At 46.3% G+C, this 144179-nt stretch overlaps 1 protein-coding gene across 5 annotated transcripts; it reads left to right on the top strand.

Annotated features, from left to right (window-relative positions):
• Positions 1 to 62166: 62166 nt before the first annotated feature.
• ATXN7L2 (ataxin 7 like 2) lies at positions 62167 to 116373 on the top strand. Of its 5 annotated transcripts, none has more exons than XM_078644760.1 (11): positions 62167 to 62384; positions 73531 to 73596; positions 74655 to 74759; positions 75006 to 75198; positions 75576 to 75949; positions 78299 to 78384; positions 81249 to 81691; positions 96729 to 96924; positions 98820 to 98941; positions 101833 to 102706; positions 115527 to 116373. In XM_078644760.1, exons 1-11 carry the CDS (start codon positions 62228 to 62230, stop codon positions 115539 to 115541), a joined length of 2631 nt encoding a protein of 876 aa, XP_078500886.1. In that variant the 5' UTR covers positions 62167 to 62227; the 3' UTR covers positions 115542 to 116373. The 5 variants fall into 5 exon arrangements, with proteins under 5 accessions (XP_078500886.1, XP_078500887.1, XP_078500885.1 ...); XM_078644761.1 differs by having other exon boundaries at positions 75573 to 75949; positions 78302 to 78384; positions 115527 to 115688; XM_078644759.1 differs by having other exon boundaries at positions 62168 to 62384; positions 75573 to 75949.
• Positions 116374 to 144179: the final 27806 nt, after the last annotated feature.

Genomic DNA, 144179 nt, shown 5'->3' on the forward strand with positions numbered 1-144179 from the left:
CAATTTAAGCACTAACGAGGTGATACGCTTGAACACTTATCTAGGTGGTGGGATTGGAATGTTGTTAAATAGATAAAGTAGTTTTGGTAATATGTTAATCTTGACGATGGCTATGTGATCTGCAAGAGATAATGGTAATTGTATCCATCGATTAACTTTATCATCTAAGGTGGATAGGACACGCCCATAGTTGGTGCATATGACAACCTCCGGATCCCTATGATACCAAACACCCAGGTACTTAACGGGGTCCGACTACCATTCTAAAGGAAATTCGGTTGTGTGTGGGATAGTGGTGTTAGTTAGTGGGATTATAGAGGATTTTGTCCAATTAATTTGTAGCCCGGATTGTCTGCCAAACTTAATATATTCACTCAATAATGGGGCCAAATTGGGGGCGGAGCTTGCCGGCAGCTACGATGGCCGCCTAATCCCGAAGCTCTGTCAGGCACTGCCAAACATCCTACATTATCCTCGCCCAGAGCTGCTGTGTAGACCCCCCACACCCCTCTCCAGACAGCGGAAAAGACTGTGACTCCGGCGAACCCAGAGCGGTGGTGGCCCGACGCTGGGAGACGAGTGCACAAAGCTGTGGAGAGCCGCGCGCCGGTGGGCCGCAAGCCGCGACTCCCACCAGTCCTTTAACCCGGGTGACGTGCACGTACGTGCGGCTGCGGGGTGTGCGTCTGTCCCGGGAGCCTGCTGACGGACCCTGCGTCGGCTGGTTTTGGACTGCCCCGGCGGGGACACGCTTTGAGAGGCCAGCAACGCGGTCCTGTAAGGGACGATATCACCAATGTAAGCACCATAGAAACCCTGGGAGGCAGAGAAGGGGTAACGCTGTGGGGAAGCGCCATTATTGGAGGTACGCCCAGCGTGGAGTGCGACTTTACATCGGCGGGGCCGGGAGCTGAGTGACCGGACTGGGGACACATCTAGACGCCCCTGGGGGACACAGCGAGCCCCCATATGAATAAAACTGATACGGAGGGGATATTTATAAGGCGTGTAGCCGCATACTAAGACCGGATACCCAGAGTGTGGTTCCCCATACTGCGGCCCGCTTCGGGATGCCAGTGGAGTAACTGTGGCAGCGATTACTAGCTTGAGGCACGCAAACTGAGTGAATCAGCCGTGTGGAGGCGACGGGAACCCGCACACACGTACAGCAGCGTTGAATACATGGAAACGAGTCAGAAGAGCCGCAGATTGAGTCCATAGCGCCTAGTTTTGTGTGGAGGTAGGACCTTGCCTGTCCTCACGGGAAGCGTTGCGACGAGCCGGTGTTGGCCTTTGACACTTAGCTGGAAACGCCAAATCAAGTGGATTACGTCAGACATCGGGCTGAACTCGGGGGCGACTGGATTGGTGGCGCGATGTTTGGACGCTGTGTGTGTGCCCCCGGTGAGGCCGGATCCAAGGTTACTGGTATTTGGGAAACGACCGGCTGACCACGATGGGAAAGGGAGACAAGACGCAAAGCAAACTCCCCTTTGCGCAGAGAAGATTGCAGATACAGAGCCCCCCTACGCAGCACAGGGAGGTCCCGCACCAGGAAGAGGAGCATGCGGAGGACTGTGACATCAAGACCATGCTCCGCTCCATGGAGCAGAGCCTGCAATCTAGCATCTCAGCGCTGGGCACTAAAATGGACGCCATGACGTACAGAATGGATCGCATGGCCGAACACCTCGACAAACACGCCGAGAAACACGACATGGCGGAAAGGAGAATAACGGAAGTTGAGGAGGCGCAGACAGAACTGGACATGGCCCACAAGCGGGTGGAGAGCCTGATGAGATCCCTCCAAGATAAGACGGAAGACCTGGAGGCACGTTCGCGACGCTGTAACCTCCGTATAACGGGCCTGCCGGAGTCTACTCAGACCGGCAAGATGGAACTATTCATTGAGAGGCTACTCACTACCCTCCTGGGAGAGGGGGTGTTCTCGACGATGTTCGTGGTTGAACGAGCGCACCGATCTCTGGGCCCCCAGCCGCGTCCGGGAATGCCCCCCCGCCTAAATCATAGCAAAATTGCTCAACTACAGAGACAGAGACACGGCACTCCGGCTGGCTAGAGCCAAAGCGGTTCTACAATATGAAGAGTCGGCGATATTACTATTCACAGACTTCACGGCCAGAGTGCAGGAAGCACGAAAGCACTTCGCCCCGCACAAGAAACGCCTCAGGGAACTGAGTCTAGACTACGCGATGCTGTACCCAGCTAAACTCCGTGTCAATAGACAGGGCCACTCGCACATCTTTACGGACCCTAACAAACTGCAGCAAGCACTGAAGAAATGGTCAAAAGAGAAGAGAAATGGTAATGCGGAAGTACAGGAGGATGGGAACAATAGCCGGCTAGATGAACAGGAGTGACCCAGGATTAAGACTTCAGAGACAGACTGATGTAAGGGTGGACAATAGCCGAATGCTGAAATCTCCCGCCTGACTGGAGAGATGGAGATAACGGATCGGCTTACTCCAAGAACCATTGACACCTCGCAGATAAGTAGATGTTGAAATTCAGGGAATGGTGAAGGTCCTATATGTTGATGACCAAAGGTGGTCAGACTGAGGCGGACTTGTATGCATAATGCCTCTTGGAGAAGTATAAGAGATATACAAGGCTTCTTGATAGTAAGGCAACTGATTGAAGATTCTTCTTCCTTCTTTCTCCTCTGCCCAACTTTGCATGGTTTCAGCATCCATCGCCTTGATGATACTTGGTTCGAGATTGATTGAAAAAGTTGCCCCAATTATTTTTTCACTTGGAATAATTGATTGATTTTCTAAAGGAGTTTTCTGATTTTCCGTGTCTATCCTAGATAAGGCATCTGCCTTTCCATTTTGAGCCCCCGGCCGGGTGGTGATGACGAAGTCATAATCGGCAAAGTACAATGACCAGCGTAACTGTCTTGGAGTTAGAGTTCTTGCCGTCTTCAAGAATTTTAAGTTTCGATGGTCCGTGTATACTGTTACTCCGTGCTGTGCTCCCATCAAGTGGTGTCGCCATTCCTTGAAGGCGTCCTTAATAGCCAATAACTCTTTCTCAGTAATTGTGTAATTGACTTCTGCCGGACTCAATTTCCTTGATCGGTAGGCAACTGGATGTAGTTGGCCAGTTAACTTATTTCGTTGAGACAAGACTCCTCCCACAGCTTGATCTGAGGCATCGGTTTCTACATAGAAAGGCTCGGTTGGATCCGCATGTTGCAGAATTGGGGCGGTAGTAAATTTTTTCTTTAAAGATTGAAAAGCCTCTTCTGCATCTGCTGTCCACTCAAACTTAAGTCCTTTCTTCAAAAGCCGGGTGAGTGGCAGGATATTATGTGAAAACTCACTGATGAACCTCCTGTAGAAATTCGCGAACCCGATAAAGCTTTGGACTTCTTTGAAACTCTCAGGAGACTCCCAGTCAACCACTGCTTCGATCTTCTTTTTGTCCATTAGAATTCCCATTGGTGAGATGACAAAACCCAAGAATTCTACTTGTGAAACACTGAAAGCGCATTTTTCGAGTTTAACAAACAACCTGTTCTCTCTCAACTTCTGTAAAACTCCTCTGACCTGATCCCAATGTCGTTCCTTATCCACTGAATAAATAAGTATGTCATCAATGTACACAATTGCACACTGATCGATGAATTCTTTCACGACATCGTTTATGAAATGCTGAAAGGCAGCGGGGGCATTACAGAGCCCATAAGGCATTACTTGGTATTCGAACAGGCCGAACCTAGTTCTAAAGGCTGCTTTCCATTCGTCGCCCTCCTTCATTCTCACCAGATGGTACACTCCTCTCAAGTCCAGTTTCGTGTATACAGTTGCTCCTTTCACTTGATCCAACAAAACGGATATCAGTGGTAGGGGATAGCGATTCTTCTTTGTAATCTTATTGATGGCTCTGTAGTCAATGCAGGCCCTTAAATCTCCCTCCTTCTTTGGTACAAAAAACAGGGGCGAAGAGACTGGGGATTGCGCAGGGGCAAATAAAACCATTGGCTAGGTATTTGTCTAAATATTCCCGTAGAGGATGGTGCTCTTTCTCTGTTAGGGCGTATACACGACTACACGGCAAATTCGAACCTGGTTCAATCTCTATCTTACAGTCGTAGACTCGATGGGGGGTAGTTGTTCTGCTTCAACCTCATTAAAAACATCTTCAAAATCCTGATATTCTTCTGGTATTGCCTGCACTTGGATTACACAAATGGATCCTCCTGTCTGACACAATGAATGCGCAGGATTAACCTCTTGATCGGCCTGCTGACCTCCAAAACAGTTTTCCATACAATAGTTCGATTCCATCTTAATGGTTCTTGCACTCCAATTAATTGTTGTGTTGTGTTCGGTAAGCCAGGGAAGACCAAGTATCAACTGGAATTGGGGGGCGTCAATCAAATTAAATTGGATCTTCTCCTCATGCCCATCATTAGAATCAAATGTATTGTTTCCGTGTGACTCACTATTGGGCCTGAAGACAAATTGGTCCCGTCTACTGCTCTAACAGGTTCACTCTGGAGTTTCTTGATAGCCCAGATTCCCATCCTACTTGCAAACTTTAAATCACAAAAGTTTCCAGTGGCACCTGAGTCAATCATTACTGAAACGTCCGCCAGCGTCACATGTCTAAATTTAACCTCCATCGATAGAATTAAGTGCGGAGCGGCGGACTGCAGGGTATTGGACACTCTATGTTCTCTTGGAGTTTTGTCTATAGTCGCATCCACCTGTTCAACTCCTCTAACAGGTGGTGCTATTAGTTTTCCTTCGGCTTGAAGCTTGTCTTGGGTTTCTTTGGGCAATTCCTCACAAATTGACCTCTGGACCCACAATACATACAAAGGTTACCGGTTCTTCTTTTCTCCTTCTCTTCTTTTGAAAAAGGGCCTCGTATCGTTCCGATCTGCATGGGTTCCACCCCCTGTTGACCTTCATAAGGTCATCCTCCTTCCGACCTAACTCGATCAAATCTTGGAACCACTGGTCTGAAATCTTTCCTTTTTTCGCCTTTCCTCTCTCCCTGGCGGAAATCAATCTCCAAGATCAAATCCACTAAGGCAGAGATTTCTGTAGGTCTGTTAGGTATTCCAGCCAACACATATTTTAATTCATCTTTTAATCCGCGGTAAAACACCGCTGCTCTTTTGCTCTCTGGCCAGTTTGTTTCCACCACGAGTTTATTGAACTGAGCCAAATAAGAGACCACATCCCGATTTCCCTGTTTCAGGTCAAGCAATTCATTGTCTACAGCTTGGGATATTCGTCGTCTGTCGAATATTCGAAGAAACTCCTCCTTGAAGTTTTCATAGTTACGCAATATCGGGTCATCTTTGGTGATCAAAGGCAAGGACCAGGACGCTGCATCACCACTCAGATACGACAACACAAAAGCAACTCTAGATTGCGCATCTGGGAAAATTGAAGGGCGGCACATGAAATGTAATGTACACTGTGTGATGAATATTTGGGCCTTCTGTGGATCTCCACTAAATCTCTCTGGTGCAGCTAATGGAATAACTGGTGACAGGGAATGAATCACCTGAGTTGTCATTTTATTACCTTCTGATAGTGGACCTTGAGTCTCTGACCCTGAATCAAAAGGGCGCCTAAGCCTTTGCGCTAACTCTGCAGTCTCTTTCCTAGTGTTGACTACCTCTAATCTAAGATTTTGATTCTCCTCTCGAACTGCGCTCAACTCCTTTTGTATTGTGTCTAAGATCGTTCCTAACCCTTGTAAGTTAATTCCCTCCGCCATCTCTGTTCGGGTGTAAAATGCAACTTGGGCACTTCACTCTGTCAGACTTATCAATACTTTACTTTAAAGGATACACAGGAACAGAGATGCTAGATCCCAAATCCACCCGGACAGTCCACTCCTCGGAGTAGCCGAGCGCTATATAAAACACCACCTAACATTAACATTAACATTAACAGGAACCCAGAGCTTAGTAACTCAAGTTTATAAGTTTGCTGTCGTGGGGGGAAGGGGGAAAAGTGGATAAAATAACTGTTCTGGTAGGTTCCTCTGGCAGTCCGTCCTGCAGACCTCACCGTCGGTATTACCTGTAGGCTAAGTACAAGATTTAGACCACCAATTCTACTCTACTCTGTCTTAATGTATCTCTCCACAGTTCTGTTTTTCTTACCCTTAACTTCCAGAAAACACTGCTTCTCTTCTATAACTTCACTAAGTCTTTCTCAGTGGTGTGTTCTATCGGGTTCAGACTGTATCCGTTTTCTGTAATTCAGAAATAGTTTTTCTTTTTAATTCACTATGTACCTTTCTTCTAGTGGACTCTCCCTATTGGTTCCTACTCACTTTTGTCTTGACCCTTTTCCTATTCTACAGCTACAGTATTCTTCTGTCTTCTTCGCAGCCTATCCTGTTCTGGCTGTCCTCTTCCATAAATCTGCAATAAATGTATTTTAGTGTTAGCCCCTATTTAATCCTCTGAAAAAACTTAGATATATCTTTTATGTATTCTAACTTGCTATTGATGTGGGTCTTTTATCTTAACTCTAGCTTTTCGTTTTCTAATTCCCTGTTGCTCTTTTATTTACAGAGTCTTCGTGAATACGGCCCAGACTTGATGTTGCTTGCCTTTCCTTTTCAGCGCTGGGTATTTGGTAAGTATCTATTTATTTTACATATAACTGTTACTCATTTTGAGACGTTAATACGCCGTCTTAAGAATTATGTCACTTATCTTGCTTCTTTCTTTTCTTCACAGGTGTGCTGAAGAAGATGTGCGGTTCTCGTTTCTGCCAGCAAGTCTCCTCAGCCGCACGGTAACTGGAAACGCCACTCTCTCTCTCGCCTTCGCCGAACTCTAAAACTTCTTTCCGGTAATTCTATAACTTGCCCTAAGCTTTCCCTAACGTAAACTATTCCAGAATTCTAGAAATTACTTTAAGACGCCTAACTTTGATTTTGATAAACTCCTGTCTCTCTGAACACTCCTGTCACGGTAATTCCCTCAGTGAAGTGCGCAGTTCTTGGCAAGCGCGAGCTTCACCTGGACTCCGCTGTGATTACAGTGGAACACTAGACTGCTGACCTCAACTCGGCTTTGGCGACCATTTTAAGGTGCCATTTCCGAGTTAGCTCTGTCCAACAATATTCGTTGGTTCGGGGAATGCAGTAATGTCCCTTCTTCTGCATTATCACTCCGATTTGGAGTCTGGGAGTCCTGACAGTACCCTCCAACAAGGTAGATTCTCTCCTTCTTGGTTTGGTTGGAAATCTCCGGTGAAAAGACTTAACTAACCTTGGGGCATGGACATCTTCGTCCCTTTCCCAAGATCTTTCCTCAGGCCCATAACCTTTCCAGTCTATTAAGTAGTACAATTCTCCTCTTTGTACCTTAGAGTCTAGTATTTCTTTGACTTCAAATTCTGCACCTGTCTCCAGTTGAAGGGGTTTTGGTGGTAAATTAATTTACAAGTTTGTTGAAGCCTTCTTCAATAAGGAAATATGAAAAACTGGGTGGATCTTCAATTTGGATGGCAATTTGATTCGGTAAGTTACTGGGTTTATTTTTTTCTCCACCTGATATGGACCAATAAACCTCGGTTGAAACTTCCGGTTTCCCTTTAGTCTCAGGTTCTTAGTACTTAACCAAACTATACCTCCTGTTTTCAAAAGGGGACCTACTCGTCTTCTCCTGTCTGCATAGATTTTGTATTTTCCTTTGGCTAGCTCTAGGTTCTCAATTGCACTCTTATGTACTTGCTCTAGGTGAGATACTACTTCTTTGACCAATGGGACGGAGATCTCAGTTTGTCTGAGTGTAGAGTTTGGATGTCTTCCATAATTCATAAAGAACGGGGAAAACCCAGTGGAAACGTTCTTGGCATTGTTGTGGGCGAACTCTGCAGCCCAAAGATAGTCCCACCAGTTCCCTTCTTGTTTCAAAAGAAACAACCTTAAATATTGTTCCAGTTCTTGGTTTACCCTCTCGGTTTGGCCGTCAGTCTCGGGATGATAACTTGTGGAATACCGGACCTCCGTACCCAACCCTTCCATAAAGGCCTTCCAAAAATGGGAAATGAATTGTGGCCCCCTGTCTGAGATTACTATTCGGGGTATTCCATGTGCTTTCACTATCTGGGTACTAAAATGAGTAGCCAACTGTTTAGCGGTTGGTACTCCTTTTAAGGCCATGAAGTGTGCCATCTTTGAAAGGGAGTCGACTACTACTAGGATGGTGTTGTTACCTTGGCTGAGTGGCAAATCAGTAATGAGGTCTAGTGTTACAGTGTGCCATGGATAAGGTGGAGTGGGTAAGGGCATAAGCAAACCCTTCAGGGCCTGCCGTTCAGATTTTCCCTGAGCGCAAATCTCACATGTCTTAACATACTCCTCAATGTCTTTAGTCATCTCTGGCCACAAATAGTGTCGTTTAATTAACTCCTTGGTCTTTGCCTCTCCTTTGTGCCCAGCTAACTTCGCATCATGACACTCTTTCATAATTTGTTGCTGTAATTCTCTGGTGGGTATATACAAGGCTTCTTGATAGTAAGGCAACTGATTGAAGATTCTTCTTCCTTCTTTCTCCTCTGCCCAACTTTGCATGGTTTCAGCATCCATCGCCTTGATGATACTTGGTTCGAGATTGATTGAAAAAGTTGCCCCAATTATTTTTTCACTTGGAATAATTGATTGATTTTCTAAAGGAGTTTTCTGATTTTCCGTGTCTATCCTAGATAAGGCATCTGCCTTTCCATTTTGAGCCCCCGGCCGGTAGGTGATGACGAAGTCATAATCGGCAAAGTACAATGACCAGCGTAACTGTCTTGGAGTTAGAGTTCTTGCCGTCTTCAAGAATTTTAAGTTTCGATGGTCCGTGTATACTGTTACTCCGTGCTGTGCTCCCATCAAGTGGTGTCGCCATTCCTTGAAGGCGTCCTTAATAGCCAATAACTCTTTCTCAGTAATTGTGTTGTTAAAACAATTAGTCGGGTCGGGGACAATCGATATTTGCCCGGCGGTATTGCCTCTGTGACCCTCTAGTTATTTAATCAATGAAGAGGCAGGCGCTGGAGACTGGAAAGCAGGAAACAAGGTTTTTATTCTCTCCGGAGGAGAACACAGCAAAACGGACAGCAGGTATCGTTCTGAGGTGCTCTAACTTATGTTTGAGGCCTGGCCCCTTATATACAGTGTTTGCGGTTTTTATTACAGTTTACATACATATGATAAAGCTTTGATGTACGGAAAGACATTCCCGGAATCCCCCCTTCGAGCCCGTTCCCACACACATTTACAGTTGAAGTCCCCACCCTAGTCTCAACAGGTGATGAGTATCGCGCAGCTGGATATTCCGCCGATTCATGGAATGTGGGGGTCGATCGGATCTCATGGGGAGGGGGCTTTGATCAACCCGGGGATCCTTTGATGGGGGAAGCTTTCTATTGTGCGGGGAGGGGCAAGGAATAGTATCGGCAGTGCTGGGTGTCGGCCTGGGAACGGGGAAGACAAACGGGCACACGGGGAAAAGGGGGTTTGCATCTAGGGCCGGGGATCATGAAAGGGAAGAAGGGAGGTGTCGCGCTGGGAACAGGATGAGGGCCTGGGGCAGAGCGGCGCCGAAGAGGGGTTTATGATTCAAGGCAGGTGCAAGCAGGGGGTTGGTCAGCGTGCAGGCTTAGTGAGGGCGAAGGGCTATGTCAGGGGCCAGCGGCATGCAAAAGGGTTCGTTCTGATCAGGGCATCTTAAAATGGCGGGTGCGCACGACAAAAGTGTGGCATCAGGGGAAGAGGCAAGATGGCGTAGATAATGTTCACCAAACCGTACTAATTTTCAACAGTCCTCCCTTTAACATATTCAAGACATCTTGCTGGTTCATTTTCTACTCGGTTCTATTGTGGTGGGCATGAGAAAGAAAACGGTAGGAACCCTAGATGAAAGAGTTGTAAACAATACATTTTGAGATTTCTAGTTTTTAGGAGGTGGACCTATTTGATAAACTTTGATCAACTTGTTCAGCAGGAAAGTCATAGAAATGCAATACAAAAACGATTCTGTAGCGAGAGCAGCAAGTACATTTCATAACGTGGACTGGTAGGTTATTACATATATCAGATTCGGATTGGAGTATGATCAATACAATGGCGGCTGGGAGAGAAATGAGGCGCAGCAGAAACGGTGATTGAGGACGTCAAAATGTTCGTAGTTAACGAGTTCTCAGTATTCTTTGTTGTCTTTCGTTGGCGCTGAGGAGCACCGGCGATGGAGCTACGGGTCCAGCTCTATTCTAGGTCTCGCGTTGCAGGGCACGACCTTTCCCTCGTATTCCTGGTCGGAAAGGTCCTTTTCGCCCTGTGTCCTTTGAGGTGATTGTCAGAAAGTTCAGATGGAAGAAGAGCGTACAAAACAGTCCATAGGGTAGGTCGGAGAAAAAGGGGGATGGAGCAAGGCCAAATTAGGAACAAACTAGGGGAACGAGAGACTTCAGATGGGCGGGCTCATGACCGAGTCTAGAGAGCGGGGACCTTTCGGCACACATTCGAACATAGAGCGGGGGCATCAGGTTAGCCCTTTCTTCTCACTTTGCTGGAGGTAGTGCCTCGTCCTGTAGCTCTGTTCTGTCGCGGTCTCGCCTTGGCCCATGTCGCAGGTGTTCCATAGTCTGCAGTCAGGCCTCGTGCTCCCACATCCGGTCCTTCTCTCTCCTGACAGCCGTACCCTTAAACGAGTTTGAAAAGACAGTCTTTAGAGAATTTGCAGAGGAAGGTAATCACAAAAGTCTATTTCTCTCCCAGCTTCAGACAGAAATGAAAACGTCCGTTATTTTAGGGTTCACAACTAACATATAAATGACCGATGACGGGCCTGTTGGATGTACTATGACTTTCTTTCATAATTATTTATTACAGTTTCGACAGTTTATCTGATGGAGACCTACCTTCGTAAGACGAGCTTGACAAAGATATGCCGTTCTCTAGGGTTTTATATTTACCAAGGGTACTGTGTGCTATCGACATGGTACTAAACAGGTATTTTGCTGAGGGACGAACATAGGCTAAACATTTCTTTTTATCAATGCGTCCTGTTTTTCAACTAAACATTTTTCACTTTCGGCAGGGTTCATTTCAACGATTTCTTCACTTTGGTCTAGTCTTTTAACCTTGTAAAACATCATTCTGGTTCCTACGTAGCTTCCTATGGCCTGATTACTTAATCAGAAAAGACAGGGGTTTTATGGGAAACAACTAGGGACATAGAAAACTTATGGTAAGGGCGTAAATCGACCCATCTCTCACAACCGGGAATGAGGGGTAGTTTCATAACTCCAGTTTGGAGCGGCTGATACAGGGGATGTAACAGGGGTGATCATTTTTCCTGTTTGGGTATTGCGACAATTCGGGGCGGGGAGGGTCGCGGATTCTGAGGTCCTTTTTTATACCATAGGAGCCGTTGACATGTAGTTCCCTTATTACGGGCCAGATTAGGGAACCTCTGTCGTCTTACCTGTCCTTTCCCTTACGGCCCAACCTCGGTTCATTGACTTCTAGCGGAAAAGGAGAGGTAATGACACGGTCTCAGGGTGATTGTATTAAAGACAAGTTTTTTTGTGCAAATACTGACGGTATTTGAAGCCAATTAGGTGGTGTGCTAGGGGTGGCAGTCTGCCAATTTCGGGGCTAATCGCTCGGAAGAGTGGGAGTGCAAAAATAGAGGGAGAGAGAGAGAGAGAGAGAGAGAGAGAGAGAGAGAGAGAGAGAGAGAGAGAGAGAGAGAGAGAGAGAGGAGAGAGAGAGAGAGAGAGAGAGAGAGAGAGAGTGCAACGGCAGGCTAAATAGTACACGTGCAACAGAGAGGGTGGCAGTGTATTCAAGAAAGGCTATTTAGTGCATTACACAGTAAAGGACATTCACGGGTCTGCGTTAGAATCTTGTAATCATGTAGTTTGAGCATTAGTCAGGGTAGAGGGGACGTGCCTTGAGAAAAAGGAAAGAAGAAAGGAGGTACCATTTTGTCGCACTTTCTCGCATTCTCGGTCCTTCGACCAGTTGGGTCAACGCCTCGGTCACACACACACATTCTCTCATAGTTTCGCATCATACGTGACATGGGTTCATTCGTGTGGTCTGGTTTAAGGGTGATCACTTTTTATCAGGTCATACTAATTTTACGGGTTTGTTCGATACGTGAGTAGTTAGTAGGCGTGCTTAGGCACCACCTTGCAGCGCTAGTCTGCTTCGTATATTAGACACGGCAAGGCTTCAGGTCTTCGCCACACCTCGGCTGTAATCTCTGATGTAACCTGCAGAGGGAGGGAAAAAGGGGGTGGGGGGGAGACAGCATTCGCGCATATTCAAATACATGGATTCATAAGTCCTTTACTTACCTCTTACTCGTCTTTCCTCCTCGGGGCAGAGTCCCCGGGGATATGGTTTCTGGAGTCGGGGGGGGCAGTGTGTCCATATAGGTCGTGTGCCGGGAAACGTAAAAAGGAAACCAGAGGTGCCTAGTGCAGGGTGTCTAGTAAAAAGATGTATCTCACTATCGGGGTCCTTAAACCTCCTTCAACGCAGTGGTGTTCTAAGGTTTTCCGGTTCTTGGGTCAGCTCCGTTCCCTAATACCTTGGAACGTCGTACTTTATAACATTTACATCATTTTATTTCACCTTTCTTTTACATTCCCTCATTTACACCGTTCGCTTTACCCATCCTTGGAAGTCGAGGTCTTCTTCCATGCGAGAGTTCATGAGTCAGTCGCGTACTTTGAGGGCAGAGTGTCGTGTTGTCAATCCGATCCGACCTCCAGGGCTGGGCAACCATCTTCTTTCAACCTTAAAGAGAGAGCAGAGCAGGGTGCACAGAAAAGAACTCTCCCACCGGTCCCACACTTTTAAAATAAAGCATGCAATACCCGTCCATAGTTTCGAAAACCTTTATTTTGCAAAATCATTTCAACACGTGGATTATGAGGGTGCGGTCGTATTTGGCCGGACGTGGCAATGGCTAAAGTGCGTACAGTGGTTGTGTCGTCTTGCAGCAGTAAATACATTGGAAAGTTTTATTCATTCATTTGTAAGAAACTAAAACGTCTATTAATTGGCTGGGGGTTCGGGGGCATTTATTTCATAATTTAGAAGCATAATCAGAATAGTTGCAATCAGATTTCCTATATGCATACCATATGTGTGCGTTATAAATGGGGTTATACATCAGCTATAAAAATATAATACACCGTACATTTGTAATTAACATTTTTAACGGGATCCTTTCACAATGTTAGTCGAGTGAGCTCTCCTTGTCTTTTCTAGCCAAGTGTACGAAGGATCATATAAGTCGCAGAACATCAAGTTTGTATTAGTGCGAAGGAACACCACGAGGTGTTCGTAAGTTCCTATTGATACCAGCGCCATTTTGGGCGGGGCCGGCTCAGTCCGGAAGTAGCATCAGGGAAAAATGTTTCCTACAACCGGCAGTTGGACCAGAGTCCTTTTCGGCAGTTCTAGAATTCATGCTAACAGAAGGAGTGGCAATGTCATGCTTGTTTCGTTAGTGATCAAGGCAGTCGTCCCTTACCGGAAGCCTGCAGGGGCCGAAGGCTCCGCCGGGGACCTTTGTACAATCTTCAAGGCTGCGGAGATGCTGTCGGAGATGGGGGCTCGTGCCCCAGTGGGCAAGTGTCCGAGTCATATTGCTGGTCAAAGTTACTCTAGCGGCCGAGGCCCGCCTTCCAGCGGACCCAGACGCCATTTTGAGGCCCTACAGGGGCCACTCTCGTCGAGTTTGCAAGAGTGGAAGAGATCCTTCGGAGTGAAAGGAAGAGGGCTCTGTTTTGTGAAAGCAGGACGTTCGGCTGGGGTGCAGCTGTGATGCCCCCACCTGGGGGGGCGAGGGAGACTCGTTTGCGCCGTCTCCTTCTTCCGGTGCACCCCATGCTGCTCTTTTTCATCGGCCCGCACGAAGGTCTCTCCCCATCCGGTGCTCCCCAAGTCTTGTGCTCAGTGCTGTGGGAGTATGGCCATCTGTGGCGCACACTTGGTGCTGCGCAAGTATCGGTGCAGTCATTGCATATTCGGTGCTCCGAAAATATGGGCACCATTGCACGTTCGGTGCTGCGCAAGTATTGGGGCACCATCGCCTGACTGGGGGTGTTCGGCGTTGGGCCGGGGGCTGGGAGACCTCCTATCGGTGGAGGTGGGAGAGGCTCGTCCGCGTCGCCTCTCCCTCCCAGCCCGACCTGGACGTATTCCTGCAGAGGTATGGACTGGGCATCCCTCCGCCCAGAGCTGCTGCGGTTGTTACGGAAGGGAAAAGAAAGAGGTGCCTCGTTCTTCTCTGGACATGTGGCGGGACTACTTAAGTCTATCCAGGCCCGTTGCGGCTGGGCCGAGGAGACATGTGGCGGGACTACCTACAACTGCCCCGGCTGCTGGCTCCTGCCTCTCCTCCGGCTCCCCCATACGTTAAGATTTCCTGACCAAGAGTTGGCAGCAGGGCCCGCCTTATATGGGTTGCCGCCGGTTGGGCGTAGCCGTAACCCTACCCTACTTTGGAAGGTTCCAGAAGGTGGGGGGGGGCGAATGTTCTATTGACTTTCATGTCCTACAGTTTACCGTTCTTGTTTTTCTAGCGTTATTGTGTTTTTCCTTGCTTGTTATGTTAAAATAAAAGTTCGTGTTTATCAGTGGCTTACTGATTTCGTTTCCCATTTCTTTCTTTCCAGGTTGTTTCATGCTAGAGTTTCTATTAACATAGTTTATGTAACATGGGAGCACGTGCAGGGGGATGACGCAGATTCATTATATTACGTACACACAAACTCAGACGGGGGTAGTAGAAAAGTATGACACGCAAGATCCGAAGACAAACTTAAAACAGTGATTATTTGGCCAAAATTATCTTTTTCCGTCTGTTAACTTAGAACTAGGCTGGGTTCCCGTTTTTATATTGTCCGACCTAGGAAAACTCGAACATGCCGCTGAAATCGTTCTGGCGGAACCTGTGCCATCGGGCATAATCAAACGTGGTGGTTCTATCTGGTCTGTCCGTGCGAGTCAGATTTTTCTTTGTCTCGTGCTTTTTCTCATTCTGCTGGCCTGTCATTCCTGTCGGCCCTTTGCCTTTACTCACGCTCAGTAGAGTCGGGCATTGGGCTTTCCAGTGTCCGACATATCTACAAAAAGCGCATTGGTCTGGCCCTAAGTCTGGCCGTCTTTTGCGTAGTGTCGGGGGATAACTTTTGGGTAGCGGTGTCCCGGGGTTGTCCTGTCGGTATATTTCTCCACCTGGTTTGTCCTCGTCTTTTCTCTGTCGTTGCATAGCCTCTCTGCGCCACATACCGAGACTGTCGAGCATAATAGGCGTTGTCTTATTATTGCGAAGGGCTATTTCCAACGTTTCTATTTTGTCAAGGTCAAAGGATCCTGCCAGTGGCCACTGTTTGTCTTGACTTTCTTTGGTATACCTGTGCCACAATTTATTATAGGCTATGGTAACTAATCCATAGTTTATGAACATGTCCTTATTAGGGGTGCCTTCTAGTGGAGCTATATGGTCCACCTCTAATACACGGTCCGGGCTGAACCAATTATCAATCAATGGGGAGAAGACAGACATGACGGCTCGTAACGAGGGACTAAAAAGTCAGCACTGCCTATCTTATCACTAGGTGCAAAGACTAGACAGAATATTCCTATTCTTCGTTGTTTGCAGGCAGTGAATACCTCATGAACAAAAATTAAAAAAAAGAGTAACCAATAACGAGGAACAATCAAACAATCAAATAAATAAATAAGATAGAGAAAGGACAATGGGGAGAGTAAGTAGGGCGCAAAAGTCTGCGTCCTCTACCCTTTCACTAACCGCAAAGAGGAATCTGTTGTTTCCGGTTTGCAGACAGAGAATCTCCAGAAGACAATCTGCGAACAGTAGCTCGGGGTTAAAGAACCCAGTTAATCAGTGAGGGAGAGGGAGTCTCCCAAAAACCGTTAGGAAATAATAGAGTCAGTGGGGAAGAAAGATAGGCGCGACGGTTACGTTACCTATCCTTCACTGTTTGCAAAAGAGAAGGAGCCTACTGTTTCTCCGCGTGCAGACAGTGAATCTCTAAAATAAGTTAACAAAGAGTAATACTAGTATATATATTGTAAACAATCAAGCAATCAATTATTTTCGCACTCCGTCGTGTTTACACGACCTTACCCGGACCGTGTGGACAGTTTCTTGTCTTCCGAATCCAGCGCCCGTTCGTCCTCTTTTTCTCGTATTTCTCACGGCACTCCTAATGGTCCCCAGTCAGGACCGTAGATCACTCGAGAGAGGTCTGTTCGGAACTAGTGAAGTTCGGATGATCGGCTGCCAGACGAGGGTCTATTGGGCAAGAGCTCTCCCGATCGTTGCAGTCGTTCACTCTGTCGTCGGGACCTCTCCCACTGGATCCACGAGTCGCTGATGGGCCCCACGCTTGGGACGCCAATTGTTAAAACAATTAGTCGGGTCGGGGACAATCGATATTTGCCCGGCGGTATTGCCTCTGTGACCCTCTAGTTATTTAATCAATGAAGAGGCAGGCGCTGGAGACTGGAAAGCAGGAAACAAGGTTTTTATTCTCTCCGGAGGAGAACACAGCAAAACGGACAGCAGGTATCGTTCTGAGGTGCTCTAACTTATGTTTGAGGCCTGGCCCCTTATATACAGTGTTTGCGGTTTTTATTACAGTTTACATACATATGATAAAGCTTTGATGTACGGAAAGACATTCCCGGAATCCCCCCTTCGAGCCCGTTCCCACACACATTTACAGTTGAAGTCCCCACCCTAGTCTCAACAGGTGATGAGTATCGCGCAGCTGGATATTCCGCCGATTCATGGAATGTGGGGGTCGATCGGATCTCATGGGGAGGGGGCTTTGATCAACCCGGGGATCCTTTGATGGGGGAAGCTTTCTATTGTGCGGGGAGGGGCAAGGAATAGTATCGGCAGTGCTGGGTGTCGGCCTGGGAACGGGGAAGACAAACGGGCACACGGGGAAAAGGGGGTTTGCATCTAGGGCCGGGGATCATGAAAGGGAAGAAGGGAGGTGTCGCGCTGGGAACAGGATGAGGGCCTGGGGCAGAGCGGCGCCGAAGAGGGGTTTATGATTCAAGGCAGGTGCAAGCAGGGGGTTGGTCAGCGTGCAGGCTTAGTGAGGGCGAAGGGCTATGTCAGGGGCCAGCGGCAAGCAAAAGGGTTCGTTCTGATCAGGGCATCTTAAAATGGCGGGTGCGCACGACAAAAGTGTGGCATCAGGGGAAGAGGCAAGATGGCGTAGATAATGTTCACCAAACCGTACTAATTTTCAACAGTGTAATTGACTTCTGCCGGACTCAATTTCCTTGATCGGTAGGCAACTGGATGTAGTTGGCCAGTTAACTTATTTCGTTGAGACAAGACTCCCACAGCTGGATCTGAGGCATCGGTTTCTACATAGAAAGGCTCGGTTGGATCCGCATGTTGCAGAATTGGGGCGGTAGTAAATTTTTTCTTTAAAGATTGAAAAGCCTCTTCTGCATCTGCTGTCCACTCAAACTTAAGTCCTTTCTTCAAAAGCCGGGTGAGTGGCAGGATCTTATGTGAAAACTCACTGATGAACCTCCTGTAGAAATTCGCGAACCCGATAAAGCTTTGGACTTCTTTGAAACTCTCAGGAGACTCCCAGTCAACCACTGCTTCGATCTTCTTTTTGTCCATTAGAATTCCCATTGGTGAGATGACAAAACCCAAGAATTCTACTTGTGAAACACTGAAAGCGCATTTTTCGAGTTTAACAAACAACCTGTTCTCTCTCAACTTTTGTAAAACTCCTCTGACCTGATCCCAATGTCGTTCCTTCTCCACTGAATAAATAAGTATGTCATCAATGTACACAATTGCACACTGATCGATGAATTCTTTCACGACATCGTTTATGAAATGCTGAAAGGCAGCGGGGGCATTACAGAGCCCATAAGGCATTACTTGGTATTCGAACAGGCCGAACCTAGTTCTGAAGGCTGTTTTCCATTCGTCGCCCTCCTTCATTCTCACCAGATGGTACGCTCCTCTCAAGTCCAGTTTCGTGTATACAGTTGCTCCTTTCACTTGTTCCAACAAAACGGATATCAGTGGTAGGGGATAGCGATTCTTCTTTGTAATATTATTGATGGCTCTGTAGTCAATGCAGGCCCTTAAATCTCCCTCCTTCTTCGGTACAAAAAACAGGGGCGAAGAGACTGGGGATTGCGCAGGGGCGAATAAAACCATTGGCTAGGTATTTGTCTAAATATTCCCGTAGATGATGGTGCTCTTTCTCTGTTAGGGCGTATACACGACTACACGGCAAATTCGAACCTGGTTCAATCTCTATCTTACAGTCGTAGACTCGATGGGGGGGTAGTTGTTCTGCTTCAACCTCATTAAAAACATCTTCAAAATCCTGATATTCTTCTGGTATTGCCTGCACTTGGATTACACAAACGGATCCTCTTGTCTGACACAATGAATGCACAGGATTAACCTCTTGATCGGCCTGCTGACCCCCAAAACAGTTTTCCATACAATAGTTCGATTCCATCTTAATGGTTCTTGCACTCCAATTAATTGTTGGGTTGTGTTCGGTAAGCCAGGGAAGACCAAGTATCAACTGGAATTGGGGGGCGTCAATCAAATTAAATTGGATCTTCTCCTCATGCCCATCATTAGAAATCAAATGCATTGTTTCCTTGTGACTCACTATTGGGCCTGAAGACAAATTGGACCCGTCCACTGCTCTAACAGGTTCACTCTGGAGTTTCTTGATAGCCCGGATTCCCATCCTACTTGCAAACTTTAAATCACAAAAGTTTCCAGTGGCACCTGAGTCAATCATTACTGAAACGTCCGCCAGCGTCACATGTCTAAATTTAACCTCCATCTATAGAATTAAGTGCGGAGCGGCGGACTGCAGGGTATTGGCCACTCTATGTTCTCTTGGAGTTTTGTCTATAGTCGCATCCACCTGTTCAACTCCTCTAACAGGTGGTGCTATTAGTTTTCCTTCGGCTTGAAGCTTGTCTTGGGTTTCTTTGGGCAATTCCTCACAAATTGACCTCTGGACCCACAATACATACAAAGGTTACCGGTTCTTCTTTTCTCCTTCTCTTCTTTTGAAAAAGGGCCTCGTATCGTTCCGATCTGCATGGGTTCCACCCCCTGTTGACCTTCATAAGATCATCCTCCTTCCGACCTAACTCGATCAAATCCCGATTTCCCTGTTTCAGGTCAAGCAATTCATTGTCTACAGCTTGGGATATTCGTCGTCTGTCGAATATTCGAAGAAACTCCTCCTTGAAGTTTTCATAGTTACGCAATATCGGGTCATCTTTGGTGATCAAAGGCAAGGACCAGGACGCTGCATCACCACTCAGATACGACAACACAAAGGCAACTCTAGATTGCGCATCTGAGAAAACTGAAGGGCGGCACATGAAATGTAATGTACACTGTGTGATGAATATTTGGGCCTTCTGTGGATCTCCACTAAATCTCTCTGGTGCAGCTAATGGAATAACTGGTGCAGGGAATGAATCACCTGAGTTGTTATTTTATTACCTTCTGATAGTGGACCTTGAGTCTCTGACCCCGAATCAAAAGGGCGCCTAAGCCTTTGCGCTAACTCTGCAGTCTCTTTCCTAGTGTTGACTACCTCTAATCTAAGATTTTGATTCTCCTCTCGAACTGCGCTCAACTCCTTTTGTATTGTACCTAAGATCGTCCCTAACCCTTGTAAGTTAATTCCCTCCGCCATCTCTGTTCGGGTGTAAAATGCAACTTGGGCACTTCACTCTGTCAGACTTATCAATACTTTACTTTAAAGGATACATAGGAACAGAGATGCTAGATCCCAAATCCACCCGGACAGTCCACTCCTCGGAGTAGCCGAGCGCTATATAAAACACCACCTAACATTAACATTAACATTAACATTAACAGCAACCCAGAGCTTAGTAACTCAAGTTTCTAAGTTTGCTGTCGTGGGGGGAAGGGGGAAAAGTGGATAAAATAACAAAAGAGAGAATAAACTTTTCTGGTAGGTTCCTCTGGCAGTCCGTCCTGCAGACCTCACCGTCGGTATTACCTGTAGGCAAAGTACAAGATTTAGACCACCAATTCTACTCTACTCTGTCTTAATGTATCTCTCCACAGTTCTGTTTTTCTTATCCTTAAGTTCCAGAAAACTCTGCTTCTCTTCTATAACTTCACTAAGTCTTTCTCAGTGGTGTGTTCTATCGGGTTCCGACTGTATCCGTTTTCTGTAATTCAGAAATAGTTTTTCTTTTTAATTCACTATGTACCTTTCTTCTAGTGGACTCTCCCTATTGGTTCCTACTCACTTTTGTCTTGACCCTTTTCCTATTCTACAGCTACAGTATTCTTCTGTCTTCTTCGCAGCCTATCCTGTTCTGCCTGTCCTCTTCCATAAATCTGCAATAAATGTATTTTAGTGTTAGCCCCTATTTAATCCTCTGAAAAAACTTAGATACATCTTTTATGTATTCTAACTTACTATTGATGTGGGTCTTTTATCTTAACTCTAGCTTTTCGTTTTCTAATTCCCTGTTGCTCTTTTATTTACAGAGTCTTCGTGAATACGGCCCAGACTTGATGTTGCTTGCCTTTCCTTTTCAGCACTGGGTATTTGGTAAGTATCTATTTATTTTACATATAACTGTTACTCATTTTGAGACGTTAATACGCCGTCTTAAGAATTATGTCACTTATTTTGCTTCTTTCTTTTCTTCACAGGTGTGCCGAAGAAGATGTGCGGTTCTCGTTTCTGCCAGCAAGTCTCCTCAGCCGCACGGTAACTGGAAACGCTACTCTCTCTCTCGCCTTCGCCGAACTGTAAAACTTCTTTCCGGTAATTCTATAACTTGTCCTAAGCTTTCCCTAACGTAAACTATTCCGGAATGCTAGAAATTACTTTAAGACGCCTAACTTTGATTTTGATAAACTCCTGTCTCTCTGAACACTCCTGTCACGGTAATTCCCTCAGTGAAGTACGCAGTTCTTGGCAAGCGCGAGCTTCACCTGGACTCCGCTGTGATTACAGCGGAACACTAGAGTGCTGACCTCAACTCGGCTTTGGCGACCATTTTAAGATTGGGGGTCTAAAGGGACAGTTTAAAGACCACTAGGTATATGATTCCATTAACAATCTAAATACGGGTGGCAAGTGCTATATCCTAAAAATCACTAATACCACCACTGGGTCTGGGCACCCAACAGCACAGCTTGCCACAAGCTACTGATAAACAAAACGGAGTGCACGTGCTGCTACAATTTCTCTTTTGCCTGAACTATTTTGGCTAAAACATCTGACTTGAAACCAATGTTTCTTGTGCAAATAGTCACTTTTTATTTTGATTTTCTTTGAGTCAATTATTCATTTTCGACTTTTTTTGGAAAATTATTTAAATCAACATTTTCATTTTTTAGACCTTATGTACAACACAAACATGTATTTACAATGTTATATGACCACTTATCATCATTCAAACAACAAGCATACCTCTTTCATACAATGCACTATATACAACACTTAAAAGAACAGACAAACAAAGGAGAAAATATATCAATTATTTTCAGTTGAAACAAACGAAATGTTACAACAAAAGCCTTATCAAAATTAAACACAGTGATGATAATTTCTACAATTTTTTGTCACTTTGGATTTTTTGGGGGCTTTTCCAGTCAAGAATTGATATATTTTCTCCTTTGTTTGTCTGTTCTTTTAAGTGTTGTATATAGTGCATTGTATGAAAGAGGTATGCTTGTTGTTTGAATGATGATAAGTGGTCATATAACATTGTAAATACATGTTTGTGTTGTACATAAGGTCTAAAAAATGAAAATGTTGATTTAAATAATTTTCCAAAAAAAGTCGAAAATGAATAATTGACTCAAAGAAAATAAAAATAAAAAGTGACTATTTGCACAAGAAACATTGGTTTCAAGTCAGATGTTTTAGCCAAAATATCCTAAAAATGGCAGAGAGATTAGGTCTGACCTTCGATGAAGACATGACACATGAGATACTCAGTACCCCTAGCATTTTAGATATCACTTCCAACACTAAATCTAAACCTAATGATGACTGGGCTAAACTCGCAACCCTTAAAAAATCGCATTCCAGAACAGAAGTACACAGGCTTATAATGACAGAATACTTTAGGGCTAATTGTGCACCATCTGGCCTAATAGTTACAAATGCCCCGCGCCTATTCTTGGATGATAAAACCTTCCTACGCGACTGGTCTCTCATCGCATGGAAATGCACGAGAGATTGGTTAATACTGATCATCACAACTGCGAAGAAAGCAGCCGACCTTATCCTGATCGAAATACAAACATTAGAAGCCAGCATTAAACAAGCTATTGTGAGTCTAGTGTATAAAAAACAATCAGATAAGAAACAAGCAGAGGAATCCTTTAAAAAACAAGTTGAAGACACCAACAAAAACAACACTGATTTCAAGGATTCTATCCTAACCACCAAGATTGCAAAATTTAAAAAGGATCTGGACAAGTTCGCTATGGTTAAGGTATATCCATATACAAAAGATGATTATGTCCCACCGCAATTTAATCAGAGAGGTGGTAGATATGGTTCAAATTATTCTACCTCTTCAAGTGAAGAGGATGACAATACAACATATGGTGGCCAGACTGGCAGACCGTCCAATCGTCGAGGAAGAGGCAGGGGTCCCAGAAGGAGCAATCCTTTTGGGCAAGGCTATAATCCATGGTGGCAACCTACACCATTTGGATTCCCACCGGGTAATCAACAACAAACACAGTTTTTTCCTTACCCGCCATACAACCAGATGATGCCACCACAACCTTTTGTAGGGTTTGGCCCCCCCAATCAAAGAGGCAGAAGAAGAGGCCTGAAAACAAGGGTGAGCTGGAACTCACCTGTGGCGACAACAATGACGGCTCAACCCTCAGGAACAGCGACAACGAGCGGCACAAACAAATAATAATGAACTTAAGTACGTATACACCCATTGATTCTGAACTACAAGTCCTGAGGAAAGGACTTGGTTTTGTGCCTACATATAAAGGGGATGCGTTCCAAGCACGTCAAGAGTTAGCAGCATTCTTCAGAAAAATTTGTCTCAATGCCTTTTTTAAGGACAGAGAACAAGGAGAGATTAATGTTACTAATACTGGATTACGTCCAAAATCAACATTTAATCCACCCATGCATTTGACTCCAGCACGTATCATTGCTTTTGAAGAAGCTGTACTCTATGATTTCGAGAACATCACAAACAGCAACAAAAACCAATACCAAAATCTTACCCGCAAAGAAAAGACTTCTCTCCGCAATCTGGATAACAATTCAGATTTAGTTATCAAACCCGCTGACAAAGGGGGAGCGATAGTTCTTCTGAATAATGAGACCTATAGAGATGAGTGCTTGCGTCAACTTAATGACCGCAAATCTTACCAGAAATTGCAACTGGATCTAACAAAACGTCTGATCAAAGAAATCAGCAGCAAAGTGAAAGAAGCTAAGGAGAAAAAGTGGATAACGGATCATGAGGCACTTTATCTGGTAGTTACGACTCCAATAACACCGTACTTTTATGTTCTGCCTAAGATATATAAAGCCACTAGACCACCACCGGGGAGACCAATCGTTTCAGGGATCGGTTCCCTTCTCGAGCCACTCTCCACTTTTGTTGATTCTTTTCTTCGCCCTATGGTATCAGAGATGCCGACTTTTGTCCAAGATACCAAACATCTTCTCTCTGAAATCCAAGAGCTACCATTTGATACGGAAAATGATTGGCTGGTTTCCCTAGATGTGGAATCTCTTTATACCTGTATTCCACAGGATGAGACACTGACAACCATCAGAACCATGCTAGAGAGCCTCAATTGGGAAAGCATTACACCAATAGATTTTGTGATGTTTTGTGCCAGAAAAGTGCTGAAAGAAAATCTCTTTAAGTTTGAGGATCAGTTGTACCTTCAAACCTCGGGTACGTGCATGGGTAGTGTGTGTGCCCCGAGCTTGGCAAATCTATACGTTCACAAAGTAGAACAGGAGATCATACTAACATCAAGCAACCCATTCTCCAGCCACCTATGTACCTGGAAAAGGTACACAGATGACATCTTTGTCATCTGGCGTGGAGACGAAGAAACCCTCAAACTGTTCCACGAATGGTTGAACCAGCAGGATGAGTTCTTACGGTTTACTATTGAATTTTCTAGATCCAGTTTGCCGTTCTAGGATTTACTAATCAAACCTAACAATGGAACTCTAGAGACAGAATTGTACAGAAAACCTACATCATGCAATTCTTTGTTGCCTTTACAGAGCTATCATCCACGAGCGCTTCGTGAAAATTTGCCCTTTGGGCAGTTTCTACGAATAAGGCGTAATTGCACCAAAATGACACAATATGAAAAACATGCTGAAGCATTGTCGGTTGACCTGAAAGAAAAGAAATATCCCACACAATTGATTAAGAAATCAAAGAAAAGAGCAGCAAACAATAATAGAAAAGTGTTGCTAGAAAGAAGTACAACTAGAGCAACAAATGAGAGAATAACATTTGTGAACACCTTCTCTAGCTTCTCCTACTCTGTGAAGAAGAGTATCAACAAACATTGGGGGTTGTTGAATCTAGCAAACAACTCCGTCCCAAAGCCTCTATTTGCTTATAAACGTAGTGCTAACCTTCGAGATAAACTGGTCCATACTCGACCACGTGGTATGAAGAAAACAGAGTCTCAGACCACGTTGTGGAATATGCCTCATGTAGTTGGTCATTTCCCGTGTGGGACTTGTACAGTTTGCCCTCAAACTGAGAAAACTTTGGAAATAGACATAGGCACCTCACGCCCGTGGCAAATTGACAAACACACAAATTGTAACAGCGATCGTTTGATCTACTTGATATGGTGTCCGTGCCAACTGCACTATGTGGGAATGACCACTAGGAAAATTAAGATCCGCATCCAGGAACACATGAGCACTATAAGATGTGGCAAACGGTCAACGAAATTGACCAATCATTTCATTGACAAAGGACATGCTGACACTGACCTACACTGGGTGGTATTGGAAAAACCCTGGATTCCACCACACTTGTCAGACCCCTCAAGTTTTCTTTTTCGCAAAGAACAACAATGGGTGTACAAACTTAAAACTGCTGATATGGGGCTTAATGATGATATACCCTGGGTTTCGATATAATTAACTACCTATAACCGGTTGATAATTAACAAGACATGAGGGTTGAAAACCTTGTTTTACCACCCCTGCGGTTTGATATGCAAATTACTAGCACACTATCTATTACTTTGCATTGTGTATGGCACATATATTCCAGTGATTCAGACACTGGGGTACGCGAGGGCCCCTAAACCTTTACAACTACTGCATGAGCACATATATCCAAGTGTATTACATGCAGGGCCCCTAAACCTTTACAACAACTGCATGAGCACATATATCCAAGTGTATTATAAGCATACATAATAAATATAACCGTCTTATTCTTTACCTACGGGTATTTAGCTATAGTATGCTGTCATGAACATTACGTAGTACTATCATAAAGAGCACTAGTTTCCACTTATAAATAGGCACTTAAAAAACTCCATACATTTGAGACTGTGGGCAGGAATGTGGCCTTTAATATATATATACATTCTGACCACATCTCCTGACCATATAGAACAGCCGCCATACATGACCGGGAATGCTGGAATATCTACCTAGCCATCGTGCTTCGATATGATTTTTGAGTTACCACGCATGTGCAAATGTAGAGTATACTGTGCCTTTATAAATAGCAATATCCAAACGTCATGTCCTCGCCATTCTAGGCAGACATGAGACTTCTTAATAATCAATACTAAACGGACAGCCTCACAATATCGGGATTGCCAGGAACACTGACTTCGTGTACAAATGTTATTGGGTACCGCGCACGCGCAAAAGTATAGTAGACCGCTCGCGCATGTGCAAGGTCGGGAGCGCTACTCATTGACACATGAGCTGTAGGGAAACAGGCGCCTTTTGAGCATACCTATCTCGAGGCCCCCGTCATCCCCGTGCACGGCTGTAATCAATCAATGAAACAACTATAAATAAAGAAGTCTACCTCCCGTTCGGTACCTCCCAGGGACGTGCTCTTGCATGCATCGAGGTACCGACAGACAGGTAAGACTTTGTGTTGCTGAGGATTCTAGAACTCGTTTTTTGAGATATCACTATGGATGGGATAATTTATAGGGTACTTTACCTTGCTTTCCAACTTAGTCTTTACCTTGTAAACCATAGTTAATCTCTGAGGCCATACTCAGGTTTTTTGAGATATCACTATGGATGGGATATTTTATAGGGTACTTCACCTTGTTTTCCAACTTAGTCTTTACCTTGTAAACCATAGTTAATCTCTGAGGCAAATGTGGGCCCATGCCATACTCAGGTTTTTTTGCTCTCCTGTTTGAGAAAGTTTCTATTTTTCTGAGATTTGAGAATAGTGTACTTCATTCAGACACTAAAATTATTTCCCGCAGTGCGGGGCCTCCCTCCAGAGCAGCCAGCCAGGTAGAGGTGAGACAGGACTATCCTACAATTGAGGGTAAGTCAACGTTACTTATGACTATTCTTACAGCATACAAAACATGCAATACAGTGACAAAGCACATAGTATGCATAGTATTACATGTGATAATTCAGCATGTTATGTGTGTGTCCCTCTCCCTTTCTATTTCTACATTTATAGATACCTGGGTATGACCTGACAGACAAATGAAACGCAGGAATACCGGTGTTGTATAATACTTTATTTTTCTATATTATATTTTTCACTTTACTGCAGCAGCAATTGCACATAATATTCTGGTCCTGAAGAAAGCCGATGATACTTTGGATAGGTCTGTAGGCTGAAACATGTCGACCATTAAGTGACAGTGGTTCTATATCCATACCACTGTGCTGTTTCATTTTAACCCTGACAAGTAGAACACATTAATAAAAGTGATGTAGTGATTCTACTTAGCCAGTTTTAATCTCACCTTTTCACTCCTTAATACAGCGCTGCATACCTCACTATACCCTTCAGCTCACTTATGGGATTACCATCCTTTCTTTATCAAAACATCTCTGAGCTCCTTCCTTAAACACCGAAGTAGTAGCTCCCAGTGTTGACCAGGTTTTCAACATTGGTAAGGTGGACCCATATGATGAAGCATGTCACCTTCGGGTGAGTGAGGGTTCTTATCCTTAAGGGATGTCTTTCCCAATTGATTTTCTTTGAAGTAGTTTGGTTTGAGAGAGGCACTACCTACTTTGCTCATACACACGTTAAGAGACCATAGGTGTATATTTGGTATTTAGACCATTTTAAGGTGCCATTTCCGAGTTAGCTCTGTCCAACAATATTCGTTGGTTCGGGGAATGCAGTAGTGTCCCTTCTTCTGCATTATCACTCCGATTTGGAGTCTGGGAGTCCTGACAGTAGGCATCAGCCTGCACTATGAACTGCTTGGCATCATCTGGTGCTTTTAGAATTGGTGCTGAGCACATTGCTTCTTTTAGGGTGTCAAAAGCCTTTAGGCAACTTGCAGTCCAGTTGATTTTATTGGGCATCTTTTTGGAGGTGAGTTCTGTGAGGGCAGTCACAATGGGCCCATATCCCTTCACAAACCTCCTGTAATACCCAGTCAAGCCAAGGAATGCCCTGACTTGAGCCTGGGTGGTTGTAGCTGCCCAGTCCGTGATACTCTGGATCTTGGGTGGCCCAAGTACACCACAGTGCCCAGCCCTAGATTGCAGGGCTGCTAAAACCTTCCCAAGGTGGATCAGGTGATCCTGTCAGGTGGAGCTAAAGACAGCAATATCATCAAGATAAGCTACACTAAAGGACTCCAACCTAGTCAGGACTTGATTCGCCAACCTCTGGAAGGTGGCAGGGGCATTCTTTAACCCACAACACATCACAGTAAACTGATAGTGCCCATCAGGGGTGGAGAATGCTGTTTTCTCTTTTGCTCCCGGGGCCATGCCAATCTGCCAGTACCCTGCAGTCAAGTCAAAGGTACTGAGGAATTTGGCTGCCCCCAACTTGTCTATCAGTTCATCTGCTCTTGGAATAGGGTGAGCATCTGTCTTGGTGACAGAGTTGAGCCCTCTATAGTCCACTCAGAACTTCAACTCTCTCTTTTCACCCTGTTGATGAGGTTTGGGGACCAGAACCACTGGGCTAGCCCAGGGGCTCTCAGTGGGTTCAATAACCCCTAACTCCAGCATCTTGCTGACTTCAGCCTTGATGCTTTCCTTGACTTGGTCTGACTGGCAATAGATCTTGTTTTTGACAGGTGAACTGTCACCAGTGTCCACATCATGGGTACACCAGTTTGTCAGGCCAGGGGTCAGGGAAAAGAGACTAGCATACTGGTGCATGACTTACTTGCAGTCAGTCTGTTGTTGGGCAGAGAGGGTGTCTGAAAAGACAACCCCATCTACTGACCCATCTTTTGGACTGCAGGAGAGGAGATCAGGGAGTGGTTCACTCTCTGCTTCCTGTTCCTCATCAGTCACCATCAGCATGGTGATGTCAGCCCTGTCATTGTAGAGCTTTAGGCGGTTCACATGGATAACCCTTTTGGGTGTCCTGCTTGTGCCCAGGTCAACTAAGTAGGTGACCTCACTCTTTTTCTCTAGGATAGGGTAAGGGCCACTCCATCTGTCTTGGAGGGCCCTTGGTGCCACTGGCTCCAAAATCCACACCTGTTGCCCAGGTTGAAATTCAATCAGTGCAGCTTTTTGGTCATACCAGTGCTTCTGAAGCTGCTGGCTGGCCTCAAGATTCTTGGATGCTTTCTCCATGTACTCAACCATTATGGACCTTAGGCCAAGTATATAGTCCACAGTGTCTTGCTTGGGTTCCTAGAGAGGCCTCTCCCAACCCTCTTTCACAAGACAAAGTGGGCCCCTTACAGGATGACCAAACAGAAGTTCAAAGGGGGAACACCCTAGTCCCTTCTGTGGCACTTCCCTATAAGCGAAAAGCAGGCAAGGTAACAGGGCATCCTATCTCTTCTTGAGTTTTTCAGGGAGCCCCATGATCATACCTTTCAATGTCTTGAAGAACCTCTCAACAAGTCCATTGGTTTGTGGATGGTATGGGGTAGTAAACTTGTACTGCACTCCACACTCCTTCCACATGTGCTTTAGGTAAGCAGGCATGAAGTTAGAACCTCTATCTGAAACCACATCCTTAGGAACCCCTACCCTGGTGAATACACCCAGGAGGGCCTTGGCTACTGCAGGAGCTGTAGTAGTCCTAGGTGGAATTGCTTCAGGGTACCTAGTAGCATGATCCACTACCACTAGAATGAATTTGTTCCCTGAGGCTGTGGGAGGTTCAAGTGGACCCATAATGTCCACACCTATCCTTTCAAAGGGAACTCCCACCACTGGCAGGGGTATCAGGGGGACCTTTGGGTGGCCACCGGTTTAGCTACTGGCTTGACAGGTAACACAGGAGCTAACAAACTCCTTCGCCTTTTGATGCATCTGGGGCCAGTACAAGTGACTCACTAGCCTTTCCCAAGTTTTGGTTTGCCCCAGATGTCCAGCTAGGGGGATGTCAGGAGCCAAGGTTAGGAGGAACTCCCTGTACTTCTGTGGCACTACCACCCTCCTGGTGGTTCCAGGAGTGGGGTTTCTTGCCTCAGCATACAGTAATCCCTCTTCCCAATAAGCTCTGTGGGTACCACTGACCTCTCCTTGTGCTTCTGAAACAGCTTGCTGCCTCAGGCTTTCAAGAGGGGGACAGTCTTGCTGACCCTGGTACTGCTCTTCCCTAGTGGGTCCCCCTGGGCCTAAGAGTTCAACCTGGTAAGGCTCAAGTTCCCTCTAGGGTTTCCAAGTCCTCTCCCTGAGGAGAGGGATCCTGAGAGGTTTGCTGTGCAGAAGCCGGTCCCCCAGTCTTCTTGCTTTTTTTCTTTGTTGGCTGAGCTATACTCTCAGGCTCCAAACCTACTTGTTCAACCTTTTTTTTGCTCTGTGCTCTTGTTTGCACACACACCAATTCAGGGATACCCAGCATGGCTGCATGGGGTTTCAACTCAACTTCAGCCCAGGCTTGAGGTTTCTAGGTCATTGCCAAGCAGGCAGTCAGCTGGTCATTTATGAGTGACTGCTACCTGTTTCAGTCCAGTAACCCCCTCCCCCAGCCTAGTGTCACCTTAGCCATAGGATGAATGATGGTGACACTGTCAGCATTGGTGACTGGAAAAGTTTTTCCAACTAGATATTGATCAGGGGAAACCAGTGTATCTCTCACCATAGTGACACTGGCACATGTATCCCACAGAGCTTTTATTCTGTTCCCATTCACCCAGGGGTACTGTAAATACTTCTTTAAGTTGGGTGGCCACACAGCAGCATAGGCAAACTCAACCTCCCCCATGGAAACGAGACTTGCTTGAGTGCACGTCCAAATTTGCTCTGGACACTCCTCTGATCCCAATTGTAGACTTACTGCCCCAGTAGAAGCTGTACTGGGTGCCTTAGGGGCCTTGTTTTGGGGGCATTTTTTGTCTACAGTTAAATGTCCCAACTTCTTACAGTTGTTACAATAGGCCTTGGAGGGATCAAAGTTCTTCCCTCATAGGGCTTAGGCACATAGGGAGTAGTTTGGGACCCACCCACCTGTACAGGTTTTTGGAGCCATTTGGAAGACTCAGACTTTTTATCTTGGGGATTCTCACCACCTTTTCCCTGGGGAGGTTTTGTGACCACCTTCCTTTGGTCACCCCCAGTGGTTGTCCTTGTCATCTTTGTCTGGACCCAATGGTCTGCCTTCTTTCCCAATTCTTGGGGAGAAATTAGACCTAGGTCTACCAAATGCTGATGCAACTTTTCATTTGTGCAATTACTCAATACGTGTTCCTTCATGAACAAATTGTAAAGTCCAGTAAATTCATGCACATCATGTCCAGCTAACCAACCATCCAGTGTCTTCACTGAGTATTCCACAAAGTCAATCCAGGACTGGGTCTGGGTTTTGTGAGCCCCCTGAATCTAATTCTGTATTCCTCGGTGGTGAGTCCAAATCCTTCAATCAGAGTGCTCTTCATGAGATCATAGGACCCTGCCTCTGGCCCAGAGAGGGTCAGAACACTGTCTCTGCAGTTACCAGAGAACAGTTCCCACAGGAGTGCCCCAAGAGGGGTTTCTTTACTCTTCTCATTTCACAAGCCCTCTCAAAGGCTGTGAACCACTTGGTGATGTCATCACCTTCCTCAAATTTAGGGACAATCCCGTTGGGGATTTTAGGATCAGAAGTTTCCTCCCTATCCGAATTTTTAGTATTGCTGCCACTATTGATGGGTGCTAAACCCATCTCTTTCCTTTCTTTTTCTAGAGCCAGGAGTCTGGACTCTAGGTCTATTCTTTTGGCCAGCTTTGCTGAAAAGCTGTCCTCTTCACTGGGGCTATTCCCAATGTTTTCCCTGGGGCCTGGTCCACCTGTGTGAGGCCTAGGATCCCAGAGATTGACTCTTGGAGTTAAGGGTATGTGGGTCCTCTCCTCCCTAAAGTTGACTGGGGGGGTTGAATTATCCTCTTCCTCTGACACCTCTCCCCCTCTGGCTGGTCATCACCATGTTCGGAGGGGTGGCCTTTAGCATACTCAGCCAGGAGCTCCTGGAGCCCTAGTTTGGTTGGATGCAGGCCCATTGGTATATTTTTCAGTTTGCATAAGGACCTCAATTCCTTGAAATTCAAGTGTAAGTAAGGTTTGAGGTCGAGATCCTCAAACAGGTCCATGGTGTTATCTTCACTAATAGCTGGGTTCTGTTGAGACATTCTAACCTGACAGTTCTAACCCTTTACCCTTGACTATAGTGACTTTTATTTTTCTAAAATTCTAATGGGACTTAAGCGAGGACCTGACAAGACTTTGGTATTTTGGAAAAAACAATTTCAGAATTCTAAAGGCAATTTTAAGTGTTCTGTTGTGTGATCAGATGGTAACCAAGTAGTCCAACAAATGCAAGTTTGTATCCCACCGCTGCCAACAATGTAGGATAGTGGCTCTATATATACTGGACCAAAGAAAGGTACAGTGTGTATAGAGTCCCCAGGTCCCAGAGGTGTGATAGAGGCTAATGTTAGTGTCAGGAAAGTCAAGTCTCTTAAGGGACAATCTGTTGGTGCCACAGTTGTTCCCCTGTCTTCAGGGCCCTTAGTCAGAAAGTACCTACTAAATATGGTGGCGCAGCACTAGGTCAGCGCTGCAGCCTTTCTGGTGATCTGCGCGAGACTACTACTCTAGAGCACAGCTGAGGCTCGCGCTGGCTCTGAGTGCCGAGCACTTCACCAAGACCATTGGAAGAATCGGTTGAGTCCTGTCTGTGTTCGAGTAGTTGGTGAGATTAGCAAGGCGATATCTTCGTATTTCTTACCGTCGGTAGGCTAGTTATCTACGCGTCGGTTCTTAGCTGTGATAAACTCCGGTCAAAGGTCACTTTTGGTCATTCCTCTGCTCTTCACAGAACTCCTCGCTTCAGTGCTTCCTGCAGTATCCAGTCACGCAAGTACCTAGAGGGCAAATAGGAGAAAGAGTTAGTGTTTCTGTTAGACTTATATTTTAGTTCAAGTAAAAGGAAATGTTTAGATAAACGTTTAGTTTTAGGCTTGCATTTTGTGGCAAATACAAAAATTTAAATAGAAATTAAACTTACATTCTAGTAAGGCCAGTATCTGCTCTATCCTGTTAAAAGAAGAAAGACAAGTTTAGTTCTAATCCGATTCTTGAAAAAATATTGATTGGTGAATAAATTAGAATTCAAGACTTATAATTACCTTTCTGTATTCGTCTGCGAAAATTTGTTCCAGCTAAAAGAACGAAAGTTAAAGGTTAATATCTGAGTATTTGATTTACAATAGGAAAAGAGGTAAACTTTAGAAAGAGTTTAGCAGTTAATAATCTCAGCATTTGTTATGTAAATTGCAGGATACATTGCCACATCACTACTCCACAAGCAACAAGCCCAAAGGCAATCATATCCAAATAGAGGAGAGTCTAACGCCTGGTCTCACAAGGGTAGGTAGTAGTTCCCCTAAAGATGACAGAGTGATAATAGAAGAGTTGGTCATTAGGGTTGTGGTTGTAATTCTGTTTGTGTATTACAGTGTGAACAGCGCCCAAGAAGAATATTGAAGGTTGCTGTAGAAGACACCACTGAAGACCAGCAGTCTCTTCTTTGTCCCATCCCCTTTCCCCCACGGGGTTTCTTTCACGCTACTAGAGTTTTCATTTGGTGTGTGGAGGGAGACTCGAGGAGGTATTGGGAATGGTTCATCATTCTGTTCCTGTGGGGTTCCTCTGGATACTTCAAGTAAGACTCTTCTGACAGTTAGATATAACCTTACTCTCTAAAGTCCAAAAACCACGGAGCCGTGGGATGGCGCGAGTCGAGGTGAAGACTTCCTAACCACTAAATCAGTGGCAATTCCTCCGCCCCCATTAAAGAAGGCTCATGGAGCACTGGCTCCTACCACTTCTAGCTTATTTTCAGAAATACTGACTGAGCTTACAAGTTAACAATACCCACTGGATGCTGTATTTAATATCACTTACTGTACATAGCACCTTTTTATTCTGCACCAATTGATAGCAACATAGTGAGCACTGAAGGGATCATCTTTAGTCCTGATGAAGAAGCCTTGATATCTCGAAACATGTTGACTTTCCCAGGAGTATCCGCACATTAAAACGCGGGATATCCCCGAACTACCATTTCAACAGTACCAGCCTATGACCTATTAAATTCTTTAAGTCTATAAGGCCAAGTACCTTTTAACCCACTCACTTCATCTACCCTTGACCCTTCTTCTCACTACACATGTACCACACATAGCACTACAATAACAGTGATCCAGCGTGGTCGCTAGTCGTAGCACGCCCCGTCCCGCAGTGGGCGGGAAGACCCCTATGGTGAAGCATGACACCAAGGGCCCTTTTGGTGTGTGAGGGGTATTTATGCAAATACTGTAAGTGCCCTACCAAGTTTGGGAACACTTTTCTCTGAACCTCTTTGAGGTGGATCCTTTTGTTTTGAATTAATCTAGTTGAGGAGGACATATCAACCCCAGTGCCCGTGAGGGTCATTACCTCTTCACTCCATAATCCTGTTTTTTTGTAGTTACACAGGGATGTGTGCCATGTCGACTCTTTGTTTAGGTCTGTACCAGGACACTCAGTCTGCAAAGGCAGGGTGTGGGTGTCAGGGTGCAGGGCCCCTAAGGGTGGTACAATAAGTGCTGCAGCCCCTAGGGGTCTTCTCTGATCACAATGCCCTGGGTACCTATGGTACCATTTACCACGGGCTGACATGTGGCCAGAGATGCCAATTGGGTTTTTAGCTTCAATACCGTTTTAGGGAAGGAACACAGGCCCTGAGCACCGATTGGCAGGAGCCCTGGGCACACTCAGTCAAAGCACATCAGCAATTCAGCAAAAAGTGGGGGCATACCATGCAAGAAAGATGGCACTTTCTCACAACCATGCTTCGGTCAGGCACCGCGTGATATACACCTCAAGGTATGGGAAGCCCGCCTCCGCGACGATCAACTGCGAGGCCCAATCTTGAGACTGCTGATCTTCGCAGAAAGGGAACAAAATGGACTTAGATGGGTTAGCATAAAGCCCGGAGGTCTCCCCAATGATCCGCAAAACCTGGAGCACCCGGGGCCCAGAGACCCAGGGATCGGATATAAAAAACAAGGCGCCATTGGCGTAAAGCGTGATCCTATCCGAGCACTCCAGTCCAGACCCCGGAAGACAGAGTCCAGGAGGATCCATGTGGCCAAGGGCTCGATAGCCAACACAAACAGAAGCAGGGAGAGTGGGCACCCTTGCCTAGTGCCCCTGCGGATGGGGAAGGGGGCCGAACAGTGGCTAGCCACTCGGACCGATAAAGTGAGGTCTGTATATAACAATTTCACGTATGCCCTGAAGCGAGGCCTGAGATTAACTGCCTCCAGGAGCCTGAAGATGTACCTCCAGCTCAATGAATCGAATGCTTTGTCTATATCTGCCAGTAAGACTGCGGCAGGGCGCCCCAGGCGATGGGCCTCCGCCACAGCGTTGTGGGCACATCTGATATTGTGTCTGTTGGAACAGTGTGGTATAAAGCCAGTGTGGTCTGGATGCACCAGATCCTGTATCCACGTGCGGAGGCGGTCTGCCAGATCCTTCCCCAGCAGTTTAGGCTCGAAATGTAATATTGAGATGGGGCGATACGAGCACAGATCACCTGGTGGGCGGCCCGGTTTAAGGAAGACATTGATCTCCATGTATATCCGGAGGAAGAATGCGACTCTCCGAGGCGTAGCGCAGTGCCCTGAGCAAATGAGGTCCCAGAGTCTCCAAATGGGGCCGCGAGAAGTCGCAAGGGAACGCGTTCGGGCCCGGCGTGTGTCCTGGGTGTGTGTTGGATAGCGCCGACCATAGCTCATCCAAAGAAATAGGTTCCTCTAGGACGGTGCGTTGCTTGTCCGAGAGGCGGCGGAGAGGGATATTTGAAAAAAAGGCATCGATAAGGGGGGTTCTGCAATTACCTCTTGCTCTTTGTAAACTGCCGCATAGAAATCTGCAAAGGCCTGTACTCCCGCCTCAGGGGAGGTGCACATGACCCCCCACGGAGGACCTCAAGAGGGGTACTCGCATCGGGCCGCCCTAGCTTGACAGAGCCTATGAAGCATCTGGCTAGACTTATCACCCCATTGGTACATGTTTGATGTTGTGTTTGTCAGCTGTCCCACACAGACCATGTGTCTTCTTTGTGTCAGGGGTGAAGTTCCCCAAATACTGTGTATCTTGTCCTGGGGAACTCTTACATGTGACATGGCATACAATGCACATAGGATACAGACAATGAGCCATACTTGGCCTCGGTAAGTGGGGTATGTGCAGCATTGTAATATGGCAAACAACACTAGTGCTATCTGTATTTATGCCTACATAGCATTCATTTTGTTGTGCTATCATCTGCACATGGGTATGATCCTTAAAGTAAGGGTCTACGTAGATTAAGGATGCAAGCCCTTCACATTTGTATATGCTGGGCAGTGTGTAAAGAACAATGTTCATTCGTGTTGGGAATACAGGTGCTGCACACAGTCAGTAGTGTGTAGACATAGGAGGGTTTGTAACATAGAGACATTGATCTTGCTTATTAGTCATGTTCAAATGTTGAGGCTATGCATTTCATGGTATGTCCACTTACAGTTGTGTCTCACAAAGTGTTCCTCGATAGCATTGATGTGGGACTGTGGAGTAATGTGGACTACATATGGCCACTGTTAAAGATGCATTCACTGGCTGATGACATGCATCAGGGAGTGAAAAACAGATTAGGTGTAGTCATATGTGGGTGTTTACACACTGTGATACATTGGTAATCGAGTGTTAAAAATATTTTGTGTAGTTTCATGTACTTTCCCTTTTTCCTACTGATGACACTTCATTTTCATTGGCTGGAGCTTAACTGAAGCTCTTAAGCCTCTCCACTGTTCAACTGAGTTGTAGACATGCAATCTGAGGATGGTATTCCCACCAGTAGCAATGTGGAGTGGGGATGTCCCTAGCTGTAGGTGGGGTCGGGTACCATAGATATCTGTGCAGCCACTGACTGTAAACTTAGGGCTACGTCTCCATGCAAGTAATAGGAGGCCTTGTCGGTGGAGTGATCTGTGGCCTGTTGATGAGGTTATTGTGATCTGTTTGTACACTGAGTTAACAACGATGTTTTACACCAATTTCAACTGTCTTTTCAGCATCTACCGAGGCAAGCAGAAGAGGCCATGCCGACAACGTTGGGGATGCAGCTGGCCAGAGTGCCTGTCAAGAGAATGACACAGACGGAGGCAGTGGTCCAGAGGGTGAGGAGTATGCCCTGTAGGAGGCTGAATCAACATCATCTTCAGAATGGACCCCCAGTGGCAGCTCCCTGATGGTAACCAAACTTGAATTGTTGCGCTATACCACTCAACCTCAAGCCGCACAGACACTTTGATATGCATGCTCGCATTTAAATGACGTAATTCCAACAGAACCAAAATAATCCAATGCATTCCATTTATTGTTCAATCCATGTTTATTCCACATTAATCTCAACTTTTGCAATGGAGGCCAAGTGGTTCCAAATGTTTAAGTACAGGAGAAATGCCAATCCAGGCCTTTTACAACAACTCGTTAAATCCACTTTGTTAATTTAGGTAATCATACGTGTTTTCACCCTCACGCAATGCATTTCAGGCACCTTGCCCTTCGTCAGGGGTAGCTGCAGTGTAGAAATAGACCATCAGTAATTTTTAACAATATGAACATCAGTAATCTTACATCTATGCAAAAGGCTTAACTGTATGCACATGTGTGTACCAAAAAACCATACAAAATGCCGTAATCTCCTCTCATGGTGGTGGCAGACCCCACAGGACCTGTGTCCACACCATCCATGCCCGCTAAACTCGTTCCATCTTCACCCTTCTTGCTACTCCCTACCAAGTCATCCAGCTCCACTCCCATATGAGCATAGCATCTCCTTTGCCCCAGGCACCCCATCCTCTGCGGCCCCAGCTGCCCTGAGTGAGGAGGTTATTGATCTCCTGAGGCAGATCTCTGTTGGGCAGACTGCACTGGTGAATGCCATCCAGGCGCAGTCAAAACCAGCTGGGGCAGACAATGGACTATCTGGAAGGCATTCACAGTATTATGTCTGTCCTACAGAGATCGTTTCAGGCTCTGGCCTCTTTACTGACGACAGCCTTTCCCTAACCCCAGTCTTCCACCCCACCTCCTGGCCCTTCTCCATAACAAATCTTTTTACCCACACCTGTCCCCATTAAATGTAAACATAAACATGCACCCACACCAACATCAACATGCAGCACACACACCCACAAAGGCAGCAAGAACCCCAGGCAGGAACCCACTGAACAGACCCTCACCACTCCTACCACACACATACCCACCAAGCCCACAAAAACAGACACAGTCCAGACACATCAGACCAATACACACCAGCACCAACAGGGACACCCATTAAACACACAGACACTCCCTCTACCTCCCAAAGCCCACCCCATGGCATTCCCTCCGCCACAGCCACTGCCTACCCTCCCATAGTCAAACCAACCCTTCCCAATACTGACCCCAGCCCTCCTCTTTACATCTTTGAGGTGCCTGGTCTACCCACTAGATGCCCCTTCCTGGGAGGCTTCCCTGACGGAGTCATGTTAGGCAAGCAGAGTGGTACAGCATAGTGCTGGGCCATTTTGTACTGTTGGACTGGTCATTGGCCTTCGTTTTCACCTGTTTTACTAAAATTAATTTACCTGTTGATTACACATTTGTTCTGCCATTACATTTCATTATGGCTTCTCTAAGTACATGTGACTCCAGTTGTGTACGTTTCACCCAAATTGGTGAACCTTTCGAAGTGGTGAGTGTAATCTGACCTTTGCACCTGTTCTGGAGGGGTAATGTTCATTGAATGGGTATGTGAGATGGGAATAATTAAATGGGGCCTGTGAGAAGTTGGCCTGGTATATGATATCCACTATTCTAGTGGGCACCTTGCACCAGTCCAAACGACCCTTATTGATAGTAGGTTATAAAGTCAGCCTTATAGAAAGCTATCCTAGTGGTAGCTGTGGAGAGCAGCCTTCAGACTAAGACTTAGAGGCGAGTTAGGCTAGTTGTTTTACCAATTATAATCTCTTGAATGATCAAATGAAAGCACACCACACAAGGTATTTATCAAATATATATGTATTTATTCTAAACACAACCCCTCTGGACTCTTTAAGGGGTCAGATGTAAAAGTACAATACAAGGAACTTAATTATCATACGATAAGTTGCACAGTATACGTTATGCCCTAGGGGCCTCACAAACCATATACTAAAATAGTGGTATAAGAACCACGTGAGAGTGGGAAAGCAGGCCTAGGGCCTGTAGAACCGCTAGGGCTACCAAGAATCACTAAAGGTTAGGATGCAGGAGGCCCACGGGGAACGCGTGCAGTGTCTAAACACAGCCGCGGATCACCATTAACTTTCTATGGAGAACGAACAAGTTACAATTTTAAAGATTACGGGCATTTCTAGGTGAACTACGATTGAACCCTTTTAGACTAGGACACTTTGAGAGTCAAGACCCTCGGGAGCACCGGAGTACTCATGTTATCTCACCCAGGGAAGCTGGGTGCATAGGTGTCTTTTGGTGTTGGGGTTCGTTGTCGATTCCTATGGAGAGCTGCGAAAAAATGCTGCAGGCGACCAGAGGAAAGTGTTCGGGTGGATCCAAGGGTGGATCGGAGATGTGAAGAACCTGAAAGCAGAGGAGACAGAGTCTGGGTCACTAGCCAGTGACCAGGATGATGAGGAGAAGATGCCAGCCGATGTCGGGTGCTTTTAGGTGAAAGAGGGGAAGCTTGCCTCTTCATCCACGAGGTCCAGGAGGCGTCGACGATGACCAGGAGCTGGATTCGAGCAGTCCCGCGAAGGATCTAGTTGATTGCGGTCTCAGAATCCGGATTGGATCCAACAAGCCTGGGCAACGGCAACCCATGCAAGATGTCGAGATTGGCTTTGGTGCAGACCAGCAAGGTCTGAGGAACTCCTCTCTTGGAGAGGAGTGGGAGCAAGTCTGGAGCAACCAGGAAAGCTCAAGAAATCAAAGATGGCCCTTTGTGGGGGCTCGCTAGCCAATGGGATAGGGACCGCGAAAGGACGTCAAGCGGAAATGCACAAAGCGGGCCCACAGGACACTCGTGGAGTGTAGGCCTCTGAGCTTCGGTGCAAAAGGTGCTCAGGGCAGGGGCTTCAAATACCCCAATGCACAACTTCAGGATACCTCGGGAAGTAGGTGCAGTAGCAAAAATGCACGATGTCCAGGAGTTCCGGTCCCACGTCTCTCTTGTCCGCTACAGGTCTCAGCTTTGCTGGGAGTGCAGGTCAGAGATGTCTGGAAGTCTTTGTCCTGTGTCGTAGATTCTTTGGGATCCGGTGGGAGCCTCGAAAACGCAGACCGGCATAGATGCAGTTGGTGCCTGTTTGAATAGGGTGGTCACTCCTTGACCACAAGGGAGATTTCTTCCGTCTTCCAGTCAATATGGAATGTTGAAGGTCCACGATATATGTTGCAGAGTTTTGTCCAGGGTAATCTAAAGTCCTAGGGACTGGGGTTCTATACTTTTATAGTAAGTTTAGGGGTTGGACTAACTCTAAGGTCCCTCCTATGGGTGGACCTGGGGAGGGGGTGGTTACACCCCTTCCCCTTTGTCCAGTGTCACGCCAGAGCTGGGGCTGAGCGCCCCAGCAACCGGTTTGAGCAGGGAAATGCACGGAGCACCTTGTGTGCCCCAGGCAGTGTCTGAAAAGCATTCACAGAATGCAACCCACCCTGCCCCAATACACTAAAGCCTGTCAGGACAGGAAACCTATTGTTCAGGCCTCCCCTGCCGGAGTTTTGTCCAGCAGCAGGAGGGCAGACTTGTGTCTGTGGCAGCAGCATCCATTTCGTGATGCTGGGGCTCTGTTTACCTTTAACCAGGTTTACCAGAAACTACATGTCTTCTCCCTCTAGAAGGGTGGAATGCTACCCCCGCCACCAGAACTGGTCGGGGGTAGTATTGCAAAGTGTTTGACACCTTACACGACATGTTTTGATAAAGCCAAACCAAAGTTAGCATTAACCGCTAGGTTTATAATGCACTTAAGAGTATATGGTATGGCTATATCATGGAACAGCTATAAGGAGATGGTTCCGAAAGCTGAAGAGGGGCTCAGCTCATGCTAGGGCACCCTCTCACACAAAACCAAGCACTCTTTCTCCAGGATTGTCAAGGCCTACCATAGGAGTGACTTATAGGCTACTATGTGTCTATATATATTTTATTTTTAAACTTTATTTTTTCAAGTTTGCAATGTACAAAAAGAACCCCCCCCCCCAAAGGCATCGTTAAAAACATTTGTATACAAATCGACGGACTCATTATGGCACATCTCGGACAAGGACGACATCTGGAAATACGTAAGTTCATGAGGTACAGTAAAATAACAAGCAGAGAACAAATGACATTGTGAGGAAACAGGCCAGGCCCAGCTCCGTGCACTGTGCGAGTAACCCCTCAGTGGACTCCTCCCCTCTCCCTCTCAGACTCTGATTCTTGCGCTGAAAATAATTCGCCACTATTCCCCTCAGATTCACTGTGTGACGAGTGCCCTTCCGTTGCCAATCCTGTCATACACATGGTACGCCATGCCAGCAGGTCCTCTTGCAACTTCTCATCTCTCCTAGTGTTCTGCATGTGTGTTTCCTCTGCGAGTGTCCATTCCCTCACATCTTTAAGCCATGTACCTATGTCAGGGGCCCTCTGTCCCATCCACGTGATAGCGACCCTGCGCCTAGCCAGCACCAACATCAGTTGCAATAATTTATATGAAAGTTTCCATTTCCTCGGCTTGGGGACCAATGCCAGCAGACAATGTAAGGGTGTTAGCTTGATCCGGAGGCCAGTAGTGGCTGTTATATGACCCATAACCCCTGCCCAGAAGTTCCCCACTAATGGGCATTCCCAGGCCAGATGCAAAAATCCCGCCTCCTCCGCGTCATAACTGGGCAGTTGTCCCTTCTATCTTCCGTGTAGCGGCTCACCATCTTCGGAGTGAGGTAGGTACGGTGAAGGAAGTTAAAATGAATGAGCTTAAAGCGCGCATTACAGGACACCTGCCGCGTCAATACCCCTATGCGCTTCCGCTGCCCCTGGTCCAGAGGCGCTCCCAGGCCGCCCATGTCGGTGGCATCGGTGAGGCGGAATCACGTTTCATAGCCGCCTATAGCAAGGCTATCAGCCTGCGTACTCTGCCGCAGGACAGGAGGATATGTAAGGTATGGGTCATCGGGGGCATCTCCGGACACTGTGGCCAGACCGAGCGCACTATGGAACGCAATCCTTGGTAATGTAAATATTGTCCCCCACTAAGGCCAAAGGTCTCCTCCGCCTGCTCGTACATCAAGAAGCTCTCCGAGGGGTACAGATCAGCTAGAACCTCACAGCCCCCCTCTCTCCATGCACGGAAGGACATATGGTGTTCTATTTCCACCATAGGGGCCAATATCCAGATCGGTAGATCTCTGTGAAAGGGCGCCGAGCGTAGAATCCTTTCTATAAAACGTTGCCCAACGCCCGCTGTATGTCTCACCAGATAGCGTAACTCGGCTCTGGCACCCGACCCGCGCATCAATGCCATCTGGAGCTCCTGCACCGTCGCCCTTCCTGATAGTAATCGTGTTTCCCATACATCCACATCTGCAAACCATCTGGCAGCCGGAAGTAGCTGCGATGCGTAGTGGTATAGATCGAAGCGCGGGGCTTCTAATCCCCCTCCTCAAAGGAGCGCTCAATGGTGCGGAGGGCCACTCTGCTTTGCCGACCCGCCCAAAGCAGGGATGTGAGCAGTGTGTTAAGGGTCCGAAAAATCCTAGGCGGAAGAAGGCACAACGTGTTCTGAAGGACCTACAGTGTCCTTGGCAGCATCACCATCTTGGCGATGGCCAGTCGCCCCATTAGGGACAGTTGTAGGGTATTCCAAAAAGACACGGATTGCTGGAGGGACATAATCACACGGTCTATATTGCGGGCGAGTGACTGGGCCTCTGTAGTGGCCACATGGATGCCTAGGTATCGAAAACTGGCCCGTTCCCATCGCAGCCCAAGCTCTGGCAAGTCCTCAAGGGGCACCGTTTCAAGACCCGATAGTGGGAAAATCAGGGACTTACCACGATTAAGCCGCAAGCCCGACACCTCGCCCAAGCGGTCCAGGTGGTGCAGCAACATCGGGAGCGCCTCCCTCGGGGTTGTCAAGTAAAACAAGGCGTCATCCGCATATAGCGACAAAACATTGCACGTGTCACCCAACTGGATGCCCCATTGCCTCATCTCAGATCGAATCTTTACGGCAAACGGCTCTATGGCTAGGGCAAAAAGTATTGGCGAGAGGGGGCACCCTTGTCTCGTGCCCCGTCCCAGCTGCCACTCCTCCGATCTCGCGGCTCCCAGACGCACCCTGGCGCGAAGGGAACTGTATAAGATACGACTCCAACGGCCGAAGTTGGGCCCCAAGCCCATTGTCCGGAGGACCTCCTGCAAGTAGCCCCAGTCGACCGTGTCGAACGCCTTGGCCAGATCTATGGAGACCAAGACCGTCTGTTCTTCCCTACCTCGTACCTCATGCTGGATGTGATTCAAGCGTCTCAGATTTATAGCCGTGTTCCGCCCAGGAATGAATCCGCATTGATCTTGGTGTACTAGATGCTCCATATGGGGTGCTAGCCGGGTGGCCAATAATTTAGTCAAAATTTTTATGTCCGTATTTATCATGGTAATCGGACGATACGACGAAGGGTCATGCTTGTCCCCGCCTGGTTTAAGGTTCATGCAGATTTCCCCCCGAAGCCATGCTCTGTGGGAGATATCCACTCTCGAACGCCTCAAGGAAGACTTGGAATAGGAGTGGAGCCAATATGTCCCAGAATTCATGATAAAATTCCGGCGGGAACCCGTCGCTCCCCGGCGACTTTGCCCGCGGCAAGCGGGCTACTGCCATATGAAACTCGGCCAACGTCAGGCCCACATCCAATTCCTCCTGGTCCGAATCCGAAAGAGTCGGTAGAGGCAATCCCTGTAAGTAAGGGAGATAAGTGACCTCGGAAATACCCGGGTCCGCCGTGTATACTCGCCATAAGTGGGATTGGAGACCCCCAAGGATGGCCTGCTCTGAATAAACCAGGCCCCCGTTCAAGTCCCGCAGGGCTATAATATGCTCAGGGGTCTGCTCCCTCCGCAGAATCCAAGCCAGGGGCCACCCTGACTTATCGCCCTCCCTGTGGAGGCGCTGCCTATATTGGCCCAAGGTGTATTTGTCGAGTCTATCAAGGATATCATGTAGCCGAGCTCGGGCAGCCTGTTCCTCTAGCCTCTGTAGAGCACTAGAGTCCGCCAGGTGCTGGACCTGGAGGAGTTGTTTCCGGACGCCGTAGGTGAGTCCCATACAAGCGCCCCTTACTACCGCCTTCAGGGCCTCCCACTTGGTGGCCGAGGATATGCCTCTCTCTCCCCAATTGAGGTCCACATAGTCCCCAATGGCCGTTTCTACGTGTGCTTTCCCCACCTGGTCTCGGAGGATATCCACTGGGAGCCTCCAAGTACGTGGGCGGACAACCGGGTACCCCCACTGAACCTCGCAGGCTACTGGAGAATGGTTGATAAAAAATTAGCCTGGTGTGTAACATCCACGGACATGTTAGGCTCAGCATTCGCCACTAAGATTCTATCTAGGCGACTGTACCTGTTGTGTGTGGGGGAGAAGAAGGTGTACACCTTCTGTGCCGGATTCTTTAGGCGCCCCTATGTTTGTCATGACCTCCCCGAGCTGTGCAGTCATACTGGGTTTTGTGCCCTCCTGAGGTGGAGACCTATCCAGGACTGGGTCGATAATACAATTAAAGTCCCCAAACCAGAGGACCGGAGTCCCCAGGTCGTGGATCAAGACGTCTTGCAAGGCCCGAAAGAAGGACGGGTCATCAGTATTGGGTGCATAAGAATTCAAAAAGACAATTTCCCTGCCATCCAGCTTAGCCCTGAGAAGCAGGTATCTACCATGAATGTTCGCCTCTACATACTGAATAGCGAACGGTACCCCAGGCGCCACCCAGATCAGAACCCCTCTGGCATATGTAGAGAAGGACGCATGAAATATCTGATCCGCCATTTTTTTCCCAACTTCTGGGCCCCTTCATCTACAAGGTGGGTCTCCTGGAGGCAAGCGATGGAAACTCCATATCTTCGAAGGAAGAAAAGGACTTTATACCTCTTAGTGCACGTGCCCAGCCCCCTCACGTTCCAGCACAGAAACGTATACCCCATTATTTCCAGCGTAATCTACCCCGCCACATCTGTCTGCTCACAGTGTAGATCCCCTCCAGTGCCCGAAATGTAAAACATATGATGCCTGAAACATTTCCCTTCAACATCCCCTTCCAACAGTCTCCCCTCACCCATCCCACGAGCAATATACCAGCAACAACCAAACATGCCAATATGCCCTTTCCCCGCTGGTGCCAGGACATGCACAGCCACCCCATTCGCCCAACGAGGCTAACTCACTCAAGAAAAAGAAAAACTCCCCCCCAACCCGACTCCCAGCAAGACCCACCATCATAGCATTAATACCGGGCTCAAGCTGACCTTCCCAAGTCTATACCCCCACCACCCCCCAACCTCCCTCCCTCCCGCCCCCCCCCTTCACATACACTACCTGGAGAAAAGAAGCTCACTTTATGTATTATTCAGCACTCCTCTGCTCCCGCACCAGAGAGTCGAGATCTATGTCCCACAGCTTCTCCGACCTCCAAGCACATCAACTTCAGTGGGAGGATGCGTCAACGGGCCGCAGACAGGCTACAGGATTCCATCCAAGCCTCCGCATCCCGGGTCTCACAGGGTGTCTCATCTGTGGCGGACCCTTCGCCAAGGTCCCCCAGATCTCCAATACACCTAGGTGCCGACAGTCAGACTCCGCCCGCGTGACCGCTGCTCCTTTCAATTAGGCCCTCAAACCTCCTCCTGGTCCCCTGGCCCACCACGAGGCGGACCGTCCCTCACCGTCGTGCCCTGCTCACCAGAGGGCCCGCGAGCTGGCTCCTCCTAGGATACATTCGAGTCTCCTCGCCTCGGGGCATCCCCTCCGGCAATCCCCACTCATTCAGTCTGGCACAGGTAGGTCAGGGGACAGCAGCCAGTTCCCTCTCAGTCCGCAAATTGTCATGGCCCCCACACCAACCGGTGCCCCCCAGAGCCTCAGCGATGTTTGCGGTCACTGGGAGACGCAGAGCCAGCCCCGCACCATCAGTGCCCACACTGCGAGAGATGCTCCCTACCAGATCTTGCCTCCTGGTGTTAGGTCCGATGACTCACGGCGAGCCCCGGTGGTGGTCGACCCCAATTCAATCAAGGCGCGTTCCCAGCTGGGCAGAGCGGAGTGTTCAAACCGCGGGGCTGCCTCTTCTTCCTCAGCGCCGGCCGGCGCGAGCAGCCGCTTGAGCACCTCCGTGGCCGATGGCCAATCCGTGGCCGGTCTTCGAGGTTCCGGGCCCCCAGACGGCAGCGGGCCCCCCGCCGGAGTTAGTTGACCCCCGCCGCCGGCCCCGAATGCTGCTCTCGCTAGGTTCCGGGACTCCGCCCCTCTGGAGGTACAGGCCGCAGACCGGGGCCTCCCCCAATGACGGCCCTGCCTCCTTTCCTCCCAGACGGGGCCCGTCGAGCACCCACAGCCCCGCTCTAGATCCCGAGGACCCTTGTAACAGGATAGAGTCCCCGATGGCGGTGCTTCACTCTCGAGGGTAGGTCAAGAGGCCCAGCCGCTCCGCCAACCGCACCAGTACCTGCGGCGCAACAGACAGTGCGGGCCTCGGCTCCCCAACAATCCTCCGCATGTCGGGGCCCCGTTCACGGGATGGCGTTGTCGCGGACCCAAAGCCCCAGAAGTCCGCAGGGCCTCCGATCACCGGGCTCCGCCGCCCTCGGAAGCAGGTCTCAGACCCCGGCCTCGCGTAGTCTCAGGTCCGCAACCCTACAGCTCGGGCTAACATCTCGGCTTCACTTTCAGCGGCCCGCCGTATATCCCCATAGGACGTGTCCCCAGGTACCAGGACGTCGTGTAGCTCTCGATTCTACAATAAAGGAGCCCGTACAGGATAATTTAACAGGATTTCTGGGCCAGTTTGCCGGGAGCCGGAGGAGCTCACGTCCTGTCGGCCATGCTGCTTGGCCACGCCCCCACTATGTGTCTATATATAAGGTAGATATAGGTATACTATATCTAAGTGAGGGGTGCTAACACCACCTTACCCAGGCTGTAAGGACAGACCTGTGGTGTAAGTTTAGCCTCTTGCTGGCCAAGATGTCCTGCAAGAGGAATATCATGGGCTAGTGTCAAAAGGAAGCCCCTGAATGCCAAAGGTATGACCAACCTCCTGGAAGCACCAGGCTTGGGGTCTCTACACTCTGAATACAGGAGCCCTTCATCCCAATAAACGTTATGGGTGCCACTAGCATTCCTACAGCCTCAGCAGCAGCTTGCTGTCTGAGGGGTTCAAGAGAAGGGCAGTCCAACTGTGACTGCCTCAGATCTGCCCTGGAAGGCCCCCCTGTCCCAAGAAACACAACCTGATCAGGTTCAAGTTCTTCTAGGACAGTTCCTTCTTCAGGCTCACACTCAGCTTCCTCAGAAGGCTGATCCTCACTCTGAGGCAGGGGGGAAGGCACAGCCTTAATCCTACTACTCCTTTTCCTGCTAGGCAACTGGTCCGTCATTCCAGAATCCAGCGCCTGTTCAGATTTGCACTTTCTGACATTTGACCTAGTCACTGCAAGAACATGTGCTGAGAATCCTAACATTTCTGCATGTGTCCTAAACTCCGCTTCAGACCAGGCTGAAGTCTCTAGGTCATTGCCAAGCAAACATTCTACAGGGAGGTCTGAACTAACAACAACCTTCTTAAGGCCAGTTACCCCTCCCCAGGAGAAATTAACAACTGCCATACTACGGGCCAGATGTAGGAAGCCTAATACCGGTCGGTAACGGCCGAAATTGCCGAATTTCGGCTGTTACCAACTGTTATTAGGCTTTTGGGATGTAGGGGCCTAATTTAAGGATTCGGTAATTTACCGAATCGGTAATTTAAAGAATTGGAAATTACTGAATTCTTAAATACCGATTCGGTAAATTACCGAATCCTTAATGTAGGAAGCACTCAAGTGAGTGGTTTTCACTTGTAAGGATTCGTTATTTACCACCAACTACAAGTTGGCGGTAAATAACGAAAACCGTTAAAAAAGCAATTTTGTGATTTTTTAACAGTGCCATGTGGCAGACATACATGCCCTTAGGGTATGTATGTGTGCCACATGTGCACCCATGCACTATACAGGGGTGCAACAGGGTGTCAATGTGACACCTTGCCACCCTTGTAGGTCTATCCCCTATTACCGATTCAGTATTTACCGAATCGGTAATTCTCATTTATTCCTATGGGCCTCCAGGCCCATAGGAATGAATGGGGAATACCGATTCGGTAAAATTTACCGAATCGTTATCTACATATCATTTACCGATTCTAAAATACCGAATCGGTAAAATTCGGTATTTTAGAATTGGTAAATGATATTTACCTACATCTGGCCCTAAGTGTGGTGGTGACATTGCTAGCATTGGTCACTTGGTAGGTTTCACCAAGTATGCACTGTCCAGGGACCACAAAGTCAGGTATCACCATTGTGATACTGGCACCTGTGTCCCTGTAGGCCTGAGACTTTTTCTCATTGACTAAAGGAGTTTGTCTGTACTTGCCCAGGTTACTGGGACTCACAGGGGAGGACATATCCATGCCTCCATCACAGATCAAAACAGCTTGAGTTGGTACTCTGACTAGGCCAGAGTCCATCTCAGTTCCCAGGGTTAACCCTACTACACCCTTCTGTTGAGAACCACCGCTTGGAGCTGAACTAGGGGGAACAGTTGCCTTAGGGGCAGTGGTGGCTGGAACTGTCTCCTTTTTGGTGCAATTACTAGTCCAGTGATTATTTTTCCTACAAACTTTGCACCATGGTTTCTTTGGACCTTCTTTCTTTTTGAATTGGGAACCCCCAACATTAGAAGCTTTTTGGGGACCTTGTTAAGGCTTCCGGTCTTTAGCTTTCTCCCCACCCTTTTGGTCTTGCTTCTTCTGGTCACCACCTTGGTTCTGTACCTTCTGCTTCACCCTGGTTCTGACCCATTTGTCTGCTTTCTTACCCAATTCTTGGGGAGAGGTCAGATCAGAGTCAACCAAGTGCAGATTCAACAACTGGTTCTGACAATTATTAACCGCATGCGTGCGGGCGGAATTCCGCTCGCACGCTGAGATTTCCGAAAGCGCATGTTACGTGACGAGCTGGGCTCGTCATCAGCGTGCGAGGAGGCTACCTGATGACGAGCCCAGCTCGTCATCAGCGTGGAAGGGGTTAAGAATCTGTTCTCTCGTGATTAGATTATATAATGCTGTATATTCACACACTTTGCTGCCCAGTAACCAGCCCTCCAGAGTCTTAGTAGCACACTCTACAAAGTCAGACCAGTCCTGAGTCTGTGCCTTCTGGGTATCTCTGAACTGCAACCTATACTGTTCAGTGGTTAGGCCAAACCTATCTGTTAGAGCACTCTTCAGGACTTTGTAATCATCAGCATCCTCTTCTCTGACAGTGAGGAGCTTATCTCTACCATTGTCTGTAAAGGAGAGCCACAAGATTGCTGCCCACTGCTCCTGGGGCACCTTCTGTACTTTGCAGGCCCTTTCCAGTGCAGTGATCCATGTGTGGATGTCATCCCCAGTCTGACAGGGAGGGACAATCTTGTTTAGGTTTCTAAGTGCATAAGACCTATCCCTACCACTAGGGATATTGCTTCCACCAGGGGTTTCTAACCCCATCTTTTTTCTCTCTCTCTCAAGAGCTAGGGTCTCTTTTCTAATGCAATTTCTTGCCTTTTTATCCTAAGCTTGACTTCTCTCATTCTAACTTCATGTTCCCTCTTCTCAGGAGAAGTTCTTCTCCTATGAGATGAGGCAGAGGACCCTATTGATGACCCAGAATGGTTAGGTTCCACTGAAGGTGATCTTGCCCTTCTAGGTACACCATTAGGCCTATGTGGAGGATGGAAGGAGGCCCATATTGGTCCACTTCATCTCCAGGTAGCCTTGTTTCTCCCAGGTTGGGTCCAGTGACCACATCCTGGTCTGCATCCTCATCTTCCTCAGAGTCCTGGTGGGGCACCCCACTAGGACCCTCCTCAGTTGATGGTTGCACCCCATCCCCATTACCTAGTCTATCTGGGTTTGATGCTTTGTTCAAGTCATCTGCCACTAAGATATCTATAAGGTGTCCATTTTGTGATGCTGGGGCTCTGTTTAACTTTAACCGGGTTTAACAGTAACTACATGTCTTCTCCCTCTAGAAGGGCGGAATGCTACCGCCGCCGCCAGAACTGGCGGGGGGTAGTTTTCAAAGTGTTTGACACCTTACACGACATGTTTTGATAAAGCCAAACAAAAGCTAGCATTAATCACGAGGATTAAAATGCACTTAAAAGTATATGGTATGGCTATATCATAGAACAGCTATAAGGAGATGGTTCCGAAAGCTGGAGAGGGGCTCAGCTCATGCTAGGGCACCCTCTCACACAAAACCAAGCACTCTGCCTCCAGGATTGTCAAGGCCTGCCATTGGAGTGACTTATAGGTTACTATGTGTCTATATATAAGGAAGATATAGGTATACTATATCTAAGTAAGGGGTGCTTACACCACCTTACCCAGGCTGTAAGTACAGACCTGTGGTGCCAGTTTGGAAGGCTAACCAGGGGTGGAACAATACATGCTGCACCCCCTGGTAGGCCTAGGGTGCACCTATGCCCTGGGTACCTAAGGTACCATATACAGGGTCTCACAAGGGTGACCCAGTAACCAATCTGGTATGTACCTAAAGTACATGGTATCAATTTAGAGAGAGTACAGCTAGGCTGTGGGCCTGATTAGCAGGGCCACAGCCATATCAGTTCCAGTTCAAGAAAAACTTTATTTGGTTATCACAACCATAAAGCATAGTACTAAAGATAAAGTGTTTGTTTAAAAATCAATTTCCATGATTTAAAACTAAGATACATTAAAACCATTAAAATAAAAATAAAAAAATGTTTACAGTTCATCCATGTTGCCAACTCATGTATAGCCTAGTTCATTTTGTTTTGTCTTCTTTACACCAGAGGTTGTTGATCAAGGTAAGAAATGTAACCCCTCGACAAATAGAATAGTTGATGCACCCCCCAACCAACTAGTCACAGCTTGTTGAGAGATGCAAATGTTAAGATCATTTAAAACTGGTTTTAAAAGTCTCATTCTTTCTTCCTTCAAAGTAGGGCAAAAGCACATCAGGTGACATAAAGATTCGGTGTGGTATCCACATATCCACAGCCATACTAAAGTCGAAAAACCAGTGAAGCACAGCAAAAAGTGGGGGTAACCATAGGAAACAGACCCTACTCTCCTACAGGGCCGACATTGCATTGTGTGGTTTTACATTTCGGAAGTACTTCAGCTTCACCACTGCAGATGTAATTTAGCTTGCCCTTCTCCCTATGATGTAGGTTCAGTATGAGTTAGGTGTGTTGAAGTTAGATATTTCTTTACTTATGGGGGGTATCAACTTGTCATACATGTGTGTAGTTCTGCATGGATATGTGTCCATTTTGCAGTCTGTACCTTTAAGCTACTTCCTCTAGAAGTGTGCCAGATGCTGTTGGTTCTGTTTGTTTTCATAAGTTGCACTTACCCATTGCCTACACATGCCTGGCACTTGGTTATTCGATTGGTTGTCCCTGGAATTCTTCATTTCCCAGGTCCAGTGTCCATGGGGTTTGTGAGGTATGTGCTTAATTGAACTGTGGCCCACTGCCCCAGGCGTTCAGGGTTCCCACAATAGAGGCATAGGTATCATGCAGGGTGTTTCCATTGTGCCCTTAGAATGTTTCTCCCACTGCTCCTATGTAATCCCATTGACGACATTGCTTTTTGATGTGGGATATGTGTGAGTCTACTCCAGAGTTCTAGCTGAGGTGTGTTTGACTTTGAGACCATATCCATATTGAGGTTTCTTTGACCTCACGGCTGGAGCAGGGATGTGTGAATTGTGATAGTGTCATATTACCTAAAGCATCTTGGTCAGAAATAGAATCCCAAGGCCTCTTGGTAGTTTTAGTCAGTTCAATGTGACTTTAACAAGACTTGAGAAATGGTGAGCTGTATGCTTAGTGAAGATCAGTAGTGACATGGCAGACAAGTGGGAAATGGCAAGAGTTATTTTTGAAAGACATTGATTAGTGTGATATTGTGGAGGAGGTGGTGCGTGGATCAAACATATTAATATAATCATCACTAACACTTTAAATAAAAAGCTGACAACTGTCCATTTGTGTACAGTGTGCCTGTGCAGTACCAATGTTTGGGCCTGGGATGGCATCCTACAGCTTTGTTTTGGACGATAGTTATGAAAATATCCCAGCCAGTGTACATATGTGAAAACCTTGGGGCCCACACCTCCCTTGCTTGGTCCACGGCGGCTCATTGTTTTACAGAGGACTCAATAGCAACACATAGTTGTGTGACTTACCACCAATGTCGTCTGCGACGGAGTGGGTTTTGAATGTGGTCGAGCAGGTACAGCAGCAGGACAGGTAGGATCGGCTCCATGTCAGCACAGGAGATTTGGAGGAGAGTTTCATCCTTATAACCCTCCCTCCCTTTCTGCCATCCCAGATGTGGTGGTTGTATCTTCACCATCACGCCAGATGTGTGGCAAATCCTAATTGAGCGGGTGGATTTACTGGCGGTGTGGAGCCTCCCACAGCTTCATTAATCTGCTCTGCTACCGCAGTGCTCGTAGTGGGGTGGCGGTGTCAGTGGCAGCCTTTATGAAGCCAATCCTCCCAACTCATAATAGGGAGGTCGAACCACCAAGCTCACTGCGATCGGACTGCCAGCACCGTGGTCCACAGAATGCCAAACTCGTAATTAGCCCCTTAGTGAAGGACAATGTATTGGCAGGACATGAAGTAAGGGGAATATATCATGTGTGTGACAAATGCACTTATTTCCAGTTGCCACACAATTAGGTGGGATGTTACTATGCAGTGTTGGTCGAGGATATCTCACACTAACGATCCAGAAGCAGGGAATGACACTTATTTTAGAAGAAGCAGAAGCAGTTTTGCACACATTTTGGGCGATAGTTGTGGCACATTAATACCTAAAGTAGGAGTAGCCCTAAATGATGTGAAGATTAGAAAGCTGTCAACTTTAGTAGCTAAGCACTCTCGGGTCGCCCAAATAGTCACGAGCACTTTCCCCATTCTCCATGCATGTTGCATTACAGCCTACATGGAGAACAAGCCCAGACCACATTCCCTGGTTGAGCGACGAACCAGGAAGCTCAAAACCAATCACAACACTGCATTACAGCATTGTGATTGCTTAGGGGAGCCTGGGTGCTTACCAATCACAACACTGCATTGCAGCATTGTGATTGACCAGGGGGGCCTTTTCTATGCTTTCTATGCCTCGGTCTGATGAGAACAGCAGGAGCAGAGACGCGGGACCGGCGTGGCAAGGTAAGTTTCTCTTTTTTTTTTATTACCATTCTCCCCCTCGTAACTCCCCCACCAGCACCCGCCCCGTCACCCGCGAATAATGCCGGCTGCCACTGAACGTTACTAATGACACGCATGAACTAAAAGACCTGGAGGAAACGTATGACAGCTGTTGCAGTGTAGTAAAGAACCATTTCACTTGGTGACGCGCCCCACCCAGCATAAGTATGGTTTGTAACAGTCCATGTGTCTTGAGCTCCTCCCGTCTGCAATTCCAATTTACAGAATGTGGCATCAGGGCTTCATATAAAAAAGGAACTGCCCTGGTTGCAATCCAGCGCTTTCAACAAAGTCTCCCATCGGGACCAGCACTAATTGGTGGTAGCAATCCCCTACAGGCTCCTTTGTTCAGGAGTGAATATCGTCCTTGGGGCACTTGGTGGTAGGCCTATCAGGGGTAGGGCAGGTGCATACAGGGGGGTATTCACCCCTGTGGCCACCATACATCGCCAGCATTTTAATGCAGCGGTCTGCAATAGTGACTGGTGAGGAATCACCACAGCCGGGTCTAGCATTTTAACTAATAGCAAGGGTGTATGACCCTCGTGTCAGTCAAATCAGTGCCCTCTGGGCCCACGCCCTCTATCCGTAGTGCCAACCACTGTAGTTGGGAGACCAGATAGTAGTGCCCAAAGTTTGGCATTCCTAGAACCCCTTCTTCAACTGCGCGCTGTAGTATGAACAGCGATACCCTCCGGCGGCTCTTATCCCAGATGAGATCTCAAAGTAAGGTGTCTAGCTGCCTTAACCAGCTAGGGGGCACTACCAATGGCAGGTTAACAACAAAATACAGTAAGCCTGGTAGCATAAGCATCTTTGATAGGGAGATTCTCGCCATGATCGGGAGACGCAGGGAGCACCAAGAAGGGACACAAATTGTACAGGGCATGTCAGAGATTTCCTTCTCTCATATCCTTCAGGGGATTAAATATATGGATCCCCAGATACTTAAACGTGCGGAGAGTCCAGTTAAGATCTATAGGCAGATCCACAGGGCGTGGAGCATCTAGCATCAGCGGGAACAGGTAGGTCTTACTTTTATTAACACGCAGTCCGGAAACCCGCTCCTACCTATCCAAGATATCCAAAGCCGAAGTGTCACAGCTCCCTGCATCGTTATGGTATATCAGGAGAACATCCGCATATAGCGAGATAATATGTGTTTGGCTGCCAACTGTTACCCCCAGCCCATCATCTCCCTGGCGAAATAGTGTCACCAACAGGTCTATTACTAAAGCAAGCAGGAGTGGCAACAAGGGGCATCGCTGTCGTGTACCCCGGAAGAGACGGTATTGCGTGGAGACTACCCTTCCCGTCCTGACCCTGGCAGTAGGTCGTTCATAAACAAGCTGAACCCATTTTAACCAGTCATCACCAAGACCCATGTGTTGCATGGTATCAAATAGAAAGAAAAATAGAGGACGAAAAAGATCAAGGTTTGCACCCTGCATCACCTGTTGTTGATTAAGTCAGGCGGGAGTATACAAAAGTGTAAAGTGAGAGAGTCTTTGTAAGCAATCTACTTGAGGAAGGAAGAACGCAGTGAGAGCGCGCCAGACAAACAAACTGTAATGGCGATTGATTTGCGCAGAAAAGGCTACACAGGGATGCCTATTTACTTTTTGTTACGGTAAGCGATAGCTAGAATATGTGCACGTAAATTGTGATGAATCAGAAGTGATTTATTCTCCAGAGTTTTTACCACAAGAACGAAAAGAGAGAAAAAATATAATGGGTTTAAGCGGAGGTCTTTAGTAATTTATATAACCTAAACATGATGTTGAAAAGTTAATCTTTTGTATACAGTGTTTTAAAAAAAATTCTTGTATTTGTTTATATTTATAGATATCCCTGACGAAGGGAGTTTTTTCTCCCGAAATGCATTGGATTTTGAGTGTTTCTTTGAACATGGAAATAATAGATTGAATAAAATGAATTGAACTGAAGAAAAAGTATGGTTTAAATGTAAGAGAAATTGCAAAGAAACGAAGAAATTAATGAACTTGAGTCATTGGATGTAATCCAGAACCCGGCTTAAAATGTGCGGCTTTTGTGATTCCGATCCAGGGACCACCATACTTATCAAATAGAAAGTCCCATCTAATCGTATTGAATGCCTTTTCTAGGTCTATTGCCAGGAGTGCTGCGTTGGGGAGAAGCTGCATAGTAGGGTGGTATAATATATGATAGAGACAATGTATGGTATCAAATAGAAAGTCCCATCTAATTGTATTGAATGCTTTTTCTAGGTCTATTGCCAGGAGTGCTGCTTTTGGGAGAGGCTGCAAAGTAGGGTTATATACTATATGATAGAGACAGCGTAAATTATGGGATGTGCTTCTCGTCGGGATAAAGTAAATGTAAATGTAAATGTGCATGTATTTATATAGCGCAAATCACTGATTTCACACAGTATCTAAGCGCTTGCTTAGGGAACCCGTCCTGGTATTCCCCTGTGAGATACCCCGGCAGGGTAAAGTCGTTCTGGTCTGTGTAGACATGTGCGGGAGCAGACGTTGGGCCAGCAGCTTACTGAGGATTTAAAAATCCATATTGAGCATGGAGAGAGGGCGATAATCCCAAACCTGTAGGCCATCTAGCCTGATTTTATGGAGGGGGACAACAAGTGCACCCCTACAGACTCATGGAGATGCCCCAGTCGTAGTGATTCTGCGTAGACCGATGCAAGGCGGGGGGACAAGTCTGAGGGCATACACGGAATAAAATTCTGCTAGTAGCCCGTCTGGGCCCGGAGTTTTGCCAGTGGATATGCTTTTAATAGCCACTTGAATTTCGTGAGGGTCAATGGGACCACCCAAGCATACCATGTCTTGTTGGTCCAACCGTTTAAGTCGGAGCCAGAGATAGGAATGTTCTCCGCTCGTCGTGCGGCACATGGGGGGGCGCGTCGTATAATGTTGCATAGTAGTCGTGAAAAAGGGCATTGATGGCCTCTGGATCATAAACAGAGTAGCCATTTTGGATCAAATGTGAGGGATTGGGGAGCCTCTGATTTCTGGTTTGATCAGCCAAGCTAAAATCCGTCCCTGCTTACCCTCCTCTTCCTGCACTCTCGCAAGATAGCCCTTATAGTCATAGCATCTTAATTTCTCGAGAGCTAATTGGTACAGCTTTTGTGTGTCTTTCAGGCGTTGAGGTTGTGTCTCGTCCTGCCCTTGTGTATTATCCAAGCCTGTAGTTGATCTTCTAGCTGTCTGACTTCTTGGTGCAATCGAGCTGTGCTCCCACGGATTGTCCCAAACAGAACCCTCTTGTCACCACTTTAAAGGCTTCCAACTCTGTCAGTGCTGTAGTCGCTGTATGTGTGTTAATGTCAAAGTAGGCGTCTATGGATGATCCCAAGGTTTCCCTAAAGTAGGTCTCTTCCAACATATTTGTGTCAAGGCGCCACATCTTCCCCTCGGTTGCATAGTCAATATAAAGGGGCTATTTATAAAGTTTTATATAGTGCCAACAAGAACCCGATGGTTATCAGAGCGCTTTACAAAAGGGTGGAAGGAAGGTCAAAAATCCAATATCTACATCAAGTAAGATACACAACATGAATCCACAGACAAATGATACAAAGGAGAGTGACACAAAAAGCAGATATATAGCAGGCTACGAAGGGGGCACACAGCGTGGTAAAGAAGATCAGCATCACATGATGGAACAGTGGTTATAGGATCAATGATTTTGAGCCAATGGACCTAACCCAAATTATGGTAGAAATGTGTCCATTAGGAATCTTTTGGTTTCCAGTTTGAAAGCAGTCGTTGAGGAGATACTGCGTACTTCCTGTGGAAGAGAGTTCCATATCTTTGGGGCCACGCCAGAGAAGACTCGGTGACAAGTTCTCTTTTTGCTAAAGATGAGTGGTTTCAGGAGGCAAGTGTTAGCGCTTCTTGAGGCTCTCCCACCACAGGATAATTCAAGCTTTTGCGCTAGGTACCTGGGAGTTTTGAAATGCAGGGCTTTGTGTGTCAGAACGGCAATCTTTAACTGAATTTGAGCTTCATGGATAACCATTTGAGAGATTTTAGGACTGGGGATATGTGTTCATTTTGTTTGGTACCTGTGACCAGTCTGGCCTCAGCATTCAGTGATGCCCTTAGCGGAGCCAGGGTGTATTTGGGAAGGCCACAGAGCGTAGCACTGCCATAGTCTAGTCTCGGCAAGACCAGTGCTTGGACCACCTACTTGAAATCCTTTTGTGGCAGGAATGGTTTGATGCTTCTCAGGGTCCTCATCAGATGGTTAGTTCCCTTACACACATTGCTGATATGATTTTTCATATTCAGGTGCTTGTCCAGGGTGATTCCGAGAGATTTGACTGAGTCATTGATGAGGGGGGTGCAGTTGAAGGCCGTGAGGTGATTCAGCCAAAGATCTGGCTTGGGGATGTGGTTTGGGGGAGAGATGTGAAAAGAAATTCAGTTTTGGAAGTGTTGAGAGGTAGATGGTTCTCAGTTAACCAATTTTGTGTGGCCTGAAGGGTTGAGTGAGATGATGTCATCCGGGGATGACATTTTCAAATAAAGCTGTGCGTCGTCCGCGTACATATGGTAGAGAATGTTTGTGGAATTTAGTGATTTAGCTAGAGGTTCCAAGAAAAGGTTGAAGAGGATAGGAGATAGGGCGGACCCTTGGGGGACACCCATGATTACTGGAGAGGGCTGGGAGAGGGAGTGGTTTGCCTTGACTCTTTGTGATCTGTGGTGGAGGAAGGAGGTGAACCATTGTAACACCAGACCCGAGAAACCCACCCTGTTCTTCAGAATAAATAGGAGGTTGTTGTGATTAACCATGTCGAATGCGGAGAAGAGGTAAAGGATAAGGAGGCAGGAATCATTTTGGTCAAGCATTTTTAAAATTTCACCCATAATGTGCATGACAGTAGATTCGTTACTGTGCCCTCTCCGGCAGCCCGGTTGATGTTGGTCTAGTAGTTGGAAATTCTCTATGTGAGCACAAAGTTGGGATTGTACGCATTTCACCAGTAGCTTTGCTAGAGTAGGGATGTTGGAGATGGGTGGAAATTATTGAGGTCGGTTTAATCTGCGGCAGTTTTTTTTGTATAGGTGACACCTAAGCTGCTTTTAGACAGTCTGGGATCATGCCTTGTGCTAGAAAGGTGTTTACAATCCTTGTCCAGGTGGGGATGAGTACATTCTTAATTTCTTTGAAGATGGCCGGGGGCAACGGGTCAATGAAGTGGTTAGATGGATTGATGTTTTGAAGAATCTTGTTGATGTCTTTTTCACTGAATGGGGTAAAGGAACCCCATGACGCATTGTTTTTGGTGATCAAACTGATAGGTTTGCCCTAATCTAAGAAGTCAAGGGATGGCTTTCTTTGAGGCAAGTTCAATGGTGATGCGTCTTGATTTCTCATTGAAGAAAGCAGCAAGATCATTGCATGAAGGTGGGATGACTCCGCAATCAGTGTGGTTTGAGCCTGCCACTGATTACTGTTTGACCAATTCGAAAAGTTTCTTGGGGCGGTTTGCAGCTTCATCGAGTTGGTGTCTGAAATAGTCTGTCTTGGTGCTCTTTATTTGTTTGCTATAGAAGCTCCTAACATGTTTAAGGAGTTTTCGTTGCTCCAAGGAGGGTTTGGCTATAGTATGATAAAGTGCACCCAAGGTACTCTGCATGTGTAATCACTTGCCCTAGCTCGGATGTAGAGAGGAACTTGTCCATTCGTGTATGTAACTGGTGCAAAGTGGAGAAATATGAATAGTCTTTATCGTCTAAGTGTTTTGTCCTCCATATGTCAATCAGTCCCAAGTGGGCAATCCAGTCCCAAAACCTTGCTGCTGTGTGGTACGCCTGAGCTCCAGGCAGTGGAGGGTGCGAGCGATCCAAGTCAACGTCTGTTACGCAGTTATAATCCCCACCTATAAGCAATGATTTTACCTGTATTTAAAGGCAGTCCATGTGTCGACATTAGGCACAATGTCTTTCTCAACCGAGGGATAAAATGACCCAATGAAGATACTATATCATATGCTTGCAATATTCAAAAGGCATTCAAAGGTAGTCCTAGATGATCCGCGACTGACCATCTCGCTCTATGAAAAAGAATTATAGAAGACCATAAATTTTGAAGTCAGCACACATGGAGTTCGTACTAGCCGAACGGGATTAGTATGAACCAAAAATGTATATCTAAGTTCCTCAAGATATTAGTGAGCCCATCGTGGAAAATGTGGCATACACTATATTTTAACTTGAAGTTCGTGATGAAATGGAATTATTTAGATATGGTCGGATTCGAATATGTAATGTCATGATGGATTCTACAGCTTACATCTTCATTGTGGTATCGTCAAAAAGTTAGGAGGAGACAAGCGACAGATAGATTTTAATGTCCCCCGTTTCTAGATTACAGTTGATATATACCGAAGAATTGATTATACAGAAATATTATACTCTTCAAAAAGACCGAAAATGCCATTTACTAGAGGATTTCAGCGGAAAGGGCGTGACGATCAATCAGGCAGAAACAAGCTTAGCGCTCGCACAGACTTAATATAGAGCTTCATGTCACGTGATGACGTCATGACGTTTTGCAGTGTCAAATGTCTGGGCAGCTAACCCTATTGTCGGTAGTCAGGATAGAGTATAGTAATAAAAACAGGACTTGCGATGAAGACTTAAAAACGGGTACACTCACAAGATATTACTGTAGAGCGGGCAGCATCCATGCAATATCCAAAGATGTGCATGATGGCAGCATAAAACCAGCCCATCAAACCAGGTGGGGGCAGATGATATACAGTGATGGCCCGTATCTCACTAAATTGGGGAATGAGCAAACACGTCCGGGGCCCGCCATGCTCTGGTATAGTTGCTGCGTGATCAGCGCAGGCCCGCCAACCACCGCCATTCAATGCCCCGCCTGGGGCCCGGGCAGTCGCCGCACAATGAAAGGAGCCCCCTCCTCCCGGAGAGCTCCGAGCTCAGCAGCCGGCAAGCACCGTTCTCCCAGGCTGTCCGCCGCTAGCCCGGCTCCTCAGGCTGGCAAGTGTCGGTGTGCATCACAGACTTCGACCACGTGCTAGGTCCAGCAAGGAATTTCAGTGGGGGACCTAGACCTCTGTACATCAGAGCCACCATCTTCTGGGCTCGGGGCCCGCCGTATTCTGGTGTAGTTGCTGCGTGATCAGAATAGGCCCGCCAACCACCGCCTTCCAAGGCACACCGGTGGCCCGGGTCGCCGCCACACGCTCAGAGGAGACCCTCCTCCCAGAGAGCTCCGAGCTCTGCAGCCGCTAAACACTGCTCTCTCTGGCCATTCGCCGCAAGCCTGGCCCTTCAGGCTGGCAGGTGTCTGTGTGCACCACATATTTAGACACTTGTTAGGTCCAGCAAGGGGGTCTCAGTGGGAGACCTAGGTCCCGACCTCCGTACATCGGCGACGCAATCTTGGGTCCGAGCTCGCTGCGCAGTTGGTTCTCTCATTCGCCGTGTATCGTATGCCACTGGGATCTCAATTCCGCTGGGCCGGAACACCAAGTTCCCTCCTAATTCAGGGTCGTCCACCCCAAGTAAAGTAAAGTCCACATTTGTAAAGCGCACAATCACCCGTAAGGGTCTCTAGGCGCTGGGGGCCGTCGGGAAGATTAAGCGAGTTATTGCCCAGAGTCACATGGTGCTGGGCTACCCTGCCGCCGGAGCCGGGGATCGAACCGTGGTCCCCAGATTCCAGCGTCAGTCGCCCTGGCCGCGGCGCCACACCTCATTCCTCGCAGATTGAGCTGTATAACCTTAGGATGAACTCGGGTTGGCGCGGAGCATCAGCTTAATGCGTACGCCATTGCCTGCTCGCAAGCCACCTGCCGCTTATAAAACCATGGTTGGCCATTAGTTGCTTTAATGACTGTCTAGTTGTTATTTGTGAAGCTTAAAATACACTATACGCGAGAGGCACAATAGGAAATTGGTAGAATAAAAGCAAGGCATAAGTAAATGTGGATCATATATATATGTAAAATAGGGACCAGGTGTACTAAAAGGAGAAGTGGGACAAGAAATGTGCTTAAAGCATGTGATTAAAACAGGCTTGAGAAAGGGTCATCGTTATATTCATTGAGACTAATGTAAGGTGTAACCCGCTCGTTAGTGTTTTAGAATAGAATCATTCATTTTAATTAGAATTTATATTTTTATCCATTTTACTGCTATTTCTAAAAGGGAAATTAGATTTTACAACGTCACTCCATTGATGCAAAAACAGGATGAAAGATCAAAGGACATCATGTCCCCTGAATTCAAGTCAAGTTCAAATTAAAGGGGCATTACACTTTCACCCTACTGCACATGGCCTCAAAAAAGCATGACCAGCATTTTAATTTAAAGCACTGCTATTCTTTTACCGGGTTGGAGCTCTGAAGTAGTCAGCGTGTAGCATGTTGCATGCACTTTTAAACATCAAAATAAAACTGTGAACCAATTACATTTGTTCACTGAAAATTGCAAGTACTATAAGGCACAAATGAGATGACGATTCACTTATTCCCTCCATTTTAAAAATCCCCAATACGCAGTAAGCATCAACAAAAAACAGTCTCGTTAAAACCAGTAATTAGGCAGTCTTCACAGATCCATAATAAATGATGTGTTTCTTGCAAGGCCTGCCGTTTGGCTGCCAAGAATCTATTGTGCTTCTCTGTCGCCAGTAAAGAACAGCATATCATTTACGTCCCTATGGGAACCAAGTGGTAGACACCTGGAGGGAGGAGCCGGTCTCGCACTACATTTCCCGATCGCTATTTTGGGCGCGCCCTAACTCTGCGCAAGCGCCACCTCGCCGCGCCTTGATGTGCGCGCGCCGCACCCCGCATGACGTACAGGCGCGCGCGCCGGGAGGCGATGGCGGTGCGTGCACGCGCAGCGGCAGTAATGGCCGCTCTAGATCGGCGGCTTCCGAGTCCCGATGGCTTCGCCGGGCAGAGCTGGAGCTCCTGGGTACAGAGCGCCGCCGCGCCGCTAGCCGAGGGTGAGTGAAGGGTCAGTCCCCCAGGAGCCACGCCGACAGGCCCGAAGTCCTCCTGGGGTCGGTGTTTCCCCGCCCGGGACCGGTCCGTTCAGCGAGCGTCCGCCCTAAAACAAAGGAGCCCCTAGGTCCTAATGCCGCCCGTTAAGTCGACATTGCGCATGCGCACATCGCGCCCACACCTTGTCCCTGCTGCGCATGTACTGTTGTGGTGCCAACCTTATCACACCGGATATCCGGAACCTGGATGTAGTCCCGCCTCCATGAAAAGGGTTAATAATGATGGTCATACTTTGAACTGAAGACATGGGGTACCCATGTGGGTATACTGTGTGTGGAACATAAAGATGGAATGGGGTATGTTAATAAGTTGAGGTGGTAGGAAGATATATAAAGTTATGGTTACTGCTAATTATTGTATTGTAGGTAAGGGCTATAATTTTGGTTGAGGGACTATAGCAGCCCGAGCTACTTTGGCTGATTCCCGGTGGAGCTGTCATATGCAGCTATAGAGGAGTTTGGCTCTGGTTCACCCCTCGGCCGGCCCCTACCCAGCCGGACATCGTTTTCCTCGCCTCCCCGTTGTGTTTTCCTACCTGCATTCCCTACCCTCATTTATCATTCTACCACTTGACTCCCCATAAGACGTGTGTACGTGCTATTTATCTCACATTATTGTATAACCTCATGTTTTTTTTTCTTTTTCCTAAGTCTGTACTTGTCTATGCAACCTGTAACTCACTGATCCTCGTGTAAAGCGCTCTGATACCTCCGGGTCTAGCCAGCGCTATATAAAACTTTGCAAATAAATAAATACAAATAAAATGAAGTAGATTTGAGTTACATTGAGAGTGGGTGGATGTAAAGGTAAACAAAAGATTAAAGGTATGTATAAGGAATGGTAAAAAATAAGATGAGACAATACATGCCCGGGTTACTTACTGATAATTTTCAAAATGTGTTGTAGTGCGGCCCTAATGATCCCTGACTGATAAGTAAAGTAAACCAAGACAGAAAGGCCGTGTTAAAAATTAATACAGACCCATCATATTAAGTTTTATGTAAGAATCATGTCCACACAATTGCAGAATCATAAAACACGAATACATGGCCGGTATTTTTCTCTGGGAAAGGTGACAACCCTATTTCGAGGTGAGGGATGTCACTCATTACAGGAAAAAGCATGTGGATCCTTGACTGCTAGCCCCGCCCCACCCAACCCAGATGCATTAAAGGCACGCTTCGTTTCTTCTGTATAAATTCAACCCCTTTGTCAATGTACTGAAAGGAGGGAGGGGTGGATGAAATGTAATGACTGTAAAGAGGAAGAGCTAGACTAAGGGTAGTTTAAATTACCAATAAGTAAATGGTGCATACGTCTACGTCCCTCGTCCAAGTCATTACAGTTGGGATTCTGAAACTCAAGTCCTTGCAGTTTTGACTATGCAACAAAGAGAGTTTTATTGCATAGAAAAAATTCCACACTACATCAATCATCATGCTGAGTTCAACACACCAGTACCCAGCTTAACTGAAAACCTGAAACAGAATTGAGGAAATTATGTTCTTGAATCGATACTCCCTGTAATTCCGTCCAGAAAGTGGCCATCTTGCTTGTGGACTTTCCCTGAACAGGAAGATCTGAAGCATCATACTGCAATCCCAAGAGAATAGTAGATTTGACCCATCTGCTAATGGTCATAGTAGTCTCATTCTTTCTATATCCAGATTTTCCAAAAGTCAGAAATAAGTAATCAGTCTTTCTTTACTAATGTCCCCTGTCAACATAAATCAAAAGAGCTTGTGTAACATCTAGAGTGCTTATTCCTCCACATTAGAAGGGGAAAGGAAAGAAATAAGGACAATACAATTCTTGTGACATACAAAAGAACAAATTGACCTTGAGGTCAAAAGTAGCTCCAGGTTTTAACATCATTCCATCTTCCATAAATTTATGAGGTAGAACATCTTATGGCCCAGACTCCTAATTCTATGAGTGGAGGTAGTGCCTTCTAAGATGAAGGCTTTCTAAGATATACATTTCAAATTCACACTTTCTAAATGATGCAACTGTAAGGACTACAGCACTGTAGGAAGGTCAAAAGCTAGAAAAGAAGTAGGATTCTCTGCAGGTTTAGAACCCACAATAACCTCCACCAAATAAGAGGAAAGACAATCTCTTAATAGGTTGGACTTCTCAACTTCTAAAACCTATTGTATGATTTGGAGTCTGGAAGGCAAAGGGAAACACTTTGAGAGGTAGTAGTGATCTCAGAAGTACCCGTAGGGGCAGAATTGCCAGATATTTCTGCAGAGGAAATCAAGATCTCTGAGGCCAATACGGAGCAACCCAAATCAGTTTTCCTTCCTCCTGTTGGAACTTGTAGAGAACCTTCTGAATCAATTGAAAGGGATGAAAAGCATACAGCAGGTGTCTTGGATGCCTCATCATCACAGCGTCCACTCACCTAGTTCCTCCTCCGGTAACCTGGAGCAGAACTTATGAACAAGGGAATTGTTTGATGTTGTAAACCGATCCAGCTATTACCTCCATAAACGTTTGCAAATTTCCTTAAAAGTCACCCTCGAAAGAGTACGATCTTGAAATGATGGAAATTTCCAGCTCAGAGTGTCCGCTGCAAGAGTATTGAATCCCCTGATATGAACTGTTGACAAGTTCAACAAGTTCTTCTTTGCTCAAAAACCTAATTGGACAGCTATCCTGTTTATTCTTTTGCCTCAGAATGTGATGAAAATATTTCAGTTTGTTGAAGATCGCCAGAGTTTCTTCCAATTCAAAAATCTTCGACCTTCCAGAAAAGACCATTTAAAGTGACACAATTTATTCTGAATGGATTCTCCCCAACTCAGAGTGCTGGCATATGTCATGATTAACAAAGGAGGCTCTTGATTCATACTCATCCCCATGGAAAGGTTCTGAGTGCTTAACCGCCATATCAGATTGTCCTGGGCCTCTGGAGTTACAGGAACCAACGTGCTCAAGGAATATGCCTCAGTAGAAGACTTTTGGAGTCGTCTTAGGCAAGATTAGTCTGAGGTTGCAGTCCCCTCCAGAGCAGGAATGTTCGTATTGTTCCTACTATGCGGACAAAGCCTGGAACAACCTTCCTCTCCACCTCAGAAAGACAACATCGCTCCCCATCTTCGCAAGAAAACTCAAAACCTGGCTCTTTGACAGACCCCCTTCCTTGATGGACCAGAACCTGCGACCCCCCCCCGCTCCTTGAGACGCTTACGGGTTAGTAGTCGCGCTTAACAAACCCTTGATTGATTTGATATGAGCTAACACGTCTGTTATCCTAGCCTTTGTTATATAGTTCCCTTTAAGTCTGTGGAGGACAGAGCATCATCAGGTGAATAAGTCATCTGTGTCAGGTAGTGGTACTGATGACTTCTTTTCTAATATACCCATTATAATCAATGAGGTGACCCAACAAGAAATCAATGGACCGGGGTTACAAATGATACAAACGAACAATGGTCCTACACCAATACCTCAAAGAGAATTATTTTCTCAACATTCATCATTTTATACATTTCTGAGCTTGTAGTATTCAGCTCACGGTTACGCGAAACCATTGCCATTTAAAAATGTATGATGTGCAATAAACAATGACTTCAGAACAATATGTATTTATTTAGTTCAAAAATAAGTTCAGAAACCTAATGGTGTCAGAAGGAAAAGGAAGAAAGGTTTGCTCCGAGGGATCGTGCAAAAAGGGGTGTTCAATAGAGTAAAGGAAATTCAAGAAAAGGTGCATCAAGGGACATCTAAGTTACAAAACTCTCCATGGGACTGACAACAAATAAACAGTCTCAGTAACGTGGCCAAACACAATATAGATACGCTTTGGTTTCCAAAATTCACAAAAGTCCAAGGGATATATCTCCTTGAGTTGCAAGGGGCAGGTTATAGGGGGCAAAATGGTCCAGGTTAAGTGGGGGGTGGCGTAGATGTTTCGATCTTACTTAACGGCATAAGAGGTGTATAACAACCTCGGCCGCGTGGATCTTCCTCAGGACGTGGGACTAGAATGGGGCAACCCTCGGGATGTAGCAGATAAAATTAAGCCCCATTGTTGGCCACCCGAATTAGTGGTGTGGCTCCCCAAGGTTCCAATAATTAGAGGCATCCATTCCCACAAGGAAAGCGTGGTGAGTAATTCCTAGGCTCAATACTTCACGAAATCAGGGAGACTGAAGAATTGGTTCAACCCAATTGCATTTTTGCTGGGGTGGGCTAATATCTAAATTGCTTTGGCTGAAACCGACATGGGATCTTCTTGAAGGAGTAGGGACATTTTGATCCTCCAAAAGATTTAAATACTCCTGTAATGGTCCTCATACATCTCTTAGACGGCATGCTAGGGGCATCAACTCCCAGTAAGAAGTTGCTCGCGATAGTAAACTGCATCAATGAGCCAGTTCCTTTCTTTGGGTGCTCTACGACTGCCCCATACCATTGCCACTCTGCGTTTTGCTAACAGTAAAAGAATGGCCACCAATCTGCGCGAGGTGGGTGTCACATTCTTGACATACCCAAGGAGGCAAAGAAGATATGTGTCCAGTAATCAACATTTGGTAATAGTCTGAATCAGTGTGGCCCAGTACCTTGCAACCTCATGGCAAGCCCAAGCCGTGTGTCTGAAATCTGCTTTTGGAACGCAACATCTGTGACAGTTCTCAACATCTGTTAGCCAACCCTATTCTGCGCGGCTATGCAGAGGTGCAGTATAGGCGGTGTAGGAAATTGAAATGTATTAGCCTATGTGATTGTTTTGGGAGAGATCATCTAATTTCCCACAGCAAAAGTTCCAATGCGCTTCGGTGAACTCTGAGCCAAGATCTAATTCCCACTAGGATCTCACGCGTATTACTATTTGTGGCATGTGATGCTGCACCCCAAAATCGGGCAATTTTAAGATATAACTCGGCTGGAAGATTGAGCTTATTATGTGGTGTTACTCATTCTGCTCCTTTTTTGTCAAAATTGGGAGTATTTGAAATCGATGTAAAAACAAGTGTGTGGTTAAAAAGCACGGACTGGTATTAACCTGGATTGTTTGGGTTGAGGGGGTGAGATAAATGTCCAGTTTGATGCCATAGTAATATAATGCAATTTGCTGATAAATGTATACTCTTTGCAGTAAGTAGCAGTGAGTTGTATTCTCATGTGTACTAAACTGTTTAATCCTTGGCAAATCATCCTCTCCCGTACCTCTATCCAATGCTTTGACAATGTCAGCACTTTAAGCCAAGCTTAATGCAATAAATAAACATCAAGGTCATGCTCACAGGACATATACTCAGCATGGTATTCTTTAACACATTTATGGCTGTTTATTTGCAGGTAGCTGGGTTTGCATCTCCATTGACAAACCTGCACCTGAAGCTTCATTGTGCAGGACCCCTCCTGTGCTGAATTTCCTCCTTCTTAGCCACCAACAGGATACCTCCTTCTTTTTTATTTTTTTATACGTTTTTTATGTTTTTACGTAAATTTTAAAAAAAAGCGATGAGATGCAAATGCAGGAAAGAACAACAATTCAAATAAATACAATTCAGAGATACCATATTTCCCTTCCGTCAATCATTACTATGGAATTAATAAAAATCATTCAAATAAGAAAAGTATACAAACACTTCTTATATATGCCTGAATTTGAGCAATCCTAAGAATAGGCTACTAAGATCTTACCGTTTTCAGTAATTATAGAACACGGGGTGCCATGGAAATATCAAGGATATCATAAATAATAATGCAGTACATATACATGTGTCATAACAATTCATACAAATTAATCACATATTTTTTAAATACAGACAAAAAGGAAAGAAGACTCTAATGAAACGTTTCTCGATGTTCATTCATCGGGGCAAGTTGAGCCGTCCATGTGGTTAATGGCCCCCAGATCCTCTTTCCTTTAACCCTACTTTTTCTGCCTCCCCGATCATCGAGTGCTTTTTCCAGATTAAATATGTGTTGGGAGCGACCTTTCCACTGCTGAAAGGTCGGAGGGGAGGAATCTAGCCAGGCTGACGCAACACAGTCTGAGCACTGCCATGCGTTAAACGTGAGCTCCTCCCCGATTTCCCTTTTTCGTTCATTTACACCTGATAGCATCAACTGGGGTGAGAGCAGGACATCATCTTTCAATATATGCTGCAGAAAGCCCGCTATTTCTTGACCAGTAGGTTCTATTTTTGGGCATGTAGCAAAAACATTAACCAGGTCAGCGCCATATGTCTTGCACCTGAGGCACTGGGCCCCTTCCACTCCTCCATGCTTTGCTATTTTTGTGGACGAGATGTACAAATCGAAGAGGGCTATTAAAATGTTGAGCCCGCAGGTTTGCAGAACATAGTATGGATTTGCCCATCTCCAGTGATTCCAAAAAATGGGACTTCGGGACCCCAAGCTCGTTGTTCCACTTCTGCCCATGCTTATCCACATCATCCGTCACATCTTCCAGCATACAGTTATATAATTGTGAGATCGTGGTGCTAGAATAATTCCACCAGGGATACTTTTGAGAAGCCAGGGGCTCAGTCTGCTTTTTAAGGAGAAAATCCCTTAATTGCAAAAATTTGAAGAAGTCCCGATGGCCCATCTTTTCCTAACCATTTTGAACAATGCTATATGGTCCTCTATCCTAAAGAAACCACTCTTTTTCCCACCTTGCTAGGTAGTCCTCCTGCAAAACCTTTGGTAGCTGATCATTACCAAGGGGGTATATCGCTAAACCTACCCACAGGATTCCTCTTTCACATCTCACAAACGGCTGGAAGCATGGTAGTTGTTTGCCTATTGAGAGAGTTAAAATTGTTGAGAAAGCAAAATGTCGGACAGTGAGTGCCCCAGAGTGCCTCTTTATGGGACATAAGCCGTGATTGTGCAACAGGAGACGTGATTCCAGGACAGGCCTACAAAATGTGGGACGTTTGATCACCCTATCCTATAGAGTATGTATATAGGCACCCTGTCCTGAAAAGTATGTATATTGGCAGATGATAAATGTGGGGTAAGTGGTATCGACCTGAAGAAAGTGAGGCATGTAGAGAAAGCAATACCATGAATAAGGTGGGGGCTGCAAAAATGAATTGGATACGGGGTGCTGTACATATCTCTTCTAGCTTAGTTCGAAAGATCTGACTGATATTTTGCATTCATTCTTACAAAAGAATGTTTCATTCTGTGACTCCTAGACCTATTGGGTAGTTCATCCCATTTCAAGGGGACTATCAGGGTCCATCATTTTGATGTCTTTAATCCCACATCAAAAATGTGTCAGTGCAGCCAAGTGACTACATTTCATCTCACACCATGGTCTTTACTTTTTACCTGCCACCAGTTTCCATTCTGGGCTTTATAGTTTATATTTTTTCCGTTCGGAATAAGAGTTGATGCATTCCAGCATGCATTGTGCAGTTGGGTATAAATTCGTGACTGCCAATGGTGCCGCACATGCAGCTTCATATGAATTTGCTGGAAAATAATTCTGGGACCTCTTGACAGCTGTGCTTTAAAAGGTGAGCCTTGTGGCAAAGGATACAACATTCAGATCTGAATCTTCAAATTCTTCTGGTATTTGAAAAATAGGTTTAGATGGGCAGGTGCGTGGACTTAAAACTACAAAATGCATGTGCAGGGTTATTTTAATGAAGCAGGCACATGAAGAGCGGCTGTAGAGTGAGGTACATAGATGATGCATTAAACGAGGAGATGATGCAAGCATAGTGTGGTAGTTTTATAGGCGTATAGGGTGAGGTTCCTGGAGATTGGTCTAGATGATTTTCAGATAAGGATTTGGACTTTGAAGATGGATGGCTAATAGAGCTGAATATTTGCCTTTACAAATGCAGCAATTTGAAGGTTACAACTTTGAATTTTGACACAGCTGACTCAAGAATACATCTTTGAGGTCTCTGAATTCAGTACCATAAATTGAAAAACAGAAATCTGTTATCTAGAACTCTTAGAAACAACAGATCTGTAATATACAGAATTACATAATAAAACACCATTGGATAGTGTGCATGAAGTAGGCTCTGGTGGAGGGATCATGTAGAAGAAAAACGTGATGGAGTTGTTAATGTCAAGGATGGAGATTTTTGGAGATTTTGTGGGTTGTAGACATCCATGAGCACAAGCAGAGGATGTGATCATAATGGACACTCTGTGGATGTTCAAGGAATATATTGGCTTGGTGTTTGCAGAGAAGAGAATGGAATCTGCCTTGAATTTCTAGGATTGCCGAAGTAGGATAAGGAGATTGTAAGTAGCACACAGGGTCATATTTAGTGAATGCTGTTAGAACTCTGATCTTGAGGTGGAGGACACGCATGATGGATTTCTCAAGTGTGAAGGAACACAGCATTTGTTTACAGAAAAGTTAGTGAGAATGTGAAACGTATTCCTGCGGGAGTAGTAGTGATCTATTTTAAAATATCTGAATGGACATTGAGGAAAAAGTACGAGTTTTAAAACTGGAGACTACTGTAAAGTTGGTAGTAGAAAGGTTATGGCTGCCTGATAGGGCTTGATATACTACATATTATTTTGGTAAGTTAAGTATTTCTACCAGTATGACTCCTTTTTAAAAAAGTGTTTTGAAGCTTTTAAATAACAAGTTTACTATTTCTGACGGTACTTAGTGAGCAGTAGACTATGTCTACCTGCATTATCTTGTATCAAGAGTAGTATATAATAGGTATGCCTTCTGGCCCTTCCTATCTAGGCGTGTGTGTGTGTATATATGTATTAAACATGATTGAGTCTAGAAATATGGGCCTGGATTGCACTCCTGATGTCTTTCACAGTAAGATGTCTTGGAGTTGAGAAAAGAAATGATTTTTTTATTTTCTGAGGTCATTAAACTTAAAACCTAGTCTTTCTTATGCATGGCTTCCACAAAAGCCTATCGCTTATACCAGATTCGAAATGTGGCAATTCACTGCTATGATGTAGCCATAGTTGATAACAAAACTGGTTACCCACTGTTTTTAAGTCATGAAGGCCTTCCAGGCAAAACTGACGGGGCTCTCTGAGAGTCCGAGAGCGCGGCTTGCCTACTTTGACTGAAAGCACAACTACAGGAGGGGGTAAAGAAGTCCTGGATCATTGTTGGGGTTGGTTAATGATGGTAAATAAAGTATTTTTTTCACATTTTGATCGGACAGGTGAGGCCATATTATGTATGGCTTCCCCATTACTCCTTTATTCTCACCCTAGCTGTTATGAGCAGGGGAAGATAGTTGGGGGGGGGGGCATATAACATAAAATTATAGCCGAGTTACGGGTTGTTTTTCAACTTGTGGTTTTGAGTGACTATTTGATGTCACTCAGAACCCGTTAGTGAAAAAAAATACCCATAGCTCAGTTATCCATCTAAAGTTCTATATGTTATACATGGCTATAACCGAGCCCAAGCAGGATGAATGCCATATTCTAAATCTGGTAATCCACTGCTATGGCATAACACAGGCTAACAAAGGCTGTTACCCACTGTTGCTATGTCATAAATGACTTCCAGCTGCTCTGACCGAGATCTTACAGAGATTGTCAGTACAGCACTGGCAGGCCAAAGAGAATAGGGGAAGAGAGCAGGAAGTCACAGAGGGAGGTGGAGGTGGGTGGCAGGAGGCCAGTCTTGTGGGTCATACAATAAAATTACAGATGGGTAATGGTGAATAAATAGGATGTTTTTCACCTCGAGGCTTTGAGTGACGCCATAGACTAAATCAGTTTCTCTTTTGTTTGTTTGATGTCACTCAGAAACATTTGGTGAAAAAACATCCCCTTTGGTCACTGTTGCCCATCTATAATTCTATATGTATCATAAGTCATACCTTCTTTGTGGCTTTCAGGAAGTTTCTTCTCTTATTCTATCCTGCTTCCTGATTTCACTGTAAACTATAATGAATCCTTAATGAGCGAGATTTTAAAATGAGGACCAAAGAGGGATGATGGTGAGGTGGTACAATCTATTTGGACATATTTAGGATGTTGTGAGAGAAGTATTGTGTTGTGTGTATTTGTAATGCGCACTATAACCTGTGAGAGAAATCTGATGGTACTAGTTAGGATTGGGTATATTATGAGTGCTCTGAACGATGGTGTGGAAAGTAGAATATAGGGAAAGTGGTTGACAGGAGGAAGCAGTTGTGATGGATAGCGAAGTACAGGTTCTGGTGGGATGATTTGTGGTTGTTGAGCAGGTAAGGTTGCCCAGGTTGGGTTGTTATGCATGTATGGAGAGTGGGAGGGGGTGCTAAGATGGTGTAAATTTGGTGAGCATGTTGTGAAGGACGAGATTTAATGTAATGCAGTGATATTTGGAAGGGTTGTTAAGAGAGGTGGTACACATTGGCATGGCATTCATTAGGGTTTTATTGAGGATTGGAGAATGTATAGGTTGAATTTCTTGTGTGTGAGAAGTTGAGGGTTTTATGTTTGCAGGGGCTGTAGTTGCAAGAAGGAGGAAGCAGGTATGATGATGATCTAAATTTTAGTAAGCATCGGAAGAATATTCAGTTGCAAAAGCTGTTTAGGTGTTGGATATATTCCCATGTTATTGTCACCATGCCTGAAACAATGTAGGGAATTTGTTGATTGTGGTATCATCTGATGTGGCTTGTTCTGATGCGAAGTGAGTCACATGATGTAGTCCGGGGTGAACATTCTTTGGTAAAAAATAAGACTCTCCTTGTGTGGTACCTCAGTTAAAATGAGACTTGGGAAACACATAATATGACCCTCTTTGAGATCACATGTTGTGTGATGTTCCTAAGGTGAGAATGATAGAACAGAGGAGGAGGTTAAAGCCAAATGTGAGAAGACCCATTCCATGAGTTAGAAATTCATCCTTGAATGAGGGGATCACATGTCATGTGTTTCGATGCTCGGATGGGGATTTCCAGACAGCAATGAGCACATCATAAAAATTGGGGAGATGTTCATATGATACGAGTGTGCAATGGTTGGAGGAGTTGAGTCATTACTTAATTGAAAGTGCCATAGTTTGTGGTGGGGGAGGGAGCAGAAGAGTCATCCATAAAGACGTATTGCATATATTGAGGTAAAGTAATGGCATAGCGAAGTTGGTAATAATGGGATACACTGTTACAGGTTCTGATCTGGAGGAGTGCGGGAAGAATGGCAAGAAGGTGGATGCCATGACCCTGATCAAAGAAGGTAAGATGGCCTCCTGATCACCATCCATCTTTTCAGCTTTTGCAAAATGTGTTGCTTCTGCTGACGTTAAGAGTCTTTGTATGCTCGGTAGTTGAGGCTAAGACCCACTGAGGGCATTTTCAGAACATGCCATTGAGCAGTTGCAAGCATAGGTTGTGTTTGCTGGTTGGTGCCTTACTAGCTGGACAAGTGTTTATTTTTCCCGACTCATCTGCATTTATATTCTGTGCACATGTCTTGTGCCTTTCTTTTGTGGCCTAAAGCTAAGGAGTCTGGCTTAGGTGCCTCTGTCTACTGTTAATAATCTTTTCCTTTCCATAGTTTGGACGCAAATGTTGCTTTGTTTGCTTTGGCCCTCCCTGCTTTGGAGGTTGGATCAGTGTGAATCTCTATTGGATAAGGAGCCTGTCTTGAATGCTTTTGTCCTCCTTTGAATTTGACTTGGAGGGATTTTTGTGGGTTCTGACTGTCCCTCCTTTCATTGCCTTTGCAAGACCTGTACATGGTGTAATCTGCTTCTGCTATTGCACACACATGTTGATTGATTTCTGCTCTTGTGCTTGCCAGGTGCAGTAAATGGGACGGCTGATTTGCATTGGAGAATGAAATGAGCAGTGTGGTGGCTTTTATTGGAGGGTAGCTCTTGTTCATTGTTAGAGTTTGTTAGCTGAGTAGTGTGTTAGGGACCCTTTGGTGGAGAATGCATACAGAACGTTGTAGCTGGGTGACCACTGCATTACATGTCATTATGAACCCTGTCTGCAGTTCCAAAGTGTCCACCTATAAATCCTAGATTTTTTGTGTTGGCCTAATCAATTCATTGGAAGCAAAACAAAATCAACACCCAAAATGAATTAGATTCTCACGCAAAAGTCCAGGCCTAGAAACAGTGTCCGTAATGACCTTAAGGGAGGTGGTCACAGGAATGTTCAGATAATTTTGGATGGTCCGTAATGACCTTGAGGAAGGTGGTCACCGTACTGTTTAGACCATTTTGGATGGCCTCCCCTCGCAGTAATGCACTGTCCAATCTTCTGCTTTTCTCTTAATGTTTGTAGACATGTCCATCTTTGGTCACTGCCCAGCACATGATGATTTCTATCTGGTGGTCTGTAACCACTGTGGCCAAGTAGTGAAACCTCAAGCCTTTCAGAAGCATTGCGGTAAGATGTCCAGCACGTGGGATGGGGATTTGGGAAGTCAATATTCATGTCTTATTGTTATCTTCTTGCTAGACATTTCCTAGATTTATATGCAGCTGTGAAAAGAATAAATGCATCTGTGTAAAGTTATATGTGTATATGGGAATGTCTCGAGTGTGCACAAGATTTTTGATATTTTTGTTCCAATTAAGAGTTTAACACTGTCTGCTAGATTTGGCCATTGACCAAGATTCTCTGCCTCTCCAGAGAGACGCCATGGCTCACTAAGCAAGCTCTATGGACGCACACTCACTTCTCCACGTTCCCAGAAGCACCACGCTGTGAATGGGCAACCCGGTGCCTGTGGAGCAACAAAGTCCTCCCGGGATAAGTCTCAAAGTTCACGTATTCGGAGCCATCAGCAGGAGAAGTCGGAAAGCGTGTCGAAAGACAACATTTGGTGGGTTGTGAGGAATGGAATAATTTGATAGTACTATGGGGGGGTTGAAGTGGTCTGTTAAACTGGAAGGAAAATTGGACCCTGTTACAGAAAGTGGGGAGAGAGGAAAAATCGTCCTTGTAACTGTAGACCTGCCTTTCGGTATTTTTTGGCCAGCTTGCATTTCTAAATTTACCTGTATGTTAATCTTGTTTCAACTGACACCCTGATGCTCCTTCTAAAATTAGCTTTTACCTCTTCTTTTCTGTTAACATGCTTTCCCCTTACTTCTTCAGTCCTTGTGGAGAACTTTTCCACTCTTCACTGTTTTTTCTTTTCTTTATTCCTTTGTCCTACTGGCCACGTCATGTTTCTTTTCTCTCTCGCCTTCCTAGTAGCTTACTAATGCCGGTTGTGAACTTGGAAAAGATCCCCAGCATCCCGAAGACTGATGGACAAGGTTTTAAAGTACATCCCAAACCTGCTGCCACCATAGCTCCACCACCATGTTCCAAGGAGACGCCACCCATTAAGATGACCAACCCCATAAAGCTTACTCCAACACCATCACCAAAAGAACCTACAGTGCTGCCCAAAGCAGCTGTTGAAGTTCTTTCAGAGATACCACCAACATCCAAGCTATCTATTAACACTAGCCCTGCTCTGGACCTCTCAAGTAAAAAAATTGAAGCTTCCCCAGTACCACAGGAAAAAGACCAAAAGGAAGCAAATGGAGTAAAAAATCTATTGAAGCCCAACAAGAAGATTTCACGTAAGTGCCTGATGTAGCTTTCTTAATTAATAGAGATTCCTTTCTGAGGGCTACTTACTTGTGAAAACCAAACATAGAATGCAGAAATCTAGACTTTTCATAAATATCTCACTATAGTTTTTAAATCCAGACCTACTTTTTTCAAACATATTTTAGTGATGGGTTAATTTGCTACTGTAACGTGGGTCTAAACAAATCTGGTGACAGTGGCTTTAACTGCAGATAGAAGCACTTATAGGGAGAGAATGTACGCTACTGGTTTTGGAGTCTGTTTTTGCAAGCTGTTCACATGTGCCAACTAGGTATAATTGTGTCCCTTGAGTTCTCTTGAATCATGGAGTACTTTGAATTACGTACACAAATTTGAAGGGTGTCTTGCGTTCAGTCTGCAGATGTATGGCATGCTGGCCAGTTTGAGTTTCTTCATTTCTTTCATTGTCAGTATTTAAAGTATTGCAAACAATCATGTTTTCTTAATGATGGTGACTTGATGATTTATTTTTGAAGCAATAGTGGTGTGTCTGATCTGGACTAGCTTATTTTCTGACCTGTCAAATGGTTGCTATCTATTACAGGGGGGCTATGTGAAAGGAATCGGTCTTTTAGCATTGCCAGCTATTGTTTGCTCTTTGTGTGGTTCATTGCGGCTGGGGCGTTAGTTTTGCTGTGGTTACATAGAAGCAAGAGCAGTAGTTTCACTGTCACCCTTCCATTTTTGAGTTTCGTTGTAGCCTGAATACACAAGAAATCTTGGGTCTTGACACTGCATTGTGCTCGGTTGAGAATGCATATAGGCTGAGGCTTGGGGACTCTGCATTTGCTAGCTACTTTGTATGAAGTTAGCCCCCTAGGTTGGATTGGTTGATCTAGTCTCATCTGGGTGTTTAGTAATGGTGCGATTCAGTCATGGAATGTCTGTGATCTCCATGCTGTTAAGAGGCTGCTGTAGACTTGAAGGCAGATGCTACAGGCAATAGAATCCATACCAAATTCAATTCCGTGGTCAATTGCTGGTCCATCTGTTTCCATACACTGTGTGAAACGAAATTGTTGGTTTTTCAGTAAGTTATTTTTTTTGGGTGGAGTTTAGAGGAGGTCGGAGAGACCATGCCCTTTTGAGAAGGGAGGTAATAATGGTTGTCTGATTAACGTAATTCTAGATTTTGTGAATGTTTGGTAAAGGTGAAGAAACTGATTGAGAGAGAGAGAGGTTTTTGAGAGCAGTGGTATTTGTGATTTTGTCTCTAATTTTAGTAGGGAAAACACTTGCAAGTTTACATATTGTGCTTAAAGATGTGGGTATTTTGAAAAGTGCTTGAGGCATACAGTTGTTTCTTTTTTTTCGTTTTGATTCTCTGACCACTACATTTATTTTTTATTACAGTAGGTATCCATTGTGTGTTTGAACATATATCCCTAGGTTAAACAATCCTAATATGAGGATTTGGGTGGATTAGGTCTGTAGGTAGTGGGTGAGCTAAAGTAGGCAATTGAAAGATTGGCTTACCAGCTGGTGTAGTCATGCATCTCTTCTGCCCAAAAGTTACCTAGAGCTCATAGTGTCACGAAGTCTGAAAGAGAGGGAAGTGCTGGTAACTATATCCATGCATCTTACAACTTCTTAGTAGATCAGGTATTGAAACATACCTGATTCTCTGCTTTTGCTTATTTGTTTGTGGGTTGGGAGATAGTGTGTATGGTTTCATGTAGCAGGATATAAGAAGTTGTCTTTAAGCTTGGTTTCCAAGAACACTAGGAGAAAAGCATGTCATACAAACCAATTGAAACTGAGTATCTGCCTATTTCTCGAGATGAGTTTTTTTTGTCTCGGTGCCCTTGTTTCCTAGGTTGTAGAAAATACTTTGTTCTTTTTCATTGGACGAGTGCTGGTGTTGGTATTATTTGAACCGTGACAAATCATTCTGTGGCCTAATTACAGGGGCAAATTAGGCCTAATTCAAAGGGCCTAATTACAAGTGCGCCAATGCATTTGAGTCTGTCCAAAGTAAACCCCTGTCTGCACAGGGGTTGGAAGTTCTGAGGTAGACATAGGTGTACATTTATCAAACCTGTTTGCAAGTTTCTGGGAGAAAAGTCTGAATACGATGTACTTACTGCACTCGTTAAAAACCCACTCTGTGCTTTTGGTTCTGTTTTTCTTTGTCACAGAAATACCATTGTTAGACCTCCCAGACCTGTGCTATATTTCTATACTTCTTATGCTTTGGGTCTCTACAAATCCCTGCTCTACTATTAACATCTCCAGATGTGTTAAATCTTATGCAGCCCTCTTTTGCAGGCGTTCTAGTGTCCCTCCAGTGGATGTGTAATTTTTCCTTCCTTTCATAGCAGGGAAAGAGTGTGATCTGAACAGACAGTGTGGAGTTCAAAACCCTGAAACCAAAAAAATTTGTACCCGTTTACTAACTTGCAAGGTAAGGCTGGCTTTTACTCCTACTGTTTTTAACAGCATATCTTTTTGAAATTGTTTACAGTAGAACAGTTGCAATAGAATGCGGAGCATCTATAGTGTGTGGGTATTTAGCAAAAACCCGGTGTAGAGTATACAATGGGATTTCTACGTGTTGTGTGCGAATATAAGCACCTTTAATACATTTGCATACATAAAAGAATACCAAATAACTTCGCTCTTGAAATACATTTCTCAAAACTAGGCACACACACACACACACACGTGCACACTAATAAAAAAAAAATCATATTTACAGGGTGTGATGGCTGTGAGGTCAGAATCCGCCCTCAAGTGCAAGAGCTGTTTCTTTAGGGCAGATTTGAATTCCTGGATGGAGGGTTTGCCCTGATAATGGGAGAAAGAAAGCTTCTAAGAGAGGGAAAAGTAGGTGGATGGACCTGAACCTTGATGGAGTACAGTTTGGTTTGGTGATATCACAAGATTCTGGTTGTCAAATTGCAGGTTACTGATTGTAGCATAATGGTGAATGTTCTAAAAAAAAGAGTGTTAAGCCATGAATAAGTTTAAAGATCAGGGTTGGTAATTTGAAAAAGGCTTGTTAATTTATTTACTGATATTAGTTTTTTGAGGATCCTGTGAATGTGGAAGAGGGGGGAAGTATTCTCATGGCAAAATATATGCCCTTGCTCTACGTTTGGGAAACCCACAAACCCCATGTAATAATAATCTACTTTACGTAGCACAGGACAATTATTCAGTGCTTTTGTTATGTGCAGTCTTATCAGTGAGGTTTTACATATGTTCAGTTCGGGTTAAACTAAACTGTGTAAGGAGTTGTAAAGATGAAGCATTACAATGGCATGATAGGATGGAGGAACAATCACCAGATTACCGGCAAACATCTCATAGAGTTGTGGTACACTTTGACTGCCCGCATGTTTGTGAGATTAAACTGATTTAAGAACTTGGTGATTCATCCAAGTAGGTCTTGTTTATGTGGGAAAATGATTCTTTCACTCCTAGGGACATATTGTGACATGGCATGTATCATCCCTTAGGACAGACATAGGTTTATCATTCCCTGAAAAATACCCATGACCTATGGGGTGCTTTGAGAGAACAGAGACATATCAACAAACATAAAGGATACTCTTCGACTAAGAATGGTCTCAATAGTCCACTCCTGGACATTGGGTTTAACCTTGTCATGTGGAACAGTAATCACTACATTTTTAGCTTACCACTAAACAATTTTAACTTCAGATGCCTTGTTTAGGTTGAAAAGTGACAGGATATTGTCAAACAGTAATTCTCACTCCGCATAGCAAGCAAACCGTTTGTGCATTCAACAATTGCTTCTAGTGAGGAAAAACCCCCTACAGTGAGACACGCCACTTTGATTTGGATGCAACATACATATCGTTTTTATGAGAAGTCAAAGGTTTAGAAAAAGAACATTACTAAGCCCGCAAACTCCTTTTTATTCATGATAGAAGAAGAAAGGCAACTACAGTATTGGTTGGGTCGTTTAGAAACGAAGAGAACATTGAAGATTTCCTACAGGGGGTAGAGGTAAGGTGGTAGAGGGTGCAGGGTGAGAGGTAATACTGGGAGGAATTTGATTCACAGTTGCTGTAAAGGAAGGAAAGCTTCAGTGATAATAGTGCCATCCAGTGCTGAATATCTGTGAGACAGGGACATCCCACTTATTGGACTAACAGGTGAGGTAGTTGGGAAGGAAAGAAATATTTGGGTGTCATCCTATAGATGGTAAGAACCATGGCAGAAGATGTCAAGAGGATGGTGTAAAGAGAAAGAGTGTCACAACGACTAAGCCTTGAGTGATATCAACTGCTAGCAGTGGGCCAGCATGGTTGAAGTCCCAGGTAGCCCAGAATGATTAACAAGGGCGGTAGAAGGAAAACCAATTGGTGTCCATCAGTGATTCCTAAAGGAGTTGAGGAAAGAAATAAAGATAGGGTGAGCAGACTTCTTCTCAAAATGTCCGGAGGATGGTGTAAAGAGAAAGAAAGAGTGTCACAACGACTAAGCCTTGAGTGATATCAACTGCTAGAAGTGGGCCAGCATGGCTTGAAGTCCCAGGTAGCCCAGAATGATTAACAAGGGCGGTAGAAGGATAACCAATTGGTGTCCATCAGTGATTCCTAAAGGAGTTGAGGAAAGAAATAAAGATAGGGTGAGCAGACTTCTTCTCAAAATGTCCTAAATTACTTTTTAATTGGAAGATTCACACCATCACTCACTCTGTGTGCAGCTTTTGGTGTTTTGGAGAGGCCAAGTTCTTCCTCTGACAATCCTAAAAACTATAGGTAAGTATGTTACATGCATCAGTTAGTGATCACAACTGCACCACTTACTGCTGATTGGTCATGGACTGCCTACCAGGACTTTATTTCAAGAGTAACCCTTCCCTTTACTCATTGGCTGTTTCTCTTGTCTTATACTGTTACATTTTTGTGGGATGTAATTTCTCGGTCTCTTTGAATACATGCACTTCTATCAGCTTGAAAAATCTTGCTAGTATCTTATTGTACGTCTTGTAATTCCTTTTGGCAAAAGGTTATTTTCCTGTGTTACAGAATGGACCACATGAAACATGCATTTCCTTCAGTGTCTTTTGCAATTCCTTCTGTTTTGTGCTTCTGGTAGTATATTTAGATGATGTGAGACTGCCTTTCATTTCACGCTTTTGTCAGTGTGTAATGTAATTATTTTCTGTGTATTTTGTAACATATATATACCCATATATAATGCTATACCCGTGCCACTATTGCCGTTTGGTCTGATGTGTTTCCTGCAGCACTGGTTAGATTTTTCATTAGACGTCTTGTACTCTAAATGCAGATCCATTCAGTGCATCAGAGGCGCGAGGTCCAGGGCCGGGCTAAGGATTTTGATGTGCTTGTGGCAGAACTGAAGGCCACTGCTAAGAATCGGGAGTCACCCAAGGAGAAGAGTCCTGTGCCGAAGGAGCTGGGCTCTGACCACCAGGAGTCTTCACTTCTGTCACCCGTTTCGTCCAGCTTGCTCAACCCCTCTCCCAGCCGAGTGAAGCCACCAACCACACCCCCTAGCAGAGGAAAACCACCAACCACACCCCCTAGTAGAGGAAAACCACCCATCACTCCCCCCAGTAAAGGAAAACTACTCTCCACACCAACAAGTCGTGGGAAAACCGGCACCGCCCCCACCTGCCGAGGAAAACTATCTACTCTTTCCCCATGTAAAGTAAAACCTCCCAGCTCTTCTCCCTGTGGAGGAAAGCCACCCCAGTGTTCACTTCCCAGGTAAGGAAGCCCTGCAATGGTGCTTTGCTCTGATGTGATGGTGATGTAATGCTTTGAATCTACACTTTGTGATAAAATGCATCTCCACTGTCATGGGAATACTGCCTCAAACCTGCTAGTATCTTCAATGAACACTGAAGATGTATTGGTAATTTAGATGCCACCACACAAAATATTTTTTATTTATGCCAAATACCATTCAGTACAAAGCCAGAAACCAAATATATGTAATCGAGATGTTGCAGTATATCAAGAAATTGAAAACTATAGAATTGAACTATACCAGCAACTGCATGTCTTATAAGGTCCTGCAACACTAACATGATTTTACAATGCCCTTATTCAGTTTGTTTTAAGGAGTATTTGATTACCTTCTCAAATACAGTGTTTATAAGTGGCTGTGTGGGTGAGTGAGTTGCTGTGAGTGGCCATATTGGTGAGTGAATGGCTCTATGGGTGGGTAATTAGGTGTGTAGTGACTATGGCTGAGTGAGTGAGTGGATGTCTGAATGACTTTATGAATGAGTGATGACTCTGTGTGTGAGTTTCTTTGTGAGTGGCTGTATTGGTGAGCGAGTGAGTAGGTGGGTGTGCCAGTGAATATATAGGTGAGTGTGTTGCTGTCTGTGTGGCTCTATGGCTTGGTAAGTGGATGTGTAGCTGCTGTATGGGTAGGAAATGTGGCTATTTGAGTGAGTGTTTGGTTAAGTAAGTTGGTATGTGAGTGGCTCTATTGGAGAGTGGATGTTTGTGTGAATGGCTGTATGGGTAAATGAGCAGATGTGAGTGCTTGTATGAATGTGTGACTGGGTATTGTGTTGGTGTGTAACTGAGTGCTTATATGGGTGAGTGAGTGGTTGTCTAAGTGGCTGTATGGGTGAGTGACTGTATGAGTAGCTGTTTAGGTGAGTGAAAGCTTGTGTGAGTGGCTGTAAGAGTGAGTGGCTCTATGGATGAGTGAGTGGATGTGTGACCACTGGTATGGATCTGTGAATGGGTATGTGAGTCGTTGTGTGGGTGTGTGAGTGGGCATACGAGTGGTATGGGGGCGTGTGAGTGGGGATATTTTTAATCTGCTCCCCCTCCCCAGGCCGATTTTGATCCCAGGGACCCCATTACCCGGGCCTGGCATCAATTTTGGATGCTCTGGTCCTACCCAGGGCACCCACTCTGTTGGGCACCACGGGTTATCCTGTAAGCCCCTGCGGTACCTGCCGGCTTCCTGCCTCCTGCAGGAGCCGGTATTGGTTTGACAGAGAGGGAGCAGCTAACATGTAGCTCCCTCTCTGTCAAAGCAGTTGTGTTCCGTTCTAGCAAGCGAGAGCATTTTCTGTGCTCTCGCTTGCTATAAGCGGAGCACAGTTTGCTATGGGTTGGCAGGAGTAATAAAGCTCCCACCACGCTATAGCAAACTGCTATGACACAGGAGTGGGCACCCCAGGATGTAGCAGGACCCAGCCCTGGGGGTTGGTGGTCTCCAAGGCCACCCATGCTTCCAGGAGGGCCCTCCCTCCATTTCAGGGCACATCCCCTGAAAGGTGGTTGTCCTCTGGGGTGCCCCATGGTCCCCTGTAATTAATTTCATTTTAGCCCTGGGGAGGTGGCGTTACCTGGGGGTGAGGGGGTGCGCGCCCTCCCCTTTCCCCTGCAATAATGCAACATTTTATCCCTGGGGAGGTGGTGGTCCCCATGGCATGGGGTTGCTGAGCAGACAACCCTGCATACATTTGCAATCCCCCAGGGAGGTGGCGGGCCCCTGGGCTTCAGGGCACCTAGAAGGGGGGGAGGGGGGTCCCATGCACCCTCCTCCTCCTACATATATTGGACATGCCCTCGGGACTCAACATTACAGAAGCACGAGAAACCACGCTTCATGATTTTTGAAAAAATTTCCAGCGCTACTCCAGACCAATTTATTTAAAAGAAAAAATCTTTTTGGGCTCTGCTGGGTCCCTATGAGATCTATTCCCCCCCCCTCTCAAAAAGAGGCCTGTCGGTGGGGGGGGGGGGGGGGGGGGGGGGGTTTAAGAGGTTTGAAACTAGTTTCTTCAAAGCTGTTTTTAAGATTAAAAACCAGTAGATCTTTTTGTTGCTGGTAAAAATTTGCCACACAAAGTACAAGGAGGGCATTTTTCTCACCGATCCAACTTGGAAATAGTAGCGCTAATGGAGAACAAATAATTTTAGGGAAGACGTGGCAGGCAGTTGGTTTATACCCTGAGTTATTGTAATTGTTGTCTGTATTTATGTCTGTGATATGTAGTTCTAGCTAAACACAACATTGAGACTCTTGTGGAAAGTAAAACAGTGCTCAGCAGGCTTTTCTATCCTCTCACTTTAGTTGGTTAGAGAAGGCAGGCAGATGGGGCTGGCTCTTCGTGACTCAATTCCTTCAGGGTCGTTTTGATGTTACTAGTCTGCTGCAGTCAACTTGTACTATTTTGTTTGTTGCCTTTTTATTTATTTATTTATATCATTTCTAGAGCGCACTGTCACCTGACAGGCATCCTGGCGCTAATAGTGGCTTGACGTAACATGCCTCCTTTAAGATCCTACTGAAGCCAACCCCTAGATCTTGGGAAATAGCCATGTTTTAAAATTCCTTCTAAAAAGCAGGAGGTCACTGATTTGACTCCGCTCAAGAGGTAAGGTGTTCCAGTGCTTTGCAGCAGCGACCCCAAAGGATTTACCACCTGCTCTAACTTTTTTAAATCTGGGGATTTTTATCAGTTTTGTCCCAGATGAGCATAATGTTCGAACAGGAACATACCACTCAAATTTGTTTTGAAAAGAGGTGGGACCCATTCCATGCAAGGCCTTAAAAACTAAGCAGAGTGATATAAACTGGATTCTTTGTTTCACAGGGAGCCAGTGCAACTCCGCCAATGAGGCGGAGGACCTTCTGGACCATCCTAGTACTAATTTAGCTGCAGTTGACTGTAGCCTCTGCATCCTAGCAAGAAGAAACTTTGGTGACTCAAGGAGCAGGGCATTGCAGTAATCAACTCTGCTAAGTACAGTAGTCCGAGCTATCAGTGAGCGCGCCAAGGGGGGAATAACAGTAAAAATCTTCCGTAAAGTACTGATAATAGCCAGGCAACAACCTACACTTTCGTCACATGCGCCTCCAAAGTGAGATTACAATCAAATGTCACACCCAGGTTACGGACTGACTTAACATGTGTGTGTGTGTATATATATATATATATATATATATATATATGTGTGTGCATATATGTGTGTATATATGTATATGTGTATGTATGTATGTATGTATATATATATATATATTCATTCTACACATACATGCATATTCCTGCCACCTACTCTTGGTCCAGATGTTTGCAAATTGATTTTCTTCAAAGTTGTTTCCAAGTCACAAGACCTGTTGTGACTCCGCTGTCGGTCCACAATGCACCAGGGCAAAGACTCTCCTTTAGATTGTTTGTTTTCTTCTGCTTTGGGGTACGGGCATTAGTGTCAGTTCCAGGACTGATTCTATCGGTGGGAACTTTGGGGCCAGACAATTAAACTTCAGCTCCAGTCACCAAGAAACATTTGCTGACATCTCTGGTGGCAGGTGCAACGACTTCTCATTGACAGCCGCTGCTGAGGACCGCAACTCAAGATCCACACCTATCGCCTGTATTGAAGGGGCGTCAAATAACATCATGTAGTATTTCAGAGTCTGGCCGGGTGTGGTGTTATGGAACAAATATCTTTCCAGTTCTGCCCTAGGTGCAACATTGGGCGCCCTTTTTTTTTTTTTTTTTTTTTAAACCGAGTTTTATATAGCGCGAACTTGACCCGAAGGTATCTGGTATCAGAGCGCTTTATATAGCACCAGTTGCGTTACATGAGGACACATTGATTTTTGTTAGGCACGGGGAGATTTAAGTGATTTGCCCAGAATCACAAAACGTTCAGCGTCATTGCCGCGACTCAAACCCGGTCCACAGTGTCAATTCCTGAACGTCCACTGCATCGAAGACTATTTGGACATCATGAACTCTAGCCCACCACCCCAGTACACTTTCAGGAGCCTTTCAAGTCATTCAGCATGAAAAGCATCATCTCAATGAAGGGGTTGCACCAATCCTCAAGCCGTGCCACAACTAAAATCCACAGGATAAAATAATATATTACATATTTGTACAGTGACAACATATCAACCTTCGGGGGGATTCAGTGAGCTATGGCCTAGAGTCACATTGTGCTGAGCTGAGCTGCTGCCAGGGATCGAACCGCAAGCCCCTGCACTATAGTATCAGCTGCTCTGGCTGCTGCGCTACACCTCTCCCAGGATAGTTTCGCACATACCCTTGCTCATTAACCACCTCTGCTTACCTGTAGCCTGTTCTTGCCCCTCAACCACAACAAGATCTCCAGTGCAATAAGGTATTACAGTGCAAGAAGACCCTTTGGTACGGAAGAGCGCAGCCCTGGGTGCATTACAAGGTGCAGTGCCAACAGTCAACAGTCACCCAAAAGCTAGGACCTCTTTGAGCAGTAGGACATCTTCAGCAGGAGAAAAACAGGCCCTATTGGGCCTTTCAGCTGCTCATGTAGGGCAGAGCTCAGATGGGGAGGTGTTGCCCTCTGAGGCCTCAGAATTTGAGTCTGGGGAAGCAGAGTGTCCAGTCCTGAAATCCTCAGGATCACACCAAGGCTCCAAGTCAACAAGCCCATCCTACTCCCTTGCCCCTGTGACAGCGTCAAGAGGCAGATCACTTCTACTGAGGTAGTGGGGCATTGTTTCCAGAGCTCAACCTCAAGAGGCATAGACCTTTGCGTCCAGGTCCGCCACATGAAAACTGCTTGGAGAGGGTCTACATTCACTCCTCCTCGGGGAAGATCCTCACCAGTCCCCTTCACACGAGCACCCCCACACAGCTTTCTGGGTGCCCAAGAAAAGGAAACTTGTATTTGAGGAAGAGGTCTCCTTTGAGCCATCTATCCTGCCATTCATCATGACTCCCTGCCTCTAATAGTCCTTCCGCACCCCTGCTATGCCCTTGCACACCCTCCCAACCTGACTCCCCATATTCCCTTCCTGATGACCCGCGCACCTAGACCCTTACTCCGCTAAGGCTTCCCATCTAGATGATACTATTGCCTACCAGAAGGCAGTACACCAGCACAATGTTAAGATTGTCCAGGAGGAGGATGACTCCCTCATAGAAACGTTCTCCAAAAGAGAGGCCAGTGTAGTATCTCACTATGCTTAAGGCTTTGCTGAAAACTGCCACTGAGAACTTTAAAGAACCTGTAAAGGCTTCGTGATTACTCCATGGGTGGAGATGATTTTCTAGCCAGCACTTGATCTGGGAGACCTATGTGGGCAAGGTCCACCTGACTCTCTCATTGTTCACTCGGTGAGGAAGCATGCCTCAGCACAGGCAACAGACAGGAGATGCTACTCCCAGTCCCCCCAAATGGAAGAGAAAGCTGATTGATGCAGCTGGAAAGCTTATGGCTCTGGCCACCTCTACAATCCTGCATCACCAACTCCGTTGTTTTGCTTTTCTAATTTGACAACCACCATTGGAAGGAAATGAAGGAGCTCATTGACCATCTCCCTGAGGCCCACAGAAAAAAGTGGACAGAAATTGGTAGCCACGGGCAAGGTCATTTCCAACACAGATGTAAGATCCCCATTGGATGCTCCAGACACTGCCTCTCAGGTGAGTAACAGTATAATTTTCTCAAGTCAAGCTTGGCTTTGAATTTTTCACTTTTGGCCAGAAGTGCAACCACACTTAGGTTCCCTTTGATGAGTAGCATCTTTTCGACCCACACTTCAATCAGATGTTAGTGGAAGATTAACATGGAAACAGCCAAATCAGAGGGTGCCCTTCAGATGTTGGCACCCAGGCCTGCTTCTCATACGCTGAAGACGAGAGGAGCTGCCAAAACACAATATAACCAGAGACATGGCTACAAATCTCAGCAGCAGTCCTTCCAGGGGACACAGTACTCCAAGACATTTGGTTGTGGTGGCTGCAGAGGGTATGGGAGAGGGGGTGTCATTCAGGGTGCCTGTGCCTTAATTCAGATGGAGATGATGGCTTCATGTATCATAACAGTGCCACACGACAGACTGCACATGTGTCTATAGCAAGAGTGCCATGCGATGGAGTGTCATTAGGAGAATCTCGTGTTGTGAAAGGTCAAATGTAGGAAGCTGGCTCTGAATATATTATCACTAGGTGGTAATACCGTGCACAGTCGTGGCATTCCCCAAAAGTGTACAGGGTTTTAATGTAAAACCCAAAGTGCTCTATTAGTGATAGTGTGGGAGAGCAGCCTTAATTAATTAATTGTGGGTTTCTAAAGCGCTAGAATCGACTCCCGAAGGAGTATCTCTGCGCTGTAGACCGCTGGGGAACCCGTCCTGGCTTTCCCTGTGAGATGGTCCCTACTGGTTTTCTCCAAGGTGAAACCAGGCATCCCCGGCGTATGTGGGGGGCCGTTGTGGAGATGAGGCAAGCTAATGCCCAGAGTTGCCGAGTGTGATCCCTGGTTAGAGTAGGCACCGAGGTGAGAATTATCGAGTCCGTTGACCCTGGTCCACGACCCTGCCGCGTCTGGGATAGAACCCTGGTCCCGAGCGTCTGCTGCCTCTAACCAGTGAGCCACACCACTCCACTGGCCTTTGGCCTTTGGCCTAACACAGAGGAGTGTAAGAAATTTATTGCACAACAGTGATCAATAATGGACACACAACTCAAGAAGGAGATCCAGACCAAGGTCTTCGTAATCAGGTAAGTACGTTTTTTTTAATTAAAAATACTTTTCACTTTGAACAATAGACACTTGGAAACGTTTTCACACATTTCAATGTTATCTTATAGGGAAAACAATATTGCAGTAAAATAGGTAAGTATTTAACTTACAATCTCAGTCTTCGGAGCCAAAAGTCAGCAAGGGTCAGGTAAGTTCCAAATCTTCCCCACCAGCGGCACAGGGGCAGCCGGGTTAAGAGGTCAAAATTGGAGTTCGACCCAAACCATTCCAATGGAGACAGGGGGTGCCTGGAACCACACTGCTTGCAGGTAAGTAAATCAGTTGCAGGGGCCTAGCTTTGGAGGTTAGCACAAGCATGGGGGGGGGGCACCACAAAGCAGCACCACATATACACCATCAGTGGTACAGGGGTGGTCTGGTGCTGGGTGCAAATTCAACATCTGGCACCCAATGCTTTTCAGTGAGGATCTTCCTGTCAGTAAAGACGCTGCAGGCGTGGAAACACAGCATGCAAGAGGAAGACCGACCGCACAGTTGAGTTGAGATGTAGGGGATCGTAGGGGCACGATCGGTTCAGCTCACCAATGCGAAGGGATTTCGGGTCCAGGGGTGTCTTGTTACTGGAGCCGGTCGCGGTCGGGGGAGCCTCTAGATTCACACTGAAGATGCCCTTGTGGAGAGCAAGAGATCAGCCAATGCTGGACACGAGTTCTGGATGGCCAGAGAGACTTCAATGCACAGGTGAGCCACTCAGACTTAGGCAGTAGGCATCGTGGCCAGGGTGGGCAGGGACCGTGGATCCGCCTGGATCCGCAGTCTTTGTACTCTGTTTCTTCTGGACAGGTCCTTAGTCCACGAGAGATTGGAGTCTTTTTTTGGAAAGCAAAGGCCTCTAGGGGTCTCTGAGGTCGCTCATGCAAGACAAATCGCAGGGGCCTCAAAGCAGGAGACCGGCCGGTAGGGCTGGGGCAAGGCAGTTGTCTTCTGGCTTCAGCTGCAGGGTGTCTTGTTTCTCCTTAGGTCATCGCAGATCTGGTTTTCTTTCAGTGGGAGCCTCCCAAGTACTAAATTTAAGGGGGAGGGGGGGGTGGTAAGAGGAGGAGTAGGTAGGGCCAATAGGCACCTTACCTGGGGTGACTCCACCCACTTTTGAGCCTCCCTCTTGTGGGAGGGGGCATAGACCTGGCCCTGATTGGAGGGGTCCCCACATCTTCAAGGTGGAGGGGACTAAAAAGTGTACCTAACTTCACCTCCTCCACTAGAGGGGTGGAGTTGGCAAAGGTGGGCATACCTCCGAGTCTTTCTAACTTTACCCGCCGGTTTTCCCGCTCAAAGTGGGGATTGTGAACCTGGGGCTGCCATCTGCTGCTAGCAGCAGGCTGGGGGTCGTATTTACGAAGGCAACAGGCCTTTGAAGCTTCCCCTTCGAGCATTGGCCCATGATTTGACACCTCTGCCCAGGATATGCATTGTTTCTGGCCCCAGAGAGCAGAGGCTCTCGACCCAGGAGTCCAGCATCATGCCTGTGCGTGGCAGGCTGCCTAAAGCCAGTCAGTGCCCACACCAAGGTTAGTAGGTTTTCAGGGTGCAACTCTGAGGTGCCGTGCCCTCTGAGTACATGTTTTAATAAATCTCATACTGGCATCGGTGTGGATTTATTACAAGGAGCTGTTTGGTTCCAAACACTTCCTGGGTTCAGTGAAGCCATCATGGTGCTGTGGAACTAGAGTTGTCAGGTTCCCATCCCATGTACTCTCTATGGCTTCCCTGGCACTTAAAATACTAGGGAATAGACCCTAATACTGTATAAGGCATATCTGTTCATGCAGATAAGTCCATCACCTGGGATATAGTGCACCCTGCCTTACGACAGGTAAGGCCTGCTAGACGGGTCACTTTACCCATATCTTAGGCAGTGCTAGCTGGCATGATGCAGGCAGTGTGCCATGTCGACTTGGTCATTATTTCACCTCACAGGTGCATGCCAGCTACAGGGACAGTGGCATGGTCCTAGCAAGGTCCCAGGGGACCCTCTACCAGGACACCTTCTTCAGCCTTCAGGCCCTAGCTACCTAGGGTACCACTTACTAAGGACTTAGGGGTGGCAGAACTACCAGTATTTGTACATGTTTTTAGGGAAAGAACACTGCTACTGGGAACCTGGACAGCAGGTACCTAATACTCTGCAGTCAAATCTGCATCAAAAGCCAGTCAAAAAGTGTGGGGTGGGAGGGCACTGTAACAGTCCCATTTTCTTACCTCTTAAACCAGGAGCATCAGGAGGACACAAAAACCAAGCCACCCTCCACTCGCACAGTTACTCAACAAAAAGGCCTGATTGCGACTAACACACAACTTTTATATTCTTAGTTCACTGGGTATCAACTACACCTCCTGGTAAGTCTATGCTTATATTATTTCAGTCGTACAAATGTGTGTACATTTATTTCAAATAAAATATTCAACCACAAACATGTCCCAACACTCCATGTTCACTGGGTATCAACTACTACCTACTCTAGTACTGAAGCTTATACGCCCGGTCCCGGCGTCTTTCTGGCGTTTAAAGTTGTATGAGGGGAAGGCGATCCCTGGTGAGTTGCTGGTATGCAGGCGTCCACCTGGCAGCCACTCGGTCCAGTATATTGAGGTGGAGATGCATCCCCGTTCCCTGATGAAATTGCCACAAAACCGTAAGGCAATTGAACATGTCAGCTGTTCAGCTTAAAATGGTCTAAACCTGCCGTATTTTTAACTAGGTGTGAACACTAGACAAATATTAAATACATATGATAGGTGTTCACAACCTATTTTAATGGGGAGTTCAGGCGACTCTTTGTTACACATTACGGGGTAGAGATGGTAGTTGGCACCATTTTTTGTTACACCTTTCTCATTCTCACATTTATTTGAGTTAGGCCACTTTTTTAATTTTTTTGAAGTGCCGATGATGACAAAAGTGAGCACACTGGTGAGTACCTACCAGCAGCTCTGTGGTGGTTGCTTATGTGAGGCAATTTCTTACCCACCACACATTTGTTCACATTTCGCATGACTAGTGTGCTAGTATCATCCTTAATCCTTAGGAGTATGGGGACATGTTTGTGGTTGAATGTTTTATTTGAAATAAATGTACAATCATGGGGGGTATGACTGAAATAATATAAGCATAGCCTTACCTAGGAGGTGTAGTTGAGACCCAGTGAACTAAGAATATAATAAAAGTTTTCTGTGTTAGTCACAACTAGGCCTTTTTGTTGAGTCCCATTTTCTCACCCCAAAATTTGGAGCACTCTCATATGGTTGAATAGCAACAGCCAGTTTTTTTTTTAGCTCCCTCCCATAGGTCTCCATTAATATAAACACCTCACTTATGGGGTGGGGCGTTCACCTCGATAACATGACTGTTGAGGGTGTCAGGAAGTCCAAATATCAATGACGTCATGTCCGCTACGTACTGCTCTGAGCTATCCATCTATCACTTGAAGCTTTCTTCAAGCTTGTTCGAAGCAAAACAGAGTCCACAAGTGCTACTTGGGCTGATCTTTTAACTCAGTTTCAAGATCAGCTGAGGCACCTAGACATAAGACAACTCAGTCTAGTGATCTGGCACGTGAGGCTTTAGAGTTTGGTTGCCTCAAGCTTCCGGATTAAATCCTGTCCAAGGCACATAAATCCATCACAAACGCCTGTTATGCAGCCAAGTGAAAACAGTTTGTCCCCTACTGCATCAACAAGCGCACAGACCCCCCCTTAAAGTATCTGCAAGACATTATCTTCTACCTCCTACATTTGCAGAGAGCAGAGTTTACATAGACTTCATCCTTTTACATTTAGCTGCAGTAACAGCATGTATGCAAAACAAAGAGCATTCAGCTTATTTAAAAACCCTTCATGAAGGGCCTCACAAGTCACATCTCTGAGAAAGGCCAGTTTGGAACTTGACACACATTAAGGGTCTACCTTTTGAAACACTCTGTTCCTGTGACATAATGTTCTTGTTCTGGAAGGTGGTCTTTTTAATTACCATTGCTTCATTTCGATTGCATGTTTTACTGGGATTTACTATAGAGGAACCCTTTATCGAAGTCCATAAGAATAGGGTAGTCCTTAGATCGAACTTCAAATTCCTACCCAAAGAGGTCTCCCCTTTTCACATCAGCCATGCTTTGAAACTGCTGTTTTCCCCCCACACTCGTGGAGAGGGTATTATATACATTAGATTATTAGCTGCAAATGTGTGAATTAACTGATTGTATTTTATTCTCGAAGTTTTGATAATGTTTTTTTTATAATGTTTTATGATGAGTGATGCATTGTCTTTTTATTGTATAATTTAGATTGAAATAAAGAATTCTGACTGACATTAGATGTCAAAAGGGCACTCATACTGAGCTGACACTACCAAGTCTGTACACAAAACAAAGCAACTGCTTGTAGCTTTTGCTATGCCTCACATGGGACACCAAAGTTTAAGCTGGCATTGGTAGGTGGATTGCTAAAAGCTCTCAAACCTGCTATGCAAAAGATCAGCCCACAGCCTGTGCCCCCAAAAGCGCGTTCCATACTTAAAACAATGGCACTATGGTTTTCTAAAGACTGACATCTGTAAATCTGAAACTTGGTCAGCACCGCACGTTTACTGAGCACTAGTGTGTGGACTTTCAAGCCTGTCAGTAGACTTTACTTAGCTATATTATTTTAAGAACCTTGTTTAAACATCTGCATCATCTACCCACCACTTGGAAATGTAGGTTTATAGTCTTTTCAGTGGATGTGTATCTAAAGTCATACGTGCTACTTGCATCCATCTGTTTGCTACGTTTAGTGCTGTAGATTCATATGTGCTACCTTCCTCGTCAGAAGCCAGTGATGATCAGATGTTTTCCATTTCATTAGGTTCTTCAGATCACAGTTCACGCTATGTTTGTCTTTGATGCTGCACTCCACTGATCTTTCCCGCTGAGCAGAAACCAATTTGAGGTCCGTCTTTGTCCTGGTGCAGTGTGGACCAAGGGGGAAGTCATAACAGATTTTGTGAATCAAACACCTGTTGAACAAAAAAAAAGAAATGTTCTGAATTCTGGGCCCAATATTAGGTGACATGAGTATGCAGAGCATGTGAATCTACAGCCATACACACTACGCTCTCAGACTACAAACATTTTTGGGCATTCTAATGCTCTTGAAATAAGAAAATAAGTGATGGGTATTAATAGGGAGATTACCGCCTCTCCAACATCCCTTCCCAAGCACAAAGTAAGCAGAAGCCTGCTGTATGTACAAATAAGTAACATTTAGAAATGAGCTGAACACTTAAATCTGGTCTATAGTTCTTATGCTGCAGATTGTTCCCGATACTTTTAGCTGCATGTATGCTGCAGCCAACACATGCAAGACCTTTAGACCTGACTAGTGGAGAGGTCATGACTGCAGGATGGGTAGTGACCAGTGCATACCTCTTCATAAATCTCAACTAAACCTCTGATCTGTCCATTTTCATGAACCCTCCAAAGGCCCCATTTGTAGTAGCAATCGAGCTATAATCCCCCCCCCCCCCCAATCCCCCAGTTCTTAGTACCTTTAATAGGTTGAAAGATTCCCTGGGAATGCATTCTACCTATTGCTTACCATTGGCTTTGTGATTTGTAGCTCCCATTTTCTGCCTTTCTATTTGTTGGCTTGATTTGTTTTGGGCTGTCCAATGTGAGTTCATGCCTTCCGAGGAGCAAATCCATTTCCCACAACCTCTCCTTGTATTCTTTCATTATTGCTCCTTTCTTTAAACCAGCCTGTAAATATTTTTATTATCTTGTCAAATCTGCTGTGCATTCAGAGATCGTGTTCAAATGTCAGGCTCGGTCTTCAAAGTGAGAGAATTTATTTGACAATCTTGCAGGATAGGACATGTTTTTTTCTATAGCACAACAACATTTAAACAAATAGTGCAAGTATTTCAAAATATATCAGAAAGAACAAAGCACTTTTTTTGTTATTTCTGAAGTGTTGGAAAAAAATACTTTAATATAAATCATTACACTAGGTGCTACCATTTCTACAAATCATTACACTAGGTGCTACCATTTCTACACATTATCGATTGTGTGCTGTGTAGTTTTATTAGTAAAACTGTATGTCTGTGCAAATGTAATGGTATTCTGCACCACTCCACGCCACTGCACTCTAAACCTCTCTACTCTTTGCCAATGTAGTCTGTGTCGCTGTACTCTACACCACTGCACTCTATGCTATCCTACTCTACACCACTGCACTTTACACCACTCAGCTTCACTCTACTCTACAACACTGCATTTCTATGCCACCGCACTCTAAACCTATACACTCTACACCAATGCCCTCTGCTCTGTACCGCTCAACTCTATGCACATGCACTCTATGCCAATCCACTCTACGCCACTTTACTCTACCTCATTGCACTCTACGCCACTCTACCCTATACAACTTCACTTTTTGCCTTTTCACTCTACACTACTCTACAGTAATGAACTCTATGCATCTTCACTCCACCTAACTGCACTCATTGTCACTGCACCCTGCTCTGCACCGCTGTACTTCACACCACTGCTTTCTACACCACTCTACTGAGACAAAGCACTCAACACCACTGCACTGTACGACACTCTACTCGGCAATACTGCACTCTCCACCATTGAAGTCTACATCACTCCAAATCACTCTACTATGCTCTACTGCACTCTGCTACTCTACATCACGCTACTCTACACCACTGCACTCTACGTCACTGTACTCTAAACCTAAGCACTACGCCTCTACTCTGCACTACTGCACTCCACTATGCATCTCTCTAATTTTTGACGATGCATTGTACGCCGCTCCAATACACAACACACTATGCTACTCTACACCACTCTTCAGCATTTCACTCTCCTTTGCGCCGCTAACTTTTAAGTATGCTGAACTGTAGCCACATTGGTGTACAACCTGGCTAAAACACACTGGCAAAGCCAATAGCTCTTTTCCAATGCTTGTTATATGTATGCCTCCTTGTGTCCTCTCAAATCTTCAGGTGCCAGAGGGTCGAAAGGTAGTCCTACATTCACAAAGGGATACCATAGCTAATGGACCCAAGGACAGACCCGTGTAGCATAATCTGGTTTACTTTAGGGTGATATCTTTTGCTTACAGCTCAGTCTCTGCATATGGGAAGGGACACATACCGCTAACTCTTCTCTCCCCAATACTACTCTCTTCGCCTACCCCCAAACACACTCATACCTTGCCCACTTTCCAAGCGACTGCTTGATAAGGATTTTTTAAAATGATTCTCATAAAACAGAATAAGATCACATTTGCTTTTGGGGGCCCAAAAGGTGATGTTTTTGGTATTCCTTTATGTAGATGAGGGTCAGTTTAGTGAAATGTGCTACGACTAGTGAGTTGAGCCCATGAAACTGAAGGATGACGAATTGGGGGAGTGGAAAGGTAAGCCTGACAAGTAACTGATTTGCACAAATTTGGAACTGTCCAGGTGCTTACTAAAATATCTGTGGTGATGCCTAGAGTCCCTGTTTTTCGAAACTGTGCCACAAATAATACATTTCCCTTTCCATGGTCTGGCTTGACAGTGGTAGCTGTCGCCAGACAATTATGAGAGCATTACTAGAGAGGGGCTTTGACCCTGATATTTCCCAATAGAAATGTTGGGGATCAGGAAAATATGTTTTGATTGGGCAGAAATTGTCTGCTTCCACAATAAAAGCGATTGTCCTACACAGCTGTGATCATTTTGTTTATTTAAGCCTGAGCTTGAACTTTCAGGGGCACACACAACATTGTAACGCTATTAAAGTGTCTTCGATAACAAGATCATTTGTTAGTTTTTCTCTAGCAGGAGTGCATATGGGAAGAGGGCAGTCATTAACTCAGATGGTTTTTTAGGTCTGGCTAGACAGTACATCTGATGTTTTTTATTTTTATATTTATTTATTTGTTAACGTAAACCAATGTTAATCTACAGTTCTTTGTTTCCACACAAATACACATTGATTCCTTTGATATTTACTTATAATTATTTTCATTGCCATACAACATTCTTGTAGAGCCAGAGCTTTTCGCATTACCATTCCTTGCTGCTGCTGTTGTTGTTGATGCCGGAGAGGCCTAGTGTGCTTTTATAGAACTGACTTGCGCTAGTATTGGATGGCTGTGGGGGCTAGAGTGGGACTATTGTGGCACGTGGGCTGAGTGAGAGTTTGCCTGAGAAGGCAAGTCTGTTTCATATCTCCTTACTAGTAGTTTGTGTTTCTAGATCAAGGCTTTCTTCAGAGAGCGACACAGAGGATGTACCTCCACCCCCTGGCAATGCAGAGTCAGGCCTCTATTACCCCTTCTCCATGGCCAGAAGCAGCAGTCGTCTGTCAAGTGAGGAGAGCGAGGAAGAAAAGCAAGAGGATTTGGAAAGGCCGGACTGCCACTATGCGGCTCACCAGCCTCGGCCTCAGGCAGTAAGTTTGTCACGGGTATTCTTAATTGCTTAAATGCTTTCTAGTGGCATTTATCTTAGAGGTGTAATGTCAGTCACGATGGAGTTTCAAAGGAATGCCATTGTTACATCATTTAGCTGTCCGTAAGACTTCCGGAACCCCTATCAGACAAAAAGATGGAACATTTTGACAATGTAGGCCGAGGAGCACTTCCAGTATAGTTGGAGTGGAAGGACAGCTTGTTGGAGCAGGTGATTATTTCTGAGAGCGAGAAAAAAAAATCTGCATGCAGAAAAGAGTCTGCAAGAGTAATGGCATTCTGCCTATGGGCAGGGAGGCTGTTGGAGAGCATGTGGTCCTGTATAGATGAGTGTTGGTGGTTCTTGTATAAGGAAGTGTGGCAGAATAAGAGGAGGATTGCTACGTGTATGTGCGTGAATGGTTCTTTCAAGGTGATTAGGGGAAGACTGGTACCAAGTTGAGACATTTGGGAGGTAAACTGAGTGGGGCGGTGGAAGAATTTGCATGAAGCAGCATTGCGGCACACGGCATGGGCAACGATGTGGACGGTTGCATTGGGTATGGCTATTTAGAAACCGCAGATGAGCTATGTGAGTGAATCAAGAAAGGTGTGCTACTGCATCTTAGTGTACTCTTTTTGGTTCTGGCTTGACCGTGCACTACTACCAATTCTGTACCTAGACTAGATTTTGTGTCCGCCCAAAGGTACATTTCTTTTACCTCCTGCTATTGCTGGTTCGTATAATTTTTCCTCCGAAGAAGTCTTTGTATTACAAGGTCTGATTTAATATTTTATATCTAAATAGTATACTGAATCATCTACTTTAAATTGTTTAGCTCAAAGATTCATTGTATACAGAAAGCAACATATTTTTGTATTGCCTTTTCACTGTAGAAGGATTTTTCATAAGGTAGCTGAGTTATGACCCCTGAATTGTAATTCATTGGAGAATGTACATTGTGTATCAACTGGCATTCGGAAGAGTGAGGTGTGTTTTGTGCATGCCTGCACTCCTTAATGTTAGCAATATGCCTTCGAATGATGTAGATTCCTAGCTTTACTTAGAAAGAGAAGTAATGGGGAATTAGGTGCACTCTTATTTGGAGAAAATCTTTTATGTAAGTAGGCAATATTTTGGACTAGGATACCTTTGTGGTGCATATGCAGATAAAAAGATGTATGCATTTAATATGGTGAAGGTTTGATGCGTTCATGCAGCCTAAGGGCAGTGGCTAGCACGTGCGACTATTGATTGGACAGCCGTTCCAGTGGCAATAAGGTATATGTCTGTAATGTTAAGTTTAATCCTGTTAGTAGCCACTTGACGAGGTCGACTTACATTTTTTTTTTTTTTAAATGATTGTGTGTGTACCTGTTCCCAGTGGATGACCAGAATGCTTTTGGTATATTAGGTGTTCTTAATGTGTTCTTACTGTGAGGTGGGTTTGTTGGGTGTTAAACGTGTTTATAGGGTGCATGTGATATGTTGGTAATACTTCAGCAAGGAAGTTGATTAGTCCTATGCCTTCAGTGGTAGGGGGATGTGGTTGAAGTTCTTGTGCAGATATTGTGTATGTATTTCGTGGTGGATGTGTAGTAAATTCATGTTTTCTGTTGAGAAACGTTGGTTTGTCATGCAGATATGTGTGTTTTTGTGAATCGCAATGATGGTAGGTAAATATGTTAGTGTTCATGATGGGTGGACGAGGCATGTGTGCTTTCTGTGGTATCGTTGGTGGTGAGTGTTTTGTGGCACATATTTTCTTTTGTGCGTATGTGTCGGTATAGTTTTCGTTCATGTGCCTTACCAGGGTGAATGTACAAGTAAAGTACGTGTCCTTCATCTTTAAGCACACACAGTCCAATATTCACATTCTCTTGCTTTTCCTCACAGGTCTGTACCTTTGGGAGCCGTACAGTGAGCCCTGGATGTTACCTTTTTAATAGACGACTGGATCGCTTCTGCTCTGCACTCAGCTCCATGCTTGAGAGACACCTCACATCTCACATGTGGAAGTAAGTTAGTTTCCCCCTTTTTTTACAATGTTTCCTTTCCCTAACACTGCATCCATGTTCACCCAGACAGTGCCCTTTTACACCTTACCTTCAGTTGCATCTCAACCACAGGACACAGACTGCTTACCTGCTCGTTATGTGCCTACTTCTCTGTACGTGTCAAGAGATTCTTCCACTCATCATTTCTACCATCAGGATGGAGTAGTAAACAGTAGTTATACAACCCCACCACCTGGTCTTTGTTCGACATTCCTTCAAAATGCAATAATAGACTTTTTCTGTGTATGCAGAGAGTTCTACATGCTAAGTGCTATTGCCCTATTCGTGCACACTGTACATTTCCTCTTCTCTGTGCACATTTATTTTCTTTGACAGCTGGAGTCTTTCTTGCATAGGCTAGCACAGTGCATTCCGTTTGGGCACCATAACACTTTTTGAAGGGCAAAGAATGTGCTTCAAGTGTTGGAAACTGATTGTAACACTCCTCAAATTAGGCCATACAGTTAATCAGGCTGAGAAAGACAAATTCCTGCGACGAGTTGTGATTGGAGTTCTATTTAATTGGTTGACTTGAGTTCCATTTTGATCAATTGGTAAATAACTGAAAACCCAAGTGGATTGGTCAGTGGAGAATGGGTAATTTGTGCCTTGTTTCATCCTGTTTCTGGAGTGAAATTCCGCTTGCCAATAAACAGGTTCTTAGCTTCTGATAGAGGCAAGGCTAATTGACCATTTCTACTGGCAAGATAGGGCTTTCACTTTAGCAATACCAAATGATTCTAATGTAGCATTTTGTAACTGGACACTCGGACTGCACTCGTACGTATTTTGCTTGAATCTCATGTTTTGCTTGTGTTTTTTTTTTTTTTTTTTTAAATAGAATTGGGCTATTTTGGCTAACAAATCAGCAAACCCCGTTCATTGGTCCAGTCTTTCATCCAGAGACCGTAAAACGGAGGGACAAATATGTTGTACCCTTTTATCCTGATGTCTGGAACCTCTCTCCCATTGAGGGAATAGTGTTTACAAACCTGTAGAAATCCTAAAGTGTTTCAGAAAACATCCAACGGCCCCTAGTGCGTAAACACTACAAATGCATATCCCCAAGTCAGGCTTGTACCATTTTGTTTATGAATACATTGTATTTTAATTGCTCCACAGTCTATTATTTTGTACATGATGCTACTTGCTGTAAGATTGCTGTCTGTTGTTTCTTACCCCTACCACTCCCTAAATGACGCCCAACCTGCTCAACTTTTCTACCACTAGAAAGTAAAATGTCTAAAAGGAGCATCTTGGTTAATGAATTGGATAGTAGTATTGGCAGCTATTGCAAACCAGTGCTGCCCACACTTACGGGTCTGTCGAGTAACTACTGACTGTCCCACGATCTCTATATTAATGGGCTTGGCCAAGCAGGAATAGCAGTAAAACTACAAGCCTCTGTTCTTCTGCCAGCTTTAGAGATGAGCGAGAGAAGACATGGCAGTACCAACTCTAAAAGCTATTCAGCTGGACTGAAGGAAATTGACCTTCTGAAAATATTAGTCCTCCCATCTCTTCTCAGACTAACAGCTATCATGTTAATAGCGCAACCTATAGACCAGCAAAAGGGTGAAAGGAGACCGACACAGAAGTCCATCATTGGCATGTGCCGGTTCAATCACAGTCCACAGAATCAGGAGGAAAGGAAAAGGAAGCACAAGGTTAGGACGATAGATTGGGAACCCTCGAATATCAATGGACTGGCAATATGAACAACTTACCAAACTTCAAGGTGGGTGGACCTGTGATGAGCCCTCACACCATCCAAGAATTGGCAGAGAAACACAGGACTCCAAGGAGTGATATACCAGAAGTTTGTGCTACAGCATTCGACCCAGACAAATGCAGAAACAGGGAAGTTGGTACTGAATAGCTAATTGGTGAACCTGAGGGACTCCAAGGGTAGCGAGTGGCAAACTCCTTGGAACCGAAAGAGTTAGAAAACAAGATTTGTTGCCAGGCTCTTAACTATAGGGTCGATGGGTTTAAATACTTGGCTACCGTAGTCAATCCAGAATTAAAACACAACACAGAAGAGAGTGAATCCCCAACAGTTGAGGATCTAGTCTTTATTTCCTATCCTCCACACCCACTTTTCCAACTCCTACTCTTTCGTGGTGAAGGATATTGAGAATGTAACCCAGGCTGCGTCCTCTTACTGCTGGTTTCTTACCAGGGTCATGACAGACCAATATGCACTACTTTAGAGAAGTGATTTGCTTCCATTGTGTTGACTGAAGAAAATAAAGTGCTGAAAGCAAGTGTTTTGCAAACACACACAGGTGAGCTATTGCAAGAACACTCATTTTGCTTTCAATGCACTAATCAATCAATCTGGTTTGTTAAGCGCGATTACTCACCCATGGGGGTCTCAAGGCACTAGGGTTGGGGGAGGGGGGAGTTACCATTCCATCAAGGAGGGGGTCTGTCGAAGAGCCAGGTTTTGAGGTTTCTTGCGAAGATGGGGAGCGATGTAATCTGTCTGAGGTGGAGCGGAAGGGTGTTCCATGCTTTGGCCGCTAGGAAGGAGAAGGAGCGGCCTCCCGATCTAGAATTACACAAAAGCATAACCTCCCCTGGATGATTCAATGGTGGTTCAATTATGCACTTGCATAAAGCAGCTATGGAGGATTTCAGTCCTATTTACTAAAGATTCATGGTTTGCAAATTCTGCAGAACTGAATCTTCACATTCACATGCTTTGACCCCTGGTGTCAAGGCAATGCAATGCATCAATATTTTGAGTAACACTTACAGGTCAGTAAATATCAAAGTATTTCTCACCTTAATGATGGTAGTGTGTTGTGGGAAATAACTGCTTGCAATTAATGTTTCTTTCTTTTTAGGAAAATACCTCCAGCAACGGATCTTCAGCTGCCTCCTACGACTGCATCTTCTGTTCCTGTATCATCTACAGGCCGCCCTTCTCCGAACTCTAGCACTGTCCTTGTTACTGGAGCTTCCCATGGAAATCCTCCCAGGATTGTGTCTTCCTCTGTGACTTTGGCTACCTGTAACAAGGAGACTAGGCTCCATCCTTCCCTCAGCTATGTAGCTGCTTCTCCACACGCCGCTGCTGCGTGCAGCCAGTCGGACTGTACTGGTGGCAACAGCCACTCTATTACCTCTCCGCTACCAGCTAACACCCCATCTCCTTCCTTCAGCAGACTCCCTTCAAACAAGTCCAGTCGCTCCTCCAAGGGAAAGGATGGAAGCAGTCATGATACTGAACACCTATCACGAAAACGCAAACAGTCTTCCGACCCTACCCACAGTCCTTCGTCTCACAAAAGGAACTGCATTCTGGATCCTGGGAAGGTGAAGCCTTCCAGCATACGGACCTCCTCATCTATTTCGCCTGCTCCATCGCCCTCATCCTACCCTTCACAGACTAAGCCTCCCTCTGACTCTATTGTGAATGGGTCAATCTCCCCAAGCGGTAAGGTAAAAAAGGTGGGACACTTGGACCCTCGGGGACCCCCTCACCAGCAGGTGAAAGGATTAACACTGGAAAACCGGGGGTCGCCAGTTAATAGCTCTAAAGCTCTACCACCGAACTGCATTTCTGAAGAAGAGGCAAAAAAGCGCAAAAACCTGGCCACATACTGCCGGTCTGTGAAGCCGAAGCACTCCACATCTCCCTCCGATGCTAGCTGCGCTGTTCGGAGGAAGAAGACAGGGACCTCGCTGGGATTTGAGGAGAAGCAGAACACGTTAAAGGTGATGCAACTTTGGCAACTGTGTGATGGCATTTTCAGTAATGTATTGGCATTCAGTTCTTGATGTCTCCGCAGGGGGCTCGCTTACCCCTGGTGTCTTGTGTTCATGTCTTCATGCCTTCAAGATAGCACACCATAATGGAGCGCAAGGGTCTTGGTATCTGATATTGAGGCATTGTAGGGTATGTTGGCAGAAATCTTTCTGTAAAGAGTTTTAGACAATGTGGACTGTACGTTTCATAAGGAGACTTTGGGAGTTGTGCAGGTGCGCTGGCTCTAAAGGGAGTTTTAGTGAATTATGCTGGGCACAGAAGTTTGGAATGTGGCATAAGCATTGGTTTTGAGGAGAATTTAAGGTAGTGGTGTAAGAGAACGAGGTGAGTTGTAGAGAATGACGCAGGGATCTTGGATGGGAGTAGAGTTGAAGACCATGATGCAGGAGCAGTTGACTGGCAGGGTTCTAGCAAATGGTACAGGAAATAGGGATTCCTAATCTTGCTACATGAAGTAGTTATAGATTCTTTTACTTTCAAAGCAATGCTCTCACGGGGTGGTGTGATTCAACAATGATTTGTCTGCCATCTAAGTTCAGGAATTAAATGTGCAATTAATGTATGTATTTGAGACTTGAGCAGAACATTATCAGACAACTTTGAATAGGAAAGCGTACACTATATTGGCATTACTGCAAATGTGAGTATACAAAATTAAACCTTTTGAAAACTTAGTTTTCGATGGCTTTTAAAACATGTCAATGGAAACATTTCTTTGTAACCGCAATATTATATGCAATTTGAACATAGGCGATCAGGCTTCGTATGCATTGGCTTTACTCAAATCATGATGCAGTCAGTATTTATTTTGCCCTATTTTTTAAAACCTACAACTTTGGAAGCAAAAGGGGACTTTGAGTCATGTGTCTTGTGCTTGCTACTATTGGACTCGACCTTTTAGTATCGAACACCAGATGTGCCTCTAAATTGAGGGTAAAAGAAAAGCGTAGAGTCCAAGAGAGGCATTAACCATAGACACTGTTCTTTAATTCACCATGTGCTTTCACATGAGTGCCAAAGGTGGTCTGTGCTCCAAAATTATGATACTTAAAATTGCCTTGCTGTCTCACGAAGGTGCACTTGATCGCAGCAACTTAAGAACAGTAGAACTTGCATTTGTACTCCCCAATCTAACTAATGCCTTGTGTATTTCATTTTGGCTATTACTCACCTAAATAGAAAATCAATTTACGGGTCTATTTAGAAATGTTCTGACCGTAAAGCAGATAGGCAAAGGCAAAGACATTATCCCAAATGATGCCGAGGAAGACGACAGCATAGACTTTCTATTTGACAGTGTCTGTATATTCTTTGTCAATGTCTACAGGTGATCTGATGGCATACAATACTCTAGTACAAAAGGCGGCTGTGACAAATGACCTTAATCAATGTAGGTTCCTCACCCAAGTTGTTATCCTGACGTTTGAACTTGCACAGCTATCATTTGATGTAATTAAATCATCCGCAAATGAGAGCTGCAAACCTGATTCCTTCTAATCTGTGCACCATATTTTAATGGCACTAATGGCACTCTATACACACCCGTTCTTTTTTCCCAACGGAGATATCTAAATATTTTCACTTACATTTGATTAATTTCCCTATCTTATCTCTTTGACATTACATTTTTCAGCTCTGAAATGCGGTCTTTGTTTTTCTGTAGAAAAAAACAGTGCTCTGCCTTCCGCTGACATTTAATACATACTTGGCCTAGACGTAGGGCAGAGTGTTAAACTACATTTTTCCAGTGGGTTACTTGCTGTATATGGCATTGCTGTTTTGAACGGGGGACATTTCCTAATTCGTATGCCTGCTTATACTTTTACCGGAGCCTAGGTAGCATCCCATCCTCCAGGTGGTGTTCCTATGAGAAAGAGATGTAGATTGTCTATCCCCCTTGCGTTATGCAAGCACTCTTGTCACCAAGAGGTACTAAAATGCTAGTTTAGGTCATTAAATACCTTTTTGCCTCCTTTTATTTCCTTCACACCAGTAGGCTCCTCTTAAAGGTCAGTGGTAAGGCTGTGGACCTTTGACATTGGGGGTGTTTGACAGCATGTATGTCAGCTTCACAAACATCTGTTTTAACTGTTTTAGCAGCTCAGCTGGCACCTTCTCCTGTGTGGCGGAGTAGTAATAAATTGTGGATTGGAAAGTGCCTACACACTAGAAGTTTACAAATCGCCTTAAAGGAAGCTTACCTTGCATAACTCTATGCTTTTAGAATCGCATGTGGAGTGAAACAGAGTTTGAGCTGATCTCCCACAATGGCTTAATACAACATAAGATTGCGACGGAATCCTGAAATCTGAACGAGAACTCCAGTATTCTGGTTACGGGCACGCCATAAATTACAGCGCAGAGGGTAGTATTCTGGATCCAGTCAGTACGAGAAAACACCTTGCAAACCGTGCTCTATCATGACTGATAACAATCAATAAAATTAGTGGTATTGAACATAACTTACTCCTATGTCACAGCTCAGTTTTTTTCTCACTTTGCAAGGTATATACACCACAGGAATAGAGGGGTGGCTTTGCAGTTGAATAAAAGGCCTGAACAATGTGAGACAGCCAAAGGTGGCCATGTTCCACAAGCCCTCTTCGTTTAGTTTCATTTCTGTGTGTTGTTTTTATAATGTGCATCCCCCTCAGTACGACCAAGGCTGATACATGAGTTTATCTTCTTTCTCCCTTTTCAAATGGAACAGTCGCATGAGATTCCCAGGTATCTAGCAAGACAGTCTTCAGTCCCATACACTCCAGTGGAGGGACATATTTGTGAACTATATTTCGAAGACTCCATGCTCATTCTTTATCTCTGTTCCAGAATTCCCATTATTACTACAGTAATAACGTTTTTATTGTGGAAATGTTTCTGCAAAATTCCCCTACTAGCAGAGCCTTCGTAGCTTTGAATAGAATCAGCTCTCAATATCAGGCGAAGCGGAACTTTATTTTGGGAACATATACCTCTCTAACATTACCTCTACAGCCTGTTACCTTGAGTTACTTCTGGAACATCATTACCTCATTTGCTTTACCAACAGGAGAAAATAATCACTTAGTTAACTTTCATTTATTTTTATTGTATGAATTCAAATTAAATACATTTTGAACCATTTAATACAAAATAATTAAAATACGTTGAAGAAAGCGGTTTTCCTTCCTTGGGGCTAAGTGCATTGGACGTTCTTTAAATTGTTAATTATTTAAATAATATTGTGTGGGGTTAGTTTAGCTTGTGGTTTGGATTAATATTTTTACATTCAGGTCGTAGATTCCTTGTTCATAAAAAAATAATTTAATGTAATTCAATTGACCAAGTGAAATAATAAATGTTGCTCAATGTTCGGGTTAGGAATAGTGTTTGGATAAAAGTATTCTATATTATGAAAATGTTCTTAACTAAAAAGAAAATAACCTGTTGGGGATAGCATTACCGTGAAGGTGGTCAATTCTCATAGAAGCTATTCGGGAAAATGGTGCATACATAAAAATAGTTAGCTGATAATTATCTTAGTTACAATAAATCAGCATTTAAAAACCTCCAAATATTCCTTGAACAAATCACATAATCACATATCAGGAGTTTAATGTTCAAACAACATTGTGTTGTAGCGTATCTTTAAAGTGCATCCATGCTTAGACTCCTAAAAGACATTTAGTAGATAGTGTGTGGAATGTAGTATCAGTCTTGTATGCTTTGCCCTATCCTGTGATAGCTGGGCATTGAGTACTTCTTCTTCTTTTTTCTGCTTCCTGATTCAAACAAGCATTTTCAATGCAATGGTTTCGCCTTTGGAAAAGTTTGAGCTATTGGCATTGTTAATGACCAAATTTTTATTTATGTGTTGGTTTTGAAAACAGATAAATAAATGGCATTGTCACTTACATTGTTATTAGCGTAATCTTTGCAGTCTCTAGAACTCTATAGCACTCCCTAGTTACTCTACACTCCCTAGCACTCCGCACCTCTTAGCACTGTGCACTCCCTAGCACTCCGCACCTCTTAGCATTGTGCACTCCTTAGTCATTTCCTAGCACTCCATAGTCATTTCCTAGCCACTCTGCACTCTCTAGCCACTCTGCACTCTCTAGCCACTCTGCACTCTCTAGCCACTTTGCACTCTCTAGCCACTCCAGTAGGTGGTTATCTTGATTGAACTAAACAAGCTCGTGTTCATTTTCACCATTTTTGCAGGGAGAGGAAGAGAAGAAATGAGGCAACAGTTGTTGGGGTTGTCTGGATTCAGCGTGGGTTTCTTTAGAGGGAAAATTGAGACTTTTCCATTATGAAGGGGTAAACTTCTGTATTAAACATGGAGTTAAAAGGAGAGATTGGTTGCGGTCACCTCAGGTGCCAACTTTAACTCTGAAGGAAGGAGGGTCTAGTGAAGAACCAGATTTCGTATTGTTAAGCATTTTTGCTACTAGATTTTTTGGGGGGGCTGTATGGGAGTTTGGATGGAATTTATCTGATTGGTGTGGACCTTGACGTCCAACTTAGTAGAGTCCTCAAATTTCAGGAATATTTGATAGACTTTCTCCCTAAAGATGTGGGCTAATGAGTCACAGAACTTGGCTGTGACTGGCTGCTTTACTGCTGGGGGTGTGGTAAATTTGGTTACTACTTGGAATAGCTTTTTAGAGTCTTTAGCTGACCATTTGTTATGTGAAGTAGTTGCTCTTTTTTACTAGAAGACTTGTATGTGGTCAGTGCTAGTTTGTAAGTTTCTTGCGAGTGTTGCAATATGTGCACCAGCATTTTCCCGGTCCCCTACAGGCTTGTTTTTTCAGTCAGAGTGTCTCAGTAAACACTGGTGCAAAGGGTTCACTCCTATTAGTATGGGCGTTTTTGGGTGGAGCTAGCTTTGAGATAATTGACTTTAGCCAATCCGAGTAGAGTGATGAGGCTAGTTCTGTCATGTGCAAAAGTTGGTTGCGACCGTAGCAGGTGTTGTGTTAGTGTGGTTGTCAATTTAGCTACAGGCCCTTAGACACAGGGGTAGGCCAGGTTTTCGGCATGTGTGTTATGATTGGCATTTAATACAAAAATGATGACCGGAGGGTCTGACAAGCAATACATTGTATATTGTGATGAGGGAATGGTTAGTGAACACAGCCTAATTTTGGCCAGCAAGGTGTGAGAGTTGCTTGACTAGTTGTGTCAGTCCTAGTGTGGCTATAGTTCCTAGTAGAGCATCTGTCAGATGAAGCTTTTAGGTGGAAATGTAATAAATTTTTTTTTTAAAGAATCGCCTTGTATGGTGAAATAGTTTGCACATAGTCTGGCTTTTAACAGTGCACCAAGGTTATCCCCAATAGAAATAAGCACCAACGGCAAGACCCAGTTCACTGCCGCTTGCAGAACTCTGCGTATTGGGGTGGATTTTTTTTGGTCACTTCACCTTGCCCAGGCCTAGGGAAGATGCCTGCACGACAGAGTAGCACACATTGGGGGTTAGAGGAAGAGGGGTGTCCTGAACACAGGGGAGGAACATATGTAGAGGCAAGAAGGAGAGCTGGAAAACATTCACTGCAAGTGCTTAATGTTACCGGAGCGGTGAGGAGGGTTCCCTAAGAGTATGCAGCTAAAAAGTTAGAAGCCTGAGAATAAGAGAAATATGTTATGCTGCAGATGGGGGGTGGGGGGGGGGGAGAAAAAAAAGAAGAAACGGAGGCAAGGAAAGTCATTAATTGATAAGCAAATGAGTGAAACCAAACTGATGGGGAGAAATAGACCGCTATAACTTCTTAATGAGCCTACAATAGATCTTTTTTGCACCCAGGACTCAGTGGGTCATGCATGCAACCCCCCCCTAGTATCAACATGTTTCAACCCACTATTATGTTTCTGGACAGGTCAGGAGCATTTTTCAGGACTGGTCCTATAGTAATCGTCTCCTAATACACCCTAATCTTGAATTTTTCAGCAAAGAGAAAACAATTTATATTACACCTCTAATTGGGGAGCCATCTAGTGACTTTTTAAGCCACTGTGTGCATTGGTCATGGAGAAATATACACATATATACAAACACGCAGCAGCTACGTCCCTAGTGGGATGGGGAATACACTGGAGTTACATACATTGTCAAAGGGATGCAGCAGCTGGTGTCTTAAGGAGAAAGAAAAAATAAAACGCACACCCACCCTGTAAGGAGTTTCCCCCTAAACATGGTCTTCCGGGTATGGAAATAGTGCGCTTGAAAACGTCTTAGATTGTGCCTGCAGAGTGAACTTATTGTGGCGCTATTGCATTGGAGTGGGGCGACTCACACCTAGTTTTCTTTTTAGATTCATGATGTACTGTGTGCATCCTGTAGAGGTTAGGGGGCGGGTTGTGCGGTTTTAGCTTTTGTACGTGGGGCACAGCATTCCTGGAGTGCTTAAATCATGCACAAGGCCTTGATTCTTTCCCCAGCAGCAGCCGCTGGGGATGAGGTGGCCATTCGCAGCCTGGGCCTCTTGCAGGGGTGCCTCCTTTGGCCAATCCAGACCTTTATCCGACAGTATTTTGCAAACTGAGATATTTAAGCACAAACCAGTGGGGTAAGGAAAAGTGCCGCCCCCTCCATATCTCGATATACATTGGCCTTACTGAGGACCCCATGAATGGTTGCCCCGCCCCACGCTCCTTGAGCAAACGTGTATGGTTAGAGTGACACTTCAATTCCCAGAATGCACAGCACCACTAGCTAAAGATGTAGTCTGGCCAAAGTCCTCGGTTGATGGCAACTATAGATTTGCTCAGCTGTTTAAGAAAATAACCTGCCTCGAGCCGATTAAGTAGATTTACCAAATGACGACAGGCGAACAGGAGACGCGCACTCGGTCATTTAAGCGCCAAAAGCGGTGACAAGCCAAAACGTATTGCTTCCCCCACCGCCGTATGACGGAACAGGCGCGCAGGCCACCCCAATATCCATCCCCCTTCTACCCTGAGAGCTACAAAGGGGGAGCCCGAACACATCTTTTAGTTCTGCGTAGTGCGACAGCTTCACATGAGGGGATGATGCGAGCGACTCCCCATCGACCAGATCCCTCGTGATAGCAGCCAGACGGTCAGCAGCCGCGCTCACGGCCCCTAGCGGTTCGAGGTATACACACCATCGCCGCCCCCCTCAGGATTGTCGTACATTATGGACACAGCAAACGATCAGACACGCCCAAAACCTACATTTAAATGTTATCAGAACGCCACATTACCCTTAAGAAAATAGCTTCGTTCGTAATGCGCAGTGACCTCGGTGACGTGCAGCTTTATTTTTCCCCCTCTAACATTTTTTTTTAAGCAAAGCTACATAAGTAACAGTGACTGGCAACAATAAAACAATCCTAAAAGACACCAACTAGCTGGTTTGTTGAAGCTACTGTTCTGTGAAATAAAAAGTTAAACAAAGCAACCCTCAATGTCAAATCGAACAGCCACTTCAATGACGCACCACGCCTTAAAACATAGGGCGAAACGGGAGATTTAGTTCTGCCACGCGCCACAGCAGCAGCCTAGGTCTACACAGTTAGAAAAAAATAATTAAATTAACAAGCGATTCATTTATCTCCCAATGAGCGGATCATTTAATAGCGGTATCCGCCAACCGCAGAAACACCTCGTGGGTAGAAGACACCAAAAAAACACCTAAAATGTATATATTTACACACACATTTTGACAATGCACGGACAGCGGGAGGGGGGGTCGGGGAGGCACACGGACAGCGGGAGGGGGGGGGCGGGGAGGCACACGGACAGCGGGAGGGGGGGGGGCGGGAACGACCAGCACTCACCTGGACCTGGACTTTCTCTGGCGGAGATCAGCCGCACAATGACCAAACGAAACTGACTAAAAAAAAAAAATAAACCCCGCCCACGGCCTTGATGACAATGCGAAAAGGGTGGAGAGGGGAAAAAAATGCAGGAACGCCCACGAATCTGGTCCGGCCATGACGGACAGATCTCTGTTCCAATGGCTAGCCTCCATTTATGGAGCTAGCCAATGGAACAGAGGGCGGGACTAAGCAGTACACTCTAGAGACATAAGATTTCTCCTGGGGGCGGAGCTAGGAGCTCCGTGCCCCAGGCGAAACCTAAAAAAGCACACATTATATAATAGGCAGGCTTTAATAACACACAGATCTTGCTTTTGACTCCAGCCTTCTCGTACCATCTTTAGGAAAGCTATCAAAACCAGGCTTTTCTTACAAGGCTATTGTTAGCGCAGACGCATCGATCATTTATACCCAGCGCGAAGACTCCTCGGCATTAGTGCGCTTTATAAATACCTTTCAGTCAGTCAGTTTGAGAAAAAAGGAGAAATCTTCCTGCATCCTTGCAGGAAAATACTTTGATTTCCATATCGGTATAAGTAACTGTTTGTGAACAGATGATACCAGTTGCAAAACACTATAAAATGAGTCACATCTTCCTTCGTATGGCTGAACACAGGCAGATTAAGTTTAGTCTGTTTTTGTTTGTATTTCAATTAACACCTTCAGCGCGGCGCGAATTTTCGCGCTGTGCTGAAGGTTCTAATGAGCCAACGGGCTCATGACGAACGGTTCCGTCATGAGCACAGGCCAACAGACGCTCATGACGGAACCGTTCCGTCATGAGCATCGAAGGGGTTATAAAAGAATGTCAAAATTAACTTGGTAATTTCCTTAGCCTGGGTCGGTTGATAGCTGTACTGTTAGACTGTAAATGCATGAGAACTAAATATGGTTCAATTTACTCAGTTCAGTTTAGTAAGAAATTGTGCCAGAGCCGGACACTCTTAAGTGTTTGTGAATTATTGCCTAAGCTTGCATTTCATGTATGAGGTCCTTTAGCCAAGTGGCTTTCCAAATACCGGTCTAATCAACAGCTTGCAAGGTTTCTAGGGCAACATACAAGAAACTGGTTCCTTGTTTGATAGTTGCAAAATAATTAGATGTACCTAACATGACCCCCAATTGTTTATTTTTTATTTTCTTAATTTTATTTAAATGTGTTCAATCTACTGTATTGTCTAAACTATACACCTATTGCCTTTCCAGAGATTTATCATGATAAACATTAAGCAGAGCAGTAATCTAGCAGCCTCTCTTGTGGAAGGACAGAATGGCCTAATTTGTCCTTTATGTTTACTAGTCCTAGTGAGCTACACATTGTTTTGTTTCTCTTTAAGGATTATTGTTTTTCTTAGTAAATTTCGATTTATAATAACGAACCTCGCTCTACAGACTCATTCAAAGGGCAAAAGAATACTATACAGAAGCATCTGGTGTTCTAGCCAAATATAACAGTGCCAATAGTTTCTAGTACCCTTGATCTTATACCATTTCCCATTTCTGATAGTCTAAATGTTCAGTGCCCAAGCACCTTTCCACAAGATTGGTCATCAAACATCCTAGCTAGCACGCATCGTTAAGCTGTCTGCATTGGGAAGAACAGGGTCTTTGCCGGGCTGATTGGAGAAGCTTTCGCCCAAGACTGATGGACATATTTTTAGTCTTTTGTCCGTTTTGATTACTGAGAGCCGTTTTGTTAACTACAGCCTGAAAGAGGAGTATTCAATTTTGTCTCCCCTATGTGCAAGATAAGAAACACCTTTTTAAATGCGGTCACGGTGTGACTATGCCATTGGAGTGCCCTTCTGCACCCTGTTTGCACATTCGGAAGGTTACTATATCCAGCTTTTTCCTTCACAGAGGATTGCTTACTTCTCTCGTAACATTCATACTAATGTCCTGCAGTCTTTCTTTCCCTAATGTTGATATCATAATACCCACGTGTGCCTCTGCACACTCTGCTGACACAGCCTAGACATTTAAATGTTGTTTGACTGCCAGATCCCTCCCTATGCATCAGTGGCAAATCTTCTATCTTTCCATAACTTATCACTTTGGCAATTGTTTATAACCAGGTGAATTATTGGATATATCCAATACTGGTCTCCAGATTGCTCTCCCGGATAGTTCTAGTATTGTGCGCAAGGGCAGGATGGATAAGCAGTTGTTTCTCTCCCCCTCACCCCACCCCCCTAGATCCTCAATTAGTGTTTTTTGTTCACTCTCCCGCTCTATCTCACTTCCTACGGCTGTTGTAGTAAAATGTCCTTTTCACACTCAACCTGGCTCTTTGATTTAGCTTACTCCTAGATGCTCGGAATGTGTGGCTTGATTTCTTTCTGGCCTAAGTGGCAGACCTATTGCTGGCATCCTCCTGGAACGTTCACTCTAGGTGACTTCAGTCTTCTTGCTAAAACTGGAAACGGCACAGTATGGAAAACATTTTTTATAACCTCTCCTCCATAGGTTTAAGACAGATTGTTGTTGATCCCATGGACTCTGCAGGGTATACTCTGGACCTTATTTTTTCTGATAATAGGTCCACAGACCGCTGCAACGTTTTCCCTGAAATTTGTTCTAGTCATCATGTAATCTTTTCTGATGGGTTGGTCCTGTGCAACGGCTGCACCTACTACATAAGGCCTTCCTCCTAGATCTGCATTCACGAAATGGTAATAGTTTAACTCTATTGCTGCAGCAGATCATCTGCTAGATTCTCTTTTCAGGAGGACTCTATAACTGATGCCCCTCTCTTCGACAGCTCACTGATAATCTCTTGCAGCTTGCTAAATATCTGTCCCTCCTGGCCTCCAAGCCAGTGGTCTCGTTAGCAGGCAGGTATGCCAATAGATGGTTTACCTTTGAGTTTAAACAGATGCGTTTTCAAACAAGTCCCACTGAAAAGAAGTAGCGGTGCATGCTCATGCCCTTGCAACTTCTCCTATTTCATTACATTTGGTTTCTTCCTCTAGTCTGACAAGTGAATTGTTTTAAAGTAGTTCGCTCTGTTTGTCCCAGGCTATATGACCTCTGTGTGCCTCTTCTCAAAGATTATACGAATACATGGCTTCTCTTTTCTCACAAAATTTCTAATCTGTATGAGGAAATTTGTTCCACATGCACCCTTTGCTCAATAGCTGTGATCATTCTGACAGCCTCTCAGTGTACCAGTCTGAGCCAAGAAGGAACATAAAATTGCTGGCCCCTACATTGGTGACTCTACTAGCCAAAAGCATTAACCTGGCTTGACCGAATCCATTGCCCTGTTCTAAACCTATCACTCTTTCCTGTTTTTGCTAAGATTATTGCACTTTTCCTGGCTAAGTGGCTGGGCAAGTTGGAAACAATAACATTTGTAGATCAGACCAGTTTGACCTTAAGGCACAATACAGCACTGAGGTCACCTTGGTGATGACTTTTAACTATCTCTGGAAATCTTGTGATTACGGCTCCCCTGTCAGTCACCTATTTGTAGGCCTCTCTGTGGCCTTTGATACCAGTTGACCAAGCTATCCTTGTCAAGCGCCTCAAGGGGGTCTCTCTATTCAGGCCACATTCAGTCTCTTTCCCTGCCCTTTTTCTGTTTCAAGAACTCTTAATTGAAATGTGACTTCCCACAAGGGTCCGCACTGTGAACTCATCCTATTGAACATGTATCCAAAAAGTGTGTCCTTTCCGTTTGTAAATTGATCAAGAGATTTGGTTTTAAGTGACGTCCTATGCTGATAAGCAAATCCTTAAATACAACAACTTGGCACCAATGCGGAGTTGCATTAACTGACTTCTGGATGGTGGGCCACTTATTCGAACGTAACTCGGACCAAACCTAAATCTTAATAATGGGAAGCTGTTCCCCTGTTTGGAACTGGGCCATCTTGTACTATTCCATGTGAACTCTTCCACCATGAGCTAGGGCAGTGATGAGCTATGGCTTCTGGCTAGATTAGAACATTCCTCTCAGTACCCAAATCCAGAAGACTTTGACTTCTGTTTTTCCCTGCTGTAAACCCCGAGGAAGAGACTCCCATTTCTCCCACAGAACTCCTGTGCCATCATCCTCTCCCACGTGTATTATGGAAATGTCTTTTTTACTTGGGCATTCCAAAGTACTTTAGTTTCAAACTTCAGAGACTTTAAAACATGGCAGGAGGGTTGAGAAAATGTCATGAAATCTGAGATCGACATGCTCTGTCCTAGCTTACCGTCAAACAGAATTCATTTTAACTCTATATGTTTATAAAACCGGCCTTATGCTAGTGTCTTTACTGACCTCACATTATATTCTTGCTTGATCGTGTAACTGTGAATCCTTAATACTTCTCCAGATCCCCCAAGTACTGCCAAGTTTCTTCTGGAGAATCTTCAGAGTCCTGGGCTCCACAGTCTGGAGTGGCATGCCTTCTTAAACTCTCAAAAACTTCTCAGACTCCCAGTTCCACAAATTACTGGAAACCTTTCTCTTTTGCTAAGCGGCACTAATTAATTTCTTTGTTACTTTGCTTTCTTTCTTTCTCCCTCCTCCATCTCTGTCCAAGATGCTATTGAATGATAGCTGCTGGGTTGAAATGGGTGTTGTCTAAAAATAATTAATTTACTATAGTAACTAAGGTATTATTGTACCTTAGGTGCTGAAGACCTAAAACCTATCCTTCACCTTCAGTACTTTTGTCACTTTGATAAAAATAAACTGCACGTACACAGAGTAAAGGAGCGATTGTGGGGCGCTGAGTTGGGTTGTTGGGGTACTGACCATGGTTATTTGATATCCCTGGTTTGTGGTGCAAGGATATGGCATACTGTATTTTATAAGGATAGTAATTTATACTTCAGCAATAGATTAGACACATTATAACTAATGAAATGTTTATATGGCACCAAACACTACTGTTCTTGACTGTTTTTCATTAATTCATCCTTTTTTTTTCTCTTTTTCTTTTAGTCAAAAGCGCATTAGCAAGAAAGTGCCTGCTGATCTCTCTGGAAGAGTGTTTGAGTCCTGAGCCTTAAGGCACCAGGATAAGTATTGCATAAGGGTGCACAAGTCTTTGGCCTCCTGGAAGACGTCATCAGAAATAGTTTGGAGAGTCCAGAGACTTGTGGAAAGTGTCAGAGATATCTCTGCTAACCCTGGGGTTTTGCATACACCATGACTGATTCCATTGGATGCCATCTAAGGTGTGTATGTGCTGTGGCCTTCTATGCACCATGACCGGTATCGGGTAAACGGAACCTGATCATGTAAAAGGTGTCAGCATGCCGTGGTCAGTCTAGACATCACTACTGAGTGCCATGGATGAGTGTCTGAGAGCCTTGGTCAGTTCATGCAGTGTTGCTGATGACATTTGAAGTATGTCCATGACTCTTGGGAAAGTGATTGCCTGCTGTCTCATCGGAGGTGTCTTCGGAGTCGCTGCATACAGCGTTAATGATGTAATCGGAGGCACATCCCGAAGCCTGTCCTAGCCATGCTGTGTTACTGAGGTCAGTGGAGGCATGCCCAAGTCCTGGCCAATCCAAGCAACATTCCTGATGTCATCGGAGTCCTGGCCAATGCAAGCAGCGTCGCTGACCTAATCGAAGTGGTGTTTGCCAGTCCTTGGTCTCTTGGTGCCATTGTAGAGAAATTCGGATGCAGAGTTCACTGCTTTTTATAACTTTATATTTTTTTTAAACTCTTTAAAAAATACCTCAAGACTCTTTTCCTGTTCTGTTGCTGCTAAAAAAAAGAAAAGGGTGAAAGCTGATTAAAGGGACAGAGGCCACGATGTGGCCGCCATATTTATAAATCCATTTGTTTTTCTTCTCTGCATTTTCTTAGTTTGCTTTCCACCTGTTTTATTGTGAAACTTGACTTTGTATCCAGAGCGCTGCATTCCATCTGCCTTCTGGTAGAGAGCACTTTGCAGAGGCTTAAACTACCTTTGTATGATTAGTCTGTTGCCATGTCACTGATGCAAGAGAGGTGTACACTCTGAAACGTAATCCCCCCAAAAAATATTAGTGTGTCAGTCGCTCTGTAGTTATAGTTGGGATAACCGTAGCACCCATTTGACGAATCTCCATGAAACTTTGCAGAACTATAGCCTTTTCTACATTGGTGGATGATGCAAAGTTTCACTGTGATTGGACAAGGGTATGCAAAGAAAAAAGGAAGGGGGTTCCCAAACACGTTTTTTCACCAATGCATTTTCCATAGACTTTGTACTCCCACATAGCGGCCAAACGGCCTGTCGATTTCCATGAAATTTGGCAGGATTATAGATTGTCTGCAGATGATTCTTTTTTGGTTCTACAGGTAAGTAGGCTAAGTATTCTGAAGGTTGTAAGGCATTTTAACATGGTTACATCTCAGGCCTTGGTAGTTTCGCTAAATTTTGCGAAGTACCAAAGTACATGCCAATACCAAGGAATTATGTAATTGGCTAATGACTGCCTTTATAAAAGTTAAAGGCAGCCATGTTGTTTTAAGTACACTTTGGCTGTGTTCTGAGTTAGGGCCTAAGATACAGGTTAGTGTTAAGTTTGATATTTTTTCCCTATCTATTGCCACTTTGTTAAAGTGGTAATAGGTAGGGAGAATTATTTAACGTTTGCTTTATTTTTTTTTCATAAAATGTACTGATTACTGCAGTAGTTCCTACGAAGTATCACAATACTTGGGGTAAAAAAATATTAAATTAAAAATAGACTTTACTACACTTTATTTCTGAAATATAGTAAAGTGAAATATTTAAATTTTTGACATATTTACATTTTTAAATATGTTTGTGATATACTACCTTCAAAGTCCCATGCTAAAATTGGAAATAAATGAAAAATACACTACACTCTATTTCACATATATAGTCTACTACAGCCTGTTTTTTTTTTTTTAACATATTTAATCTTTATAATAATGTTGCAGAGTACCATGGTAATACCTAGAAATTACTGCACTGCTTAAAAACAAAAAATGAAATTTGTACAAAATGAAATAAAAAAAAAATGCATTAGATTCATGGGAGAAACCTAGTGTAGTACAGTGTACTTAAAAAATAAAAAAATAAATGTAAAAAATCATCCCCTATATTTCCTCTGAAGACCCATAGCGCATGTAAGCTTGGGGTAAACGATATCCGAAAGAGACACGTTAGTGATAGATTCCTTACCTTAGAATAGCGCCACGAGGTGCAGCTTTGCCGGCTCCCGCCCCAGCGCCGCCCTCCGCGTCGTACTGGGTGACGTTTATCCCTACCTTGCCCTGGATGCAGGACCATTTTGTTCCAGGCTGGGATCTGCATTGGGAGACTGTGCCGGTTCGGCCCCGGCCGGCGCTGTTCTCGGCGCCGTTCGTTCCTTCTCCGGCTTTGTCTCTGCCGCCCGACTGCCCCCCTCTACACCAGAGGCGGACGAGTACTGGGAAGCGTCCAAGGACCCTCTTTCCCGGCAATGTGACTCTGAACAAGATTGGGTGGAAGACTTGGAGGATGCAGACGACCTCGATGTACCCTCTGATCCGGGGTTCGCCTCTCCCCCGCCTACGATCAATCAAATAATTTGTAAAGCGCACTACATACCCGTGAGGGTTTCAAGGCGCTAAAGGGAGGGGAGGAAGGGGGTGCCGTTGCTACTGGTCGAGCAGCCAGGTCTTGAGTTGTCTCCTGAAGGATAGAAGGTCTTCGGTTTGTCGTACAATGAGGGGGAGCGTGTTCCAGGTCTTGGCGGCGCGGTGGGAAAACGATTTGCCTCCGGCTGTGGTTTTACGGATGCGTGGGACGTTAGCCAGGGAGAGGTCTGTGGAGCGGAGTTTCCTGTTGGGTACGTAGAAGGAGAGTCGGCTGTTGAGATAGGCTGGACCGGTCTTGCGGAGTGCCTTGTGTGCGTTGATCAGGAGCTTGAAGGAGATTCTTTTGTCAACAGGGAGCCAGTGCAGGTTCCTCAGGTGGGGGGTGATGTGGTCACAGAACGGGACGTCGAGGATCAGGGTGCCGAGGCATTCTGGATTCTTTGCAGCCTGTTGATGAGTTTGTTCGGGGCTCCAGCGTAGAGGGCGTTTCCGTAGTCGAGTCTGCTGCTGACTAAGGCCTGGGTGACTGTTTTCCTTGTGTCTGTCGGGATCCATCTGTAGATCTTGCGGAGCATGTTGAAACAAGTGGAGGAGACAGCCTTGACTTGTTTGGTCATGGTGAGTTTCGAGTCGAGGATGACTCCCAGATTGAGTGCGTGGGTGGTGGGTGCGGAGGGTGTCCCCAGTGATGCAGGCCACCAGGAGTCATCCCATGCTGAGGGGTTGGGCCCGATGGAAGGTGCCTCCTACACTATGGTACTCAGTCGGGCTGCTGAGGCCCTCAACCTTGACCTCCCCATAGTGATCCTCAAGACCAACCTCCTCATCGAGGTGCTCCAAATGGCGTCTACTTCGTCGGAGCCTTTGCTTCCTTTCAATGATGCCCTTACGGAGGTCCTCCTGGGCACTTGGTCGAGGCCAGCCAAGGGGGACCGGTGGATAAAAACGTCGCCAGACGCCACCGACCGGTGCCCGGTGAACCTGCCTTCTTGACCACTCACCCTACGCCTGAGAGCCTGGTAAGTCAGGCCTCAACATCGCAGAGTGCCTTTCCCACTGCCATGCCGAATAAGGACTCTAAAAGACTGGATCAGTTTGGGAAGCGGTTGTTCTCTTCGGCCAGCTTGGGGCTGCCGTCGGTGAACACCGCCTGCTTGTTGGGCCGCTACTCCCACGCGGTGTGGGATGCCGTTGCTCAGGTGTTGCCTCAGTGTCCTGAGGAGGTGCAGGCTGTCCTTTCTCAAGCGATTGCTGAGGGTAAGGAGGCGGCTCAGTTCGCCATTCGGTGTGGGTTGGACACCGCTGACTCATTGGGCAGGGTGATTTCTACAACTGTGGCGTTGCGGCGCCACGCCTGGTTGTGTTCGAATGTGTTCTTGCCCGATGTCCAGAGCTCACTTCATGGACATGGCTTATGATGGCACCCGCCTGTTTGGTGACAAGACTGACAGTGCCCTTGAGCGCTTTAAGGACTCACGGGCTACAGCCAAGTCCTTCAGTCTTTCTGCTAAGAACCCGGCCACTCCTGGTTTTTGTTTCTTTCGTGGCCAAGGTAGAGGCACCCAAGCATGCCCATCCACCAAGCCTGTGCAGAACCAGCCTCAGCGCGGCTGTGGTTGCGGTTTCCGTAGGGGTAGGTCGGGAAACCAGCGTGCGGGTCCGTCCACCTCCACCCCCAAACCTTCCTAATCTGAGCTTCGGGGAGCACCCCACGCCAGTGGGTGGCAGGATCCGCCACCACCTCCCCCACTGGCGTAAAATTACATCAGACAAGTGGGTGCTCCAGATCTGCCAGGATTACTCACTTCCCTTTCAGTCCTCCCCTCCAGCCATCCCACCTCGGTGCCTCTACATGTCGGGGGATCATTTGGTTCTTCTCCAACAGGAAGTCTCGGCCCTACCTGCAGTTCACTGTAGGCTGGGAGCATTTTCAGTTTGCCGTGCTCCCTTTTGGCCTTACAGGTACCCCTCGGATGTTCACGAAATTGATGGCGGTGGTTGCAGCTTAGCTGCGCAGGTCCGGGGTGTCTTTCTTCCCCTACCTCGTCGACTGGTTGTTGAAGCCGGGCTCGCCCCAGGCAGTCGTCATCCACCTCCGGACTACGGCTGACCTTCTGCACTTGCTGGGGATGTCCATCACATGCCGAAGTAGCACCTGAGTCCCTCTCAGAAGATCCCCTTCATCAGAGCGGTTCTGGATTAGGCGTTGTTTCGGGGTTTATCCTCCCGAGCAACGAGTCCGGGATATTCAGGCTATGATTCCGATCTTTCTGCCTCTATCCTGGGTTTCGGTCAGGAAGACCCTCCGGCATCTGGGCCTGATGGCCTCCTGCATCCTGCTGGTGACACATGCCAGATGGCAAATGCGGGCTCTGCTGTGGGACCTGAAGTTCCACTGGGCACAGCATCAGGGCAACCTGTCCGATCATGTCCAGATCTCGGAGGGCACTGCTCAACAATTGCAGTGATGGCTCATGAATCGAGATTGGGTCATTGACAGATCCCTCTCTTCCCCAACCAGAACCACAGTCGTGACTGATGCGTCCCTCCGGGGATGGGGAGGCCACTTGGGAGAGGCGGAGAACAGAGGCCTCTGGTCTCCAGCGGAGTCCCGTCTCCATACCAACCTTCTGGAGCTGCGGGCGAGCCGACTTTCACTGAAGGCATTCATTCCCTCTGTCCGGGGAAGTGCAGTGCAGGTGTTCACGGACAACACCACCGCCATGTGGTATTGCAACAAACAGGGTAGAGTGGGGTTCTGGACCCTATGTCAGGAGGCTCTGCGACTCTGGACATGGCTGGAACATCAAGGTATTCCCTTGGTAGTTCAACACCTGCCAGGTTCTCTGAATGCCAGGGCGGACGAACTCAGCTGTCGGTGCATGATGGATCACGAATGGCATCTGAACTCGGATGTGGTGCAAGGTCTCTTTCTGCAGTGGGGAGAGCCCTGCTTAGATCTATTCACCACTGAAGAGAACAGGCAATGTCATCAATTCTGTGCGTTGGAATTTCCAAGGCCGCAATCGCTCGGAGACTCTTTTCGTCTCGAGTAGAGCTGCGGTCTGTTGTCACCTTTCCGCTTGTACCACTTCTGCAAAGAGTGCTGAAGAAAATCAGGCACGACCGGGCCCAAGTCATTCTTGTGGCTCCTGACTGGGCTCGAATAGTATGGTATCCTGAGCTACCCCGAATGAGCATTGATCCCCTGATCCGGCTGCCTCTTTGGGAGGATCTTCTGTTGCAGCAGCAGGGGACGGACCTCCTCCCGAAACCTGTCCAGCCTCCACCTCTATGTGTGGAGATTGAGCGGCGACAGTTGACAGCTTTCGACCTTCCTCCCGAGGTCTTTAATGTCATTCTGGCTGCCAGGCGTCCTCCACTAAAATGGTATACGCCTGCCGATGGAATACATTTGTGGCATGGTGCACAGCAAAGGCTGTGGATCCCTTTCTGCCCATCTTTCTGAGGTTCTTCTGTTTCTTTTGTTCTTGGCCCAGCAGGGTTCTGCTCTGGGCACTCTCAAAGGTTATCTTTCTGCCATCTCTGCCTTTCTACGGCTTCCTGATCAGCCATCTCTTTTTAAGTCCCTGGGTGTTTACACACACGTTTCCTCCTCTGCCTTTCATAATGCCTCAGTGGGACTTGAATCTTGACTTATTTCATGTGCGCTCCCTCTGAGCCCCCTCATAACTGTCCCTTATGTCTTCTCACCTTAAAGATGGCTTTTCTGGTAGCTATCACCTCTGCCAGAAGAGTGAGTGAGCTCCAGGCTCTTTCTTCCAAGCCTCCTTTCCTTTCGGTTCATCCAGACAAGGTGGTTCTAAGGACCCGTTCTTCTTTCTTGCCGAAGGTTGTTACACCCATCCACATCGGGCAGACCATCACTTTGCTCACCTTCTTTCCGCCTCCGCATCCTTCCAGGGAGGAGGAGAGGCTCCACCATCTGGACCAAAAACATGTGCTCGCCTTCTATCTGCAGCGTACACAACAGTTCCGCGTTGATGATCAGCTCTTTGTTGGCTACGTGGGTGCCAAAAAAGGTTGGGCCGTGCACAAACTGACTATCTCCCGGTGGGTCATTCTGTGCATCAAAGCATGTTACTTCTTGGCTAAGAAGTAGCCTCCTGTGGGATTGCGTGCCCATTCGACCAGGGTATCTATTCTAAGGTAAGGAATCTATCACTAACGTTTCTCTTTCAGATGCACAAGTTACTACTTGTGTAACGATACATCTGTAAGAGACATTAGTTAGTGATAGATTCCTTACCGCCCCACCCATCCTCCCTGTTCTGCAAATTGATTACTAGGGTTAGAGTCATCCCTTTCAGGGCCCTGGTTTTTTGCACCAATGGTCAGTATCTTGCATGGCTCTGCGTGCCTGGCGTGGAAAGTCGTGTACAGAACTGACGTCAGCGTGCATGGGTGTTGCCTAAGTACTCTCCATGACATCATCTCGGCGCTGACGACGCCAGTGATGGACGCGGAGCCGCAGGACGCCACCTACTGGCGTGCAGGGGTACTGCTAAGCAAAACTTTCCGGATCCAGTCTGATGCCTAGGGATTATTCTAAGGTAAGGAATCGATCACTAACCAATGTCTCTTACAGATATATCGTTACACAAGTTGTAACGTGTGCATTTTGCACTTTTAATTTTGGAAGGGCAAAATATTATTTGCCCCCCCACTTAGTTGGCATTGTTGGTTTTTCAATGGGAAATATAGTCTACTGTAGTGTACTCATTTTTTTTTTATGTACCTTTTTTTTTAATGCACCTCTGTGACACGAAGGTTAACACCAGAACACACATTATTTGCAGTCTACACAACTTGGTAGTACTGTGGTACTCCGCAAACTTTTATCAAAATTTATTGTTATGTTATGTTAAGATAGTTTGTAAATCGCACACCTGCCCCAGCAACGGGGCGTCCCAGTATTGAGCAACAATAATACAAATACTGCAAGAGAATCCCACACGGATAAGAGAAACAAGGGGTAAGGGACGGCAAGAGTAGAAAAGGAAAGCTTACCTCAAGAACAAATGGGTTTTTATCGCTTTCCGGAAAGTCAAATAATAATAATAATAATAATAATAAGCATTTATTAAGCGCCTGGCTGCACAAAACTGTGTGTCCCCGCGCTGACTGCAAATGCAAATACCACCTAAAGGAAGAGAACAGGCAGACGGGGATTAGTTTTTGGGAAATAGGTGAGTTTTGAGTCTGGCTCTGAATCTTGTTTCAGATGGTTCCATACGTAGCTGAATTGGCAGGGCATTCCAAAGCTTGGTGGCCAAAAAGCGGAAGGATTTTCCTCCCATCTTCGCTTTGGTGATGCGAGGGATTTTAAACAGCCTCGTGCCCGCTGATCTAAGATTTTTGATTGGTCTGTGGATGGTCAAGAGGCCTCTTAGATAGCTGGGGCCTTTGTTTTGGGCAATACGATGTGTGTAGCAGAGAGTTTTGAATATTATTCTTTCTTTAACAGGGAGCCAATGAAGCTTGGCAAGTGCATTTTTTGCCGATGCTCTACGGGGGAGACCGAGCACCAGTCGCGCTGCAGAGTTTTGTATGCATTGTAACTGGTGCAGGCTCTTTTGATTAAGACCCAGTAGAAGAATGTTACCATAGTCTAGATGGGGAGATATTAGGGCATGGACTATAGTTTTTCTTGCTTCAATTGGAAGCAGGTCAAGTACTTTGCGCAGCACTTTAAGGGTGCTGTAGCATTTCCCTGTCACTTTATAAAATAATTATCCGTGCTCCGGATACGAGACGGGAGGTCATTCCAGAGCTTGGAAGCCAGTGCATGAAACGAGCGACCACCAGCACGGGCCCTCTGCATGCGTGGTATAGAAACCAGGTGTTTACCAGCAGAGCGCAGATGACGCCGAGAAGTGTAGAGCGAAAGCAGGCCAGATATTATGCCAGAGGAGAGATTAAGTTATAAAACAAATTGTTCTTACATTTTGACTCTTACGTAAACTGACTTATCCCTTTCTATGCACTTAGAGAACAATAGGAGACTATATTTAGAATATAATACCCAGATACAGCCATAGCATGGTCTAAACAATAAGGCTGCCTTTTACTTTTGAAAGGGCAGTCATTAGCCAGTCTTACTGTTTTATAGTCAGCATGTACCACAGTGTTTTATGAAATTCCTGCAGTTTATCGTGGGCCAATTTATCACTGTTTTGTGCCTTATGGGCCTGATTCACAATAGTAAACTTACACATTTGTTTAAGTTTACCATTGTCTGGTCCTCAGAAAGGCATTTCACTGGTAGTATCTTTATCAGTGCCCAATGTATGCATATAAAAAGATAGTACAGTCCTCTTTAGGTGCAGAACCTCTGCAGTTGTAAAGATGCTACTCGTAAAATACCTTTGTAAACTTGTAGAAAAGCTTAACTTTCTGATTCTGACCTATAACTTTTAAAATACTGACGCAATTTTGATTACCAAAAAGATCCTTTACAACACACAACCTATATTTCTGACACTTTTTTTAAAATCCGTTTTGACATATTCCTACTACGTCTCTTTAAACAATACTCTACGACACAGCGCTTCAATTCACTGGACACAACTCTGACACAGCACTCCATTGTATGACAGTCTACTTCACTCTTAACACCCTATGAAAATGTCACTCCACTCTACCACATGCCACTCGACTCGACACCAAGCCACTTCACTCCTCAACGATATGCCAATACTCTGACACACCACTCCCCCATACTGCACTCCACTTTACGTTATGACACTCCAGTGTGACATCCCAGTTCACTGTATGTCCCTCCACTCTAAGATACTATACCAGACGCCACTCTGACACGCCACTCCACGACAGTACCCTCCACTGTGTGACTGTCCACACCATTCCACTGTGACACGTCACTACACTCTGTGCCACTCTACGATACTCTGTATGCCACTGCACCTCACAACACGCCGCTCCACTCTAGAACATGCCACTCAACGGCACTCCATTTCCCTCCACTTTAAGACACTCAAACATGCCACTCGCAATTCCACTATACTGTTTGACAAAATACTACACTCTTTGCCACTTCAATCTACTCTACGACCTGCAAAAGAAAGTCCAATTGGTGGCACACTGCTTGTCCTATCAGCGTGTTGCCCCAAAGCATTGTGGTCCATGAAGTAAGCATCAGCGGGTGCGCCTCTGCCAGGGTCTTGAGCAAAAAATCACTGTCGCGTTGGCCATCCCTGGACACGTGTTTCGAGGTTGTTACCTCTCGTCAGCAGGGAATAGGCATATATGTAGGGGTGCTGCGTAGGCTGCCAAAAAATATCCTCAGGTCCGGTACCACTCGTGGCACGCATGTGCGTAACCCGGGCTCGTCAGCCCCACCAGCTCAAGGGAGCTTGAATATAAAAGAAAGTCCAATTGGTCTCACACTGCTTGTCCTATCAGCGTGTTGCCCCAAAGCATTGTGGTCCATGAAGTAAGCATCAGCGGGTGTGCCTCTGCCAGGGTCTTGAGCAAAAAAATCACTGTCGCGTTGGCCATCCCTGGACACGTGTTTCGAGGTTGTTACCTCTCGTCAGCAGGGAATAGGCATATATGTAGGGGTGCTGCGTAGGCTGCCAAAAAATATCCTCCGGTCCGGTACCACTACTCTACGACATGCCACTGTACTCTACCCCACTCCAATCTACACCTATGCATTCTGTGCCATAGCAATCCTGTCACTCAATGACACGCCACCACACTCTACAACAGTCTTCTCTGATACTCCATACGACTCCACTGTATGACCCACCCCTCCACTGAACGCCTTTGAACGCCTTTCAGTTCTAAGACACTGTACGGCATACTACTCAGAAACTCCTCTCTACAAAATGCCAAGCCACTACACTTTATTCTATGCCACTCTATTGTATTGCACTGTATGACACTCTACACCACTCTCCTGCACTGTACAACACACTACGCAACTTCCTCTATGCCACTCCACGCCCCTACACTCTGCCACTGCACTCACTTCCACTTCTGTCTACTGATTGACACTGGACGTAACTCTACACCTCTACACTGTATGTCACAACACTATATCGCAACACACTATGCCACTTCACTGTATGCTGCTCAACTGTACTCTACTGTATAACACTTTCTAACACTATATAATATGCCAATTCACTCTACGACACACCACATCACTCTTACACTTTACTCCACTACGTCAATCCATGCCACTCCACTGTTTGAACCTTTAACCCACTGTACCATACTCCTCTCTACGAGGCTCGACTGTAGCACACTTTACTCCACTGTATACATCTCCATTCTATTACACTGTATGCCAATCTATTCCTCTCTCTGCCTATCCACTATACCCCACTTTACACAGTATGACACTCAGTAGCATGCCACTCCACTCCTCTTTTTGAAACAGCACTCCACTCTATGACACTCTCCTCCACTGTACTTTTCAAGGCTCCACTCCACGATGCTTCTCTCAACACACTAATTCACTCCACAAAAGTCTGTGGTACTCTACGAAACTGTACTTGAGGACCCTCCTCTGTACGACACTCCTTTGTACAGCACTCCTGTGTATGACACTCCTGTCCACTATATGATACTCCAGTATACTCTAGTACACTCCTTCACTGTACGCCACTGCAGAAGACTCTACTCCACTGTATGCCCATCCACTCTTCGCCACATTAATCCACTGTACTACATTCCACAGTGACATTTTACTGTACTCTAGCATGTACACCATTCCAGTGTAGAAGACTCCAATCCGCTCTATACCCGGTAACTCGACGCCACTCTACTTCACAATACTGTACTCTACACCACACAGTTGTACTCTACGGTACTTCACTGTATGACCCGCCACTCTAAGACACTCCACTCTAAAAGACTGCACTGTATGAGAGACCCTAGTCCACTAGGACAGCGCTCAACAGCACCCACTCTACGATACTCTAGTCCACTGCTGTTCACCACTATTCTACTGTCCAACAAGCGACTCCACTGCCCAAGACGCCACGCCACTCTAGTTCACTCAATGATAATCCACTCTACGATTTGAAACCTATTTTTATTCAAAAATGTAAACCATTAAAATTCAATTAAAAAAACAAAGTTAAGGATAAGTAAAAAAACAAATCTTTGTTGCATAAGTTGGCTGTTTGCACTTTGTTTTTGTGTGAGGAAGTCTTTTCCAGTCACGAGGTAGGTGACTCCTCCTTTCGGTGATGGTGCCCATGGGCGTCGTCTCCATTGTGGGATTGTTTTTTTCTGCCGTCTGGTTCCGACGTGAATTGCTGCGCTCCGGTTAGACACAGTTCTCGGGTTCCCCTCGGTGCGCAATCCACTATCCTCGACGGTATTGTTTCTCGGTCGTGTATTCCTGCCTTTGCGTATTGTATCTATTTCTAAAACTTCGGAAAGTCTTGTGCGAGGCCCTTGGGCCTAGCCGCGTTGACAGAGTTCTCAGTAAATGGAACGGACTCCATTCCAATTCTGCCCATGGGTGCCACTCCAAGTACCCCCGCACTGATCTACACAACATGTGCAATTTGTGTTTATCACCCGAGCACAACGAAGAAAACTGCAAAGCCTTCCGATCGAAGAAGACGCTCCATGACCGTTGAGCTTGATGCCACGAAATGTATCAGCAACACAGAGACTCCGCTCCAGATCTCTACAGAGAAAATGTTGACCAAGATATCTTGATGCTCAGGGAGCCTAGGCAGAGGAGGAAGAACACATCTACATGTCTGAGGAAGACTCTGATATCGAGGAAGACATCACACCCGGTCAGCGTACCATGATTGAAGATACTCATCTGCCGCAAACGGTACCGTCTAAAAAGGCTCCGGTGCCGCCAAGGTGGGCACCGAAATAAACTTTCAAACTCTCCGTCTTCAGGCCCGGCTCTGAAACACGTATCAAAGCCTTCCGGCTGTGGACCGAATCGACCTCCTTCGGGGACCGAACAGAAAACTTTGGCACTGAAAAACAAACCAAGTGAACCCTCAAATACTTCAGCACAGAAACAAACTTTGTATCCGAAATCTTCGGTGACGGCATCCTTGGCTCCGAAATCATCGCCACCAAAATAATCCACACTGAAAATTCTGTCCCCAAGAGAAAAAACTGCTCCTCCACCATTGAAGGAGCCTTGTTTGGATGTTCCGCCTGCCAACATGGACCCCCAAAAAAAGGAACTTTTTATTAACCCTTAAACAGGACACCATTATGCAAAGTTGCCAGCAAAAAGAAAGTCAGAATTCGAGAACTCTTACCATATCCCTCTAAAGAGAGAGTATGGGTACTAACACTTCTCCACCACCTCTTTCACCTTCTCCACTTATTGATCCTAATTTACTCATAACGCCCACAAATTCCCCTCAGCTACAATCTCTGGATTATCAAGATGATGGGGATCAAGAAGGGGACACGTGGGCATGTTCCACAAGACAATGCTCCAGACCCACGTATTGATTATAACACTCATCCAAATAATAACGGTCCAGACCTATACCCATCTAAGCTTTTACCTCCACATGATAATGTGGGGTTCATTGAGTTGCTTAATAGAGCTGCACAGTACCATGGAGTACAGCTCCAGAAGGAGCCTCTTGGGGAAGATTTTTTATTTGAGACACTAAGTGCATCACAAAAGACTATACATACACTACCTATGTTCAAAGGTATGTTAAAACATGCAGATAAAGTATTCAAAGATCCAGTGCAAGCTAGGGTCCTCGCATCTAGAGTTGACAAAAAAAATTAAGCTGCACCTACGTTCGCAATTTACATCCAGGGTCAGGTTCCATTAGATTCTTTAGTTTCATATGCTCGTAAACTAGCTAATTCTCAAACAGGAGATTCCTGATAAAGAATCTAAATTAATAGATCCTCAGGCAAAAGAGTAGCAGCGCAAGCAGCTAAGAATTGGTGTATGGCTAGTACACAAGCACTCTTAGCAAGGTATGACTCATTATGATGAGCTAGAGCAGCTGATCCAATATCTGCCTGATGAGCATAAAGCTGAAGCTTGTGACCTCATCCAGGAAGGGAAGCTTATTTCCAACACCTCAATTAGGTGTGTTCTTGACGCAGCACTGCTTCACGCGCTATTAACATCAGCATTCTACTTAGACGTTACGCATGGCTAAGGGTATCTGGATTTAAACCGTAGGTTCAAGCATCCATTTTAAATTTACCATTTAAAAAGAAACATTTATTTGGCCCTGCATTGGACACTTAATTAGAAAAAATGAAAAAAGACACTGAGGTAGCCAAATAAACGGGAGCACTGCAGACACCATCCAACCGTGGTTCCTTTCGCCGCTCCTTTTACAGGGGAGGTTCAAAGACCAGGCCTACTGATGGGTCGTCTACCTCATATAGAGGCAATAGTCAATCACCCTCTACCAGAGGTTCTTTTCGAGGTGGGTTTTGGAAAAAGACTGGCAAAGGAAAAGGGGAAGGTAATTGTAACCTTTGGGTACAAGGAGGGACGGAGCCAAGACTAAGGTTAGGGTCAATGTCGTTTATTCACAACAGAACAGGTAGTTCATTAAACAAAAAGAAACACGTTGGATGTCCTCGGGGGCTTCGTTCTTCACAGTGCACCTCCTCCTCGACCTCCTGGGGTACTCCTTCCAGCTTACCCACCATAAAACAAAAGAAACAAACGTGGCTGTTAGTACACAGCACCTAGTAGCAACTGATATGGGAAGGGGTTGTGAGGGAGTATGTTAGTGAGTCTCACAGCTACCACCACCAATGTAATGTTCAGCCCGAAAGTGTAGTGCAAAAGACTACAACCGACTCCTCGCCTCCCTCCTACCCGGTCCCTCCCCGCTTGAACCAGAGCAAGGCACGCAAATGTTCAGGCACCTGGCTTAGCCACGCGTCGTCCTGCGCGTGGCTGGGCGATGAGCGATATCGGTGGCCTCCTGGCTTTTCCTGGTCGTCCTTTCGCTCCGGCTCTCCTCGCTCTGGGATGGCTTCCACCTTCTCCGTGTCGCCGAGGCTCCTCCTGACCTCCGGACCTTCTTTCTGTGAGATCGCTTCAGCTCCCGGGTACTTGCTGTAGATACCGCTTTTGTCTCGTCCTCCGGGTCCTTTTCCGCTGCGCTCCTTCCTTCGTCCGTTGCCATGCAGTTCCTGGACGCGAGCAGACTGGCGTCTTCCGTGTCTGCCTTTCTTTCTGACTAGGCTGGTTCCGATAGGTGCACGTGACGCTGTGTCACAGGGGCGGAGCTGGCCTCATAGTAGGTCAAGCAATTGTTAAAGGGGCCAGCCCAGTCCTGTTGAGGAGAGGGAGAGTCTGTTACGGGACTACCTACAGGACAGCTCTCGACCTGCTGACAGTAATGCACCCCGTACTTCCCCAGGCACAAATAAACAGTGACTTGTCTCCCCTTCCCCCGATCATTTAACACCTGTCAGGGGAGGTCTCACTCAATTTCTCCCAGTCTGGTATACCATCACATTAGACAAATGGGTTTTTACATATTATCCTATCTGGTTATTGCCTGGAGCTTACCAACAACCCTCCAAACATTCCACATCTTCAGAACATATACACCTATTCAAACGAGGTCCAATCTCTGCTAGAAAAGGGAGCTATAGAGCCTGTCCCTTTACAATATCAAGGGACAGGTGTATGCTCTCTTTACTTTCTCATTCCCAAAAAAGATTGTTCTCTCAGACCTATATTAGACCTCGGAGAATTAAAACTATACATTCATTCAGATCACTTTCATATGGTCACTCTCCAGCAGGAGATTCCTCTGTTACAACAAAGCGACTTTATGTCCACTCTGGACTTAAAGGACGCGTACTTCCATATTCCAATACATTCCACTCATCGCAAATACCTCAGGTTTGTGGTAGCAGGACAACATTACCAATTCAAAGTGCTCCCATTCGAGGTCAACACTGTTCCCAGAGTATTCGCCAACTGCCTGGCAGTAGTCGCTACACATCTGTGAAGACAAAATGTTCATGTCGTCCAATATTTAGACGACTGGCTCATCAAAGCCAGCACACTCTCAAAGGGCCTACAGCACCCTCCAAGAATACTGCACGACCTCAGATTCACAGTAAATCTGTTGAAGTCCCATCTTCAACCCTCAAGACACAAACATACATGGGGGCCACAGTAGATATACAAAAAGCTCTAGCCTGCCCCAGTCCAGCCAGAATCCACAATATTCAGGTTCTCCTTTGCAAATTGCAACCCAACCACTCCGGTAATTCGTTCAGCTACTAGGAATGATGGCCTCCTGCACCATGATAATTCCATACGCAAGACTTCTAATGCTTCCCCTTCAGGAATGTTTAGCACGTCAGTAGAAACAGTCTCAAGGTCGATTAACAGATCTAGTGTTGGTGGACGGCTGCACTCATTGCTCTCTGCAGTGGTGGAATCCACTGAACCTTTCCAAAGGGTGGCCTTTCATCGACCCAGTTCCACAGATAGTGCTAACAGACTCATCACTCAATGGTTGGGGAACTCCTTTTCAAACTCACACAAATGAAGAGAAGACAGTATTAACATTTATTTTGCAGGACGCCAGATTGCTGGTGAAACACAGTTTAGAATGTGCAACTTTTATAGAGGAAGGAAATATCAAACTGGCTTTTATCTCAGAAGCATGGACAGATGAAGCCTCATATCCAGATATAGTGAAAGCCTTGCCTCCTGTATGTCTCTGTTATACCCTAAATTGGCCAATAAGGAGAGGCCTTGGTTTAGCTATTATCTATCATGACTCTTTTAAGGCTGGTTTTCATACAGCCTCTAGCCCAGATTGCGACGCACTATTGTTTAGCTTTAGCCTTACTAATCACCACATGTTTAGGGGATTCTATTATATAGGGCGGGCCGAAGTCAAATTAAAAGTAGGGCTTGGTAAAAACTGAAGGCACTGTTCTAATAGATGCGCTTTCATCTAATGCGGGTCAGATACCCACAGGAATAGAGGAGGCCACTACATACTACACCAATTGGATTGAAACAGCCTGTAATGAATTAGGCCCAGAAAAAGTGCTGTCCCCCAAAAGATCTCAACCAACTGCCCCTTGGTATACGGAGGATCTAAGGGAACAGAAAATGATCTGCAAATCCCTTGAACGGAATTGGAGGAGAGACTAGAAGGAAGCTGAGAAAAAACGCTACAAAAAAGTCTTGCTATTTATAAATGATTTTTAATACAAAAAAAGATTGCTTTTCAAACCGTATCAGTCTTGCAGAAACTCGGCCAAGGAACTTAAAAATAGTGTCAAGCTTGGCCTCCCCTCGTCCAGCAAAAATGAGACAACCCAGGAGCCATGTGCCAAGTTCTTTCTAAATTAGGTGACTTATTTTGGGGGGATTTTTACCACCGAAGTGTGAAAGGGATGGGAGCTCAATTGAAAGGAAGAAGCAATGCTGCGATCCCCCCATGCTGTCTTTGACAAGTTTGATTCACTATTCTCTTCTGACACAGAGAAGCTCCTAGTGACAGCAAGGTCAGGCTCCCCCTATGATCCCTGTCCGGTATCGGTAATCAAATGTGCTCCGGGACCCATTGCCCTTTTACTCACTGTTAGAAAGGCGACCCCGGGGGAGGCAGAAGAGGTCTGACTGACCACCCCTAGGTCCACCTCTCCTTCGAGAAGTAGCCGAGCGTTACGGAGGGGCCTCCTGAATGAGGGCCCTCTCCGAGGATCGTACAGCCAAGTAATCACAACACTACAAACGGACACCACACAAGAGATCAAGTTCTTACGCTTTTATAAGTAGAAAAGGTTGCTGGTTCTTGGCAGTATATACAGATGGATCGAAGGATCCGTAAAGTCTCGGAAAGGGGGGTAGGTAGCGGGACAGTCTAGCTCTGGGCGGAGGAAGGGATACCCTACGCACAGCTCTCAATCCTCGAGCTGGGGGGTTCCGAGGGGTTCGAGCCGCGGCAGCGCCAGCAGGCTTTCAGATGGTTCAGCAAGGTAGGCTGCGGCAGCGCCAGCAGGCTCTCAGAGGGTTCAGCAAGGTAGGCCGCGGCAGCGCCAGCAGGCTCTCAGATGGTTCAGCAAGGTAGGCCGCGGCAGCGCCAGCAGGCTCTCAGATGGTTCAGGTTACCGGGGATGAGTTCGTCTGGTGTCGGCCGTGACAGCGTCAGCAGGGCTTCCAGTCCAGGATACAACTGACGTCCTAATCCAGGGCTGGCCCAGATATAGGACTGGAGTCCTTTGACGTCCGGACCCTCGCGCCTGGGGGTCAGAAGGGCCGGGATGATGGTGTCCAGACACCCAGCAGGGGGGTGGAGCCAGCGCCCAGGGAGGCCGGAGGGCGATCGAAACCAGCGTCCGGGGACGGCTGGAGGGCCATCGAAACACTCTTTTCTCCGGGATCTGTCGAGTGGCCACTCGACCACCTGGGTGGATCTTGGTGCCTCGATGTCTGGGCTTCGCTGGGGCCTGGGCCGGAGCAGAGGCCACGTGGTCGTGACGTGGTGGGCCCAAGATGGAGTCGGGCGTGGCCTCATGCTTAGGTTGTGAGGGGCCCACGATGGGGCCAGGTCGGTAGTGGGGGTCCGGGATGGTGGCCGGACCAGCAATGTTGGGGCGTGCAGTGTCGGGCAAAAGGGCTGCCCGATGCTGGGTGGAGGGCCGATGTCGTTCTGGGCTCGCCATGCGGAAGGAGTAGGACCACGCCATGAGGCCGGGTCCAACACGCGTTCCCCCCAGCTGAGGGCAGGGGAGAGTCACCCATCTTCTTGGGGATTCTCCTCGCCGAGGCGGAAGAATCGGGACAGGCCGTCAGCATTGGCGTGGTCGTTGCCGGGGCGATGCTCCACAGTGAAGTCCATCCCCTGCAGCGAAATGGACCAGCGCAGCAGTTTCGGGTTTTCTCCCCGCATCTGCATCAACCACCGCAGGGGCCGGTGGTCGGTCTGTACTCGGAAGTGGGTGCCGAAGAGGTAGGGCCGGAGCTTCTTGAGGGCCCACACCACGGCGAAGGCTTCCCTCTCGATGGTGCTCCATCGCTGCTCTCGTGCCAGTAGGCGTCGGCTGATGAAGGCCACAGGCTGGTCGATGCCTTCGGAGTTAACTTGGGACAGGACCGCCCCGATGCCGTGCTCTGAGGCGTCGGTTTGGACCACAAACTCTCTGCTGTAGTCGGGGGCCTGGAGCACAGGGGCGGTGCACATGGCAGTCTTCAGAGTTTCAAAGGCTGCCTGGCACTCGGGGGTCCAGTGCACCTTCTGTGGTAGTTTCTTTGAGGTCAGTTCTGTGAGGGGCCCCACAATGCTCCCGTAGTTCTTTATGAATCGCCGATAATATCCGGTGAGCCCCAGGAAGGCGCGGACGGCGGTTTGGGTGACCGGGGGCTCCCAGGCCCGGATGGTGTCTACCTTTGGTTGGAGGGGAGCCACTTGGCCGCTCCCCACTTGGTGTCCCAGATAGGTCACGGACCCTTGGCCTATCTGGCACTTACTGGCTTTGATGGTGAGTCCGGCCCGCCGAAGGGCCGTCAGGACTGTCCAGAGGTGGGTCAGGTGCTCATCCCAGTGGAGGCTGTACACTGCAATGTCGTCGAGATAGGCGGCGCTGTACTCCTCTAGACCGGCCAGCACTTGGTTCACTAGTCTCTGGAAGGTTGCGGGTGCGTTCTTCATGCCGAAGGGCATCACTTTGAAGTGATAGTGGCCATCTGGTGTCGAGAAGGCCGATCGCTCCTGTGCACCAGGGGTAAGGCCAATCTGCCAATATCCCGCCGTGAGATCGAAGGTGCTGAGATATTTGGCGGCCCCTAGGCGATCGATCAATTCATCCGCCCTGGGGATGGGATGGGCGTCGGTCCTGGTGACGGCATTCAGTCCCCTGTAGTCAACACAGAACCGGAGCTCCGGAGCGGCTCCGGGGGGGGGCGGCTTTAGGGACCAGGACAACGGGACTGGCCCAGGGACTGTTGGAGGGTTCGACTACCCCCAGAGCTAACATCTTGGCCACTTCGGATTGGATGCAGGCCCGGACCCGGTCGGGCACTCGAAAAGCTCGGTGTTTTACAGGCGGGCTGTCTCCTGTGTCTACATCGTGGACACACCACCGGGTGACCCCCGGAGTGAGGGAAAACAGATCCGCAAACTGCCCCAGCAGCTTCCGGCAGTCCTGTTGCTGCTCTGGGGTCAGGGAAGAGGAGAGCGTGACCCCTTCGATGGAGCCGTCTTTCTCGGTGGTGCTGAGGAGATCTGGTAGGGGTTCGGAGTCGTCCTCAGCTCCGTCATCGGTCGCTAGCAGCAGGCTCAGTTCAGTGCGTGCAAAGTGTGGCTTGAGCCGGTTAGCGTGCAGAACCCGGAGGGGGTTCCGGGGGGACTCCATGTCCACCAGATAGGTGACTGGGCTCTTGCGCTCCACCACTTTGAAGGGCCCCGTCCATTTGTCCTGGAGGGCACAAGGTTCGACCGGGGACATGACCCAGACCTGCTGGCCCGGCTCGAATTCGATGGACGAGGCGTTCTGGTCATACCAGCGTTTCATCTCCTCCTGACTAGCCTCCAGGTTGGCCTCGGCAAGTTCCCGGAACTTCCGAGTCTGATTGCGGAGGGTCAGGAGGTACCAGTAGACATCGGGTGGGGCCTCTCGAACTGCTGTCTCCCAGCCTTCCTTGACCAGGCTGAGGGGGCCTCTGACCGGGTGTCCGTACAAGAGTTCAAAGGGGCTGAACCCCTGGGACTTCTGGGGTACCTCTCGGTAGGCGAACAGGAGGCAAGGTAGCAGGACATCCCATTTGCGCCGGAGTGGTTCTTCTAAGCCCTTGATCATCCCCTTCAATGTTCTGTTAAATCGTTCCACTAGTCCATTTCCTTGGGGATGGTACGGGGTGGTGAATTTATAGGCGACCCCGCACTGTTGCCATAGGGACCGCATATGCTTCGAGATAAAGTTGGAGCCTCGATCACTCACGACTTCTCGGGGGAAGCCGACTCGGGAGAAGATGCTCATGAGGGCTCGGCCCACCACGGGGGCTGTGATGGTTCGGAGGGTAATGGCTTCGGGATAGCGGGTAGCATGGTCAACCAGGACGAGGATGAAGCGGTGCCCCTGCGAGGTTCGAGGGTCCAGGGGCCCTACGATGTCTATCCCCACTCGCTCAAAGGGGGTAGTCACCACGGGGAATGGCTGGAGCGGGGCTTTGACTTTCCCCCCGCTCTTCCCGCTGGCTTGACAGGTCGGGCAGGTCCTGCAGTGGTTAAGCACATCGGTGCGCATTTTTGGCCAGAATAAATGGGTCACCAGGCGGCTGTAAGTTTTCTCCTGCCCCAGGTGCCCGGCGAGGGGCACATCATGTGCTAAGTTCAGGAGGAAGTCTCTGAATCGGAAGGGTACGACCAGTACCCGGCCGGCCCCTAGTTCAGCAATCTTTTGCTCACTGTAGAGAAGGTCGTTGTCCCAATAGATCCAGTGGGACCCCGCGGGGTCTCCAGCTGCTTGGGTAGCGGCTTGCTGTCGAATCCCTTCGAGGGAGGGGCAGGTTTTCTGTTCCTGCCGGAACTGTTCGCGGGTGGGGCCACCTTCTTGGCGCCATTGAGCGAGTTCTGGCAGGTGGTTTAGCTCGGTGAGATCTTCTTGGTCGGGCCCTTGGGGGCCGTGTTCGGGGTCGGCGTCCTCGGGGACGACGGGCGGCGGAGGGGCAGGCCACTCCGGCTCCTCGGTGGGAGCTTCCCCCGCTGGGGTGGAGGCTCGGGCGGTCATGGAGCGGGTGGTCGCACAGACCCACTCGGGAAGGCCTAGCATCCCCAGGTGCTCTCTCCGTTCGACGCTAGCCCAGGGGGAACTTTCTAGGTCGTTCCCAAGGAGGCAGTCCACGGGGGCATCGTCGCGGACAGTCACTTTCAGCACGCCCGCCACTCCCCCCCCCCCCCCACTCGAAGGGGATGCGGGCCATCTGGCACAAAGTCTCTGAGTTATCTGCGGACCGGACCGGACACAGGACGTTAGGAAGGATCTGTTCCGGGGTCACCAGATGGCAGCGTACCGCTGTCACGCTGGCCCCAGTGTCACGGAGGGCTTCGGTCCGGCGTCCATTGATGGTGACCCACTGGCGGTATTTCTGGGTGTTGCCGGGGATCGGGCCTCGGGGGATCAGGTCGTGAGTACCCAGGCATGCCAAGGTCATGGCGGCGGGTTCCCACTCGGCTTGCTCGGGGTTGTCGTCCTCCTCCTCACTCCTTTCTTCACCCAGGGCAGCGGATGCGATCTGGCGGGTTGGGGGACCGGTGGTGCCGGGTCGCTGATTCATTGGGCAGAGAGGGTCATTCGCATAATGACCCAGTCGCTGGCATCTGTGGCACGTAACGTTCGGGCAGGGCCCCGGTCTGGCTGGGGGGGGGCCCCCTCTCTGGCCCAGGGCTGGCGACGTGGAGGTAGGGGAGGACCCCTGGGGGACGTCTCGCCCCCGGCTCTGGCCTACTCCGCCGCCTCGTGGTCGGTGGTTCCCCGGGGATCCCCGGCCGTAGTCTCCCAGTGGACTCCGGGGAACTCGGGTGCTCACCCATCTATCCGCCTCGACAGCGAGTTTTCGTGGCTCAGTCAGTTTGCTGTCGAGGAGGTGTTGCCGGAGTTCGATGAAGCAATTATTGGACAGATGTTCCCATAGAATGAGGTCGATCAACTGCTGGAAGGTGGTGACCTGGCAGCCTCTGACCCACCCCTCGAAGGCTCTGCTGTAAAAGTTCACGTACTCCACCCACGTGGTACCGGGGATTTTCTTGCAGTCTCTGAATCGCTGCCGGTACATCTCGGGGGTGAGTCCGTAGCGAGTGGGGAGGGCGGTCTTCATGTGCTCGTACGAGGTCATCTCAGTATCAGGGAGCTCCAGCAGGGCGTCCCTTCCTTCGTTGATAAACTTCCCCCACAGGCCGGCGCCCCAGTCCTTGAGGGGTACTCGATGGGCGGCCATGGCGACCTCGTAGGCTTTGAACCACTGTTGGATGTTGTCGTTCTTATAGTACTCTTTGACGACATCCTTGGGTATGTGCACCTTCGTGTCCACCGGCGGGGGTGAGGTCTTACCCCCGGCGATGGCAGACTCGTTTGCCTTGGCTTTAAGTTCCATTTCTTTGAGGACGCGCTCGTGCTCGAGCATGAGTTTTTTCTCCTCGAGGGCTAACTTCCTTTCTGCCAGTTGGATTTCTCCTTCTTGTCTGAGTCGAGCAAGATCCAACTCGTGGAGCCGGTTTCTCTCTCGTTCTCGGGCGTCTTCGTGGGAGAGGCCTGTGTCTGGGTTTGCGGGTCTCCCTCCCGCTGGGTTCGTCTCGGCCTCCGGGCCGCCGTTCGGGCCCGGGTTCTCTTCACTCGGGGGTGGTGCCTCGCCGGCGTCCACCCAGGCCTGCAGGGCCGATTTAAAGTCTTCTTTGGTGCTTAAGCCAGTGGTAGCGATGCCTAGCTCTTTGCAGAATTGCTTTAGCTCCTTGTGACTGTAGTCTTCCATTTTCTCTTTCTGGAATTCTGTGTTCATGGTCGTAGTGGGTTTTTCTTGGTAGTGAGTGAATTACTCTCCGTACGATCTGTGTGGGCTCGGATCCCGGCGCTTGCCACCAATGTTAGAAAGGCGACCCCGGGGGAGGCAGAAGAGGTCTGACTGACCACCCCTAGGTCCACCTCTCCTTCGAGAAGTAGCCGAGTGTTACGGAGGGGCCTCCTGAATGAGGGCCCTCTCCGAGGATCGTACAGCCAAGTAATCACAACACTACAAACGGACACCACACAAGAGATCAAGTTCTTACGCTTTTATAAGTAGAAAAGGTTGCTGGTTCTTGGCAGTATATACAGATGGATCGAAGGATCCGTAAAGTCTCGGAAAGGGGGGTAGGTAGCGGGACAGTCTAGCTCTGGGCGGAGGAAGGGATACCCTACGCACAGCTCTCAATCCTCGAGCTGGGGGGGTTCCGAGGGGTTCGAGCTGCGGCAGCGCCAGCAGGCTTTCAGATGGTTCAGCAAGGTAGGCCGCGGCAGCGCCAGCAGGCTCTCAGATGGTTCAGCAAGGTAGGCCGCGGCAGCGCCAGCAGGCTCTCAGAGGGTTCAGCAAGGTAGGCCGCGGCAGCGCCAGCAGGCTCTCAGAGGGCTCAGCAAGGTAGGCCGCGGCAGCGCCAGCGCCAGCAGGCTCTCAGATGGTTCAGGTTACCGGGGATGAGTTCGTCTGGTGTCGGCTGTGACAGCGTCAGCAGGGCTTCCAGTCCAGGATACAACTGACGTCCTAATCCAGGGCTGGCCCAGATATAGGACTGGAGTCCTTTGATGTCCGGACCCTCGCGCCTGGGGGTCAGAAGGGCCGGGATGATGGTGTCCAGACACCCAGCAGGGGGGGTGGAGCCAGCGCCCAGGGAGGCCGGAGGGCGATCGAAACCAGCGTCCGGGGACGGCTGGAGGGCCATCGAAACACTCTTTTCTCCGGGATCTGTCGAGTGGCCACTCGACCACCTGGGTGGATCTTGGTGCCTCGATGTCTGGGCTTCGCTGGGGCCTGGGCCGGAGCAGAGGCCACGTGGTCGTGACGTGGTGGGCCCAAGATGGAGTCGGGCACGGCCTCATGCTTAGGTCGTGAGGGGCCCACGATGGGGCCAGGTCGGAAGTGGGGGTCCGGGATGGTGGCCGGACCAGCAATGTTGGGGCGTGCAGTGTCGGGCAAAAGGGCTGCCCGATGCTTGGTGGATGGCCGATGTCGTTCTGGGCTCGCCATGCGGAAGGAGTAGGACCACGCCATGAGGCCGGGTCCAACACTCACCTCCCTGTTTAACACAATGTTAAAAGTAGGGGAGTTCCCAAAAACGGTGGAAGGTTGCCTCAATACTGCCTCTGCTAAAAAAGCCTAACCTTGATCCTAAAGATCCCAATAACTTCCGTCCAATCTCTCGCCTCCCGCTACCAGCAAATCTGGTCGAAAAATCAATGAATATACAACTTACTGCTTTCTTAGGCGAAACTAAAGGCCTGGGCCCAACACAATATGGGTTCAGAGAGGGACATAGCACAGAGTCCGCCCTAATAAATCCACCGAAGAGATTAGAAAAGTTGTGGATAGGGGAGGCAAGGCCGCGTTGATTATGCTAGATCGGTCAACGGCCTTCGACGAGGTCCATCATGATTTATTGATGGACCGTTTGTCAACAGGTGGGGTTCAGGGTAAGGCATGGAAGTTGCTGAAGTCCTTCTTAGCGGACAGATCTCAAATTGTGGTATTGAACACATTCTGTTCCAAACCCTTCTCCCTACCCTGCGGTACCACAGGGGTCTTCCCTCAGTCTGACACTTTTTAATGTATGTCTCTTCCTTAGCGTCCCTTATTGGCGCCTTTGGTTTCAACCTTACCTCCTAGGCAGACAACACACAAATTGTGGTGGCTCTACGTCCTGGACAGGGAGCAGGAATTGACATTCGGTTCCACGACTGTATGGAGGCATTTGGGAGGTGGATGTCTCAGAATTGCCTAAAACCCACCTCCGGCAAGACTGAGGTCAGTTTATTCGGGAATGACCCCAATTTCTGGCCCACCAAATTGGTGGCCAGATGCAATGGGCACTCTTCCCATACCTACCAGGAAGGTAAAGAACCTGGGAGTGATAGTTGACAATAAGCTCAACTTTTGTGACCAGATAAATGCTGTAGCTTCAAGCACCTTCTATACCCTTCAAATGATTAAGAAAATACTACACTTCTTGCCGGTAGACAGTAGGTGGACAGTTGTCAAGGCACCTATCATGTCTAGGTTAGTTGTAATAGTCTCAATCTAAACATTCAAGAACGCTTTATGAACAAGCTTCAACTGTTGCAAAATGCAGCATCTAGATTGCTCACCGGCACACCAAAATGTATGCCAATTACTGAGGAAATTAAAAAACTGCACTGGCTGCCTGTGAGGAAAAGGGTATGTTTTAAAGCTCTGTGCATCGTGTACATGGCATTGCAGGGCACTGGCCCAGACGACCTCAAGTAGCAGCTGCACTGGTACCAGCCCAAAAGAACACTTCGCTCCTTGGGGGCAAAGTTGATATCAGTACCGCCCATAAAAAGAGTTTCATGGGGTGGGAGAGGCTTCATTACTGGTACCACCAGGGCCTGGAATGATCTCCCCTTCCCCTTCCACTTGTGAAACTCCACCAATCTCCTATCATTAAGGAAACAACTGAAAACTTGGCTCTTTAACCTGTAAACGTGCCTCCACCTCAATGCCCAGAGCAAAGCAGCTAGCGCCAGGACACCCTTTGGTAACCGTTTGTGCTTTAGAAATGCCCTTAACATAACAATTCAGGGATTGTGGCGTCAAAAGGAAAAGCAACCCCACATAAATCATTTAGAGCTGCTAGCAGTCTTTCTAGCGCTCAAAGCCTTCCATACTCGCCTTGTAGGCAAACCTGTCCTAATACGCACAGACTACACGACAGCCATGTATTACATACAGAAACAGGGGGGACACACACTCTCCAACTGTCACACCTTGCTCAAGCCATTTGAAGATGGGCCATTCATCAAAAAGTGTATCTCCTAGCGTAACACCTCCCAGGGGTAAACAATCAGATCTGCTCAGCAGACGGAGACAACAGAGCCACGAGTTGGAACTGCACCCTCAAGTTCTCCCGTTCTTTGAGCTGTGGGGCTTCCCAGACATAGATCTGTTCGCCACACACCAAAATGCCCAAACTTCTCCTCCAAGTATCCACACCCATTATCCAAAGGCAATACTCTATGGATGAACTGGTCAGGGATATTTGCCTAGGCTTTTCCCCCTCACCCACTCATTCCACTAGTGGTTCGAAAGCTCTGGCAAACGCCCCTCTCACTAATCCTGGTAGCTCCCACTTGGGCCCCGTCAGGCCTGGTTCACTACCCTGTTGGACCTCTCAGTAGTTCCTCGTCCTCATCAAAAACATCTCGCATCCAGTCTTCTCACTCAGAGCCATGGAGAGATATGACATCCAGATCCCAAACCTTTCAACCTTGCGATCTGGCACCTAAAGCCATAGAGTTTGGTTTTCTGATCCTTCCCCCAGACTGTATGAATATCATTAAAGAGGCCAGAAGACCTACTACAAGAGCCTGCTAAGCAGCATAATGGATGCGGTTTGGTATTTATTGTAACAACAACCACATCAACCCACTTGATGCTTCAGTTTAAAATATGTTATGCTATTTACTACATTTACAATGCTCAAATATAGCGTACACATCTATACGCTTACATCTCGCTTCAATAGCCACTTATCTTCAAAATAGACATCTGTCCCTTTTCAGAGTGCCTGTTATTAAAGCTTTCATGGAAGGACTTAAAAGAGTTATTCCTCCACACTTCCACCTGCCCCAGTGTGGAATCTTAATATTGTCCTTACCAGACTAATGGGGCCACCCTTTGAGCCATTGCATAAATGTGAAGCAATTTCTCACGTGGAAAGTTGCTTTCCTCATTTTAATCATATCACTGAGGAGAGTGGGTTAGCCTCATGCATTAACCATAGAAGAACCATTTTTACAAGTACACCAAAACAAAGTGTTTCTTCGCACTAACCCTAAATTTCTACCTAAAGTTATTTCTGCCTTCCACATCAACCAGTCTGTTGAGTTGCCTGTGTTCTTTCCTTGACCAGATTCTGTGGCAGAACATGCTGTACACACCTTGGATGTTAAAAGAGCATTATTCTATTACATTGCAAGGACAAAACCTTTTTGTTAAACTAAACAACTCTTTGTTGCTTTTGTAATCCGGAGTTGCACGATAGATAGTTAAATGCATTCAAACTTGCTTTGCAAAAACAAAGAGAACTTTACCATTTCCCCCTAGGGCACATTCCACCTCTAAATTAGGGGCTTCTATGGCTTTCTTAGGAACCATTCCCATAGCTGACATCTGTAAAGCTGCAACATGGTCTAGACCACATAAATTTACAAAACACTATTGTGTAGATGTGTTAGCTAGACAACAAGATAATGTAGGCCAGGCAGTTCTACCTACAGTATTTCAAATGACTGCAACAGCTACAGGTTAACCACCGCGTTTGGAGATTACTGCTGTATAGTCTATGCAAAGCATGTGATCTACAGCTCACATGCCTCGAACGGAAAGTGCTACTTACCCAGTATGCATCTGTTCTTGAAATGTAGAGTTGTGGATTCGCATGCACCCTCCCACCTCCCTGTACTATCTTCCTTCGATACATACACATGAACATCTTTATTCTACATTTACTAACTCCATTCTCACCCTCTGTGGTAAAACAATCTAACAATGGAGTTGATGCCCATGCGCACTATCACCAAAAGGAGGAGTCTCCTGCCTCGTGACTGGAAAAGACTTCTTCGGAAAAAACACCGGACCCAACACTAGATGGCAGAATTATGCAAAGCATGTTAATCTACAGCTCTACATGCCAAGAACAGCTGCATACTGGGTAAGTAGCATTTTCCTAATTCTCTGTACAAACCCAACTTAAACTACACAAACATTAGTAATGCTACAGAGTTATAACTTACATTTATAAGTTGCGCACTACCTTCAAATTACTATGTTACGCACCTCCGTACAGTGTTTTGAGCTCACTCGTAGCACTATATTAACTATACCTTTCGCCTTCTTGATACACTTCTTATACCCTTTCATGTAACATCACTTATCCCAAGTGAAATCGTAGCATTCACAAAGCTTATGACATCTCAAATGACATAATTTGTGACAAGACTGTGCATGGTAGAGTGCAGAGTTATAGTTAATGTAGTATATATACTCACACATGAATTGACGTTTGGAACAGGCATCATAATAAATGCAAATTCTGATTTTTATTGTTACAGTGCAAAAGCCAAATCCCATGTTTTTGCCAAAGTAGAGCTGCATTTTCTGCCTAGGTCCTCCCCTAGATAATCACGACCTTGCACTATGGGTCTGTGCAGTGAGATTGTTCTCTTAATGTGCTTAAATAACTGTAGAAATAATGCACTTAAAAGAACAGCATGGCTTAAATAATACATGCAGATGTGCAGAAAGTAATATGCTATTTATGATCATTG

The sequence above is a fragment of the Lissotriton helveticus genome, chromosome 5_1, assembly GCF_964261635.1.
Source record: "Lissotriton helveticus chromosome 5_1, aLisHel1.1, whole genome shotgun sequence".
NCBI classification, from domain to species: domain Eukaryota; kingdom Metazoa; phylum Chordata; class Amphibia; order Caudata; family Salamandridae; genus Lissotriton; species Lissotriton helveticus.

Excerpts from the sequence above, each read along its gene's own strand:
- ATXN7L2 (XM_078644759.1), top strand. The coding sequence starts at position 62,228 with ATGACGTACAGGCGCGCGCGCCGGGAGGCGATGGCGGTGCGTGCACGC. Across the intron at positions 74,760-75,005 it reads AGCCTTTCAGAAGCATTGCG|AGAGACGCCATGGCTCACTA; the intron begins GTAAGATGTCCA and ends CTGCCTCTCCAG. Across the intron at positions 96,925-98,819 it reads ACCAGCCTCGGCCTCAGGCA|GTCTGTACCTTTGGGAGCCG; the intron begins GTAAGTTTGTCA and ends TTTTCCTCACAG.